This window comes from Homalodisca vitripennis, chromosome 3 (genome assembly GCF_021130785.1).
Source record: "Homalodisca vitripennis isolate AUS2020 chromosome 3, UT_GWSS_2.1, whole genome shotgun sequence".
NCBI classification, from domain to species: Eukaryota; Metazoa; Arthropoda; class Insecta; order Hemiptera; family Cicadellidae; genus Homalodisca; species Homalodisca vitripennis.
This window is the reverse complement of record NC_060209.1, coordinates 20,092,172-20,236,350: the sequence shown is the minus strand read 5'-3', so window position 1 is coordinate 20,236,350 and position 144,179 is coordinate 20,092,172. Positions and strand designations below refer to the sequence as shown.

General features: G+C 36.0%; 1 protein-coding gene across 3 annotated transcripts; it reads right to left on the bottom strand.

The window, feature by feature from the left end:
- Positions 1–47,960: 47,960 nt before the first annotated feature.
- On the bottom strand, positions 47,961–111,830 carry LOC124356660 (protein decapentaplegic). 3 transcript variants are annotated; one of them, XM_046807791.1, is made up of 3 exons: positions 111,324–111,830; positions 52,832–53,122; positions 47,961–50,853 (listed from the first exon to the last, which is right to left on the bottom strand). In XM_046807791.1, exons 2-3 carry the CDS (start codon positions 53,106–53,108, stop codon positions 49,988–49,990), a joined length of 1,143 nt encoding a protein of 380 aa, XP_046663747.1. In that variant the 5' UTR covers positions 53,109–53,122; positions 111,324–111,830; the 3' UTR covers positions 47,961–49,987. The 3 variants fall into 3 exon arrangements, with proteins under 3 accessions (XP_046663747.1, XP_046663745.1, XP_046663748.1); XM_046807789.1 differs by lacking the exon at positions 111,324–111,830 and adding an exon at positions 68,077–68,285; XM_046807792.1 differs by lacking the exon at positions 111,324–111,830 and adding an exon at positions 58,862–58,943.
- Positions 111,831–144,179: the final 32,349 nt, after the last annotated feature.

Here is a 144,179-nt window from a genome sequence, read left to right as displayed (position 1 = left end):
AACACCGGCGTGACGCAAACTTAGGGACCGACTGTTGCTTAGTCGTTGTAGAATACAAGAGGATGCTTCGGCTTAGGGTGAAAACAGACAGGAACCTGTGAACTCGTAAATACCAGTGGTTTCCAAAAACATCGGCGTGACGCAAACTGAGGGACCGACTGTTGCTTAGTTGTTGTAGACTACAAGAGGATGCTTCGGCAAGGGTGAAAACAGACAGGAACCTGTGAACTCGTAAATACCAGTGGTTTCCAAAAACATCGGCGTGACGCAAACTGAGGGACCGACTGTTGCTTAGTCATTGTAGACCAAGGAAATAAGGAAGTGTGTAGTACAATCCTTTTTATATTTAATAAGTAAAGTCGGAATTTTCTATCAATACTACTATTAATGGTTAGAAGACACTTTGCTGCAAGAGGAAAAATACTCCTATATTAAGCATTAAGGAAATATATATATTTTAGCCGATTATATTTAAGGCCGATTAAGTTTTCTTTCTATATTTCTCAGACGTGTCTTGCTTTATTTCCTGGGGTTTTCTGTTATGTAAATATAATATTCCAAATTTTAAAAACATTTAAAATTATGTTCGTTACTTGTAAAATATTTATTGATTTTACTAATTTTACATTAATATTATATATTAATGTATAATGATAAAATATTTTTAGAATTTAAATGTAAGATTCTTAGCTCTGGGTTTGTATATTTAAATAATATTTGTAGTACGTGTTTATATATTTTTTCTTAGATTTACTCTAAAATAACTTCGGTTAAAGAGGATAAAACAAAAAGTGCATTGTAAAGAAATGGTTATTCATGAATGAAAAAGTTGGTAAAAATTTATAACCATAACCATATTAAATTTAACCCGAAGCATCCTAGTGTAGCAAAGACAATTGTGCTTCATGTATTCAATGCTCAAGCCATGCATACATTCATAAAAGACATAATTTAATATTTGATAAAGTTGTGAATAATGAAGGTTTCTGTACATAAACTTACTGTCCCGAAAGATATGAAAATAGAGGAATCGGAAAATTTATGTAAGATAATAAATAATTTGAAAAGCATGAATGACGATTTAGCGTTTTGAGGACAGTGTTAGAAGGAATCTGCCGCTAAGAAGGAGGATATAAGGATAAATTAGAATAATGGCAGTCTCTTAAAATGGTATTGTGCTGAAGACGAAGCCGACACGGCAGAAGCACGTGGATAGACCATTGAGTGAGGAGCATGAATGAATGAGCGAATGAGTGAATGAGCAGCTCGACTCAAGCCATGCTGTCTGTCAATGGGTTGCGTGATCCTCATACAGAGACACAAGTGCGCAACTTCAATTAATAATTCATTGTTTATCTTTGTCTGAATGATTGCCGAGGACCGGAAATCTGACTTGTCAGGTGACTGTTTTTCTAGTTCCTATATGGGCAGGACATGTGCTTGTCGGAGACGATCCTTCGGGCGGGTTTCGCAATAACCGATAGTTCCTCTCCTTATTCGGTTGATAAGATGCGGTCTGAAGTTCAAACCACTGGACCGGGGAGAACGATTTTCCTTTCCGCAGAATCGTGCGGTTCTAGAAAAACGTTTTACTTGTTTTTACCAATCGCCTCGTTAGACGAAGGCTCGGCCGGATATTTTTTTCCGAATGCCGGTTTTTACTCGATATTGGAGCGTGCCGTCTCGCTTGAGTGGCTGCAGAATCTGTCGATCGCCGTAATTAGGGAGGGTAAGAAGCCGATGTGAAACAGAGGTAAGCGGTTTATTGTCTTGTTTTATGTATGTGTATTTAATAAACCCCAGTCAAATTACGCAAGGAATCTTTAACAGAGTGTTATCACAGATGAAAAATATATTCTTCAACCTCGTGCTCCTAACTAAAGGTCTCTACGAGGGTCTTCAAACTAAGTAAAGATAGCGCAGGACTCTACTGACTGACACTTGGTAATTTAGTTTGGTTCTTATACTAATCAAGGAGATATAATTTTTTTTTTTAAGGAGAGGCCGATCCCCTTTTAAGCCTTATACTGTTCGTCCTCATGGGCCACTGGCCTGTGCGAGGATCTGACCAAACAGAATAAAGGGGAGTGTCGATACAGTACAAGGTCGATGGTACTACTAAAAAGTACTTCGGGAACAGACAAGATTTGAACACGCAATATCTGTAACTCAGACCCAAAGTCCAACGTGTTAGACCGCTCGGCCATCGCCACTCCCAAATAAATGAATACTTAATTCGGTTGCCGTGTTTAAACAATTAAAGACAACCATTTTGTGTCAATATGAGTGGTATCTCTAAACACAATAAAGAGTATTTCATGGATTTGAAGCTTTTTACTAATGCTTTGCTTTTGGCTAGTTCAACTTTCGTTGATTTCCATTAATGTGATCCACAGAAACACCTGTGTGGCTGAGGCGGATCAGCTGCTATTCGGAGGGGGAATATCAAAGTTTTTGCCAATGACGGCGAGTTGTTCCTTGAAGGGCTCCAGGGTGGTACCTGCCCACGCCCTGCCCCCGCTCCGTGTGCTGCCCGGCCTTCAATTAAGCGCCGGTGGTCCTCAGAGGCCTCCTGATTACACCCTCCTTGCCGATAGCCATCTCGCCAACAATTAATACATCCTGCCCGGCCCTTGCAGGGTCCGAGGTCCGAGCCACTGATCAACACGCCGCCAATATTGGTTTTGGACCTCCGTGAAGACACTGACGGGACTTCCGCCTCGACGCCTAATTGAGTGCTAAATTCCACAAAACGCTCCCGCGGCGTTTCCGCTCACTTTGATGGTCGGAGGCCGAAAACAACGCGAATTAATGGCCTCCAAAAGCCTAACAAGGCTTGGGGATATGGTGAATGTTTCAGATTGAAAAGAGAAGAGATTTCGGACATTTGCCATCGTTATAGGTTATAAAAGGTATAACACGACGTTTCGAGGATTGGAATCTATCCTCTTCGTCAGGTGGGGTACAACCGAATCCTCGACACATTGTGGTATACCTTGTGTAACAATAACGACGGCAAATGTCCAAAATCCTTTTTAATGTTGTAGTTACAGCCAACTAAATATTACATCCGACCTATATATTGAACCCAGTAGTGTACGAAATACATACCCTCTAGGATAAGAAACTGTTCCAAATCTGACTCAAATGTTTGTAAGTTGAACGGATGAGGATCTGGTGAATGTTATAGATTGAAAGGATAACAGGATTTCGGACATTTACTATCGTTATAGTTATAAAAGATAAAACAACGTTTCGAGGATTGGAAGCTATCCTCTTCATCAGGTTAGGGAGGTATTCCTACATACAAAAATAACGAACAGAAAGAAGGGAAAAAAGGGTTCAAACATACCCAAAAGCTGCTTCGAGTCCAGTGCCGGCGTTGTCACTGCACAGGATGCAAGTCCCGAGCACAAAACACAAGTACGAAGATCACAATCACACATCACACTAGCACAGGCTACGGTGGGATACTGGATTAATACCTTTCCCACCTGACGAAGAGGATAGATTCCAATCCTCGAAACGTTGTGTTATGCCTTGTATAACCTATAACGATGGCAAATGTCCGAATTCCTATTATCCTTTCAAACCTTCCATCGTCAACAACAAACTTTAAACAAAGAATTGTTATATATTGCTGTATCAATGCTTCAATGCTTATATGTGCCGCCTCCCCACATCAAAAGCCACGATAATTTGTTTTTTCAACAAAATAGACTTAAAGGGGTATGAAATAAAATTGTTACTTTTTGTATATCGTGGATATAATAGTCCAATGCCTCGTAGCTCTAAATCTGCAACAGGATTGTTTACATATTCGTGCTTTGATATTCTCGATTTCGTCAATTGTATTATAGGCATACAATCCTTACTATATGGCGTGGTACTTTAAGGATGCAGTTTTCAGCTACATCCTTCTAGTATCGTCCTGCTCCGGGCCGTGTTTTGGTGTTTGTTTTATCTTATCTTGAAAGGTGTGTGTTCAGGTGAAGGTGTTTGTGGTTTTGACGCACAAATTGTGGCTTCAGACTCCAGTTTGTTTACAAATCTGTGTTTCAAATTCAGTACAGTGTTCTTACACATAGGAAGAGATATCAGACGATAAATAAAAAGTCGAGCTTCGTAATGGCAAATCCACGATTTTTCTAGAATATATCAATTATATTTCAAGAAACAATCCAGAAAAGCAATTACGTACCTGATAACATCATCGCTCTGTAATAGATTTCTACATTATTGTCCCTTTTAATGAGGTTTTAAGATATATCATAAATTTGTATAATAAATTATGTAGTCTGTGAGAATATGTAACAGTCATAATTATATAAAAAAAACTTGCATTATAATAACTTCTGGCGTACCTTAGAGGTTTATACTTAGTTATTTTTTATTCTTTTTTCGTTGAAATGAACGACTAGCTCGTTGCAAAACTGCTCTTAGCTCAAGTGATAATTCTAGGACGAACTCGAATAAAAGACGCAAATCTTGAAATCGAACTGTTGGATTAGACAGTTCAACGACACGAATACAAAATTACAAAACTCATTTTTATTATCTTTATGCGTTCACGTAACGTTGAGTAAACCTTCATCAACAGTTGGATAATTCCAATGCTAGAGGAATTACAATGAAAAACAGCGTCTAAGGTATACACTACGGTTGTTGATTAACATGGAACAGTCCCATTTTGCTACCAAGTTTGTATTAGTAAGTTCAAGTAAGTAACCATCCAAGTACTGTCCCCACTAAGATGTTCATGATGCCGCTTATTATGGACTCATCTCACCTGCTCTACTTTGGGTGGCTTGCAAGACTCCAAAAAACCAGTCAGACAATATCAAAATGTAACAACGAATGAGTCGTTCAAGTCTTAAATGATTAGAATAGTTTATCTGAACTGTCTTTATATATTGAAGACATCTGTATATACAAATGTATTACCGCACATGGCCGAAACTTAGGCATTAGAGCTAGCGATAACGCGGTAGTAGTAACGTTATAAAACAGTACTTGGTCACACAGGCGAGTATTTATCCATTAAAATGTGAACCAATGTCTCAGTCCTTCAAGGCTTCTCAGAAAGTGTTTCTAATGTATCAGGCGTTTTACAATGTACATGCTTTCTGGGCAATGCAAATTGGTGAAATTTCTGCCTGACAAACGGGATTATGAGTGACGTGTTTTGGATATATTGGTGAATGGCAATGCCGTGTAGATATGAATGGCTCGGAATTGCACCACATTACAACTAAAATACCATTAAGTATTACGCAATGAACTGAACCCTGGAAGACGGGGTGGTTCCCCTCAGAGCAGCTTCTGCAATAGATCTTCTAATGTCTGCTGGAAAGCAAAGAATCAGTATATCCGCATACACCTTCGTGCTGGGGGAGTATGGTACGTTTGTTAATGGACTCAAGTCGAAAACAAGTAGGTGACCAATGAAGACCTACGTGGTCGGCGGAGTTTGAGGATGGATGACAAGTCTAGATGAGTGAAGCGCCTAGGGAGGGTCGTCCAACAATGCCCTAGGGCAAATCAGGAGCAGGGCCCTAGGTGAAGACCAGGCCCTGATTTGGTCCCACTCAATTACGTAATGTTTTAGCATAGTATTAAAATTTACCGCATTTAATAAACAAAACATTATTAATTACTGCATTAAAACATTATATAAATAATTAAAACATTATTATTACTGGCTTTCAGTGTTTGCATGACGCAATTGATTCTGGAATCCAAGATATTCAATTTACTCGATAAAGTTCGTTCATAATATTTGTTTATTTCATTATTTATACCTTCCACATAATTCCAATTTTATAACTTAATTTCCAATTAATTAGTAGGGTTGTTTTGATAACAATTATGCATCCTGAGGCTTCAATATCTAGTATCTGAAAAGTACATAATGTACGATTTGGGTTGACCAGCTCCGATTATTCTGACAGTAACTTTTGCATACTTTTTCGTAGTTTTGGATTAATTCTCTTTTTAATTTTAAATTATTACTATAATATGGTAGAATACTGCAAAAGTTCGTTTAAATGTTTTACACACACACACACACATTTGATGTATGCAATTTTTAGTTTATATTTATATCACACTAAGCAGTTCATTTATTTATTGTAGATGTATGCTAACAATGTTCAAAGAATTAAGTTTATTAGTGCTGCCGGACTGACGAGAACTAATCTTGCACACAGACGTGGAGTCTCTGCAGGAATCATTCCAATTTTCTTTTTACAATTTTTGTGAGTCAAATGCATTTATGTTTCGTTTGGAAATAAATAAATGAAATGAAGAGGCATGGAGCAGCCGCCGCTCCGTGGAGGAAGCGGATACAATTAAAGAACGGTTTTGACCGATAAATTCGTGTTACGTTATTTTCTCCCAATAAACAGTACCAAGTGGATATCCAGTGGATATTAACATTCCTACTCCCGTGCTGGAGATGATTGGTAGACCATTGCCGGGGTGAGCGGCGCAGCGCGGCGTGGCGGCAAACCTCTGTTGTGATTTATCATAATTAATTGTATCGTATAATTAGCCAGCGGATATATACGAGCAGGGCTGGGGTCTACATTCTTCCACGCAAACTGAATGGTCCAGAACGGCTCTTCCATGACACGAACGAACAGGTGCGCACAGTGCCACCGCCTTTGTCTCAATTATAAAAAGGGCAAAACAAATGAATTGTGGAATTTCTTTTGTGTCCCAGTCATGGTTATTTAGATGCGTCCGAGCATTCAGATCGTCTGGGAACGTCGGGAGTGGCCTCTGCGTCCTCGCGCACGCCATTGATTAAATCGACCTGGTTCATTAGCTAAGTAAAAGTATATTCAGGCGATACTGGAAGGTCTCTACATAACATGAAGTGCCCTTATGAAGGGTGGCACAGGAATATTGGTATGTGGATTGAACAATATGAGGTGAAGTATCTCATTGGGTGGATTTAAACACAGTAGCTACCAAAGGGCAATGTAGTGGTGTGAGAGTAGGGCATAATCAATAACCAACAATAATATAATCATTACTCTAGCCAAGGCGTTTTAAAACTGGAAAAAAAACTTCTCAATCCTAGAATAGACGGACTCGAGAAGTTCATGTGGGGGGGGGGGGGGGTGGGGGGGGGGGGGGGTGGGGGGGGGGGGGGGTGGGGGGGGGGGGGGGTGGGGGGGGGGGGGGGTGGGGGGGGGGGGGGGTGAGAATACTCAGCAATCTTATGCAGAGCAAACTGGCAAGAAGTTTTTGTAGCTATTAACTTTTTGATATGGTAAACCTTCGTTGAAGATGCAATCTTTACTGGATACAAAAGGCTATAATAAAACTCTTTTTCAGTTAACCCGTCAAATATAAAACATTTTAAACCAGACCAATTAAAATGATAATTTTGATAGGAATTATCTTTATTGCTATTAAGGAAAGAGGAATAAAAACTCGTACAACTTTTAGAATACTCAGCAATCTTACGCCAGAGCAAAACTGGCAAGAAATCCTTGTAGCTATTAATTTTTCCGTATGGTAGAACTTAATTAAAATCAAGATTCTGTCCAATCTTTATGAGGTAGAAAACCGGCTAAAACTCAACCTCTTTTCGATTTACCCCCCGCCTAATATAAAAACAAACTCTTAACATAACAGCCCAAAAAGATTCATTATGATAGGATGATCTTTATTACTATTAAGGCAAGAACCTATAGGAAATACAACAATAGTACAACTAATTTCAAATTACTCAGTAATTTGTAAACGCCAGAGCAAACAAGCAAGAAGTCCTTTTAGCTATTGACTTTCCGCTGTGGGTAAACTTCCATGAAGAACAAGATTCAGTTCAATCTTTGTTAGATGGAACTGGCCATAATAAAACTCTTTTTTCGAGTTATAAAAATATATTAAAAATCTGGTCCATCAAATATAATAAAAATTCTCGAAACAGTACCAACCAAAACAGTTTTATTTTATGATAGGATTAATCTTTATTGTGCTAGATTAAGGCAAGATCTACAGTAATAACAATAGTCACAAATTTTAGAAAATCTTTATTGGATAGAGCAGGCTGTAATAAAACTCCTTTCGAGTTAACCACGTCCAAATAGGCCTATATACAAATCGTCGAAACACACGCAATTAAAAAGTTTATTTTTATAGGATGAAACTATTATTGCCTATTAAGGCAAGAGGAACAACAATAATACCAATTTTAGAATACTCAGCAATCTTAGAGCAGAGGCAAACAGGGCAAGAAAGATATTGTAACTCATTAACTTCCCGGTATGGTTTAAAACTTTACCTGAAGATCAAGGTTCAGTATATTTACTAGGTTAGAACAGGCTATAATAAAATCATTTTTCCCGAGTTAACTTAACTCTAACCCGCCAAATAGTGATAACAAATCTCGAAATACAGGACCACCCACAATAGTTTATTTTGATAGGATATCTTATATTTTTCTTCCGGAAATTTGGCCATCGTTTTCAGTAGAAACAAAACTACCGGTAACACTATACGCGTCCAGTGAGGTGGTTGTAGATTTCTGACTTATGTCCCTTGTCACAACCGCTTTGGTATGGTTTGTTTTATTTTAACCTAGTTTGTAATTATGTATTAGGTTTCGTTATTTACCTGAAGAAGGAGATCCAGATTGGGCAGATGCTCGCGAAACTCCCACGTAGTGTTTACTGAGTTTTTTGTTTCACTGAAGGATGGCAAAGCTCGTCGCCGGCAAAATCCCTGTTTTCCTATCACAATCATTACAATCAGTCAAAAGATAAACTTCCTAACAAAGAAGATATATTTCTCACTATTAAGGTGCAAGAAGTACATAGGAATACAACAATAGTAGCAATTTATAACTTTCTCACTGTGAGTGAAATAACCTTCACACTTGTGAGTGACCCCCGGAGGTTCAAATGTTGCCGACTCGAAAGTTCAAGGCCACTCGCAGCAGTCCGCATGAATAACCAACATACAGGTACGGCGTACATGGGACTGGGTAAACAATTGTGGTTAGAACAGTGCACAACCAGGTTCTAATGAGCAATTCCTAGGCAGAGCGTGCCTGAGTGCGGTCACTGAGCGTAGTTTACCACCTCTACAAGAATGGGCTTCGTTTGTCAGCATAAAGCCGAAGGGAACCGAGCCCTTTGAGCCCTTCCCTGCTAAAATATCCAAACAACGAATCTGTTCTACAGTAGTTACTCGGTTTTCATTTGCGTTCTTTATCAAATATCACGTTTCGCTTTCTATAAATAATAATCTATTGTAATAATTTATCCTGCCACATCTATCAATGAACACTAAAACATTTAATAAATAATGGGGTAGGGTACGATAAGCGTAACCGGTTTTTTATATCGAAGAATGTAATCATCGATACCTAATATTCGCATCTCAAAGCCTAGACTATCAATCGATATAAAAGTATCTATAGTCCTCAATAACAATCACATGTTTTTAAATTAAAATATGAATTTAATATTTACAGTGATCAAACAAATTATTATAACCAAAATTAGAAAAACTGAAGACGAACATATTACTGCCTCTCACAGTTACAGTTGTTTCTTTCCCACAAATTTCACGTTACGTTTTTCAGTACGATTATGTGTATTATCTGAAAGTGTTCACAGCTGTTAATATAGATTAAGTTAATTGTTCAAATTAATTAATCAGTAACGATTGGTTATATCGATGGTTATGATTCAGTAATATCGTTTGCCAATTTCGATATAAAAACCAACCAGGTGCGCTTATCGTGCTCTACCCAAATAATGTACTCTTTGAATATTTCAATCCGAAAATAGTACTTTAGGTGTAAGGATTTTATTTTATCACAGAATAGCAGTTACCTGCGGCTTCGCACGTAATTTCCTGCCAGAAAAAAGGAATGCCATGGGTATCTTCATTTTAAATTGCATTATAAACACTACTGAGATAAGTAGCAGTCACTGGAAGATATTCCAATCTAATGATACATTTTATATAATATACTCTTTTAGAGAAGTGTTTCTGAGCCGTGAGAGTGGAACAGTTTTTTATATGAAGCTGTAAATTAACTAGAATTTTCCTCCGATACTCCATGGTATTTTAATAGCTCCAAGGATTTCAGTAATAATTGAACAATTTTAGGGCACTGAGAGAGAATGCTAATGTCGAAACACTTCGTTTTTTCAGTTAAACAAATTTATGATGTAATACATGAATTTGGAACGAAATTTGGCATATTTTAGATAAGTATTATTTCAGTGTTCATGGTTAACAGCGTGGGATTTTTTTGAAAATTGTGAATAGATTTATTCGAGAATTTGAGAGTATATAAGATTAAATCTGGAAGCCAATGGGTGAGTTTGCGTTGTTACCCGATTAGAGAAATATATAAATACATAGGTCTTAGAAACCCTACGTCTGTTAAAAGGCGGGTTTTATATAGGTCTGTAAATTTTGTCTTTGATCCCGCATTACATTACTGATTAATATTTGCTCAGATGCACAGAGTTAAAATTATTACAACCTCACGTTGTGCTCAAAACAGATTAAATAAAAAAGTTTAAGTTAAGACATATTGTTACTTTTAAACTTACTCTATTCTTTCAAGACTAAATTTAAAATGGTACTCTAAAATAATTGAACCATTATATTACTATATTATAATGTTTACATAGAACAGTTGATTAATTGTTGAGAGATGTTTTCTGCAACGCATTTCTTATGGGGATTTTCACAAATTTATAGGTCAATGGGGCGAAGCCCTGAGGTTGGGGGCGAAAGTCCTCCCCAAAGCGGTAATAGGGCACAAGATAAACTTGTTTGTAAAATTTCAAGTATCTAACTTTTCTGGTTTTTGCTGGGAAAATGCATGAGTAAATCCAGTCAAGGACATTTCGTTTTAATATACAGACAACAATCAATGTATCTGTAAACACTAAAAGACATCGCAAGATACACTGTAACTGGTTCTTACATAACTTAATTCACGAAAAGAAGAATATTGTAGTATCTGTCTTGATATATAAGCCACAATACTCAAAGGGTAACTCGAATCATAATTGGCTGAGCGTTAGCGAAGCGTTCATTCTAGAGGTTTGAAACATTTTCATTTCTGTCTGTCTATCTATCTATTTATCTGGCCGCACAATATCTAGAAAACAATCTAACCTATAGAGTAACTACGGTGGGAAGGGTTAATTCAATGTAAGCGTTGAATTGAGCTCCAGTTCACATTCCTCTTAGTGTAGCGTCTGGGATCGACGCTGTTGCAGACTTCATTCCTGAAATCTGATGATACAATTAAAATACTATTCATCTAGACAACACTATATATTTGTGGTATAAGTGTCCCTGAGGTCGAAACAATGTAACACGTTCATTTTGAGCTTCTTCGTCGGCGACTTTCTTTTGGACGAACATGACTCCAGATTTCAGGAGTCAAGTCTGCAACAGCGTCAGATCTCAGACGCTATACTAAGAGGAAGATGGACTGGAGCTTAACTCAACCTTCAGATTTAACTTATAGCACTGAAACTTTGTATGAACGCTAACGATCTTTTTTGGTGACAAACTGCTACATTGTTACTTATCACTTCAACATTAAAGCTAATAGATACATCATGTAAGCCAAGAAAGAGTACAAAATAAAAATTTAAGAAGGCTGTACGAAGTTTTTGAGAGGAGCATTATAGATAGAAACACAGCAGGGGATGTTTTGGTCGAATTTAGGAATTTAAAAAGATGCGAAAAGGTAGTTTAAAAACTAGGTGATTCGAATAAACTACTAATTTTTACTGATGTAGTGAACAATTTAAAGTAGAGAAAGGGTTGAAATATGACCAATTTTGACAAAAAACTTGAAATTATCGGTTATATTTTTTTATTTCTATGGCTTATAATAAACCATCAAACATAACATTAACTATTAATATAACTTTTCATCAATGTGAAAAAAATATTTGAAGAGGAGCATACACACCTGATGTTACAACCTATACATTACTATACATTTGCTTTTATTGATAATATAGTCAGAATATAGGCCTTTTCCTCTCTTTCCTGTTAGTGGTTTATTAGGCCGGATACATATGTCTGTAATATATAGAGGGAATATACCATTCACTACGACTACGAGCACCAGTCTGGTAAGTTACTGTTTTTTTCAATCTATAGGGGCTACTATTTAGCTTGTGTAAAACTTTTAAAACGACGATTCCCGCAGATTTTAAATTTTTATATTTTCTTACACTTTAAAGTTCTATATAACTTTTTAAACATATTAAAGCTTAAAAAGGCATGTTGAAACCCTTTTACTACATAATAGGCTATTATTTATAATATCGTTTTGTAAATACTATTTGTGGCATGGATCTATTATATGTTAAACAGAACTAGTTTTTATAAAAAAAAAATACTATTTATAAAAATATTTTTTAAATGTTTTTGTAAAGCCATAACTTTAAAACTATTTGAGAAATAAACTTAAGCATGCACAAAAACTTAGTACTTGTCATGGCCTTCAAAGCTAGATAATAAACAATAATATTGGTTCCTTAGTTACTATGTTATAAGACATTCAAAATCCAAAAAAAAAAAAATTCCAAAAAGGAGGTGAATATATATATATATATATTTTATTGAAATTTATAACAGTTGTCAAAAAATTTATTCTTAGGACCAAAGGAAAACCCAAATAGTATTATATATATATATATATATAAATAATATATCTAACTGATATATTTATATAATATTATAATCATTAAACAGATTTTAAAGAAAATCACTAGTTTCAGTAGGGAATCCCCTTTAAGAAAAAATGAATATGTTTGTTCGCTCGACACGATAATCACCAGGCGGAAGGGGGACCAAAAAGATATGTAATGTGTCCGGAGAACGGACATGAGTAAGAGAGATCCCGAATGACGCGGTTTGGGGCGAAGAATGGAGGAAAAGCTTTACTTACCCACTCAACTGAGCCAATTAACTCACCGCTAAAAATGAAACCTGTTGTTGTAAGACTGGGATGCAAATTTAGTATGCCACAGTGTAAAAATACAAATACGATTATCGAAAGCGAGGTGGTTTACATTAACCGATGATATGTGGAAAGCAGCAGCAAGGCCGTGGGCGGGGGGCCGGGGGGGGGGGGGGGGGACAGTGGAAGTTTTCTCCGTGTAGACTTGCTGAGCCGTAGGCGTTCACGTCAACGGTCTGAGTTCTCGTTTGCAAGGGATCACTGGAATAGATATATAAAGTAGCGACAAGAGCCTGACAGTTACTTAGTTGAGCATTCCATAATGGGTGTAAATTGGTTTCAGTAGACTTGTTCAAAACACGCTGTAAAAACCATCTATACTATATTCTTTGTTCGAAGGTTCTTTGTACCTTGTAGTCATGTACCTGGAAGAAGAGAATCAGATTGCAGATCTCCGAAACGATTAGTGTTTGCTGATTTTATCTTTGCAATCATCTGCAGCAATGGTAAAATAGTCCGGGACAAAAATCCTGTTTCCTTTCATCTATTACAATCCTTGAACAATGAAGCACATGCTCCTGATATACACAGAGTGTAATGAAAGATCCCGCCACGGGCTTGATAATTTCTCAATACCGATTCTACAGTTAAAGCAATAAAACCTTGGTACAATGATTCGTTTACTGCAGTTATAAATCTACTTTTTGAAATAAACTACCATTTTTTTTCATCTCAAGGGGATTTGGCCCGCAGGGGTGTAAGATGGAAATCTTAACATTAGAGCATTACGTTCGAGTAGTATCATCAAATTAAAGGTCTATTGTTAGTAGAGTACACTACCGCAAATCCGACCTAAAAAGGTTCACTCTTTATTTTCATAAATTACGCTGTTTTAAAAGTTTTGAAACATTTACAATGTAGGTCCCTGCTCTAGATGGTTTAATATTTTCGTCTTAGCTCAATTTGTGAAAGTTAAACTTAGCCAAATGAATACTACAGAGCGGCGGGGGATAAAGGGTCCCTGAAAATTGTTTTAAGAAAGTAAATGCACACAGCAGTTAAATCGGCGTTACTGAATTAGCCTTTTGACCCAAAAATCAGGTCTTCCTTGAACCAAATGGAAGGAAGCTTTTCATTAAGTTTTTCAAATGTGTGCGATATTTCTGTAAACGCGTTTTTCACTCAACATCAGCGAAACAACTACACGAATTTCGGCTGGGTCTATTGGACATATTTGCATACCTAATCGTATTGTATAATCGCTAGAAAGGAAAAACCAATAAAGGTGAACAGGTGGCGTTTACTGAATGATGCTGGGAAAATATGAACACATATGGAAATTTTACAGTTCTAATATTTCTATAAGCTTTTATATCTATGGGTAAATTGAATGGAATAATCATTTTGCAGTTTGGCGTTAGTGGTATAGTATATTCGGTCACAGATAATACACCAAAGTCTGCAAAAATATATGAAACTAGCTTTTTAACAGTTTTTAAATAGGTGGAATGAAACAAAGAGTTTCAAACAAGTTTTGTACTGCCATCTAAATTTCTTAGCGTGTTGCTCTGATCATTCCTCAATAAATTACGATTTTAAATTATACGTATGTCACCGTAAAAATACAACAATTTTACAGTAGCATAGAATAATCATACAGTATGATTTATGGTTATGTATATGATATTCTGAGTATAATTATCGCCTAAATGTTTGTAGGATTTAAGGTGAAATTAGAATTACGTTTGGAATTTAATTTCAACATCGGTCTCCTACAAACCAGATTATTTCTATTTTGATTTCAATTGATTATAAAAAATTATATAATATGCTATGTAAACACCATCTTTGAGGGTTAGAGCTATTACTATTTTTTATTTACATTCAAAATGTGGTGCAAACTTTTATTTACTTACCTAAATACATTCTCAGAGTTGAAAATTCCAGTCATCAACAGCCTAAATTAATCTAAATCACTTATTTACCATGGTAAGTACATTCCTGTTACTCAGTTCTCCAATAAATTACTCGTGCTTTGTTTCTCAATACTTTGTTTAATAAAATCTTTGTATATCTTATACCATGTAAAATGCCCAATAAAAATTTGAGTGTTAGTTTTAAGTTAATTTTGGCAGCTGTTCATATTTTTGAATTGTGATGATTTTTCGTAAGTTATAACGCATCGTAGAGCCAAAAACTGTGTTTGATTACTGTTCAGGCCATTGAACAATAATGGAGTGTGCATACATATTTTTTAATATCTCGTTAGATTTCCAGATAGCTCGTTAAAGTTTAGGGGACAATGAGGAAGTTCTGTGAACATGATAACTGCCATAATGTTTAATAGATTCAGGCTATACTGGGTAGGCTACAGAGACAATACTTAAATATAGCTCTAGTAAGTTGTTAACTAATCTTAGCCAATTAGAGCTCTGAAGATAACGTCCTTTCGTATCTGTGCAACACTTTTAACTCGACTATTTCTCCAGAAGTTACCTACGTAATTTTAAATGCTTTTTATTCTTGCACTTTTGTTATTTCTTAAGGATTCGATTTTGGAAAAGTTTGTCGTATCTCGTTTACTATCCATCGTGAAGCAAAAGAAGAAAGTGCTTTTAATTCTCATGTCATTTAGAATAATGTTAGCTCTTGATATCCTCAAGTTCTTCAGATAGTGTCCCGTTCAATTTTCTTGCGTAGTGTACAGTAACAATGGGGAAATAATGGTGAACACTTAAATGCTGTAATTTCTAGCGCAATCAAACTAAACGTTAATACTACTAAGTTCTAAAGTAATACTTTTTGAATAATTTTGTCAGCCATTCTAAAACGATAATAGGTTTACGATTAGAGCATTCCCATATTTGCGAATTTGTTTCTCGGATATTGTAAAACATAAATAAAAGTTTACACGTTTTATGAACTTCTTAAGCAACATTTGCTCATACTAATGTTTTGACAATCTGAAGGTTTCAAGACGATGGCTGCTCAAAAGTTTTAGAAGTGCACAATTGTTATAAGTGAATATTTTACAAAATGCAATTTCGGGTCGATAATAACTAAAACAACTCCGCGTGTTTACAACGAATGTATATGCGTACAAAGTAGCAATAAATCACGTATGGGTGGGGGGGGGGGGGGGTGGGGGGGGGGGGGGGTGGGGGGGGGGGGGGGTGGGGGGGGGGGGGGGTGGGGGGGGGGGGGGGTGGGGGGGGGGGGGGGACTTTATTAGGATGTATCCAGTTTTATCTGAAAGTACGCGTAGTACTTTAATAAATGACTATAAATGTTTCATGAATATCACACAAGTTTGTCCTTAACTTTGACAATGTACCCTAGTACTTCATTGATGAATACACATAAGAATAAAAGAATATGTCCAGGTGTACTGTTTTATTTATTAGAATATTTTAAAATCATGTAATATTTAAAACGAATATCACAAATATGTACTACCATTTAGTAGTACATACAATCTTAGAGTTTTGTTTTAAATTGTGAAAGAATTAATTTTTATTAGTATCGCTTTGTGAATAAAGCACTAAGCAAATACTAAAAAGCTAATTTTACTTTGTAAGTTTTTATGAATGTTGACAATTGTTCACCAAATAAATAGCTTATGGTTGGTTGTTAACAAATAAACAAAAATACATTTATATTTATGAGTAAAGGGATCGAAAAAAGTGCAACTTTATAAACCCTTTTCTTAAAAGTCCATACATTAAAAATATAAATTTGAACCGAGGTTCACAGACACAAATATGAACAACTAGCAGTTATCCCCGGCTCGCAAACAATTTGTTTGATGAAAAACAGGGACTCCATTGACATATTGTTTTTAAATGACATTCTACACAATTCTGAGATAAGTGTTAGTCACCGAAAGGTAATGCAATCTTATGATCTATTTTAGACCTAAATTTATCAATTTTAATATTATTTAAAAGTTAGTTGTAATAACCATTTATTATACAACAGAATTATTTTTATAGATCAAGATGTACAGTTTTTAGTAAATATTTTGAGTGAAACATGACAGTATGAAATTTGAGTGAAAAGTTTAAACAGTAGTGTTTTGGGACCATAACTTAGGAGCGAAACAGTTTTTATAAGTTCTCATGAAATAATTTCTTTCCAAAATTTTATGATATTTGATCGAATAAACTTCAACGATTTCAGTAACAGTTGACCTATTGTAGGGCAATCTGGAGGAATTATAAAGTCGCTGTCCTTTACTTTTTAGTTAAGTACTTACGATTTTATAAATAATGGGACTCTTTATAGTTTTGAAAAGGCAGTAGGCATATTTTAGGTAGATATTTTTTAGTGTTTATGGTTAAAAGCTTTAGATATTAAGTGAAATTGCTAATTGCTATTATATTAGGATGTGTATGAACACTTCTGGTCCGAATTGATTACATTTTCGACGCCTTCTGTGAGCGTGCTTTTTTATCAGATCAAGAAAATATACACATACGTAGGTCAGAGAACCCTACATCTGTAAAAAACAACAAAGATGGGTTTTATGATAGTCTTTAGCAACAATTATATTACACTAGTGATAAAGAATTGCATACTTATTTGCTATAATATACAGTTAATATAAAAGTACGTTTTTTTACCGAAACTTCCAATTTTGTTAACTGAATTACCTGTGTTCAGAAGTAATTGCTCAGAAGTTAGGAATAAGAAGTTTTGTTACTACCAAGCTTACTTTTTTCCTATAAGGCAATAAATGTAAACAAATTTGAAATAACAATTAACATATATTAAAAGCATTGTTGTGTTGTAATAAAACGATGTTTACACAGAACATTTGAGTACATTTAACAGGCTCTTTCAATTAATGAAATGTATTTGCTGTAATGCATTTCTTTTGGGATTTTTCGCAAATTTGTTGTAATCCCAGTGGGGTATATTCCGGAGGGATTTTCGAAGTATGAAAAGGCCTATATTTTAACCAGGGACCCTAAGAATGCCTATATCACATTTCAGTACAATCGGTCTGGTAGTGTGTACGTGAATGAATAATATACACACTCATTAGATTTTTAGGGCTTGTTCTAAAATAACTTTGAAAACAGGAGAAAACAAATTATAAGTTTGTTGGACCTGTACTGCAACTTAGTCATTTTTAGTATGCAACAAGAAAATTTCCATGAAAGTCCGCATGGCAGACAGGATGTCTCAGTCGATAATAGGAACGGTAATCATCATTGCATTGTTTATGACGATAAAGACAGATGGACTTTCAAACAATCCAGGATATCCATGGCACATTACTCATACATGACGTGATTGGCGATGACGTCATATTGACACCAAGTCCTTCATCTGTCCCGATGTTTATACAGGAGATCAGATCATAAACATCAAGGGTAAGTGTGAAATACTTTGCGACTAAACAAGTCTAGTTGAATGTGTCATCTCGCTGAAAGGTTATTTCTTATTGAGGGTTAATACTTACACATTGTAAAGTAAAGTTATTTGCCGACACGGGGGAATTATTATTTTGTCGTCAGTTTTTTAGCAGTTTTTCGTCACTTATGGATTGGAACTGAGATGGCTTTTTAAATAACACTCTTACACAAATTCTCTGTTAACAGTTACCCAGCTGGGGTAGGGTACGATAAGCGGACCCGGTTTTTTTATATCGAAGAATGTAATCATCGATACCTAATATTCGCATCTCAAATCCTAGACTATCAATCGATATAAAGTATCAATAGTTCTCAATAACAATCATATGTTTTAAATTAAAATATGAATGTAATATTTACAATGATCAAACAAATTATTACAACCGACATTAGGAAAACTGAAGACGGCCATATTTGCTGATATCACAGTTACAGTTGTTTCTTTCCCACAAATTTCACATAATGGGTTTATCCGCAGGAGTCCAACATGTTGAAGTCATGAAAAACATGTCTTATCATCTTTTAAAAGCAATGCCGTGTAGTTTTCTAAAATTGACTGTCATTTTTAATAATCAAATATTACTTATATAAAAATTGAAATATTACATTAAGCGTATTATTTGAGAGTGTTTACAGCTATTGATATAGATTATTTAATTAATCGTTAAAATAATTAATCAGTATCGATTGATTATATCGATGGTTATGATTAAGTAATATCGTTTGCCAATTTCGATATAAAAAACCGGGTCCGCTTATCGTACCCTACCCATCAGCTGTATTAATAATACACTTTCTTTCAATTTAAAAAGTTTTCGTTCAATGTGTGTTTCTCTACTTATTATAAGAGTTAAAGATATTTATGTATAAAGAAAATGTATAAATTACACGATTTGCTTGTACTTCAGTGAAACTAAATTCGATTATTAGCAGTTATTCAACACTATTAACCGGATGACACTGGATTTTGTTTCTCTAAACAAGATAAATGTGAGTGGACCATATTCTGAGCACGGTTAACTAATAGTCGTTATAAATTAAGTGTTCAGCCTCTAATTTCTAGTTCGGGAATTTATAGTTCACCACCCGATTCCCCGAGTTTCTACCATCAATTTCTTTCCTCAGTGATTATTCCCGGCCACATGGAACTGGTTTTGATTTGGTTCAACACCGGGGACCAGGCCACATTTATATCACCGAGGCAGCCTCCGGACCCTCGGCCTCCGGCCACCGCTGCCGGCTCGAGTTACCGGTCAACTCCAGTCGCGTCCTCATTAACATAAATAATTAATTAACGTTTTTTCCGCCGTGTACTGCGGGTAATGAGCTATACAACAATTGTACCGGCCGGTGTCCCCTTACATTGTGAGGCCCGATAATAACTCTTTACATAAAATAAATAAAAAGCTGAGGCCGAGTAGAAATGTCGGGTATGCAGATGGAAGCTGGTTGGCTGCGATGCCTACCAAACTGGTTTGCTCAAGGCTCCAAGCAGTCTGTGAGCGGCCTTCTGAACGCACAAAAAGTGAACTATGCCGCGGTCTGCTCACAACTCACGGCCCTACGGAGAAAACTTGGCAGGCGTTGGGAGAGCAGGAAACCCGGTAAACGAACCAAGGAGGTCGGTAACTTGGATGTACGGTGGTACGGGCTCATCAGATCTCCGATCGAGTCCGTATTGAGACTGAGGACTTAGAAATTACACTTCGCCATTTCGGAAGGTTTTTATGCAACCGACTCATCAATTTCCTAGTGAATATACCTTTTTCCGACTAAATTTTGAGGACATTCTGGAGCGGCGAACACACCGACTACGTATTGCTAGCGAAAGGCTCCAAGATAAGCGGCCAGTCCTTGAAATTTCATAATCATTGACGACATCTAATTACACTTTTTGTAGAATAACACTAAACAACCGTAGGACTACTTTCGTGCTACAGAGCGACTATGTAACATCATACTTGCATCAGGGAGCTGGATCGTTGTACTCGATATCTACTGAGAAAACGAGAGATGAAGGGTGGTGGGGGATTGGGGAGATTCAAGTAGTAATTCAGACGGGTAAGATCGGGGAGGAAATTGATATTGGCAAGGACGTCACCATCTGGGGGAGGTCTTACAAGTTCCCGCAAGATGGCTTCCTCTTCACTTCCGGGCACAGCACCCCGCTAACGAGGATATCGTTTTTTGGATGGGAAATCCGCTACTTATTTGTTCAAGAGAATCTGAACGAGGCAGCGACTTCAGATGTCTTAGATTTAAAATTTTCATGCCATTCTGAAAGGGAGTCATTCATAATCTTCGGGTGTTATCAAGGGAAATATGTCACAGACCAATTCCTCTATTTTGGTACTTCAATTTTGTTCCTTGAAATCACAAACGATTTTAAAATACACCTCATATAGGCCTACTTATTGCACAGATCGATGTAATATTTTACTCTCGCAAGGTTTAATAATATATATATTTGTACTGATACTGTTACAGGATTACAGCATCTCGGTCTTAGATAGAAGTCTCTTGCATGATAAAACTATAAAAATGACCCTAACATTCGTATTTTAAAAGACGGCTTGGAACATATCAGTCCAGCTTTTGAGATTGCGACACTGGAAATGTTAAATATATATAAAATATCTATACGATTTAGCAAGTAATAATGACATAGAAATAACAGTACAATTTCTATTTGGAAAAGAAACTTATTGAATCTTACTTCAAAGTGTACTGAAAAGTAAAAAGGGAAATATTTCAACACAGTTTGGGATGATCGTACAGTTTCAACCAAATTGAATGTGTTTATTTGCTAAATATTAAGAATCCCTAAACACAAGGAGCCACAGACATTGACTTAAAACATATACCTTCCCAATTTTTCAACTTTTTATGAAGACGTTTTAGTTTTTAAAATAATTTATTCGCTGATTGATCGTTACTATCAGTTAGCTGCATTTACCGTTTCCTCCTTAAGGAGAGGTAAATGTTCTATTATACGTTAAATGTTTCTTAAAGGTGGTTTAACGTAGAGATTTGAAACGTTCACCTTACATTCCTAAATGACAAATGCACATAAAAAGTTATAAAAAAAATAAAAGTAAAACTGTTAGAAGCTTTTAATACTAGAAACTTATATTATTATTATTTATATTAGAAACTTATTTGATAAATTTTATTTCAATGTTTAGAGACCAAACTCACAAAACTCTTAAGGCATAAATACTCTAATCTAAGACCTTATTATATTAGTTCTCTGTAAGTAACTGACAAAAAGATGAAGGATGAGAAATACCTGGAAAATATAAATTTGATGCTAGCTAAACACATTAGTGGCCCTTAATCTGTTAGAGTGTACTTTCAAGGGACTAGCCAATTTTGTGATAGCACAAAAATGTGACTTCTTTTTCCGCAAAGGAAATTCATAAAAATAGTTAACGTAGAGAGACGTTAAGATTAAAAAATAACAAAGATAATTAGAAAATGCCAATAATGAAGAAGTGAAAGTCATTACATTTTCCCTCGGTTCGTGGATAACTTACTATAAATTTTGTATACCTCAAACAAAATATCTTCAATTTACAGCAACCGAGTAGGCCATTCACAGCGCCCATTATTGCCATTATTGCTTGTATAATTTCTAACGGTTCAAGAACTACTTTTAAACGAGCATGTATCCTGCTGGAACTGGTTCAGAACAAATTAAAAATATCGTTTTTATTGCTGTGGCTTACATTTTTGAATGATCACAAATTGAAATTCTGATTCTTTGTTTGAAGGTTATTTTTGACGATGGAAGGATTGTGAAGGAAACAGGATTTTTTCCGGACATTTGCCATCGTTCAGTGAAACAAGAAATCAGTAACACCTGATTACCTGGTACCTGGTGTTACTGATTTCTTGTTTCACTGAACGATGGCAAATGTCCGGAAAAATTCTGTTTCCTTTTTGAAATTCTGGTTAGAACAAATCATCAAGCTGTACAGGATTTTCGTCCTCAAACGAAGGTGTAGCCATTTGGCGCACCATGTCCAGATAAAAGATTATCAAAACATCAGATCGATTACATTGTTTCATTATTTCTCATCAAATTTGAATGAGGAAGTATATGAAAAAATTCTACAACATAATAAGAACTGCACAGAATCTTAATAAAATAATGTGATGAAATTCTTAATCAGATTGTGCAGAAAAGTAAATCTATGTCTGCAGCAAAAAATGATGAACTTTGACAACTTTCTCTAAAACCTTTTCTCTATTTAAAGAATAATTAGTCTACAATTATAGTTATTTTTATTCCAAATAATAGGTGCGATATTACGATTGCAGTCCTGTAGAATTTTCGATAACCCAGTATTTTGTTAAAGGAGACATATTTTTATTCAGCTGCATATATGTTTATTTTGTGAATAGACTTAAACCAGTTTATTTTAAACATGTATGATATGGAAAAGTTGTTTATAATTATGTGTCGCAAGAGTTTCACTTAAGTGTAAGTTCGAGTGTACTGTATCATCAGCGTGAAATATAAACACGATCTCCAAAATCAGCTCTGGATCGTAAATGTTTCTGATGTAGTCGTTGTTTATGAGTTGGATTAATAACCTGCTTTCATAAGATTTGTACGTCATAAGATTTGAAAATTTTCCAAATCGTTACTTAGGTAAACCAAAGGAAAACACTTTAGGACTTTATCCTAAAACATCGGAAAACGGGTTCAGGGTCTGTTTAGACTTCAGTGTTTTCTTAGGATTTAAACAGTCATAGTACTCGTGTTGCTCTAGTTCCCCGTTGAGTGACTACGATGAACGAGAGCAGAGCCGCTGGAGATCTGACCGCTGGCCGCTGATCCGTCAACAGGGCTGGGGCCACAAAGAGCTCTCAGGGGACTCTAGAGTGAATACACACTACACAGCTCTTGACAGTGAGCGAGGAGAAAAACAAACACACTGTGTCGATGATTGACAGAGATTGACTCCAAACTGTACCAATTAGGATGGGTCCCACGGTCTACCGCCGTAACTTGTAGAACTCTGGCCCAACTTTGTGTTTAATTCCGATTTAAATTTACCCATACTCTTAATCGGTAACGTACATTGACAGAAAACTATTTAATTCCTGTAATTTCTCCCCTAAACTGGTCCTTACTTTGATTTTAGAGGGTAACCTTTAATAAATTAAAGGACTTCAGCATAAACCACTTCCCTTTCGGAAAAAACCATTTGCTATAAATGTTTTCGCTATGATCTTCGTTTATAATTATGTGTCGCAAGAGTTTCACTTAAGTGTAAGTGCAAGTATAATGTATCGTCAGCATGAAATATAAACAGGTTCTCCAAAATCGGCTCTGGATCGTTGTAAACGTTTCTGATATCATCGTTGTTTATTATTATGGGTCGCACGATTATCATTTAAGTGTAAGAAGTACGATATTGTATGGTTACAAACGGTAAACTGAAGTATTGATTCACCATCGTCATTGTATAAAATGTATGATTTACTCCAAAGAATTCAAAGGTCTTATAGAGTATTAAAAATAGATCAGTTTTGAGTATAGGTCTTGCGAATGAAAGCCCTCACAAAGCAGGCTTTATTTATTCGAACAGTAAATAATATGGTAGGTCTTTGATAACTCAGATTGTTCACGTTTCTGTTCCAAGAAGACTTTTGCAAGATATGGAAACTCCTCTTCCTCAAATTGTATCTCTATAGGACATAACTGAATAATGATGTCTGTATTGGAATTTCTTCTATAGAAATTGTACTAGACATTTTCATCACCATTAAAAAAATATTATTATTCAACAGCCAAATTTGGAATGCTACGAGTAATGAATTCTGGAAATTCTCGGCTGCTTTCAAAACCTTCAATTTGAAGTGTGGTTAAATGGATTAGCTATTGCTTAATTTATCAGTTCATTTATTTAAATCGTTTAGATCTATTGATGTCATAACTTATCAAAGATTCTTCAGGATCTCTCCTTAACAATCATTGATTAATTTGAGTTTTTACTGCACTCTTTAACATTATTAAGTGCAGATGTGTTTATAGACGAAGCGCTGCTGTTATTACTTACACTTTTTTTATCACGCAGAAATACAGTTGTGAAAAACTTCGGCCAATCGGAGGAGTTAGAAATTTGAGTTGACAGCAAACCCAAGCGCTCTTAAGATCTTGATGCCTTTTGAATTCAGTATTTGCCAATTAAGAAGGATCAGTTAACTAAATTGGTTAACACACGTCTTTTTTAATCATGGTTAATGTTTCACTTACAATTATATCCAATATTGACTTAATGTAAGAGTAAAGATGTATTATTTTACCAGGCGAAGTTAGGGCAAAGAAGCCCTCTCTAACACTTAACCTGGGGACCAACGCCAGGTAACTTCCGAACCACCACCAATGGCCGGGCAGGCGGGATGCTTGCAAGGACAGGATCGCTCCGCGGTCACCCATCCAAGCAGCAGCCACGCTCGACGTTCCTTATTTCGGTTATCTTGCGATAACAGCCGTACCCGCTACACTGTGCCATTGGCCAGACAATTAGTGCGTGTAAGACAAAAACAAATGTAATTGCTTCAAATATTTAATTTTTATCATCATGTTACGCAAGCAATAGTTATTAAGTGGTATAATAAATCATCATTGGTGAGGCAATTAAGTTGCCAAACAAATCCGTACGATTCGACCTAACGGGGCTTGGGTTGAATCGTTGCGATATTTGTAGGCTGACAGGTTGACACTTTGCGGTACGGTGCGGTACAGTGCGGTACAGTGCGGTGCGGTGACTGCGGTCGACACGACACCACCTCACAGGCGAGTGCTGATAATTGAGCAGTCCCCTGTCATTTGGGCGGTCTCCATATTCACAACCACCACCAGAAAACACGAAAATGCGATTCATCTTCACATAAAAGCACACCGACGACTCCTCTTTTTGCCCTTATCCCATTCCCAGAACACTCTGCTCGAAATTACCCCGCCTCGGACTATCAATAAGTCATCCTTCCGCTATTACCAGCTTTTATTTGGTTCGATGCCATTTGCCGGGGATTTCAAGACGTTGAATAACGAGTGATTCACAATGTGTGGTCAATGCTTGTCCCCGCATTCCTTTACAAGGCTTTTCAGCTCAAATATAAAATATACTCATCTAAATTAGAGCTATGCATGATCGCATGAATACGTTTGATGGTTGTTGCAAATTTCTTTAATCATTTTGTAATGACTTCGTAAATTGCAATAAAAATCTACTTGAATAAAACTCAAAGGTCTTACACATAAAATGTAGACAGAATTTTGCAGTGACCATTTTAGTACACTTCTGTTTAAAAGCGTATCAAGGATAACTTGTGAAGAAAACAGTATTTTCCGGGCTTTTGCCATCGTTCAGTGATACAAAAAATCAGTAACACTACGTTTCGAGATCTGCAATCTGATCTCTTATTCAGGTGAATAACTAACCTAACGCATAATTAAAATCTAGGTTAAAATAAACAAACCATACCATAGCGTTGTGACAAGCATAAGTGAGGAATCAGAACCACCATGTTGTGTGTCGCCTTAACTAACTCTAAAACGTGCACTTAATAAAAAACTAAACACAAAACTAATAATTAAAACTGAACTACAGAATACAGATCACAATACGTCTGCATTCGTCGACCAACCACCTACGACCCCGGAAAAATCCTGTTTCCTTCACAATCCTTCCATCGTCAAAACTAAACTTCAAACAAGGAAGGGTAACTTATTTGAACGTAAGTATTAATTATCGATCAGCACGGGAAACTGATTGGAATAAATCCTTTTCTACATCGAACCTATCCGACATTTTTCTACTGACATAAAATTGATTTTGTCGAATTTGACAGTTTACAAGATTTAGTAATGGGTCATTTAATGTAACAGCAGTTTATTTGTAGACTTAATATGCAATTTGATGCCTACTTTATTAATATTATGAACCCAATTTTGATTTCTTAAAGTTTTTTTCAAAATTTCAAGTCTGTAGCTCATTTCAATCTAGAGATTTCCTGCGGTAGACAGACATCCATGTGATATATGGATCATATGGATCGCAGGGAAAATACATCTTTACACCACATGAGCATAGACATACAAATTGTGCCAGCCTGTTGAGTGCTAGGCTTTAATGACGCTAAGCCAAATTCCAAGGATGTACATGCAATATCACAGAACTCATTCTTGTCTAGGTTTTAGTTTCATCCGAAAATTTCAAGTCCACATGACATCTTTCTGTTGCAAGTTTACAGATTTATTATTGTGAGACGCTCAGCCAAATTCCGTGGATGGACATGCAATATCACAGAACTCATTCTTGTCTAGGTAAAAATTTAGTTTCATCCGAAATTTCAAGTCCACATGACATCTTTCTGTTGCAAGTTTACAGATTTATTATTGTGAGACGCTCAGCCAAATTCCAAGGATGTACATGCAATATCACAGAACTCATTCTTGTCTAGGTAAAAAATTTAGTTTCATCCGAAATTTCAAGTCCACATGACATCTTTCTGTTGCAAGTTTACAGATTTATTATTGTGAGACGCTCAGCCAAATTCCGTGGATGGACATGCGATATCACAGAACTCATTCTTGTCTAGGTAGAAATTTAGTTTCATCCGAAATTTAAAGTCCACATGAAATCTTTCTTTTGCAAGTAACTCATGTTAAAGTGTCATATAGTTGCAAGTTTGTTTACAGATTTATTATTGTGAGACCCTCAGCCAAATTCCGTGGATGGACATGCAATATCACAGAACTCATTCTTGTCTAGGTAGAAATTTAGTTCATCCGAAATTTCAAAGTCCACATGAAATCTTTCTTTTGCAAGTAACTCATGTTAAAGTGTCATATAGTTTTATTCAGTTTGTTTACAGATTTATTATTGTGAGACGCTCAGCCAAATTCCGTGGATGGGACATGCAATATCACAGAACTCATTCTTGTCTAGGTAGAAATTTAGTTCATCCGAAATTTCAAGTCCACATGACATCTTTCTTTTGCAAGTTAACTCATGTTAAAGTGTCATATAGTTTTATTCAGTTTGTTTACAGATTTATTATTGTGAGACGCTCAGCCAAATTCCGTGGATGGACATGCAATATCACAGAACTCATTCTTGTCTAGGTAGAAATTTAGTTTCATCCGAAATTTCAAGTCCACATGACATCTTTCTGTTGCAAGTTACTCATGGTAAAGTGTCATATAGTTTTATTCAGTTTGTTTACAGATTTATTATTCTGAGATCTTCTTGTTACATCGTGGGTACGCAAAAGACCAATGTAGAACTATTTGCTACCGCTCAGCCGACTACCATACAGTGACATGCATCATTGAACTCGATGTTGGCTGTATAGAAATCCAATAGAAATTTTATCTTCATGCAAAAAGTGTTGTACTAATTAAATATCTAAACTAATAATGCGTCTTCAGGTTGACATTTAGAGATAACGGCCACATGTAAAATCTAAACCTCTTCCAACTGAGGGAGAAGGGGCATTTTATATTTACGAACATTTGGTATTTATTCAAAATGTTTGAAGCAAATTTTAAATTACCATTACACGACCGGCCATAACTATGTATTTTAATCTCTATGTATATTTACACCTGAAATTTGTAGTTGAATGCGTTTCATTAGTTTAACTTGGGGTTTCCTTAATAATAGAATTTCAAAATGCACAAACAAAACGTTTGGTACTAAAACGTAAACCCGCCGGACTTGAGAAGCGGCTGACCAGACTCAGAATTCCCAGTCCCAGAACCTGGCAGAAATAAATGGTAGTCCCAGGTCCACGTGGGAAGACGGTCGATCCAGACACAAGAGTACCGGATCAAAGGAGAATAAGTCGTTTAAAAAATCCATGATTTATTGGATTGGACTCGAGTTAAAATAGTAACATGTCGACTTCCTTTACAAGGACTAAAAGTATAGCAAAGGTCACTACGAGATTCTATATAGTTTTGTGAATCAGACAACTACTAATATAACGTCTTAACATTGGTAACAATACAACGTTTTAGCCTTGGCAACAATATAACGCATTAAACTTGACAACAATATAACGCATTAACCTTTGACAACAATATAACGTCTTAACCTTGGCAACAATATAACGTCTTAACTTTGGCAACAATATAACGACTTAACCTTGGCAACAATATAACGTTTTAACCTTGTCTGTGGTGCAATCAATCTCTAGTTATATTAATGTTTTTTATGCAAAGTAACATCCCCTTAAAATATTTGTCCTAAAAGTTAATGTTAAAAAATTAAAAATTATACGCATTCATAGTAGTAATTTTGGGCTATTCTGTAACCAGATTATAGACAAATTTTGTGGTAATGTACACTATGCCATATTATAAATGAAATATGGCTTGAAAAAATTATTTTTTTATATAAAACACAATTCATTCACTTCAGTATTCTTACTTATACATTGTATGAAAAATCCTAATCATATCTACAGCCATTTTAAGTAGTTTTTATTTCAGTGTGCCCTTAATAAACTCACCCCATCACCACAATTTTCATGGAATGACCAAAACCTTTTCTTTATTTTTCCCTTCTTCAGAGCAGGTATCTTGAATAACTGTCATTAAAATGGTTTTTTTTATTCACCACCTTAAGCATGATCTCACGGGTCAGTGTTTCTGCAGGAAATAATCAGTCTGGACAGAGTCACTAAATAGAAGATAGAAAATATTATATTATATATTAACTGTTATATTATAACAGTTTAAAACAACAGATTATTACTCCATGAAAATCTGTTCATAATAATTAGAATAAGCATTCTCGATCCTCATTGTTCACTAAATAAAAACAGATACGTTTAGAAATAAGAGAAGAATAGATTAGTATTTGAACGCTATGTAAATGATTTCATAGATCACCCCAATTAAGGGAAAATAAGAGCTAAGAAGTTAAACTAATCACAGTATGTTTCATAGGTGCTAGTTTAGATGAGGAGGCCCTTAATTGGATGGAACTAAACTAATTGGGTATACAAGCTCGTTAAAATTGTCAAGGTCTTTACAAAGTGCTAAGGTATTTATAAACCTTCCTGGAACCTAACGGTTTACTCAGTTAAAAGTTCAAGAATTTATATGGTCCGTTACCCTTAAAACCAGGTAAAGATTAACTCGCCAAACATTGCTACCTGACTCGGTCGGTCTACGATCAACTTCTCTAATCTAATATTCTCAGTTAAGCGTTGCGCCACAATTATGTTACATCCACCTAATTATTAAAAACATTAATAGTTTACGTATAATACCGTCGGTAATCATTTTGGTTATAGTTCATAGCCAAAGTCAATTACAAAATATTTTAATGGATCCAAAGCATCATATGAAATATTAATTGGAGTCTCCGGATGTTTTTAAAAGAAGGAAGATGGTATATGACATAACCTGACAGCGGTGAGTTTTAACTAAATAATGTCTTCAAACCGGGTGTGATGGTTTAGTTCTCAGGTGTTGATGCGTTTGTCACCTGGGAATTCCGCATTATGTTCCCGCAGCCCTCGTGGGTTTTCCCTTGGTGAACAAATTTCGGATGTACACTCTATCTGTCAAATAGGGCTTTATATTTTAATCTTTAGTCCCGTAAGTAGATAGATCACTACGATGAAGAAATGAAATGAATTAGTCATGGAATTGATGTATTTACAAATAAAAATAACGGTACTAACAATGAAAATGTATTAGTATGTAGGAGGCATAAATTTTGGATGAATAGATTGTAAAATACTTCAGTGATACACTGAGGGTTACAATATTTATAGATACACCTGTGGCCAATTGTGCATTTTTCTTATGAAAACGGAGATGGTAGACGAATGCAGGCGTATTGTGACCTGTACTCTGTAGTTAAGTTTTAATGATTAGTGCTGTGTATAGTTTTTTATTAAGTGCATGTTTTAGAGTTAGTGAAGTTGACAAACAACATGGTGGTTGTGATTCCTGACTAGGCGTGCCATAACGCTTTGGTATGATTTGTTTATATTTGTTAACCTAGTTTGTAATCATGTATTAGGTTAGTTATTACCTGAAGAAGAGATCAGATTATAGATCTCGGAACGTAGTGTTACTGATTTCTTGTTTCACTGAACGGTGGCAAATGTCCGGGAAAAATCCTGTTTCCTTCACAATCCTTCCATCGTCAAAAATAACCTTCAAACAAAGAAAACGGAGATTTTGTGAAAATTTCCTAATTTGAGACTGACTTTAGTGAGTGAAAGTAACAGAGGAAATATCATCCAAATATTTCCTCCCAATTTTTAGTCGTTTTTCTGAGAATAAATGAAACATATGTTAGTTTTGTGACTCTAAAAGCGTTGGGATATTTTCAAAATTTCTAGGTGTCAAATACTAGCTGGCATAATTCGCTAATAGGCATGAAGTTAGTGTTATCACTATCAGTAGTTGTCAAATATACTTACTATTAATTCTAAACATTATTGGCTCTTACAAATGTACATACCTGAAAGCGACGATTATGTTTCAAAAACATGAAAAGGGTTAACCGCATTTTACTGCACATCACAAACTGTTAGCGTGGATAACATCTATACATCATCATGTGGATAATAAACCGAGAGCTGTGTAGCTTTTTATAGATCGAAAAATCTGTAAGAGAGCCGTTATTAGAGCATTGGAAAAGGATATTACACAGCACATGGAGAGAGTAGATAATAAATTAAATTCTTTTTTATATAAATAGTTCTTTGCTCAATTCAACTAATGACTAATCAAAAATTGAATATTTGTTCAATCTCACGCTTAAGAAAATTTTAAACGATATGACGTTACTAAGTAATAAAAAATGTGTCGTCAAGGACAAAATCCCAATTAAAGTTTTTAAAACTCATATATATATATATATATATATATATATATATATATATATATATATATATATATATATGTATTTACATATATTTATTTATATATAAGCAAAATACTATTCTCATTCATTATATAAAGGAAACCTCTTTACAAACCAAGAGTTTCAAAATAAACTAAAGTAAGCTATAATTAATTCTTTTTTTAATACAATATCGATTCCCTTGCTGGCAATAATTTCTCCAATGTGGTTTGTATACGATTAGTACATTTTTCTGCATATGAGATACGTCATGGTTTTAGGGCACCTCTCCCAACGCTTGAAAGTAAAACAAACCTGCACCAAAACAATGTGGAAATTAACATTTACAGTTTTCAAAAAAGTTTCTAAAACTAAAATTGTTACCTCTGCCTTGTATTTAAATTTTCGAAACTTTATTGTTATGCAGAATCAACTAAAGTGGTTCAAATAGACTGGTGTATATATAACAAATATCTTAGTGAGTAAAATACATAATATTCTGGCTTAACTGAAAAGTAATCAATTCATCGAAGTTTCAAATCAAATATGAAAGTTTCAGAAGATGCTGCAAATTGTACTTTTAACGAATTTGAAAAGAAAACTCATTTCAATTCCTGACTCTATTGGATCTATAAGATAAAGGCTTTTAAGAAGCCTGTGATCAAAGCCTTCAAGGAACTCAAGTGTGTGGTATTAAAGGCCATAGCTTCTCGAAGTTAGGTTGCTCCAAAGGTAGTGGATGCTCAGGGATTAGGGATGGTCGAGAGTCCGGAAGTGTCATAAACTAGGATCTAAATCTACTCTAGTAGCCAGTCAGTCAATAAGTCTTTTTTATAGATTTCGTATTGTATAGCAGGTATTTTTAATAGGTTTGGTAAAACAGACTTATTAAATAATCTTATGAATTTCTTTTAAACGTCAGATTCATCCTAATAGTGTCAAGATTGGTTCTGTGTTTAGGCTTTGGTTCTTTTCACAGTTATTTTTACATCGTTTCTAAATAAAAAGATTGATCCATTGAAGGAAACTTGTAGCTTTAACTGGTTAGATGGTTAAACACAACACTCAGCTGTGATGTGTGTGAACCACATCTATGCGTTGTCTGCACGACTTTACCCGTAACTGTAAACGTATAGAGAACTACAGAACTACACGATACTACACACCTTCGATCGCTTAGTTTATTTCAAAATTAATGTTAACAATGGCACTTCATCTAAAACATCAAAATTGTAATACTTTAATTTATTTAGTGCTAGAAGAGTTGGTAAACCTGTGAGTGCGCCATCATTTTCTTAGGTTCAAAAGACGCGACGTGATGCATAATAATTGTCACTGTGAAACAGTCTGGGTTGTTTTATTAATATATTTATAATTGATCACCTAACCGATTCTCGTTTTGTGTTGCGGTACCGGTTTCTTTTTAAATTAAATTATCTTTAGTCACGGAAGGCATATAAGAATACATATAAGAAAGGCACACATAAAACATATAATTTCTTGACAATACATGTAAATAGAATAGGTTAGGTGGTTCAATCCCATAAAAAAGAACATAGACTTTATTTTATTTAAATTTTAATACATAATCTCCCAATCAGTATACAACAGTAACTGCATTCCTACATGATAAGGTCGACTTACTAGAGGAGTAATATTGACAAATTAATGTCTATATTAAAATATTTCACTCATTCACGAAAATACATGATCTCCCAATCAGTATACACCAGTAACTGCATTCCTACATGATAAGGTCGACTTACTAGAGGAGTAATATTGACAAATTAATGTCTATATTAAAATATTTCACTCATTCACGAAAATACATGATCTCCCAATCAGTACACACCAGTAACTGCATTCCTACATGATAAGGTCGACTTACTAGAGGAGTAATATTGACAAATTAATGTCTATATTAAAATATTTTACTCATTCACGAAAATACATGATCTCCCAATCAGTACACACCAGTAACTGTATTCCTACATGATAAGGTCGACTTGCTAGAGGAGTAATATTGACAAATGAATATCCATATTAAAATATTTCACTCATTCACGAAAATAAATAATCTCCCAATACATGATCTCCCAATCAGTACACACCAGTAACTGCATTCCTACATGATAAGGTCGACTTACTAGAGGAGTACACACCATCAGCTACATTTTTACATGATGATTCTTTCCTAGGTTAATATTGACAAATTAATATCTATGTTAAAATATTGCACTCATTCACGAAAATACATAATCTCCCAATACAGTACACACCATCAACTACATTTTTACATGATGATTCTTTCCTAGGTTAATATTGACAAATTAATATCTATGTTAAAATATTTCACTCATTCACAAAAATACATAATCTCCCAATACAGCACACACCATCAACTACATTTCTTACATGATAATTGTTTTCTCTCGACATGTAATATTTCCTCTCGCTGGAGGAGAATATTGACACACTAATATCCATATTATAAAATACTGCCCTTATTCACAAAAATAAATAATCTCACCAATACAATACACACCAGTACTATAATGTTTCAAAATATACAGCAGTGAGACTGCTTAATAAAATAGATAATTCTTTGATTTTTGTATAATTATACGTTTATTTGTTTTCAAACCTGTTTTGCTATAGTTGTACAAATAATATTATCACACATCTTGTTTGGCTGTTGTGTTCTTATTGTAGTGTAAACCCGTTGAAAACATACATTCTGTGTTAGTTCATATAATTTTATGGGCAGTTATTTTTTTACTTGGTGTACGTCTTTCATTTCTGCTTAATCGTTTCAGTTATTTATTAATACTGAAAGTATTGAAAGTTTTCTTGTTTTATTACATTATTAATAATGTTTATATATTTAAAATTTTACTTCTGTATTAAATTTATGCTAAACACTTTTTAATCAAGACACACATTTAATCAATAAAACTCAGCTCCTTAGCTCCAATAGATCATTAATGATAAACCTTGTTGTTATTATTTTTATTTTAAGGATTTGTGCTAATAATAGATGAATGAATGAACAACAATGATAAGAACGCTAAATTGACTATTCTTCAATTACAAAAAGCATTATAGTCACGTTTTTCAATAACACTTACTTCATGGCACATTATTAGATTACTAATTCCATATATTGTTCTCTGACGATTTTACTAGATATTTAAGATTTTTTTGAAAGATACATAATATTGTAATATTGTATATACAATACCACGAATAAATTGTAAGCTCTAGAGTGTAGTGCAAAGTAAAAAGGAGACGTGATGTACCAAGGATATTAGAACCATCACAATGCAACAATTCTACAGCTTTGAATTAGAGTTAAGACTCAATGAGTATTACCTTAGGTAAATACTATTTAGCTTATGAGCAACAGAGACAATTGCAAAGGTTATTCAAATACAACATAGCAGTAGTAGTGGTTTCCATAGCAACCGAAACGTGTGTCGGTGTCGAGTGTGGACAGGAAACTGACCATGGGAACGGTGGGGCGACGTCGGGCAGTTCGGGGTAATGAGACCATGGAGTCGTGAGGGGGAGGTCCTAACTGGGGGAGGGGCCAGCGGGGTGATTAAGCAGACGCAATTTGGAGGGCTTTGTTCAAATTGCGAAAGAAGGTGAGATAACAACTGTAGTGCGGCCGGCACTTAGGTCGCTCTTCTTATCAAGGACCACCCAGCGTCAAAAAAACAAACACCGCCGGGCGCCCCCCACCGCGAGTAGCGAGCGGAGCGAGCGAGCAGCGGCGGGCACCGGCCACCTCACAGCCACACACAGCTCCAAGCCCCGCCTCGTTAAAACAATAAAATATTCATTTTTTTATTAGCTAAAGAATGCAACCTTTCTTAACGTCCGATAAATCACGGCCTGTTGAATGGCGTGTGAGCGTGCGCCCGCGTGTGGGAATGCGGCGGTCCCGTTGTGTGTTTAAGCTCCCTATTAAATATTCAATTACTATTGTCTTACATGTCAGCCTTTCAAGCAGATGTCATCCGTTTTAATCGGTTCTTAAAGGATCACGCCTCACGGATCACGGATGTGTCGGGATAAAGAAGGCTCGGAGATCGATTCTGAGTTTCATTGTTTGCTCTTGTTAAGTAAACATCACCTGTCGAAGTCAAGCAGGAGGTGAATGCTGTTACTTGTGTTTATAATTTTACTTTCCCTAAAATGCTCAGAGTCATGTATTTGCTAGCGGTCGATAAGAGTATTAAATGAAGGTGGTTTTACATTGATTTGAGCGCCAAGGTATGCTTTGCATTTCATAAGAAGAGAAATCTACTAAAAGTGATGTACAGAAGCTAAATGAAGTAGTTCATGTATCGCTACAGGTTTAAAGTTTCATAATTTTTACGGTTGATACCTAAATATAATGTCAAAATCTCCCTTTCACGGATTAATAATGACTGTACAGTGTTTTGTGACGTGAAAATACGTATCGTAAAAGACGTAAAGGAACGTTTTATATTTGTATTTTATATATTTAAACTTTAATCGAGGAAAGTTACATCGTTTCGACATATTCCAGTAATCACGCTTACATACATAATTAACTAGAGTGTGGAAGAAAATACATACAGATAGGAATGGAAATAAATAATAAAAGCTTTTGGCTCACCAGCCAGAAGAATTATGTAAATTACCGTTGCAAGTTCATAAGACTGGTACATTGAAACTTGCATCACTGAACCACCTGGTCCCTGACAGCCCCCCTCCACCTCTGGCAGTTCCTTGTCGTTGGGAGCTCTCGGTTTCTGTTACTTCTCGGCCTCTGGTACCTCCGGGTCTCTGAGAACTCTCAGTCTCTAGAACTTCTCAGCCCCTGGCAAGTTCTGGTCTTCGACAACCCTAGGACTTTAACAGGTTGCTGCCTCTGGTAGCAATGTATCTTTATCAGTTCCCGGTCTTTAAGAGCTCTCAGCCTTTAAGCATTCCCAGCGTCTGGCATGATCCAGTTTCTAGCTCTTCACAACCTCAAGAACCTCTCTCTACGTGATAATTTCCGGCCTCCGGAAACCTCTGGCATCTCGCAGCTCTGTCTCTAGAACCTCCCGGCCTTTGGAAAACCACGGCCTTTCAAGGCTTCTGGTAACCCCTCCCTACATTTGCCAGTTTCTGTCCTTTGGGAGTGAGCTCTCAGCTTTCAGAACTGCCGGGCTTTTGGCATGTTCCAGCCTCTGAACATTATTCACCTCTGCCAGTCCTGACTTTTGTGAGCCCCCAGTCCCTTGGACTCCCGGTCTTTGGAAGGTCCTGGCCTTTTACAGATCTCAGCCTCTGGTATTTATCAGCTTTTGAGAGCTCACTACTTATAGAAAATCCCAGTCTCTGTCTGGACCTATCATTCGGCAGCCCCAGTATTTTGGCAGGTATTGGCATCTGATAAATCCGCCTCTGGCAGTTCTCGGCCTCCAGCAGTTCCCGAACTCTGGGACCTCCTGCTCCTCCCACTAGCGTTTGGGAGCTCGTAGCTTCTATTACCTCCCCCCTATGGCAGACCCCAGCTGGGACTAGGCGAGATAGTGCACTTGAAAATGATTTTACTATAGCTTAGCACTTATGAGTCATGAAGACCTCATGATTGTGTTGAATTTGCATTCATGTGGAACACAAGCACTCCACTTATCGTTCATAGAGTTCCTTCCCATAACTTATAGAGCATCTTAATTAAAAAAAAACTCACTATATTCACGGCTACTATGTTCAAGGAAGAACAATTGCTCCTTTGCAAAGTGCAACCATCATGTATCACAATCACTTGGTCGCCTACAGCATCATGGGTTCTGATGGGACTACCAAGAATTCCGTAAAAACTTTGAAGGACGTGATCAACAGCAGATGATTCATGGTAGTCGGCTCGGCATATAAATTACACCTTCCTTGGGGTCCTTTTGTAAGGCGATTGTTCATAAAATAGAGCATATAAATCTCTATCTGGAATTCCAAGTCCAGAGTTCCCCACATAGCTAAGGCAGTAATATTTGGAATTTCCTATTATAAAAATCTGTCAAGTTCCTGAGAGGCCTATCATTACTTCCTATCATATTCGGCCAAGTGAAACAACATTGACGGTGTTGGATCCTGTGTTATGCCCGTCTGAACACTACAAATCTGCGAATTCTGTGTGGCATTTGAGAAAGATCAGCAATGCAATGCTACTATAGTGATACAACACCAGAGAACGATTTAGCAAGCTACCTACTCTGCTACATTTTCTGTTTCCCCTATGTTGACATTACCAATTAAGAGGTCTGTTAAGGCGAATCTGGGCCTCATCCACAATAGCAACCGCCTCCTGCTCAGTCTTAAAAAAAATTTGAAGCTCAGAAAATACGTTTACTTCTTCTCACCTACATACTCTTGGAAAAGCTTCATTTTTAAAGATAGGGTAATTTTATAGCTCAGCTTAGTTCGTTTGTATCAAATGTTTCTAAAACCAAATGTAGTAGTAGGCAATCAAGCTGCAGCTATTTAATTTATCGTACTGCACACGAAAATTGTGATCCTCGATAGTACGTCGTCCACCACCACTATTCTGCATAACGTGATGTCACGTTTAAAAACCATTGTGAGAAATGACCCCCTCACATCACATCCTGTATCATCACATCAGGGCTGGAAATTCGGTGCTTTTTACAGATTTCACCAGGGAAAGAACCTCGCACCTTCCGAAAGGTACGTCGTACAGCATCCTCATTTTGATAGTAAATATTATAAAATTATATCTGATTTACGAACAGTCGTTAAGAGAAACGTCTGCGCCCCTGACCGCCTGTAACCAGACTCTTTGACTCCTTCATGGGTGTCAGGAACTATTATTAGTTGGGAAGTTAATATTATTGGGTGAGGATGGTTTGTGAACACTTACTCTCACAAGCGGGTGTCCACTTCATCAACAGATGTCCAGTCTCAGTCGAGAATACTCCGTCGCTCCAGGCGATAAGAACTTGTTTAAAACGTTGTTTAGCGTTACATGTGTTTTATAATATCGGTGAGTTTTTGACATTTGACAGGGAGACCACCCATTTGGCTGACTGCCATCAAAGCTGGGTCTGGGAGTAAATAAACCAATAAATAACTATTGGCGAATGAATTTACTTACATTTTTGTATTTTTTTTAATGAAGAAAACTGTGGAGAGCATGTCAAAATTACTTGTATCTCTGACTGTGCAATGAAATACATGTTCTGGCCTACTGCGATATTTCAATTTCAATTATATTATTTCTGTAAATATATTGATCGAAATCTTTTTATGGACACCACAAACATAATGTGTTATTGAGAAAGATCACCAGAAGTAATGGAAAAGTCGGATTTGTTCTTGGGGCCAATCGGTTCTAAGGAGCACAGACTTAGTGTCAATATGTTTTCTACACAACTATTATATACGCCATGCGGTTGGATTTATTTTGGCAAAGGGTTTACACGAATGTATTATAAGATAAATATGAACCAAGAATGGATATCGACGTCCTTTGGGACAAGGGGACGGAGGCCTTGTATCATTGTAACCACAATTAGCTGACAGAGGCTGGAGGTTGCTGAAATTCGGGGACTGCCAAAGTGGGAGCTTTTAGAGCTTGGAAGCTAGAGAGTTCAAGCGTTTCCTTAGGGCGGGACTGCCAGAGTCCAGAACCTGCCAGAGGTTGGGGGCTATAGAAATTTGGGATCTGCCAGAGACCGAATGGTCCGAAAAGCTGAGAGCTCCCAGAGGCTGGGAGCTTCTAGAGACCGGGAGGTCTGGAATCTGAGATCTCCCTGAGGCCGAGAGCTATCGGACACCAATACCTACCAGAAGTTTGAACCTGCCAAATGCCAGGATCTGCTAAAGGCTGAGAGCTGCTAGAGGTCGGGTGCAGCCGAAGGCCGTAATCTCCAGAAGACCGACATCTACCGATGTCCAGGAAACGCGAAATACCGGGACTTAGCAAAGGTGGGGATGTATTTGAGCCTCCTAGAGGCCAGGAACTGCCAGAAAGCGGATATTGTCAGAAGCTAATAACAGCCAAATGACGAGAACACTCTAGTCCAGTATCTGCCAGAAGATTAGAGCCGCCTAAAGCAGGAAGCTGCACAAAACCGGAGTGGTCGAGAGCCTTTCGGGGCTGGAACTCGTAGAGACAGGAAAATACCACAGGGCGCGAGTTGTTACAGGCTAGGAACTCACAGTGGTTGAGACCTATATGGAAAACTAGCGCTTCCAAATGCCAGGAGCTGTTAGAGGATTTGATTTCTGCTAGAGGATGGATGGTGACAATGGCCGAAAACCCTTATTGGCTTAGATCTCTCAGGACCTCGAGCTCTTAAAGACACAAAGTTGCAATAAGCCAGAAACTCTCAGGTTTCGGGAGTTCCCAAGGACTGAGGGCTCTTAGGGGCTGAGAAATCTGAGCTGTTGGGGATTCCCATATTTCGAATTCTCCCAGGTGCTCGTAGCTACTAGACATCAGGAGCTCTTAGATGCTGAGAGCTCTCGTATTCTGGGAATTCCCAAAGACACGGAGCTGACTGTGGTTTGAGCTCTCGGTTCTTAGCACTCTAACTGTTAAGAATAAGAATAACAAGAATAAGTTTATTGTAAATTTTTGTGGATTTAAAGGACTTGAGTTTCGATGTTATAAGTACCAATCTTATGTACTGCAATAGAGATCTATGTGAACCTTGTATCTGGTGAGACAAAAGGTATTTTTATGATACAAAAGCAGGGTACATGTATTAATCACATCCATTTAAGATGGCCCTTCCATTATGCGATTCCTGTTCTTCATGTTGTTTGGTCTACGTCACAACATATGAATTCATTTCCTTTCAGTAAAGAAAGTCCCCTTAAGTTCTACATGTGGCTTGGCCTACGTCACGACATATGAATTCATTTCCTACAGTAAAGAAAGTCCCCTTAAATTCTACATATTGCTTGGCCTACGTCACAACATATGAATTCATTTCCTTTCAGTAAAGAAAGTCCCCTTAAGTTCTACATGTGGCTTGGCCTACGTCACAACATATGAATTCATTTCCTACAGAAAAGAAAGTCCCCTTAAATTCTACATATTGCTTGGCCTACGTCACAACATATGAATTCATTTCCTTTTAGTAAAGAAAGTCTCCTTAGGTTCCTACATGTTGCTTGGCCTACGTCACAACATATGCATTTATTAAAATTATGCATTTATTAAAAGTCCTTTTTAAAATCCTGCAAATATAAAATGCACTGATTATCTATGTAATTTCATTATGCTTTTAGTTCTCAATGTTAGAGAACTTAATTGTGAATTTTGTTTGTCTATGATGAAATGCAAGAAATGGACTTTAATTTTATTTGAAGATCTAGTTCCATTTTTGTTTACAACATGTTATTGCATTGCCTTAGACATATAAAATAAGAAATTAATTTTTAATTACTGAAAAACATACAAATAACGTATTTTTAACGTGTAATACTACTTTACATGCCTCTGAATAGCTAGGTCGAAGCAATCCGACCTAAAACTTCGCTTGCCAGCGAAAAACAAATAAAAATTTCAAACAATAAAAAACAATATAAACCTATAAATATGCACACCATTATGTCAGCAATCGTCTAAATCCTATTTTGTTTGAACAGTGTACAATCTTGTTGTGCTACAGTAAACACATTAATTATTCATTAATTGTCAATTGCTGTTGCTATAGTTATACTATCGACAGAAAACTAGATAAAGAGACAAAGTTCTCACTTGAAAGGTCTGCATAACAGGTAGATTCTGATTAACATTTAATTTCATGTCTGACATGGATGAATGTTTACTTTTTTTAAATGTCTGATGAAAAGAGCTTAGTTGTTGAAAGGCCTCAAGTAATAAAAAGTACAATTATTGGTTTGTTTGTGATTCATAATTAAGTGGTATTTACAATGTTTTCATAATCTCAATTTGTCTAAAAAAATAAAGCATACTAACTATATTTCGTAGCCAAATATGAAAAATGTTGATATGTTGATATACATTATTTTACATTGTTTCAATATCTCAAAAGCAAACTATTTAAATAGCTCTAACTAAACTCTTGATATTCTTTATAATTTTACCTCTCATTTAGTACATGGCTGACAAATATTGAAAATGCTTGCGTTCCGCCAAAAGTTTTCTTGCTAGCCTAGACTTACAGTAAGAAAACGTACAGTGTTTTGCAGTTATCAGCTGCAATATAAACATCGGGCCATTACTCAAAATAAAAAGAATTTTATTTAACGGATATTAAAGTTTCACATGGCTTGTTATACATTAAACATATTTTAGTAACGACAGGTTTTTATTAAGATTTAATACATATAGATAACCATTACTTTTATATTAAATTAAAATCACTTAATCCCCTTGTACAGAATATTTTTCTGCCTGTACCGCTTGTACATTTATGGAAAAAATTAAATGGCAACTCGCATCCCGGTTGTATATTGCGAACCATTATCATAACTAGCCAAAAACCTAAAGAAAGACTCAGAAACGCTAAACTCTTAACTGCAAAAACAACAAGAGAGTCAAAGCAGCCGAAATTTTAATCAAGAACGAAATGAAAAAAGACACGACGTAAAACCAGCGCAGCAAAAAGAGGATTCTCTGTAAGCCAAACCAGCAGATACAAGGAGATAAAGGAGTTAAAAGAGACAAGAACACGGGGTAACAGATCGAGTCAAAGGGTCAGAGATAAAGGTTAATAAAATAAATCGAGTGTGTGGGGAGAGGCCAGGTGTGCACTGTGTCCATAAATTGGCCCCCTCCCACTCCACGGGCCTCTGATTTATTTATTTATTCCATTATTTATTCGAGTGATGTGTTTATTTGTGTTGGTGCGGGTGCGGACCGTATCATCGCCCACATTTACATCAGACACCGCATTCCAGATCCCCCCCCCGACCTGTGCCAGGTGGACCCCTCTACATCTACATCTATCTGCGTACCTCGCTGATCTTGGGCTGATGACTACTAGAGTCCGTGGGTGAAGGTGATAATGGGTACAAGCGCAAGAGCCTAGAGTCACATACGTGTGATCTATGCACGCACGTTAATATAACTTAAACCCGTGTCGGCCACCCCCTAAAGATCTACTATTTAGCTAAAAAGGGTGCCTTTCACATTTTTTTATCTCGTTATCTGCCACTGATATGACTATTGTCTTGTTATCTGGCTCTGAGATTACTGTTATCTCGTTATCTGACGATGATATGACTATTGTCTTGTTATCTGGCTCTGAGATTACTGTTATTTCGTTATCTGCCACTGATATAAATATTATCTCGTTATCTGACGATTAAATGACTATTGTCTTGTTATCTGGCTCTGAGATTACTGTTATCTCGTTATCTGCCACTGATATAAATATTATCTCGTTATCTGACGATGATATGACTATTGTCTTGTTATCTGGCTCTGAGATTACTGTTATTCGTTATCTGCCACTGATATAAATATTATCTCGTTATCTGACGATGATATGACTATTGTCTTGTTATCTGGCTCTTAGATTACTGTTATCTCGTTATCTGCCACTGATATTACTATTGTCTTGTTATCTGGCTCTAAGATTACTGTTATCTCGTTATCTTACGCTGGTAATATCTCGTCATTTGACGCTGGTGTAACTATTATCTCGTTATCTGACGATGATATGACTATTACCTCACTATCTGACACTGATACGTCGTCATCTGACACTGATACGACTATTATCTTGTTGTCTGACGATGATATGACTATTACCTAACTATCTGACACTGATATGTCGTCATCTGACACTGATACGACTATTATCTTGTTGTCTGACGCTGATATGACTATTACCTAACTATCTGACACTGATACGTCGTCATCTGACACTGATACGACTATTATCTTGTTGTCTGACGATGATATGACTATTACCTAACTATCTGACACTGATATGTCGTCATCTGACACTGATACGACTGTTATCTTGTTGTCTGACGCTGATATGACTATTACCTAACTATCTGACACTGATATGTCGTCATCTGACACTGATACGACTATTATCTTGTTGTCTGACGCTGATATGACTATTACCTAACTATCTGACACTTATACGTCGTCATCTGCCACTGATATGACTATTGTCTTGTTATCTGGCTCTGAGATTACTGTTATCTCGTTATCTGACGATGATATGACTATTGTCTTGTTATCTGGCTCTGAGATTACTGTTATCTCGTTAAATGACGATGATATGACTATTATCTCGTCATCTGGCTCTGAGATTACTGTTATCCCGTTATCTGACGCTGGTAATATCTCGTCATCTGACACTGATACGACTATTATCTTGTTGTCTGACGATGATATGACTATTACCTAACTATCTGACACTGATACAGGATGTCGTCATCTGACACTGATACGACTATTATCTTGTTGTCTGACGCTGATATGACTATTACCTCACTATCTGACACTGATACGTCGTCATCTGACACTGATACGACTATTATCTTGTTGTCTGACGATGATATGACTTTTACCTAACTATCTGACACTGATATGTCGTCATCTGACACTGATACGACTATTATCTTGTTGTCTGACGCTGATATGACTATTACCTAACTATCTGACACTGATATGTCGTCATCTGACACTGATACGACTATTATCTTGTTGTCTGACGCTGATATGACTATTACTTCGTTCTTTGACTCTAATAAGACTATTATCTGACGTTGATATTACTATTATTTGGGCGTTTGAAGACTAGTTAGTTTGTAATTGCCTGTCGAAAATGTTATTATTTTGTAATTTTATCCGTTCAATTTACTAGACCCCACCATAACTAGTCCAGCTGAATATCGATCGACTTCTTTTTTGTGTACATTTTACTTATTGGGCTAAATTCATATTTTTATACCAAAAAGCTATGAAAATATAAATGTTTGTTACATTGGGGCCGTAACATATAAATTAATCTTTTTGTTCTTTTTGATTGCATACTAAAACTTTAGATCCCCAAAACAAAGTGGCGATTTAACTTAAATTCTGGTAGTTAATTACAAGTTTTTTAGTTTTCAAATTTAGCTGCATATAAATGAGAGTTAGACTATTATGAAATGAAACTGTAATGTAGTGATCAAAGACTTTTTTATAGTTTTCTGTCTTCAAAAAAGGCATTCAACTGTAGTAGGGATCAAACAGTACACAAAATTACAAGACGTAAAGAAAAAAGAGGTCCCTTTGTTTATCTTGGAATTAATCTCTGGTTTGTCGTTAGCATTTTAAACACTGTATATCTCTAAAATGTGGTAGTCATCCAGGTAGGAGATGTTATTTTAAGAGGTAAGCTAAGTGGGAATCGATGTTGAAGAAATTAATATTGTAAACTAATACCACACGAAAATTAATGTGAACGTAAAATCATAAAAATAATACATTATTTTTAATAATGTTCTTTAAGGAGAAGCATTATTTAGTTTAAATTTAAAATCATATTTATTCTACTGTAATTGTTGTAAAATTTATTAAAAACCAAGAACGTAGCTAAGAAAAATTTGGGGGTTCATGACTGATATTTTCCCATAGCGAACAGAACGTAAGGCAAGTGCAGTCATTCCCTATTTTGTTCCTAAGTTTATGACCCGTTTCAATGTTCAAAATCTGTCAACTGTAATATTACTGAATTATTTAAATAATAACAATCATTTGCTAATGCGGGTTATTGAAAATTTTGGGGGTTCAGACCCCTTGAACGTTTAACTCGTTAATTTTGAAATCCAGGTAATTATTATTAGTTTGGATTGAAAAATGTACAAAGGCGATTTTTTTAAATTTGGTCATGTAAATGTGAAAGGATTCAGCTCAAGCTATATAGTAAATCACAGATTAACAAACAAGTACACGTTGTGCCACAGTTCATTGGAGATGAACATGCTTCTCAGTTCCATCCCGCTGTGCCGTTGCAAGGATCAGTCCATTTAAATGTAGACATAAACAATTATTGTAAAATGTTTTGCCTCCAAATGAAGTAGACTACAAACAAAGCTAAAATACCTGTTTTCCGTCACACTTCTTTTCGTGTAATACTAGATAGATTGTTCAACTTTCAGGGTTCGGTACCCCGTCTTCAGATCATTCAATGTCACGTTGAATACATAAAAACCTCTCTGTTCAAGCATCCGCCAAACGTTAAAATTTAAAATGTTTAACATTGAAACATGAAATTAGCAATACAAACATTTAAATGATGAAATACTGATCACTTTTCTTCACATGTTCGTGTGTGTTTAATTTATTATCCTGCTAGAGACCTTTCTTCAGGATCCACCATATGGATGAATTGACTTCTTAAAAAAAATTCCACTTCACCATACATTTTTTCGTATTGAACCTATTTAAAACATTTGTATTGCCTCTAGTTCCATGTAAAATGTATACATTCAAAATTATTTTAAAAACGGGAAACTGTTAATAGATAACTATTCAAACTGTTTTCCTAAAAAAACTCGATTTAAAAAAAAGAATAAAATGTCTATTAATAAAAAAAATTGTTGCGTTGAGGATAATTATACTTTTTTGTTACTTATAGTTGCTAGTTTCATTAAAAAAATATTTTTAACACTAACTCATGTTCACTATGTATAGTTTTAAGCAGCATTTAAAGTAGGTAGAACAAAAGACGCATTGGATTACTTGACTACATTAATATCATCTTAAGCCAATGTATCAGACTGGTATTGTGGAGATGTCAATAATATGAAGTCTAATGCGTGAAATGGACTAACGTGTTTTATCAGTGATCTAATTATCCAATATCAAAGTTGAGTAAGTATGAAAGTGGTTTATTCTTGGTTAGTATGCCAATAATGACATTTTTAACAGTTTCACTATTCATATTCATCATTCATCATGGTTAGCATACAATTCTCTGATTCAAAATTGTGTTCTTGAAACGCAAATCAGATCCGCCAAATTATATATATATATATATATATATATATATATATATATATATATATATATATATATAATTATATATAGCATTGGACTATCGCTTGAACACCACTTCCATTATAGGGATTTGCCCCTCTTGTCTTCATACCCTATCAGTATTGACCCTGGCTGTGTAAATAAGTGAAAAATATTGTTACCAAATTAGGGTAGGATTTGCCAAATTATATAGAGCCTTAGCCTATTGCTTGATCACCGCTTCCATCATAGGGCTTTGTCCCTATTGAATACATTTGATCAAAATCTGAACTTGACTTCGGGTTTCTACCCATACATCACTTAAAAATCTGAATAAAAAATTATATGACGTCTTGTTTGTAGATTCTTCACAAGCAGGCTTGCATTAAAGTGTTGTTAATAACACCTGACTCCAAACAGATTTATTGTTGGCTCATTGCATATAATGTCCATGCCAAAGGTTGGGAAGATACACTCAATAATAAGTGACAATAATAATTGCTTAATTAATTGCTTCAATCCCAAAGTTATGGCCTCCTGATCATTTATGTGACTGATATGAAGCCTTAATAGTGTAGAAGCCAAGAGCCAAATTGTGCAATAAAATATAGAATTTAAGTTTCCTAAAAACCCAAGGAATCTTTCCTTAGAAAGAAATGGATTGTTAGCCGCGCTAATTTGGGCGGAGATCAAAATCAGAAGCCATCAAAAGGGTTAAACATGAAACGATATTGTTTCCCTAGATTTTATTTTTTTAATCTTTACAAACTTAAAACCGACCTTCAGAAACATAAATAATAGGTTTGTCACAGTAAAAAAACTAGACATGGAGAATAAACTCTCCCCCTTTCAGAGTCTATATATGGTTAGCAGTCGGCGGTTAAAAATGTACTTCCTTTTTTGTCGGTTGAGTTTGAGTGTATCAAGCTAGGAAATACATCGTCTGGAGATAAAATAATGGTTCGTATTTTTTTATAACTTCCCATTTTTTACCTCCACCAAAACTGATTTTTTTTCTTGTGGCATATTTCTCTTTTGATTTCAAGAAAAACTAGGTTATATTCTTACGCTATGAAAATTGGCGCTCGGCTTTTGGACAAAAATATTGCTGTTCTCACTTCGACATTTTACGCTGGATATTGAGTGTTAGGTTTCACTACGTTGAACCAAATATTGGCAAACACAAATTAAACTGTATAAAATTCTTGTAAATGATTAAGTTTCAACATCTTACATTTGTTATTAATAATTATTTTGTTTGTATTTACTTTATTGATATATTTTAATAAAATTGGAGACAGTGATTTTTTAGCTTATAAGGATAAACCAATGGATATATTAAAGAAGTGAATGATTATTTTTATACTTTGTAAATGAAAATAAAACTATGCAAATCGGCAACAAATATAAACCACAAGTAGGCTATAAGCCTATATTATATTAAAGAAAACAAAAATTCCATATATGACGAGTTATTATTTACAAAAAAATTATTTAGGTCCTACTTCACTGTCTGCGCGTGCAAAATTGACAACTTAACCCATTATTTTTCAAGAATTTTTTGAGCCATGTCCAGAACCTTTGTCACCTCATCATTGTTTCTCCTAGATGTAAGTAAGAACAATGCATTATAATACATCGCTTTTCTTCCACTATGCACTTTTTCTGAAGAAAGGGATGAAAGAAAATAAACCAAATTGCGATAACATCATGTATTTAAAACTTGTACCCCTTCGGGCTCCAAATTTAAGGATCTTTCTGTGCTCTAATACCAAATAAATTTTTCTTGCTGCTTTCATTGATACAAAACTATTCGGATTTATGCTAAGTTATACTGGTATATAAATATAGACTTATGCATTTATGTATAACAAGAACACTGAAAATATACCATACTCTTACAAAAATACACAATTCAGTTTGACTCAGCAGTTTTAACACATTACGTCATTGTAGGCCTTGTAAAATAAAAGCGTTAAGTAAAACTGTTTTTAAAATGAGTGAACATTTCATGTCGAACAGGCAAGTACACTAGTACTTCTAGTGTAAGTGCATGTCACGTTACAAGGTATGTATATATTAAACCTGACTGTTAAATAATTCAAACATGCGATATGCCTGTAATACCTGGAGAGAGAGCATAATTTGTAGGAGCTCAAATAGCGTTTGTTATCTAGAGATATAAATTACGTGAGGGGCAGCTCTCCATTTGACGTGTTAATTGTATCAGCTGTTTATATTGGCTGGGAGTTGTCCTTACATAAGGTAACCAGTTTATGTGTGATAGAGACCGAGCCAGGTGTTGGGCCTGTTGGCTGGAATCTGAGAAACGCTCCTTGCAAATAACCTGTTCAAGGCTAATGGGGGGCAATTTGCAATCTTGGCAATGGGTTGACGGGAAAGTAACACTAACAAGGACAGAGCCGCAGTTGAACATTTCATCCGACACATCAGGTTTCGAGTGAACTCTGACTTTTAGCCAGCTGGCACTCACTCCGAGTTTCGTTTCATCGAATCACCACGTGGCCGAAATTCGGTTTATCGCTTTCTGCGAGTTTCGGTTATGTGGAACCGATCGTATCGAAATGTTGGTAGGATAAGAATGTTGAGGACTTTTTAAAGTACTGGAGCTGAACGGAATCGTGGACGTTTATATTCGTAAAGATTGCTTTTTATACATTCGGGCGATTTTATTACAAATGGATATCCGCTCTTTTTCAAGTTAATATACCGGCACAACAAATAAAGCTTTTTGGTTTGTTTTGTTCCCCAATACAACACATTTTTACTGTGTTTAAAATTCAAAAGTTAATATAGACATTATTTTATTGAAATAAATATTTTTTCAATTAGAACCTGCGAGTAATTACACCAATATTGGGTTTAAAGACAACACTAAAATGTCCACTCATTTCTCGTTTATGGTAATAAAAGGTATTTTAAACTTAAAAATTGATTTAAAAATAAAAGTTTAAACTATGTTTTATATATTATGCATTAAGTGACTTATATATAAGCATACATTCACAGTCAAATACAATTTATTGTTAAATACAAAGTATTCTATAGAAGGTTTTAATAAAAATAATGGAAATATTAAACATGCTATGTTAATGTTTTGAATTACTTTCAATCACAATATAAAATGTTTTCCTTCTGTTTAAAATTGAGTCTCTTTGCTAATTACATCAAAACATTTTAAAATTATAATGGCCCACAGTGACTACTTCCAGTGTTCAGAAATATACGGTGAATATAAGTTAACACAAAACGACTTCAATATTATTTAAAAATATAGACTACTTATAAATATCACGACTTTAAAGGCACATACATTAATATACAATATAAACATATAAGATCTGGATGTTGATAAGCAGAATGTTTGTGATAAAACAGTCATTAGAATGTTATCTTACAATTTGAAAGGCCGCATTAGTACTGAACAGGTAACAACATAAAATCTGCAGATTCGTGAATGCACGTCATCCACTACAACTCCTAAATCTAAAATATATTAAACAACTCTTTTTGTACAAAAACAACACAACGAAGAAGTCAACGGTTACACTGTACACACACTGAATTATTTACAACGGAAATAGATACACAGGGGGGAAGAAATGTACATAGTAATATACAATACGAGATTATAAGAGACGATGATCGGTGGCGTCGACGTCGACTACGCTACGCCAGAGTTCTGGTAACACCGGGTCGGAGGTTAACGACAACCGCAGCCCAGTACGGCCATGTCCTGATAGTTCTTGAGGACCACTTTGTTCTCCTCGTCTAAATAAAGCATGGATATCGAGGATAAAGCTGTGGGAACACAACAAGCTTTGGGTACCGCACTGGGGTTGACCGAGTTGACCAGCGTCTGCACGATGGCGTGGTTGGTGGAGTTCAGGTGGTCGGCCATGGGGAAGGGGCAGTCGCCTTGGCAGTAGTAGGCGTCGTATCCCGGTGGCGCGACTATCCAGTCGTTCCACCCGACGTCCGCGAAGTCCACGTAGAGAGGATGCCTCCTGCAGTTGTCCCTGCCGTCTTTCCTCTTGTGCTTCCTTCCCATCGACATCGAGGAAGCCCTCTTTCTCCTCGTCAGCATCTCCTCCAGGCTGCTCTCCTTCTGCTTACCGTCGTCCGAGTACAGAAACAGGACGGGTTGTCTTTCTAACCAGTCTTTCTCCTCTTCGACGAGCGACCGCCTTAACCTAACGTGACTTCTGTTCCCCGCCGACGTCTGGGAGTCCACGGTCTGCACCACCACCAACAGTCCGTGGTTGTGCTCTGGCTCTTCTCTCCATCTCCGGCTCGCTGGTAGGATGTCTAAGGTTATCGATTCTGTGGAATCCACCACTTTAGAGTCGACTAGCCGTAGAATAGGTTTGCTCTCCCCTTTCACGCCCTGTCGGACGATGTCGTGGACGAGCACTCTCTGCGCATGCGTACTGCTATCTCGTCTTTCCACCGGCAACGCTGATAGCCTTAACTCTGCCGCTGTGAACCTTTCCTCTTCAGGTACACTGGATACGTTGAAATGGAGGCGAAACCTGTCGTTCCGCGGGAATCGCGAGTCTATTGCGCTCTCTGAAACAATACAAACACATTTGTTAGCTATCTGTTGATTGGGTATTTCAACAAAATATAGTCTATAAAATATTTATTTTAAAATATAAATCTTTTATAACATGTAATCTCAACCTCGTATTTCGTCCATATAATCTTTCCCTTAAAACACTATTGTCAATGTTAAGTAATGATTCAACCCGAACAAACAACTGCATCGTCTTTGAAGAAGAAATTACAAATTCTAAAATTAGTGAACGTAACGTCAGATCGTATTGACGAATGGGCGGGCGGTGTTTGCACAACAACGTTATTGTGATACTCGTACACAGTAGTATCTGCCTCTGTAGTCATGTAACTTATGACACTGGATCAGATCATTATTTGAGTCCAGTTAGCACGACTACTCAAGTCAGCCTTGGTGTATCGAGTTTCCTACTTCTGCGATGTCACTTCCCACGTCTTACTGGCGCCCGAGTCTGCTCTCTCCCTCTTTTTGTCTTTCCTTTTGGAATTACTCCAATTCCAGTGCAATCATCGTGTGTGATAAGCCACTCAGTGCAACGAACCCGCTAAAATCCACTGCGTGAATTTCCTAGAAGCCCAAAGAAAAAGATTTTCCCGAAACCTTCACTATCCCCGTTGTTTTCAAGACTATCTGTGTCGATAACGAAGTAATAAAATGTTATCAATCAAGCAACGAATACAACTTGTTTATTCCGCGGCACACAAACAATGATTAATCACTTTCGGTATTCACCAGATGGCAAGTTTCCAACATCATGTTTCACTTTCATTTCTAATCTTTGAGGCTATCATTTGTATTAAATCGTAAATGTGAGGTTCACTTTTTTCTTCTTCCAATCTCCCACGAACTCTTCTAAGAATGCATATTATAATGTTTGTGAACAGAAACTGTTGCATTAAGTTCATTTATTTCAATGGATTAACTTTGACAGTTCAAACAATGCAATTTTAATTACTTGCCTCAAAACGTTTTAGAAGACAACGCTATATATTTATATGGCTATAAATGATTTGGATAACCGAGTGCAAAACAACTCTACTGATCATATTATGTAATCATCTTAACTCAATTACATCTCTTTCTATACGTATTTTATATTTTTATTTAAAACTTTGTCCAGATTGTTTTTAATTAAAAAAAGCAGTCAAAATAATTGCAAAATTGCAATGGAGAGAGTCGTGTAGGCTAGCATTCAAAAATTTACAGCTGCCTCTGTATTTTGGAAGTGTGACTCTTTTGTACAAATGCGAATATTGTAATGTACACTCTAATGAAACCAGAGGCAGGGACAACTACCGCACTGGGACCCACAGTACAGTAGTTCATGAACACTTGCCTTCAGAGCCAGGCCCTCAATTTGTCAACAGATTGCAAATTCCATTAAAAGTGCAAATATGCCTAAGCTCGTCTATTTTAAGATTTTTAAAGCTAATTTAAAGCTCGTCTGAAATCAGCCTTTATTCAAGCAGCATTTTATAATCTAGACGAGTTTTGGCTCTGGATTGGCTGACTGACACTGCGGCTAGAGTGGATAAATTCGAATGAACGAGATTATGAACAGAAAATATTGTATATATGAATAAGTCCAATATTACCAACAGTAAAAACTATAACACCAAAATGGAAGTGACTAGGAAGGATGTGAACTGGGAGTGCCGATGGTCGAGCGGTCTAAGTGGTTGGACTTTGAGTCTGAGTTAGAGATAACGCAGGTTCAAATCTTGTCTCTGACCATTGCACTTTTTATCAGTACCATCGACCTCGCACTGTATGGACTCTCCCCTTTATTCTGTTTGATAAGATCCTGCATAGGCCAGTTGCACATGGGGTCAGACAGAATAAGGCATAAAAGGGGATCTGACTCTCCTTAAAAAAAAAAGATTGTTGCCCACTAACACCCACGGGTGAAGCAGGGACAATCGTGATTCAAAACAATCCCTTCAGCGATTATCGTACAGCAGTTGTACCAACCTGTATGCGTGAAGGCGCGGACGGTGTTGGCTGAGCGGGTGAGACGGCCTGGAAGCGGCAACGTCGTGGTGTCCAGGTCTTGCCCGGTCTGCCTCTTGTAGAGCTCCAGCATAGCTGCAGGGATGTGGGGGCGGCGCGACAGAGGGCGGGGGCGGCGTCCTAGCCCGAGCACGGACAGCAAGCCGGCCTCTATGGCTGACGAGGGGGCGGCGCCCTGGGCGGCGAGCAGACACGGCGGCAAAGAGAGCACCGAGAGGACCATCAACAGCCCACGCATGGTCGGTCACACTCCTGGAACACAAAATATACCACATGGATGAAGACAGAGCTATGGTCGGTCACACTCCTGGAACACAAAATATACCACATGGATGAAGACAGAGCTACGAATGTTAGTACAATGACTGCCTAAGTATTTATTGGATGGGGATATAAAACAAACCTCTTTGGAAGTAGCCACCCACTTTTACCTTTTACTTCATACAGAAACAGCTTCAAAGCAGCATTCAACTATTTTGATGCAGATCTTAACGAAAGTACAGATGGAGCTTCATTTATCTAGATTGACAGCACCACTCTAATGAAGAAGACTAATTTTATAGACAAATCACTTTGTTTTCACTAAAATAAAACTGTGTGCAAAGAAAAAAAATATTTTTAGTAGTATTGTGATAAGTATCCATATTCTAAACTATAACAATGCCTTCTCCAGTCAGTATGACAACGTTGAAAATTCCAAACAGACGATGAAACTTTAACGCTCCCGTGATTGTTTAAACTTTAAGACGAAGAGAAGCATGTGCAAGACGAGAGCCAAAGAGGTCTCCGCTGAATAGCGTGACGACTGGCCAACCTTTGTGCAGCGGCAACACACTTTATGTCGAAGAGAAGCCTGTGCAAGACGAGAGCCGAGGAGGTCTCCGCTGAATAGTGTGACGACTGGCCAACCTTTGTGCAGCGGCAACACACTTTATGTCGAAGAGAAGCCTGTGCAAGACGAGAGCCGAGGAGGTTTCCGCTGAATAGCGTGACGACTGGCCAACCTTTGTGCAGCGGCAACACACTTTATGTCGAAGAGAAGCCTGTGCAAGACGAGAGCCGAGGAGGTCTCCGCTGAATAGCGTGACGACTGGCCAACCTTTGTGCAGCGGCAACACACTTTATGTCGAAGAGAAGCCTGTGCAAGACGAGAGCCGAGGAGGTCTCCGCTGAATAGCGTGACGACTAGCCAACCTTTGTGCAGCGGCAACACACTTTATGTCGAAGAGAAGCCTGTGCAAGACGAGAGCCGAGGAGGTCTCCGCTGAATAGCGTGACGACTGGCCAACCTTTGTGCAGCGGCAACACACTTTATGTCGCACAGAAGAGGCTCCGACATCATCAAGTCGTCAGGAGTCAGGGACGAGCGGCCCAGTCCAATTATGGGCGATTGACAGGGTCCGAGTCCTTCCAGTCATTTCAGATAATTGGCCGCCTGAATACACACGCTCGGCTCTACTCCGATGAATAATGTAAAAACAAAATGCTACTTGAGAGCTGCGTCCACCGTCGCCGCCTTAATGTCGTCATTCAGAGGGATACTTAGCTACTAAGTACTCCTCGGGTTGTCAAGACCGACTATATATACTTCTCAATGGCAGCATCTATCGGCAGTTTCAATTGGTGAAGAGCTATCAATCTCTGTAGCAAAGAATAAAGCAAGCGGGTCCACCTGATGAGGTATTCAACTTTGCAAACCCTTGAGCTTTATTTTGTCAATTTGGAGGTTCCAACTGGATTACATTTACAGAAAGTGTCACAGTCAGCAGTATCTATTTCGAATTCCATCATACTTTTCTTTTACTTTTTTTACTTTATTTACCAGTGCTTTGAGTTAATGAGAAGAGAAAATTGTGCCAGGTGGAAAATTATGGTAAGTACGGATATTATACATCTAAAGGTATGGAATATTGCTCTCCTATTTGATGATAACGATGTATAATCCAGAACCAGTGCACGGGTCCTGGAATAGAGCCAAGCTCGACCAGCCTCTGGCGGTAGCAGGAAGCAAAGGTAGGTGGGTGTTAACGAGTTGACGTCAATCGATCCTACTCGATCGCAAGATAACGACAAAAAAGATTTGGTTGGCGTGGCGATCAGAAAAACAAGCAGTGGTAAAAACCAGTTTTATCCAGAACGATCCAGTATGTTGTAGGAGGCTATGTTAGAGTTACGGTGGACACATCGAGGTTAACATACCAGATGTCATCTCTAGATCGAGCCCGCTTTCACTCGCAGCCTAGTAAATCCTTACCACATACACGGGCTCCTTTAGAAAGTAATCTAGAAGAATATGAAAGACACATAAAGTATGAGCCACCTAACTCTTCATTTACTAAATGAAGGAATTGCTATGATTCTTAAGACGGTTTTTGAAACTGTAGATAATATATTCGTGCTGATCTACATTGGTAGGGAACCTTACGTTGCAGAGCTGTTTAACCTACTTCAACATTTTAATATTCATAGATAGTTTTGTTTCTATTCAGTTCTCTCCATATTGAAATACTTTCCTGCAAATACGAACAAAATAATAATAAGAAGGTTTGAAGAAGAATTGTCTACAAAGACAATTTTCACTTTAGCCTATGCAACCAAGAAACAGTAGTTTTCTAACAGCGAGAAGGGCAGTCAGTAGTTAAATCTGCAGTATTTCAGAAAACGACGCACTATTAGAAACCTATCAGGCAATCTGAGAGCAAAAAGGCAAAGTATCTCAATCAAATTTAATTGAACAACACAGCGAACCATAAATCGCTTTCAATTAGGGTCTGTCTAGTGCGCATCTGGTAAATCCGCCGCTAATAACTACCTATAAATAACGCGATAGGATCAAGGTTCACGGAACGGTCGGTAGACAGCGTGACGCTCGAACTGGTGTTGGTTTACATAACCACCACTAGATGGCAGGCCTGAGCCTGCGCAGCGCGGGGCCGCGCAGCGCGGACACTAAGCCGGCTAGATAATAAACTGGGCTCCTGGAATGTAGACCCTGCACTCACGAATTGAGTACTCAATTGAGCGTTAAACACCGCTCTTTACGAGTCAGACTTAACGGCCATGACGGAAACGCGGATCTGGACTATCAGCAGGATTATACTCGCTCGCATTCGTTGCATTCTAGCAAATGCTAAGGTTTTCAGTGATCTCGTTTTGACATATTCGTACTTCAAAGTAAAGAAAAAACTTTTATTCCGACGGTCAGCTGTTATGTCAGACACCCAAACAGTATCCATTTATATATGTAATGAAAAAACTTATTTATAGCAAATACTTCACTTATTTTGCTGTAGACACCACAAGAGATAAAACCACATGATGATGTTGAAGCCCTTGGTTGAATCTAGATAAAAAAAAGTGCCATGCAATAGATAAGTTAGACTCGAAATAGTAACTTTATGGATCAGAAATAAGTGGGGAGCTATGTTATGACGAAGGAAACAGGGGTTTCCCAGACATTTACCATCGATCAGACATACAAAAAATCAGTAACACTACGTTTTTTGTATTACTGAAAAATCTTATTTCCTTCATACTCCTTCCATCGTCAAAAACAAACTTCATACAAAGTACGTTATGATATTACTTTAGAAGGATAAAGCATATCCTGGAAACGCAGCAATTGAAATACAACAAACAGCCTTGACTGTTGTTCTTTTGATTAAACACCCACCAACTAAATATTTCTCAGAGTGGAAGATACATTCCCCTAAGACAGAAGACTTTGAGGTTATTATCAAGCCGGTACGGACGAGTGATCCTTAAAAAATTGTTACAATCTCTAAAAAAACAAGTGACAAACGAATCCTGTTGCGTTGCGAACACAGAGGCATTGTGCACTTCAGAGAACTGAACGCGAATGGGTGGGAAGGAGAAGAAAAGAAAGATCTGTTTGGAAGCCAAGCCGCCTAGCAGAGTCGAAGAGAACACCTGCGCACCGTTAGGAGCCAGGCTGTCTGCGCGGACCCGTCTAATCTACCGCTGATATTTCCCCGGGCTGATACGGCAAAACTAGTCTCCGACCTTCATCTCTTCGGGTACGTCCTCATTCTCTGTACTCCAACATTGCGCCATCTGATGCAACAAGTGCTTCTCCCGAAGTCATCGGCATCTCTTATGTCTTTGCAGAAAAAAACTTCCTTCTGATTTTAAACATTCTTTATCATTTGTCAAAAATGAAAGCAACCGACGGCATAAGAAAACAGTGTCATTTAAAATCAAAACAGAAATGCATTTGATGAATCTCTCATCTGGTTTCAATCAATATCGATTGATTGCTTCGATTGCACCATGGGTTGCAATAAATTATAACTTATAATACACTACAGCTATTGATGGTCCGACGTGTACCGAAAACATGTTACTCTCTCGCAGGGGTTTTTAACGTGTACAACTAAGACTTCTAAAATAATTGATCGTATTTCTTTATGTTTAGAGAAATCGATACAAAATTGTTTAAGAACGGATTTTCTTAACATTTTATTTTAATAACAGTATTTACTGGTAGGCTTCCCAGGTCAGAAGCTAGCAAGTCAGACAATTTGTATGCTTTTTAACTGTATTAGCAATACATTAACCCTCAGCACGAACACTACAAGCACATGGAAATTAAAATATTAATAAAAAAAAATAAAGTATCTAAACTAAAGACACCTAATCTTATGTCTCTTGTATAACCTATAGACACTGGAATTAAACTTGCTTCGATTTATCTTCTTCTGTCAGATAGGAAGAACTACTTGTTTTAATAGTTTAATCCTTTCTAACTAAATTTTAAAGAGCCGTTCAGGGAACTAAAACTGCTTACTTTACTCTGCCTCTATGTGCTTAAGGGTTCTGTACTGCTGGACCACGTGTACTTTCATACACGGCGCCGAGACATCATCCACCAGTATGGAACTAGAGGCAGGGACAACTTGTGAGTATAACAGCACAGGGCGGCAGCATTTGCCGTCTCAAGTGGGTGTTAGGCTGATTAACTCCCTGAATGCTTCCAACGGAAAATTCAAATCCCATTCGAGCTCAACTGAAGCGCCATCTGGTGGTGAATGCGCTTTACTAGATTGATGTGTTCAAAGAGAGTCACTGAGATAACTAACTGGTATTGGCCTAAAATCAGCCAAATTTCGGATCTGGTGTACCAAATTTAATTTTCGTGCGTGTGTGTGATGCTTGGTATGAATGGGCGTAACTATCAGATTATAATCTTAACTTTTGAAACCTGGCGTTGCAAAACAAATTTGACTTTGGTATCTTTATTTGGTTTGATCTTTTGTTCACATTCTTATGGAAAATCAAGAAAACAACTCGCTGATTAACCAGGGGCTGACGAAGCAAAGAAAGACATCGCCTCAGCAGAAGTCTCCCGTCCCGTTACGCCAGTAATCTTGTCCTGCCTGATAAGGTCTCACTCCTTATAACTCGTTTCCATTGAGTGTTGACAATACATTCCGGTACAGCGTACTCCTTGCATTTCATCAATGAACCTAACAACCCTGTTCCTTCATGTCGGTTCAGTGCGTTCACAATTTTGTAATGACTTAAGCGCTAACTACGTTTACCGAATAATTACATAATGTCATAATTTTTGTAAACCAGTAATTTCTTTTTCCGGCTTAGTTTGTATACGTTGCGCTTTATTGACAACTAGGGTAATTTAGCACAAGAAAGGGATAAATATTATGTATAATTCGTACACGGTTCCGTTGTAGATGATAGCGATTATAAATTATTCAATAATACAGATTACGTCAACACAAATGTACTGAGAATAAGGAGTTTTTATAGTTTGCTTCTCCACCCATTAGTCAAAATTAACAGATAAGCGTATGATAGGCTACATCACTGTTTCCTACAATATTCAAATGAATCTTAACTTAGTCAACACCACAAGTATGTGAAAATCAGTGACTGTGTCTCTTAACAGTGGACAGTACATGCTAAAAACGATAAAGACTAATATTTCTAACCAACTGAAGTTTGTTTACTTACCGACGTGAGATTCGAAGCGCCCATCACGCTTACTGCGCGCTAACTCTAAGATAAGAGAAAGGTTAGCGATAATAGAGCTGCGGTATTATTGCGGTAAAGCTCTTATCAAGGGACGAGTATAATGACGTCATACCGGAGATAAACACTGATATCGTCATGATCCTTTCGCCCTTGAAAAAATGTTTCAATTCGTCGTGCAGTAGGAGGCTAATTCTGGAACGTGTGAAATAAAATGGGGAATCTTTGAAACCAAATTTGGGAAGTTTGTTGGTGTTTACGTATGCTCAGAACGTTGGTTTTGTTCTGTGATCGCAATCTGGCCAAACAATCGCGTATTATTTCGCTGTTTCTGTATAGTTTCATATTTCTTGAAACAGAGAAGTAGCTTTTGGTGTTGCAAATCTTGGAAATATTCGTTGAACTTTAATTTATTTGCCTTTTATAAAGTGTATTATCATCCTCCAGTTTTTACGACCATTTCGATTCAAATGGCGGGAAAACAAATGAGCACCACGAGGCGTGTAGGAGTATCCCCTGGTGTGGTGTAAACAGTCGGAATTTCTATTCTCCCTTCTCCCGTATTACTCTGGAATTCCGAGATTTTGCCTGTATTAACACTAAATTTCATTACCATTGAAGTCAATGATGACCGCAAATTATCATACCGGATTGATAAAAGGAGAATAAAGATGAATAATTTTAACCGTAGATGTGTAGCTAAATTATGTATTACCAAGAATAAAATACGTATGAAACGTTATGATAAAAACATGCTATGATAACGCCGGGTGTTCAAATTCTTAGCCTTATCAAACTCATACAGTTGCGCGTTTGATCGCAGCATTGTCCTCGAATAGTCCAATAGTTCAGTTAAATAGGCGTCGTTAACAAATATTTGAGCCTGGTGACAAATGAAAGAAGTATGTACAAACTTCCAAAAGATCTGATTAAAAAACGCTTTGTGTCTAAAGATAGACAGCTGTTTTAATAATGTTTCTCTTCTAAGTACAATGTTAATATTGCAATATGTAGTAGAAATAGTAATTTGTTTAGTTAATAAAACTTGAATATTCAATAAACTGTGCACTTTCTGGGTTGTCCTTTCGCCGAATACCTCGTGTTTGTGTTTTTTAATGATAATTTGGTACGACTTGGCTTCAAAACCCCCCGAGCATTCGTGTTGTTTAGGGATGGTACTGCAAGAATGCCAATTCCGCATCCCACAGTGTGTGTGCCTCTATACCATAGGTGAAGAATTCGGAAACTCGAAGAGTCCAACATTATCCGATAGCTTAACGGAATTTGTATTGATTGAAATCCCAGTTTCTGCAACCTTCCAATCACATTGCATCACTCCTGGACGCTTAGGACTCCTACAGGAGTGCCCTCTATATTATTGCCTGGATGGTGATATCTTTGGACTGGAATAAAATTGTTGGTAATAATTATCGAAACTCCAACTTTGCAATTCAAATTAAATTAATTCATCCCGTATCTTGGAAGCCTGGGGCTCCAACACAGAAGTCATCGAGAACCCACGGGCAACACTTGCATCATCTGTTAGAAGTCACTTATACTAGAGAAGGTCATTTTCCAAGTTCCATCTTTCAAGCTATAGTGTTACACGTACACCCCGTCACACTGTACAGGTTTGGAAGCCTGGGGCTCCAACACAGAAGTCATCGAGAACCCACGGGCAACATTTGCATCTTCTGTTAGAAGTCACTTATACTCGAGAAGGTCATTTTCCAAGTTCCATCTTTCAAGCTATAGTGTTACACGTACACCCCGTCACACTGTACAGGTTTGGAAGCCTGGGGCTCCAACACAGAAGTCATCGAGAACCCACGGGCAACATTTGCATCTTCTGTTAGAATTCACTTATACTCGAGAAGGTCATTTTCCAAGTTCCATCTTTCAAGCTATAGTGTTACACGTACACCCCGTCACACTGTACAGGTTTGGAAGCCTGGGGCTCCAACACAGAAGTCATCGAGAACCCACGGGCAACATTTGCATCTTCTGTTAGAAGTCACTTATACTCGAGAAGGTCGTTTTCCAAGTTCCATCTTTCAAGCTATAGTGTTACACGTACACCCCGTCACACTGTACAGGTTTGGAAGCCTGGGGCTCCAACACAGAAGTCATCGAGAACCCACGGGCAACATTTGCATCTTCTGTTAGAATTCACTTATACTCGAGAAGGTCATTTTCCAAGTTCCATCTTTCAAGCTATAGTGTTACACGTACACCCCGTCACACTGTACAGGTTTGGAAGCCTGGGGCTCCAACACAGAAGTCATCGAGAACCCACGGGCAACATTTGCATCTTCTGTTAGAAGTCACTTATACTCGAGAAGGTCATTTTCCAAGTTCCATCTTTTAATGTATCGTACTACACGGACACATGTCAGAAGCAATTACATACAAATTTTTGCTCTCCACTTGTTTACCTTGAGTACCACTTTTTGCCCGTTTGCATATCTTTGCGGAGTTTTTGCATCAATATATTGCAACAAGCGCTATTCCTAAATCAGTAAAAGGAATTAGAAGAATTTACACTACCAGAAGGTCTAGTCATACCAATACAGTTGGGCTGCTTCAAACCTATGTTTAAATTTGAATTTCAGACAGGCTTTTAATACTTATGAAAATTCCCAACCTGACATACATGATTGTGTAAATTACTAAATTAATGGTCCTAACTCACTTTTCACTTGTGATTAATTATGTATACTATTAACACAATACCGGCACTAGTTTGTTCTGAAATGTATAAAGAGACTAAAGAGCCTTTATTTGGTTATACTTTTCTTAGTTATCGAATAACTTGGAAACATTAAGAGCAATCTTGGACTATTGGAGAAACACAAGCTGACTTATGTGGCCGAATTCCTGTTTTTTCTCAGGACCCTGAAATATATGTAATTCATTTTCCTAGCTCATCATGTCAGATGTAAATGTGTATATTTCCAAGAAGATGTCAGCTTTATTCACACACTGTTGCACATCCAAAAACCTATTTAGTTAAATCGGTATTCTGACTCATAGCTAATAAAAGTTACGCAACGTTTAAGTATTTCGTAAAACTTGAGGGTGTTGCTTCGTTGCGCTATCAGCAGGATTACTTTCATATCCATCCAATTTTACGTTTTTGTATGCTTCCCAATATTGAAAACATACGAGTGTGCAGCTAAAAATGATCGTGCCAATTAACTCATGTTATAAGATATACTATCCTTACAGATACGATTTTATAAATGCCCTCATAAAAGATTAATTAATTAAGAGAAATGTAATGGCTTTGCACGAGAGAAAAAATATATATATATATATATATATATATATATATATATAAAATATTTAAATTAAATACATCTCATCTCATTCCATAATGTATTACTGTTCCGGTTTGATAAAAACTTTGAAAGCTTTTATGAACCTGTTAAAGTTCATAAACGGGTGAACGAAAGTATGAGATCGAAACACTGGTTCTTTGTTTAAAATTTATTACTGAAGAATACTCCAATCCTCGAAAAGCAATTTTGTTTTTGTAACATCAAAGATGAAAAGTATCCGAAAGGGGTGCTAAATCATCGCAGTAACTGTGTCCAGGCGTGACGTCAGAACCCTGGGGGGTTGCTTATTCCAGTGAGTCCTAAGGCAGCGTCCCTGTTGATTCGGCAGTCTAGCGGTTTTTGTTTTCAAACGAGCAGGTACCGCGTCGGCCGCGGTAAATTAATAAAACAATTAAATCCGAGTTAAAAATTAAACATTTTAAATCGTGGTTAGCAAATGACTTGCCCGAGATGATGCCTTTAAGAACCCCACAACACAATATGAAGGTCTAATTATTCAATCACCATAGTCAGAATAAAGGTTCAAATGGTAACTTAATAAACGAATTTTTCATAAAATTCTTAAATTTCATACTCAAATATTTGATGTTTTGGATCACAAATTCTCGGATAGTGAATTGGTTTAGTTCTTACTGATATAAAAAGTAGAAGTTATTGTTTGTAAACTATAGACTTTATATATCTAACACATAAATAAGCATGCTAAACTTCAACGTATTAGTTTGTGGTTAACGTTCAAACTCGAATATCTACACGCTTTGATGGGAGCGCGTACAGCCTATACGTACTACTCATTAATAATAATACGTGTTGTAAATAATCATGAATGGTGTTCTCCAGACATTTTAAAAATTAATTAATTAAAAGTGCCTTGTCTATAGATCTCCTAGACACCCGTTCCTTTAAAATATGAAATCCGACGGGGGTTATACAATAATAACGGTTTATATAATATTTTTCTTCAAGATGTACTGTTAAATTAACGGCTAAGAGAGTGTCCCGATACGTAATTTTCGAGGACGAAAGGTGGAATAATTATTGGAATCGGAATGCGATAGTAGAGGCCGGACACACTGCTCTCCGGTATTTGTCGCTTCTCCCCAGTATTTGTCCCAGACTGTTTGTTACCGCTCTGCCTCACCTCGCCTCGCCACCGGCAACGAGAATTTAATATTACCTTATTAATACGACACTCTTCACAAAAGAATATATGTCAAGCCTTACTCCCGTTACATTGGTTTTTACTCCACTAAGCTCGACATAAATGATGATCATAAAATATTTTCAATATTCTATCAATTTTTTCCGTCTATTCGTTAATGTAAATCCTTTCTTTAATTTATCGTTTAAAATATTATTTATATAAGTCATTAATATAAGTTGCAAAACTTCTCGAAAATAATTAAAGATGAATTCATCGCGCAAATTATTTGCAACTAAAGTAACAAAAATAATTTGGAAAACATCCAGTTACATTTCCTTATTGGATTTCCTTTAAAAGTCACTAATGCCAATATAATCAGGAAATTTGAAAATTGAAATACTGAAGCCCATGCATTTTTCAATTACATTGAAAGAAATAAGTTTCCCTTTGCAGCTTTTCAAAGAAAATAATTTTTGTTAGAACAATTTTGCGTCGGTTATGATAAAAGTTAGATTAAAAAAGTGAAATGCTATTGAGGCAAACTAACAAACATGTATTGTAATCGATATTCAAACAAATTAAATAAACTCACTTGACAAAATCCCTTCAACTATAAAAATTGTAAAATTTGGCGTAATCAACTTTTAGTACTAATTCAGTTTTTTTAGTCCAGTAATATATTAGTCTCTGTTGAATTTGTCGTTGTTTGCTTACTTTTATTCTAGCATGTGTAGTTTCTTTGCTAAACTTGTACCTTAACGTTAAATAATAAAACCCTTATTTGGTTTATAGAAGTCGCCGATCACGTTAAAAAACTATTGACGAGTTATCCAAAGGCTACAATATCCATTCTAAAAATCAATACCATTGTAAATTAAATTTGTGAATTATTCTTAACAATTAATATGTAAGCTATATTTTTCTAAAAGCAAAACATGATGTTACGAAATTGATTCTACTTCTGTTTGATATTCGTATACCACAAAAAGTTTATTAATGACAATCATGATCAAATGTAATATTCCGATAAAGGGTTTTATTGCATTATTTAGGTTGCGTGTAAATACTAAATATAGTAATATAATTCTTTAACACCTCAAACGAGAATGTTTCATCACAAAGAAATAATTTAATATGACATAATTGTATATATGAACCAAGGACAAACTTTAAAAGTGAGTCGAATTTCGTGAAGGGGTTTGCAATACAGAGTCAACACAGGCAATCTGAAAATGCAGGCCCATATTTCTTTCCTTTCCCTATTATTTCACAAGACTAAGTTTAAAGTTTAAATTAGAATGTTATATTTTAGTTATCATTTTAATTTTATTCCTTTCTTAAGAAGTTGGAAATATTTCTACTGTATATTGTAATTTATACTGAAATGTTTTCTGTGGAAATAGATACGTTTTGGATTTGGATTGACTTCCAAATACTGCATAAACAATTAATTCGAAGACAAAAAGCTGTGGCATTTTATCCGTTAAAATTAAGAGAATATACGGCTTAAAAATGGTTATAAAACACAACTCTAAAATTCATTCAATTACATATTATAGCGTATATCAAAAAGAGTATTAATTAAAATAGGAACTCCTCCTAAGTCACCTTTTCGTTCATATTCGGGCAGAGTGGTCTAGAGATCACGATCGGTGTCCCGTCCTCGTGTAATTGATTGGGGTCGTTTCTCCTTACATTTGAAATCATTAGTCGAAGTCCTTTCCAGCGGACTGGACAGTTCAAGGCCAACGGCTTGCATCGACTACATAAGTTAATCAATTAGGCATTGTAAATCTTTGAGCTTAAGTAATTACCAAGAATCTTGGTACCTTTGAATGAGCCCAAACTAGCTGGAAATTTTCGCTCCGCTTCTCATCTCCTAATTGGCCAACGAAAGAAAACAAATAGTCGACCTTGTCCTAAACCCCGAAATGCAATGACCTCCGCAGAGTGCGGTGGCTCACGGAAGACTGACCATCATCATTAGTGAAGGAAGAAAGTAGAATACGCGGAAATATCCTATACTGGTCTCTATTCAATGTTGAGGCCACCCGTGGACTGCCTGTTACCACCACAGAAATCTCAAGTCTTAAAAAAATTGTCTTTTGTGGTTTTAAAACTAGATATTCGCGTATTTTATGTCGGAAAACTCAGTCCAGAGATACAAAACCAGTTGAATGTTTAACTTCCTGTAATACAACAATAACATAACTTTATAAAAATTATTAACGTGCCATTTTGAAGGTCTATTAAATTTATTGATTCTCCTATCACATACAAATCGTATTTATTTATCTATGAGATATGTAATCTACTTAGATCTGCATTCATTTGTAAATTCGCCACACAGCTTTCACAGACAGGTGTTCAGGAAATGTGTTACTTATCAATACAAATTACCCAACTAATATTGGTCGACTGGCTGTATGGTTAATTTAACAATGCTTTCTTCATATATAAAAATCCTTGTATTGTGTATGAAACAGTACGAGAGCGGCGGGACGTTTCATATTCTACAAATTTAATAAAAGACTTTAACGCGTGGTATTACAGAATGAGCTTGAACAATCAACTTGTGTTCGCTCTTGCTTTGGTTTGGCTATGAAAGTTTTGAATGTGATAGTAATTTTAATAACACCTTGTTTTGGTTAATTTATATGAAATAATAAATTTCACTTTTAAAACATTTTTAAATACCACTGAAGTAAAACATAAATACTTAAGAACCATTTGTAGCTGTATAATATATGAGTTTTTGTTGTCACTATATGAGTGAATACCAACATACAATATATATATATATATACACAACATTGATACTGAAAATAAACCTATTTATCATATTGTCATGTAGGACACTTTTTCGTGTTGATTTACAATGTTGTCAAACTTAGGCCTCGAACTTTACAATAACAATTACTAATTATTCTCTTATACCATTGAATTACTTTCTGTTTTTATTATTAAGAAAACAAGTCAGCAGAAGTAACAGTTTTAGTTACTTATAGAACAAATTGGTATAAGAATTGAATAATATTGATGTTTATTTTTAAAAAGAAGTGCGTCTCTTTCACAAATTCTTTAGAGTCTATGTGTTGATCTTAAACGAGTTTGCAACCATGATTATGATTTTATAATCATAATTCTAAGATAATATTTTAATAGGTATAGAATTACGACTTTATTTTGAGCCCGAGTTAAAACTTACAGTATTCGTTAAATTAGCATAACATAGAGCGCTTAGGCTAAGTTAAAAATATTGTTTTAGGACAAGAAAAAATACAACTGATAAAAATGTAGTTCATTAAGCCGCATCGTAAAAACACATAATTTTAGGTTTAGTCTAAAAGTGAAGTAAATAATAATCATAGTTTTATAGAAGTCAATAATAAAATTGTGGTTTGCAATACTTAAAGAGCCTAAAATAATAAAAACTAGTAATTTCTTGGAATCTTCAACGTCCTGCAAACTTCAATAATTCATTCAGATAAATACTGATCATTTTGCGGATACATGTTAATGAAGCCACCGAAGCCGATATTTTTGACAAAGGCAGTAGGAGAAAAGTGCGCAGAAAGAGTAGTAGTAGCCCAGCAGGATAAACTGTGAAATAGAAGGATACCTGGGCCCAAAATAGCTCTAGGCCCTTAGGCCGGCTTTTGTCTTCCGACAATGGCACCTGTAAAAAATGTCAAGAGCCCTAGAAGTGGCTTCCCAGATATTGTGAAAAGATTTGACACCATTTCCTCGTCAACGGATACGTGGAATGCAGAAAATCAACAACACGCCTCCGAACTCGTACGCTTTGGAAGTGAATACTCAATAAATAAATACATGGTTACTGCAAGTTACGATTTGGAAGTGAATACTCAATAAATAAATACATGGTTACTGCAAATTACGCTTTGGAAGCGAATACTCAATAAATCAATACATGGTTACTGCAAGTTACGCTTTGAAAGTGAATACTCAATAAATAAATACATGGTTACTGCAAGTTAGTTACGCAGCTGACCTAAATACCGCGGGTTGACGGTCGAAAGTGTTGTTTGTGTTTTATTAAAAGAAATTCTTATCGAGCGAAATAAATTGATTTGTGAAAGTACAAATACTCTAAGGAAACGGAACTGGGCAAAAATAATAAACCTCAGAGAGACTTTCCCTTGCGGATTGAACTAGTTTGTCTTCCTGAGAATCGTTCATAGAATCAGAAGAATCTGTGTCGGATTCTGCAGAGAGGGGATAGGCCCCAAGCGCCGGGCAGTCTGTCGGAACTCTAAGGGGGGGGGGGGTAATTTAACCTTGGCAACTCATTTTTGAAAGGAATGCGGTTTTGAAAATCAATTTCTTAGGCACGGCCGCGCGGCATTTGCAGTCAAACGTGATCGCGAGAAGTTCATATGAGAACAGTTAGGTCCGGTGTTGATCGAAACAGAGTTTTAGGCGATTCCTCGTAGATATAGCCAAGTGAAAAAGGGTGTTTTCTTTAGAAAATTGGATTTCGAAACTTTATACTAGTTCAAGAATCTTTATGTTTTGGGTGGTAAGTAAAAAAGACGAATTGTCGCGCTAACGACTGACACCTATCTTTGATGACTTTTTAATAGACAATATTTCCTTCGGATTCGAGTCTAAAATTCTATTTATCGTTTATATACATATGAAATACGGAGAACGCTAAGTGATATGTTACAATGCACAATCCCACTCACCGATTGGTTGAGACCCTCCGATTCGGAAGCAAGTTGAAACAGAATATTCCGAGATATAAGTCGGAACATGGGTGAACACAGCGAAGTCCGTTGCTCCAGAAAACAAGTAAGAACAGGTCGAGACCACGACCGCACTGAACTGGACAGACATAGGTCACTTTGTCACATCCTCACAGCAGCGCGCGAACACTGTCCACTAACACCACAGACTTGTGACTGAGCGGAGAGCGGCAGAGAGAGAACACGTGCGCCCCTCCCCCACCCCTCTCTCCAAGACAGGTAGAGCAGTGTGGTGGGAGCGAGGGAGGGAGGGGGCTTGCCAATAAATTTATCATTAGACAACACTTCCCCGTCAGGTCGGATGGCCGGGCCGATGGTATCTCGGTAACAGAAGAACTCTGGGATGCGGTTAGGCGAAGAGGTTGAGGGAACTTGACAGAATACCGCCAAAGACAACAATAGTTTTAGTTTATGTTTCTGGGATTTATTTAAATAAAACACAGTGTCTACGCACGAAAGCTGGCCATACACACCGGTCTTGTCGGAGTTAAAAGAGAGCCTTAGTGTTCCTGTATGGTTAGCTATTTAAAATTTCTATAAACAAAACAAGTATGTTCGTTCTAGAGGCATTAGAGACTTTAAAAACGAACCCTAAAACATTTAACTCGAGCTTTAAAATATCAACAATTCATCCACCTGTCCTTCTCTAAGCAGACAAACAAACAACTCGAAACTTGTATTTCTTGTGTTGTGTTCAACAATCACTAGCATTAGAATCGTGCAATATCAGTCACAAAATTACTCAGGATTAGTTTACACTTTAATATAAAATGTAGTAACAATGTTCAATAAAAAAAGTTACATTACTGGTATAGTATTGGATTCAAAGTGAACTAATTAACTAACACTGTCAGGGATAGTTTTCTGAATTAACATAACATGTATACCATTTGAAATTATAGTAGTTTTGTAAGTCTGATACTTTTGAATTATGGAATAATCCTCAAAGGCAATGTCTATTTTCGGCACTAAATAAGGGTATGCCACAAAGGATCGTTTGGTTCGCTATATTCACTGATACGTCACACAAAGGCACTGATATATTAAACAATGTTCTGGGTAGCCACCGCTACCACAACTAGGCCTACACTAACGCGACTTTGTCTAGCGCGACCACATACGGTTCTGAACTGGTTGAGTCAATGCACACATAGCTTCTTATCAAAGAATACACAGTGATGTCCATTTGTAAAGGATAGTTTATACTTCTCTAGATCGGAGGCAAAACAAAATTACACAACACTGTGGGCGGAATTTAACCGATAATTACTACTGACGCAGTCGGAGCGAGGAAAATTACGAGAATCCTCCTGAAGTACCTGTTTATCGATGGGTTATAACTTTGCTCCATTAACTTTTATTGGAGCTTTAGAATTCGCATTATGAAATCTCTCGTACAGGCTCAGTTACGCGATAGCTCATTGTTTGTTGACGTGAATTTCACTGTTTTACACGAGGTTCTACTTAGTGCGGAGATTGTAACTGAACCTGGCGGAGCGAGGAATATATACTTATGTAATCGAGTCAGGAATACTTATACTGATACAACGTTCAGTCAAGAATATAAACGGGTAGGGTACGATAAGCGGACCCGGTTTTTTTATATCGAAATTGGCAAACGATATTACTGAATCATAACCATCGACATAACCAATCGTTACTGATTAATTATTTTGAACAATTATTAACTTAATCTATATCAACAGCTGTAAACACTTTCAGATAATACACATAATCGTACCGAAAAACGTATGTAAAATTTGTGGGAAAGAAACAACTGTAACTGTGAGAGGTGCAAATAGGGTCTTTTTCAGTTTTCCTAATTTTGGTTATAATAATTTGTTTGATCACTGTAAATATTAAATTCATATTTTTATTTAAAACATGTGATTGTTATTACATATTGAGGACTTTATAGTCCTAACTTCGCCTCTAATAAAGTCATTTTTCATTTTCATATATACTTTTATATCGATTGATAGTCTAGGATTTGAGATGCGAATATTAGGTATCGATGATTACATTCTTCGATATAAAAAACCGGGTCCGCTTATCGTACCCTACCCATATAAACTGAGAGCCATACAGAACGTAACAAAAGAGTTATTGCTCACAGCAGAAGGACGGATGACTCTTTGAACTTTTCCCAAGTAAATATGGTTCCTTCTTGAATCAAGAGGGTCCTTTTAAGCAGTTTCAAATCTTTAGGACCTTTCAATCAAGAGTTATCGCACAGCCGGAGGGACAACGATACGATTTTCAGAAAACCCTGTTGGATCCTGGAACAATAATAGTGGCGAAAATTGACCCCTTCGCATACCAAACATTGCAGATCCCCCAACGCCAGAGAATTCAAGGAAACCTACATTGACTCAGGATATCGTTTGGACGCCATAGTCTCAGCTGTACCGAAATCTAATAAATCTAATAAAATCTAATGAAAACGTAATAGGGCACTTGGGTTAGGTTGGTTAGTTGAGGCTAAAACATGTTGTATAAATAAGTAGCTCATTCCATTGGATGTTAAAAGACTACTTCTAAGTATGGCACTTGAAATATATTAGATCGGAGGTAGATAACAAGTGATGTTAGTATACGTTTTTGAACTCAAGTACATCTTGAAAGCCGACATATTTTTTGTGGGATGGTAAAAAATTTAAAAAAAGTATGACTTCCGGAACTGACTCTATACTTTTAAGCTGTACATTTTAGCAAATTGAAGGTATGTAGTGATCGGTCAGAACTGTAATGCACATATGAAAGACAAAGTTACTATCTAACCTTTGCTATTAACTTAGTCAGTTATAAAACCCATCTTAGTTGTCTTTTGACATTAGCAGACATCCCTGTCCTGTGCATGTATATATATTTTCTTGATCGGGAAACAACACAATACCAAGTGTGGAACAAAAAATGCAGAGATCAGAGTAAATTACACTGAATATACACTATTTGACAGATTTTCTTGATCGTGGTACGAGGCAAACTCAACATTGGCGTCGGAAATAGAATTCACTGGAACCAGAAGTTCTCCTACACGTAAAAAGCCGACGAAACCGCGGGTAACTGCTAGTAATAAATAAAACTATAAAAAGAAGTATTGCAGGACACGAAAGAGCAAAACAAAGGTCAAAGTGTATGTTGCCCTTAGACCTTTTGTTCCAGAATCAATATAGTTCTTCTTTGGGCCAAGAGCAACCCTTGTTTGGATTTTCAAATCTCTAGAATCTTTTCATCAAGAGTTATCGGGCAGACGGACAGACAGGCAGACAATTATGTCGTTTGGTACAGACAATTATTTTAAGAAGAAAATGTCGGGTTCTTTGTATTTCAAAAGAGTATGTACTTCCACCGACAATACACATTAAACAAACTACATCAGGTTTTGAATAATGTTTTGGTTTCAGGAATTGACAAGATAAATAGTTACAACATGTATTTTGAGTTCTCTGAACCAAGAAAAAATATCTGATTTTTTTCGACGTAGCAGCTATATAAAGCATTTGGGCCTATTTATTAATTTATATTTTGGGCGGGGCGAGAGAATTATGTTACAAACTCATGAATAGTGTCTGTGTAGTTTGAAATTAACATCACATAGTTTTTTTTAATCATAGTTTTTTTAATACAAGTAACAAGTAAAATATAAATATTTGTTGATATAGAACAAAAAATAGATATCAACAGTTTCATTGTTGACAATCTCAAATCTTTAGAAAGGGTTACCATAAAAAAAATATCAATACTGTTTTTCATCCACCGGTCAGTACATACCGAATAGGCCTATTGCTGTTAAAAATTCGACAACAAAATTATATACGTTTACAATTAATAATAAACATTTACAGTAAGTTTTGAATCATCCGTTCAAAAGTACTGTAAATAATGATATTTGGTTGAAATCTGATAATTACTGGTAACTTCAGCTTTGACTCCACCGCATGTTATATTATAAAAGACGCTTATGTGGTATCAAGCCAAATTATATTGAAAAGCCGTTTTTGCCACTTTTTGATGGGATCGAGGTATATATGGATCACGGTATTGGGTTTACGTAAAAAGTTGTAGTGTATCTTTAATCATCAACCTATAACAGTAAAGTAAACAGCGATTTTTATTTTATTTATCTGGAGGGAGTTTGACATTTTCGGATTACATTTTTCTCACCAAGAGCTTGTTAGGGTGCTTGGAGTATTTCGAAAATAAGGATGTTTGAGCTTTAGAGTTTATTGATTGGAAGGTGTCAAAGTTTCTCAGTTTACAGCGCATTTAACATTTCCAACACAAATTAAATCTTAAATATCTACGGCCTCGCCGTGAAGAACTATCTTCAAAGAACCAAAACGGATGCGAAAAATAAGAATCAAGATTGAAAAGGATTTCTTGACATAAGAATAAAACTCTGGATTAGCCAATAGTTATATTGGACTCAAAATTAAACTAGTTACATTAAGTATAAATATTAAACGTAAATACTGTAACAATTAGTGAGAAAACAAATTACAATGTGGAAACAATTTTGAAAAAATTCCTCTTATTTATGACTATGGACTACTAAAGCTATTAGTTAAAATGTTATACTAAGGCGTATAAAAAATCAGTTAGTTTTACAATCAAACTATATAAAAAAATTGTAGTTAAAATGCAATTAAAACTAAACTTATGTTTCCAATAATTAAATTTATGCCTTCTTGGTGAATTTTATAAAAAGACTGATCCTTAATCAGTCAAATAAGTTGTAGTCATATTAGTTGTAAGTTGTATATAATATTATGTTCTAACTTTTCTTAGGACATTTTACGAGCAAAACTATCATAATAATCCTAAATACGTTTTTCTTCAATAGTTTTATCAAATCCGCCACTCGATCGAAAATATATAATGATCGCGATATTTTCTTTTGAAGTTATAAAAAATAAGAAAATCACGCATTAAAAAATATTTCAGTTAATGTTTTAGCGGGAACATAAAAATTAAGCTTAATCATAGTGGCATGCTTACCCTCTTCTAGCACATATCTTCGGAAAACCCTAAATTAATCAGGAATATAATATACTTTTGGTTGTTCTTTCGTACTTTTGGCAAACAATTAACTCTCGTAAAAGAATAAATGTCCTGTTTGCTTCTTTTTAGTGTGGCTGCAAATCCATACCACACTGTAGGAGATCCATGTAACATTTTAAATGTGAAACACGCTCCGTCTGCTAGGCATCTTCCAATTAGTAAAGCTATAAATAAATATCGAATACAATCTGAGCATTCTTGCTCGTGGGAGAAGTGGGGTCTGGACTCCATCAACCTGTACATTCCCACAGTACGGCTATTCTTGACTGTAGAATGGTGTGTATCAAGTGTCTACCATCGGACGTGGGAGATGGTTGTAAACAAGTTGAGCCCGCTGCAACACGTCCTTTTGCAGAAAACCTTATTTTAGCTTTTCTCAGGAAGGAACGTTAATACTATTAGGTGTTCAACCATGGTGTAAGGAGACATGGTGTTAAACAATAAAGAAGGAATTGAAACAATCGTTCCGCGTAACGGCGTGTACTGCATGATGATAACATGGACCTTCTATAAAAAAATCTTTACCTTTCTTGAGATTTTCCAGAACACCTCTAGGCTCAATTATGTACTTTTCAATCCTTCTCTGAGCCAGGAAGTCCACGAACTCCAACATTGCTCTCTTATGCATCCTTATGGTCAAAAACCATAACTGGAAGAAGCATCCTTACTAGGTTCGGAAAGAACGCATATTACACTAGAATGATAATGAACTCAACAGTAAACCGAGATGTTGAGATTATTCCCAAGGTCAGCTATGGAAATTTTCCGGGAATATTCATAACTGGAACCAACCCCGAGACCCAGATGCTCGGGCGGATCATTATGGAAATCCTTGGACAACACTTTAACTTTGGTTTGGATATCGAGGGCCCATCAGAAACTTACTCGGAGTCTATTGTCAAATTGCAGTTCACTGAAAATTACCTTTATTAGGCAGACATGTTAGTTAATACGATAGAACAGACACCTTTAGATAGAGAATAAATATCCCTTTCGGACTATTCGGAATAAAGGTGATTTCACACATGGCTGTCGTCTTGAAATTTAAAAATGAAGATGTATTATAAGTTGAGACACTTAATTTTGCACATCACTAAAGGCATGATGACTCTCAAGGTTGGAAAGGTAATATAGTCGTAACACTCAAATATTTAGAGATTCCATCATCTTGAAACTTTACAAGACAAAACTTGTCGTTTCAAGTTCAAAACATTGTTTGTTTGAAGTTTGTTCTTAACGATGGAAGTAACGTAAAGGAAACAGGATTTTCGGACATTTGCCATCGTTCAGTGATACACATAAATCACTGAACGCCAATAATCATAATCGCTAATATTATTATTTCTTACTGTTGACGTTTTCCATCACTAAACGATTGCAAATGTCCGGAAAATCCAGTTTCCCTTCACACAAACTGATTGTAAATCCGTTAACTTGATTCAGATAACATCAATCCGAAATTATGTTTGTAAACATGTTCACTATCTTGAAGAAACATTAGTAGTTATCGAATAACGAGTAAGAATGATTGTTGCTTGAGATTGCTTGAAAATTTAACAAAAGTTCAATTTTGATTTATGTTGTACATTACCCGAAATAAATTATTTGCACAAATGCGCATGCTCGCCATCTTGAAACGTATTGTTGTTTCAGTTTAGTTTGAATCGGTTAGAAATCACAACAATTGAACCGGTAACTGTTTTACAATATTGTTGTATATTAGTCAAAACATTGTACAGTCGAAATCTGAAAACCTTATGAAAACGTTATTGTAAATGACATGAGGATTCAAAAACATTTAAAGTCATCTTAAAATGTTTAATTGGTTAAGCCTGGCTAACTAAGTCATCCAAGCTATGTGCAAATACTGCCTTTGAACACAGTTTAGTCTGGGTCTTTAAAACATGACAGGAGTTATTGTTCGGCGGTTCACAAGCTCGCATTGTATTGAATAAGCCCATTTTTACATACATATAAAATATATACATTTTCGGGTTGTATTGGTTTCGGATTCTGGGGGTCTTGATCGAACAAGATCCAAAATATTTCATGAGGATGATGCAATAGGCAATTTCAATGCTAATATGTAGTAATGTAGTATGTAGTAAATTCGAGGTAAACTTGATAATGTTTTTTTTACTAAACGAAGTATGCTGGTATTCTTAACTGACGAAGACATGAAGTAGCCTTTGCACTACAATCTGCACAAGTAATAATTACTGTAAATAATAATAATTCTGCAATTATTGCAGAATCTGTTCACTGTGTTCATTGCAGAAACAGCACAATGAAGAATAATGCATAATGAAGTTAAGTTTTCGTTTTGCGTTGTTAACAAAAACTACGTTTTAGAAATGAAACTTTATATTTAAAATGAAATTCCGATAGGAATTTTAAACCTATCACATGAAATATTTGGTTTCTTCTTTCCGCCTTCAGAACTGATTTTTGCATTGACGTGCTACAGCTGTTCATTCCATATTACTTTTAATTTAGTTGTTTATATGTGCAATATTGTTAACAAGTACATTACGCCATCGGTGATTGTACAGAAATCAATTAACGCAATCAGTGTCGTGTTTTATCACCTAATGCGCTGAGAGTTCACTGTAAGCAAAGGATTGTATTGCCGATTAGTTATTACCATAATGTTGAAACCTCATGGCAATTGCATGAAATACGGCTCAAAATTATATTTAAACTTGCATTGAATACTTCGCATGGATTTCACACAAAATCAATAAAACATTAACTCTGACATTGAAATAAATTTTAAAGTAATTAAACTCTCTAAATGAGTTTTTGCCCATTTCCTGTCCTTTATTACATTTCATTAACCCACCAATCCAAACACAATTACTGCAACGTTTGCTAATTTCTAATGGCGAGTAGATTTTAATGAAACTGCTATTTGAAATAAAGGATAAAATGAAGACTATATTTCTGGCATGCCTTATTGATTAGCAAAAAGAAGCCTGCTCTCAAGCTGTTTTCAATACAACTGATTTTTCAAAAGCAAATAAGGGAATCTCTAGACTTGGTGAGCGCAAATCTAAATTGAGAAGCTGTAACTATATTCGAATTTAGGATGATATTTTGGCTGTTAAGACGAAAATACTAAATACCTTTAAATCTAAAAGTTTTGAAGGCGATACGGATTTAGGAATTGCAACTGTTTGTAAGCGACGGGGACAACGTGTCAGCTAATCTAATATAAAAATCCCTCAAAAATTTCAATTAAACACAATTATACTATCAATTAATGATAAAAATCCTTTGTTTTAGGAAATTTGTCGTTTGAAGAAGTTATGTATGATACACGATGAACACTACGTGCTGGTAAAATTGTTGTAGACAATGAGTAAAGTAAAGTAGAGATGTTTTATTTTACCGGGTGAAGTTAGGACTAAGAAGCCCTCTCTAACACTTAACCTGGGGACCAACGGCTTAAAGGTGACTTCCGAACCACCATCAATGGCCGGGCAGGCGGGCTGCTTGCAAGGATAGGATCGCTTAGCAGACACTCATCCAAGCAGCAGCCAAGCTCGATGTTGCTTGATCTGGTTATCTTGAGATAACAGTTGTACCCGCTATACTGCGACATTGGCAAACGCTGACATGACCTTTTATTACGTTTCCGTTATAATGAAAATCGCAATAGGATTCTACTGTTACTGAGTAGTGACTAGAATTATTGTTATGTTGATATCATTCTACATAATTGTGTTTACATATTGCGATCCATTTGCAGGAATAATAACAACCATGAAAATAAAGTACACAAGTACTTATTAGCCGAATAATACAATAGAAGATTTATAATTAATAAGGAAAACCTTTAGAATATATTCGTTAGATGCAATGCTCGTTAGATGCAAACTGAACTTTATGCGAACATGAACTATTAAATTACAGCTACGAATTACTCATTAAAAAAAGTTGTATTTATTTGACTCAATGCTCAGCTTAGAACATACATAACAAGTTAAAAAAGATATGTCTACCTGGTCTACTGCACTGATTGGGAAATATTCGTACACTATTTCCATTCCTATGGACTTTCCTTTGAGTGTAAGAGGTACTTGCCTAATTTTTTTTGGTATGGCAATGAAACAAATTTTAAAACAAAGATTTTTCAACTGAAGTGGTGCGAAGATTTGTCAAACCAGTACGTGATTATTAAGAACCTGAAAACTGGAAATTATGCAAATACATTCTAAAGGGTTTGATATTATTTTGATTTTGATCACACCTTCAACCACAGCCTTCAACTGGAAGTTACATTTAGTGTCGCACAATTACGAAGTTTGATGATAGTAAACAAAATTGAGCGTTAAGTACAACATAAAAAGCGTCGGCATTTCAAACGTCTTCAGGAAAAATTAGTTACAAAGAGCAGAGGGCGATGTTGATCAGAGCCTGTTGGGAGAGCTCTCCAGTTTCTAGCCAGTTTCATCGGAACAAAGCGTGTTCCCCGGCTCCGTAACATCACAATGCGAGCTGAGAGAGATGGAAGGCTATTTTGACGGCTTCTACAGCTACAGAGCTCCATTGAATCTCGGATGAGTTAGCCACCTGCGGTTTTTTCTCTCTACTTGACTTCCAGATGGTCGGCCCAGACTGCCTGGCACCAGGGCTTTTGTTGCCCATCGCCACACGTGCGCCCATCTGGCCTTTATAACACATCGCGTAACCTTTATGTGCCCTTTATGGGTCTTTCATCCTCAATCGGCTCCCTCAGCATCTGCAGCATTGTTGAACATACCCTGCCACGTGATTGGAGGAATCCTCATTCGCCATTGTGTTCTCCAGATATTGCTTCATCAGGAGGAATACAACTGTTTAATGTTGTACCAAAACAAATGAGGTTGGATACCGCTAAAGTCGATGAAATATTAATACTCGATTTTCGAATTTCTTAAGGACTTTCTAAACTCATTTGCAGTAAAAACAATTTAGATTGACCCTTCTTAATATCAGTTCAAACACTAGTTTAGATAAATACTCTAACTAAATGGCAACCATTATGGCTTTTCACTCGGTTTCTCTCAGTTTAAAGGCAGTTAGTCACATTATATATATATACATATATAAAAGCAGAGTTGCGCAATACATTATGAGCACCGCCGAATGGACGAAACACATGGGGTTGGATACCGCTGAGGTTGTAGTAATGAAGATTCGATTTGTAAAGTATACTTATATGTTTAATTGTGGCAAATAAACATAAAAGCACCACTTCTAGATGTTAAAAATATAACGATTTATTGCCACGTTGCTGACAAATAGAGTGATAATGAGCTAAATGATATCATGGGGGTGGGCCTAATGGTTCCAATGTTCTATGGAATTTTCCATACGAACTTAATAATGATTAAAACTTTAAACTTGACTTCCCTTCACGTTGATGTCGACTCACAAGCGCAGCTGTCAGCATCTTGGCTCGACATTGCAGCTGTAGTCGGAAAAATTGAAGGTTAGTAGACAAAAGTTTAAAACATGAATGCTAAAAGCACTCGAAGTTGTACTCATAGTTAAATTCAAACTCAGACGTTAAGTTAAACTCGCCTAAAACAAAATCACGACGGTATTAGCCGTTTATCGAGAAACATTAAGATTCATGACAACGTGGGCTCGCCAGAAGGACGTCACCACACTATTATCCATATTAATCTGTCAAATAAAACATCAATCAAGGTAAGTTACCTTACTGTTTACAACTTTACTTTATATCACATTCTAAATTAGATGTCTCGCATGAAAGGGGTAATTTATAATACGAAAATATCCCCGAAAGTATCTCGTCAGAATGACATCACCACACTATTATCCATATTAATCTGTCAAATAAAACATCAACCAAGGTAAGTTACCTTACTGTTTACAACTTTACTTTATATTACATTCTAAATTAGATGTCTCGCATGAAAGGGGTAATTTATAATACGAAAATATCCCCGTAAAAATATCTCGTCAGAATGACATCACCACACTATTATCCATATTAATCTGTCAAATAAAACATCAACCAAGGTAAGTTACCTTACTGTTTACAACTTTACTTTATATTACATTCAAAATTAGATGTCTCGCATGAAAGGGATAATTTATAATACGAAAATATCCCCGAAAGTATCTCGTCAGAATGACATCACCACACTATTATCCATATTAATCTGTCAAATAAAACATCAACCAAGGTAAGTTACCTTACTGTTTACAACTTTACTTTATATTACATTCTAAAATTAGATGTCTCGCATGAAAGGGGAAATTTATAATACGAAAATATCCCCGAAAATATCTCGTCAGAATGACATCACCACACTATTATCCATATTAATCTGTCAAATAAAACATCAACCAAGGTAAGTTACCTTACTGTTTACAACTTTACTTTATATTACATTCTAAATTAGATGTCTCGCATGAAAGGGGTAATTTATAATACGAAAATATCCCCGAAAAATATCTCGTCAGAATGACATCACCACACTATTATCCATATTAATCTGTCAAATAAAACATCAACCAAGGTAAGTTACCTTACTGTTTACAACTTTACTTTATATTACATTCAAAATTAGACGTCTCTCATGAAAGGGGTAATTTATAATACGAAAATATCCCCGAAAGTATCTCGTCAGAATGACATCACCACACTATTATCCATATTAATCTGTCAAATAAAACATCAACCAAGGTAAGTTACCTTACTATTTACAATTTTACTTTATATTATATTCAAAATTAGATGTCTCGCATGAAAGGGGTAATTTATAATACGAAAATATCCCCGAAAGTATCTCGTCAGAATGACATCACCACACTATTATCCATATTAATCTGTCAAATAAAACATCAACCAAGGTAAGTTACCTTACTGTTTACAACTTTACTTTATATTACATTCTAAATTAGATGTCTCGCATGAAAGCGGTAATTTATAATACGAAAATATTCCCGAAAATATATTTTCAGAATGACATCACCTCACTATTATCCATTTTAATCTGTCAAATAAAACATCAACCAAGGTAAGTTACCTTACTGTTTACAACTTTTACTTTATATTACATTCAAAATTAGATGTCTCTGCATGAAAGGGATAATTTATAATACGAAAATATCCCCGAAAGTATCTCGTCAGAATGACATCACCACACTATTAATCCATATTAATCAGTCAAATAAAAAACATCAACCAAGGTAAGTTACCTTACTATTTACAATTTTACTTTATATTATATTCAAAAATTAGATGTCTCGCATGAAAGGGGTAATTTATAATACGAAAATATTCCCCGAAAGTATCTCGTCAGAATGACATCACCACACTATTATCCATATTAATCTGTCAAATAAAACATCAACCAAGGTAAGTTACCTTACTATTTACAATTTTACTTTATATTATATTCAAAATTAGATGTCTCGCATGAAAGGGGTAATTTATAATACGAAAATATTCCCGAAAGTATCTCGTCAGAATGACATCACCACACTATTATCCATATTAATCTTTCAAATAAAACATCAACCAAGGTAAGTTACCTTACTATTTACAACTTTACTTTATATTACATTCAAATTAGATGTCTCGCATGAAAACGGTAATTTATAATACGAAAATATTCCCGAAAATATATTTTCAGAATGACATCACCTCACTATTATCCATTTTAATCTGTCAAATAAAACATCAACCAAGGTAAGTTACCTTACTATTTACAACTTTACTTTATATTACTTTCTAAATTAGATGTTTCGCATGAAAGGGGTAATTTATAATACGAAAATATTCCCGAAAATATCTCGCCAGAATGACATCACCACACTATTATCCATTTTAATCTGTCAAATAAAACATCAACCAAGTTAAGTTACCTTACTATTTACAACTTTACTTTATATTACTTTCTAAATTAGATGTTTTGCATGAAAGGGGTAATTTATAATACGAAAATATCCCCGAAAGTATCTCGTCAGAATGACATCACCACACTATTATCCATATTAATCTGTCAAATAAAACATCAACCAAGGTAAGTTACCTTACTATTTACAACTTTACTTTATATTACTTTCTAAATTAGATGTTTCGCATGAAAGGGGTAATTTATAATACGAAAATATTCCCGAAAATATCTCGCCAGAATGACATCACCACACTATTATCCATATTAATCTGTCAAATAAAACATCAACCAAGTTAAGTTACCTTACTATTTACAAATTTACTTCATATTACATTCAAAATTAGATGTCTCTCATGCATGAAAGGGGTAATTTATAATACGAAAATATCCCCGAAAATATCTCGTCAGAATGACATCACCTCACTATTATCCATTTTAATCTGTCAAATAAAACATCAACCAAGGTAAGTTACCTTACTGTTTACAACTTTACTTTATATTACTTTCTAAATTAGATGTTTTGCATGAAAGGGGTAATTTATAATACGAAAATATCCCCGAAAGTATCTCGTCAGAATGACATCACCTCACTATTATCCATATTAATCTGTCAAATAAAACATCAACCAAGGTAAGTTACCTTACTATTTACAACTTTACTTTATATTACTTTCTAAATTAGATGTTTCGCATGAAAGGGGTAATTTATAATACGAAAATATTCCCGAAAATATCTCGCCAGAATGACATCACCACACTATTATCCATATTAATCTGTCAAATAAAACATCAACCAAGGTAAGTTACCTTACTATTTACAACTTTACTTTATATTACATTCTAAATTAGATGTCTCGCATGAAAGGGGTAATTTATAATACGAAAATATCCCCGAAAATATCTCGTCAGAATGACATCACCACACTATTATCCATATTTTAATCTGTCAAATAAAACATCAACCAAGGTAAGTTACCTTACTGTTTACAACTTTACTTTATATTACTTTCTATTAGATGTCATGAAAGGGGTAATTTATAATACGAAAATATCCCCGAAAGTATCTCGTCAGAATGACATCACCTCACTATTATCCATATTAATCTGTCAAATAAAACATCAACCAAGGTTAAGTTACCTTACTGTTTACAACTTTACTTTATATTACATTCTAAATTAGATGTCTCGCATGAAAGGGGTAATTTATAATACGAAAATATTCCCCGAAAGTATCTCGTCAGAATGACATCACCTCACTATTATCCATTTTAATCTGTCAAATAAAACATCAACCAAGGTTAAGTTACCTTACTGTTTACAACTTTACTTTATATTACTTTCTAAATTAGATGTCTCGCATGAAAGGGGTAATTTATAATACGAAAATATCCCCGAAAGTATCTCGTCAGAATGACATCACCTCACTATTATCCATATTAATCTGTCAAATAAAACATCAACCAAGGTTAAGTTACCTTACTGTTTACAACTTTACTTTATATTACATTCTAAATTAGATGTCTCGCATGAAAGGGGTAATTTATAATACGAAAATATCCCCGAAAATATCTCGTCAGAATGACATCACCTCACTATTATCCATATTAATCTGTCAAATAAAACATCAACCAAGGTAAGTTACCTTACTGTTTACAACTTTACTTTATATTACATTCTAAATTAGATGTCTCGCATGAAAGGGGTAATTTATAATACGAAAATATCCCCGAAAAATATCTCGTCAGAATGACATCACCACACTATTATCCATATTAATCTGTCAAATAAAACATCAACCAAGGTAAGTTACCTTACTGTTTACAACTTTACTTTATATTACATTCAAAATTAGATGTCTCGCATGAAAGGGGTAATTTATAATACGAAAATATCCCCGAAAGTATCTCGTCAGAATGACATCACCACACTATTATCCATATTAATCTGTCAAATAAAACATCAACCAAGGTAAGTTACCTTACTGTTTACAACTTTACTTTATATTACATTCAAAATTAGATGTCTCGCATGAAAGGGGTAATTTATAATACGAAAATATTCCCGAAAATATCTCGTCAGAATGACATCACCTCACTATTATCCATATTAATCTGTCAAATAAAACATCAACCAAGGTAAGTTACCTTACTGTTTACAACTTTACTTTATATTACATTCAAAATTAGATGTCTCGCATGAAAGGGGTAATTTATAATACGAAAATATAGATTTTACTTACGGACAAGGCACTAGAATGACATCACCACACTATTATCCATATTAATCTGTCAAATAAAACATCAACCAAGGTAAGTTACCTTACTGTTTACAACTTTACTTTATATTACATTCAAAATTAGACGTCTCGCATGAAAGGGGTAATTTATAATACGAAAATATCCCCGAAAGTATCTCGTCAGAATGACATCACCACACTATTATCCATATTAATCTGTCAAATAAAACATCAACCAAGGTAAGTTACCTTACTGTTTACAACTTTACTTTATATTACATTCAAAATTAGATGTCTCGCATGAAAGGGGTAATTTATAATACGAAAATATAGATTTTACTTACGGACAAGGCACTAGAATGACATCACCACACTATTATCCATATTAATCTGTCAAATAAAACATCAACCAAGGTAAGTTACCTTACTGTTTACAACTTTACTTTATATTACATTCAAAATTAGATGTCTCGCATGAAAGGGGTAATTTATAATACGAAAATATCCCCGAAAGTATCTCGTCAGAATGACATCACCACACTATTATCCATATTAATCTGTCAAATAAAACATCAACCAAGGTAAGTTACCTTACTGTTTACAACTTTACTTTATATTACATTCAAAATTAGATGTCTCGCATGAAAGGGGTAATTTTTAATACGAAAATATAGATTTTACTTACGGACAAGGCACTAGAATGACATCACCACACTATTATCCATATTAATCAGTCAAATAAAACATCAACCAAGGTAAGTTACCTTACTATTTACAACTTTACTTTATATTACATTGAAAATTAGATGTCTTTCATGAAAGAGGTAATTTTTAATACGAAAATGTAAATTTTACTTACGGACAAGGCACTAGAGGTGTTGCTCTGCAGCAGGAACGGCAGCTATAAAGTTCACGAGAGAAAAAATTCATACGCGTGCCAATTAGGTTATTAATCCGCCAAGAATTTAGTTCCAAGATCATCGGATGTAACTTATATTAACCAGTAAGGATTAACAGGGTTGCGAAAATATGTATTACATAAAAGACAACTAAATAACGGTACAATCTTATTACAACATTCTTTTATATAGTGGATAAAACTGTTATACTATTATTTTATTATGGAGACGCGGGAGTAAGCGTACAATCCCATGTTCACCGTGCCGGAAGTGAACGTACAATCCAATTTTCATCGTGCTGGATTGAGCGTACAATCCAATGTTCACCGTGTTGGAAGTGTATACATTCAACAATGAAAATATTAAACTCCTACTTAATTAATGAGAAGCTATATAGATAGTAATTTCTAATTTGTCATAGAAGATAAAGGGCTATTCCAAGGATACTGTTATAGGAAACATTATACATTTATTTTAATTGCTACATTATTGTGCAAATTGTGAATGAGTTTGTTCCGAGAGATGGTGTACCTCAAATTAATAATGGAGAACGAAAAATTTTAAGTTTTACTGAAAACAGAATTACTATATAGTCATCTGTTATTATAACTAATCCTTCCTTTCCCTTTGCTAAATATGTACACTGCTAAAACCAATGGACTCGCAAATGTACGCTAGTTGCTACAATATATCTACGTTATTGTTGATGATTTTCTTGGTTTGTATAAGATTTAAGAGTAAACAATAGTAAGGAGGAGAAAATCCTGACAATTGCTGTTGCATTTATTGAGAGTGACAAAATAGATTTGGCAATTATTTATTTTGGATAGTTTATCGCTAATTTACGCGTTAAGGGGTCATAGTATGTACCCAACAGTCCAGACGTTATTTAGACAAGATAGGAACCAAGAGGGTTTACTTGATATCAGGCACGTTTCATGCAATCCTTCGTCAACGCTTCAACAAACCTTGTATCATCGTCGTGAGTTAGATATCTCTGTAAAAATGGAATGTAGAGTCATGATAGGTTTAGGATAAGGTCACGGATATAGTCACCTGAGTAATTAGTCAGAAGCAGAGCTGGTTTATTTAGGTTATTACATCCTGAGGAAAACTATTGTGGCTAAGCTTTGCAAGACTTAAACAAGCTGAATAGTATATAACGAATTTAGGTAAGGAAGACATTAGAAAGGATCTATTCTAATACTATGCAACAATATATTTTACAATCTATGGTGCTAAAACCCATCAAACTGCTTTAGAACCATCGTCCTAACCTTGAGCACCCGCAAGTATTTTTGATATTTCTTCAGACAAGAATGTTTATAATCTTTTACATGCATGTTTCAATGAGAAGAGCACACAATTTTACAGTCTTTTCATTTAGAAAATGATAGCATGAATACCGAATGAGGTCTATTTCGATATCCATCTTACAAAGCATTACAAATCTTTGAAGTATTATAGTTTTGTTGAATTATAGTTTCCAAAACTTTAACAAGACGATGGTCTCCAGGTGACTGTTCAAATCTCCAGAAGTTAAGAGCTCTCAGACACCAAACTGTGGGGTATTATCCGCCAATGTTACTGTTCAATATTTATCTCGATCCGCTGGAATCAATTTATACAGACTAAGAGATGATATTTACCCGAGATCCAAACGATCGGCGATCCTTAGCGGGACAACAGTTATGAATCACAAACGCTCGGAGGACCTCCCGGTTTACTCCAATAAATGTAAATTCGGAGTATTTACGTCTGGGAGCATAAAGAATGCCAGGTGCTCGGGTCGTAAAGCGGCGGGAGGACGATAAATTGCGCGGCCGGGTCGGCGGTCGGCGCTGTTATCAGTGGGCAAGATGGCGGGTGACCTTGAGGCAGGTGGGTGGCCGCTGCCCAGACGGCTTGGCGCTGCCGAGTGGCGAGCCCCACACGACGTGGAAGAGGCCGAGCCCCGGGGGCCCAGATAAACAATACCATTTTATTCCCAGACATCCCACCATAATTGGGCTGGGAACTGTCGAGATCACTCCCCTCTCTGATTTATATTGATGTGGCTTCATTCCAGAGATCTGCCAGCCATCCAGAGCTGGGAAGAGTCTTCCATCGGTAAACTCCCAGGAGAGTCCACTTAGATTACCAGGAAGTGAAACCAGGATAAAGTACTTAAGTTCCAAAATCACAGGAGGGAGCATTCTAACATCTAAACCTCCTACCGCTCTGCACTCCAAATCTGTCTTCATCGGTTGAAAGGAGTCAAGATTGTTAAACATAATGAAATCTTACATTAAGAGAAAGAAATAGAATGCTTTTTATCACTTGAGTTTTCAAAAAACGATGTTTTCTAGTAGCACCCAGAATACCTTAAAACAGAGTTGTGAGCAATCTAACAAAATACCTGCTTGATTGAACCCATCATTCTGTACGATTCACGACATCTTTACGATCTTTTATTATGAGACAGTTCCTTTGCGACGGCTTTCAGGGTCATAAGAGGAAGAGCTCAGTCAAAGCACAATAATCTCACAGCCTAAACAGAGTAGCTGTGTAGAATTGTTGCATAAAATTTGCATAAAAGACTGTTATGCGGAAAAGAAATGTTCACATCTTCAGCCAGACAGATGAGAAAGTATGTAAGCCTACTGACTGACAGGCTTCAAAGACACTGAGCCAAGTTCCACCATTCTTCAGTTTGAGAAATGTTTACATCTTCAGCCAGACAGATGAGAAAGTGTGTAAGCCTACTGACTGACAGGCTTCAAAGACACTGAGCCAAGTTCCACCATTCTTCAGTTTGAGAAATGTTTACATCTTCAGCCAGACAGATGAGAAAGTATGTAAGCCTACTGACCGACAGGCTTCAAAGACACTGAGCCAAATTCCACCACTCTTCAGTTTGAGAAATGTTCACATCTTCAGCCAAAGACAGATGAGAAAGTGTGTAAGCCTACTGACTGACAGGCTTCAAAGACACTGAGCCAAGTTCCACCATTCTTCAGTTTGAGAAATGTTTACATCTTCAGCCAGACAGATGAGAAAGTATGTAAGCCTACTGACTAACAGGCTTCAAAGACACTCAGGCAAGTTCTACCATTCTTCAGTTTGAGAAATGTTTACATTTTCAGCCAAAGAGATGAGAAAGTTTGTAAGCCTACTGACTGACAGGCTTCAAAGACACTGAGCCAAGTTCCACCATTCTTCAGTTTGAGAAATGTTTACATCTTCAGCCAGACAGATGAGAAAGTGTGTCAGCCTACTGACTGACAGGCTTCAAAGACACTCAGCCAAGTTCCACCATTCTCCAGTTTGAGCAATGAAGTGCCATGCAAAAAGTATATGGATCTTTCCCAAGATACCTTGTCATATGATACATTCATTTTTTTGTTAATTGAGTTGGGTTGTATGGTAGGTTTAAAGTCTATACAAAACTCACTAAAATATGATTTTGTATTTGTTAAGGTACCGGTACTCCAAATATTCGCCAAACATACACCATCATCGAACCCACTGTTCCTTATTTAGAAAGGAAGCTTTATGAAAAATTATATTTTTTTGTCAGACTAAAATGAAGTTTTGCCAGTCCCTTAAGTGGAAAGCTTCTCTAACACTCGACCTATAAAATATACAGTACACCATTTTTGATACAATCTAAAGAAGTATATCAGCGTATCAATGCTACTTTTCTGTTTAACTCTTTTAAATCCTTTGGTATAAACGATCAGTTATACTTGAAAGTTTAAATAAAATATTGACAACAATAGTGTCACAGATTGGACATAGCATGTTTCACTAAATTGTTAACTTACTGAATTTAAAAAAGACGATTAACGAAAAAGCGTATTACAAACTAAACAGTTATTAATGAAATTAGTTCACAAATAGTTACAATAAATTTTTTATTAGTTCCGAGTTAGGATGTATATAATTAATAATAACCGAAACGAAAAAAATAAATTTTATCTCATTAATAAATCATTAAAACTAATATAATAGATATTAGACGGAAACATCACTTTTACAACATTGTAAATATGATGAAGGAATATATTTAGCCTTTAAAGTGTTTCCCAGCACTGGATTTTAATAAAAGCCTACACTTAAGTTATTTTTATTGTGTTCCCTCTTAATCAAAGACCAAATCTGTCACTTACTTACATGAATTAACTGAATTAGATGAAACAGGATCTAACAAATTCTAATGACTTTTTCTAATGAACTCGTGTAACTTTCTTCAACATGTCAAATTGTATTGAATAAATTTAAACTCAGTTTTATATGTAGTGTGTTTCCATTGTAGAAATGGACAGAGGTCGAGTATATAAGTTGCCAGCTATAAACTATATTCCTCGAACTGGGCATAATTGCTTAAGTTAGAATTAAAATTGTTCTACGTCAACTGCAGAAGAGAGCGGAAATCGTGCGACAGTGTTAATGGGAAATGGCAGTTAAACGAGCAGATTATGATGTACTATGCCCACAACTGCCGGGAAGAATGCTCGCTCCGGAAGCCTCACTCATTACCACATTGTTCGGTGCCGCAAGTCTCTGAGAAAAAAAGCGGCCGGCCGCGTAGCAGGGGAATATCGGTAACGTTATCTCTGGTCGCGCCGACCGTCATGCAACTGTGGCAACGCGGAACTCGACTATTACAGGAGCAAACACTTTATTTACACGTGCGCGTTATGGGCCGCCTTCCGTAGCAAACAAGGCAGCTCTCGGCAGCAAATCACTTACGATTGCCGACCCACCTATTCCTGTTATTCCAGATTTGCGACTTCTCCTTCGCTTGCCCAAGCAATAATAAACCTTAGTTAAGTTGGATTCCCTCAGCAAACAAGGCAGCTCTGGCAGTAAATCACTTACGATTGCCGACCCACCTATTCCTGTTATTCCAGATTTGCGACTTCTCCTTCGCTTGCCCAAGCAATAATAAACCTTAGTTAAGTTGGATTCCCTCAGCAAACAAGGCAGCTCTGGCAGTAAATCACTTACGATTGCCGACCCACCTATTCCTGTTATTCCAGATTTGCGGTTTGTCCTTCGCTTGCCCAAGCAACAATAAACCTTAGTTATGTTGGATTCCCTCAGCAAACAAGGCAGCTCTCGGCAGCAAATCACTTACGATTGCCGACCCACCTATTCCTGTTATTCCAGATTTCCAACTTGTCCTTCGCTTGCCCAAGCAACAATAAACCTAAGTTATGTTGGATTCCATCAGCAAACAAGGCAGCTCTCGGCAGCAAATCACTTACGATTGCCGACCCACCTCTTCCTGTTATTCCAGATTTGCGACTTGTCCTTCGCTTGCCGAGGAAACAATAAACCTGAGTTATGTTGGAATCTTCAAGCCAGGTGCCAAGAATAAATATCTTTAAGATAGCCATCACATTAGCAAAATTTTAAAATGCAATCGAAGACTTAGGACATTTTGTTTTGATTTCAATAATTCTATTTTTTTCTATAAATAATTTAACTTCCCACAAATTTTAACAACTATGTTTTAGCGTATTAAACATACTTTATTTCATAAGTTTTCTGGCCCAAACTAAGAATAAAGATGGGGACGGATTTATCTTTCTGAACTCAGAAACATGTCAAAATGATTGAGAGGGTAGAGAGATGAAGACCCCAGACAGAACGAACGTTGTAGCAGACAAGAGGAAGAAGACATGGGAAGGTTGGCCAGATTGTTGGCACGGGAGGAATGTTGGAGATCAATTTGTGGCCAGATCAAACAATAGGGATGAAGAGATGCTAGGGTATGATTAATCACCGCCCAGGTGTTCAGGTGGCAGTGGGAGGTAGGCGGTGGGTGTGGGGAGCTACAAGGATCATTGGCTACAGAAGGGTTGCTCCTTTTTAAATCGGTTTTTTAATTTTTTTTATTTCAGTCCATTTTTATATTTTGTAGCTTGGCTGAATCAATCTGCATAACCTCAGACCCACCTCTACTGCCTTACCTAGTTCTTTCTTATAATTTAAGGTGCGTGAAGCTCTGCCAAATTTAATTAAAATTTCGAAAATTTTTTGACTTACAGAAATAAAATAACACGATGTGATACAAGTTATTTGTGTATCAAAGGAGAGATATGTTTCTTTGTTACCTTGAGTAAGATAATTAAATATAAATATATATATATATTATATATATATATATATATATATATATATATACATATATATATTTTACACTTGCGGGTAAATAAGATATCAGTAAGATACTATTTGCTCTAAGAGTGGACAAGAAATCAGATAAATACAATTTGTACGGTTGATGAGAAGTCCCTAAGATATTACCAGTAAAAACGAGTAATCTTTATACGAATAAAAAGACCATGAACATACCATTTGAACTCATAAACAGACAAAATATCACGTAGATACAATTTGATCGGTTGACAAGGTATCGCTAAGATATTATTCGAGTAGGAAGATCATGAACATACCATTTGCACTGATAAGCAGACAAAAGGTCATGGAGATAGAATTTGAACGGTTGACGAGTAATCACTGAGATATTATACGAGTAGGAAGGAGATCGTGAACATACTATTTGCACTGATAAGCAGACAAGAGATCACGTAGATACAATTTGAACGGTTGACGAGTAATCACTGAGATATTATACGAGTAGGAAGGAGATCGTGAACATACTATTTGCACTGATAAGCAGACAAGAGATCAGGAAGATACTATCACACTACACGCGTGAGTGAACACGTGAGTGTGCGCATACCCAGTGTAACTGCCATGTTCTCCGATAACAACCCTGCTGTATGCTTATCAGAGTGATTCCCTACTTCTAACTGCTGGCGTCCACAGCTTGGTTAGTTGTTGATTGTCGCTTTGGTTGGGATTTTCGATCAAAAAAATTATGGTTGCCTGTAAAGTCGGTTTTACGGGCGAAGATTTTACGTGACAACGTCTTTTTCTCGGTAGAATATTTATTGATATGAATATTATTAAATTGCACAATAGGAACAAGGAATTGAATGAAAATAAGAATTGCACAAATTTTAACTATAGAAATATATTTTGTTTACTAAAACATTGTACATAATTTGAAATTAATTAAAATTTGTTATTGTAAATGGTAAAGTTGAATAAAACATTTACTAAAATTGGAATTTGAAATTCTTGCTAAACACAGTTAAATTCTAACTCCGCGCGTGGTGATTGGTCGGTTTAGTTCGTTTGTTTGGTCGCACTGTTATGACAGGTTAGAGGTTATAATTTGTTATTTTAAATGTTTGACTAGCAATACGCGCTGTTTCTTCTCAATCGACTGAATTACGATTGATTGCAGAGTGATTTAAACTAATAATTTACTTAACACTATCAACATTTGTCAATAGTATGACATAACCTATAAACTCAGTTTCTCAACTTTTGTGTCAATCTAACAATTAATCAATCAATCATAGTTTACGATAATGAAATATCAGTGTACAATTATTTACCTTTATTGTTGTAGTTGTTGTAAATGACGAATCTAAGCACTCCACATTTTCACGAATAAACATAGTTATCTGCTTTATCCCGTGCGGCGGACCCACAGTTATCTGCTTTATCCCGTGCGGCGGACCCACTGGACGGGCATCGTAACGTTACCGGGCGTTACACTTTTTCATGAGTGACTCCGAGCCGCAAACTAATTTAAGACGTTGTCACGTCAAAAACCTCTCAGCAGGGATGACATTGAATATTGTGTTTAAACATACTCAATAGCAATAATCCCGGTTTAAAATTTAACATTTATTTTGTTAAATTTAAGTATTACAATTGTGTATTTCACAAAAACATTAACAACAAGATTTAAACTGATTACAGCAGATAAAATTAAAACAGCCAATTGTTTTAATTCCCTATCAGCGCTGTCACCTACAGTAATGGTAGTTAACATTTTGAACAATAAATTAAAACTAATTAATTATCTTCCTTATTCATCAATATTTTCATAAATTTGATGTATTTAGATTTTTAATTACATTTCCTTCATATAACGTACCCACACAACCTTTTTTTTTTATCACATATCCTTTTCACGATTTTGAAAATAAAAGTCGTAATATTATAATTTTTTCTGTAATTAGGCCTTTGGGTCAGTGCAGCCACTTACTAAGACATGTAAAAAACAGTTCTCAAATTAAGTATTTTTAAGTGAAAAAATAGCGGCTGTTTGTGTAGTAATCGCGTTTTTTAAGGATTGAATGCTATATTTGTTTGTTGTTGGTCCAGGAATAATACCTGTATAAATGGGTAGAGTTCGGGAAATTCTGTGTAACACATTGCAGTTTGAATATATAGGCTGCATGGCATGAATTCTGCGCGTGGCGTTGAAACATAATACGAGAGCAAGCAGTTTCGGTTGGAATGGAATCCATACATTGTCTGATACATTAATGACAGTTAGGGGTCCATGATATGATTTTAAATAAATTAAAAAAATCCAAGGTCAATTCTAAGTGACGCGTTTGAAGAATTACAAAGAAAAGATAAGAATAAAATATAAATTTTTTTAACTCTGGCTTAAGACTACTTTCCGACTACAAAAGTACTTTATTGATGCAAAATATTTAATTGGCGAAGTATTGCCCATTGTCTACATAGATAATAACACTAGTTATCGTGATCCTTCTGCCTAAGTGATACACATTCAAGCATGTAACTGCTCACAAGTTAAACAACGTTTTTGCAAGAAATATTATATATATATATATATATTATATATATATATATATATATATATATATATATATAATATATATATATATATGTATAGTTTCAATAAACATTGAATCACAAAAAGTACTTGCTCCGCCAGGAGTCGAACCCGGATCTTTCACTTGCCGGGTGAATGTGCTACCATTACACCACAGAGAGCTTACTTTTTCCGATTCAATTATTTTTTTATTTGGCAGTATCTGTCACATATGCGTTTAAATAAGCAAACTAACATATGATCGGAAGACCAAATACCTGTCAAACGACTTTTATTTACGTTAAATTGTATAAATGGCAATAGCCTTATTTAATTTCAATAAACATTGAATCACAAAAAGTACGTGCTCCGTACAGTATATATATATATATTCTGTGCGAAGAGTCTTGTAGCCTCAGTCGCTACGACAATTATTGTGATTCAGGGAGTCCGTCGTACTCAGGAAGCTGACTCACTTTTGTGCAGTTTATCTATTATACACATGTCCGCCTTGTCTTTAATGAGTCTGACAATGGAGTGTCATTTCTTAACATTTCTTATATGCAGCATTACCGCTTGTAAACATTTTACTTGTACTGTGCAGAACTAATTTGTGACTACGGAGTACTGACGGTCTGCCCGAGGGTATAGTATAATTACAAGGTGGATTTGCCCACGCAGCAATATTATTAACAGTTGGACACAGCTCAAATATCTTCAAACTGCTATTTTCTCCACATTTCGACACAGCCTACATTCACCTGGGAAAACCAATGAGAACATAGAACTGGTACAATGATCACTATAACTTCTTACTAGATGTACGTTGGGAGTAGCGGAAAGTTAAACTCATTTAACATTTCTGCAAGTGTCGAAGTACAAGGTCATTTAAAGTTTGTGTCGTTACGTGCCTACATATTAGTCAAACTATAGTCATCAAACTAAGACGTCAATATTTCCAATTATTTGAGAAAGTTTAAATGTTTCTACAAAACGAAATTCTTCTTATTACCTGTTCATATACTCACCTATATGTTAGCTTTATGTGCTTCATCACTATGTACAAAAGATCCCTTCCGTGGCAAACGGAAGGATGGTTGACTTACTTGGACTATCGAACGAAGAATTCAGTATCAAGAACGGAAGTTAATATATACAACTTTATAATAGCCGGCTATAAATGTGCTTGTAACACTTTCAGAAATGTTAAGCAATAGAACCATCTTGACAGGATGTTATTAGTTACGACCTGCTGACGAACATTAAAATTTTGTGTAGATAGTATCGAGTTTACTCAGAATCCACTAGAAATTACGGAGTTCGTGTTCCCATAACAAGCAACATATATTTCGTATATAGTTCAACCATATGGGAAAATGCAAAACAATTCTCGGAATTCGAATGTTGAGTTTAGCTCCAGTTCACCTTCCCCTAATTGCAGCGCCTGAATTTGACGCTGTCTCAGACTTGACATCGTAGTGCAGTAAATTGTGCACCTGATGAGACAATCAGACCGCCCCTTCGTGTAGATTACACTATAACATTTTGTTTTGTGGTCTATGTGTCTCTGATGTCGAAACTGTATAAAGGTTCGTTTTGTGCTTCTTCGTCACCAACTTCTTTTTGGATCTCTTCAGACGAACGTGACTCAAAGATTCCAAGAATCGAGTCTGAGACAACGTCAGATACCATGTGTTGCAATAAGAGGAAGGTGAGCTGGAGCCAAACTCAATATTTAAAATTTAATCAACCCTTCCTACACTAGCTACGTTATGTGTAGGATTCTCTGAAATTTCGCGAAGAGTGTTGTAAGAGACAGATTTCTGTGCAATCTAGTTAAAACTAAATATAGACGATTGTACAGGGTAGAGCAGATGAACTTGCTTATTTGAGTTGGGCGCAGTGAAGCGATTGCTATTTCGAGAAGGGTGAGGGTCCATTCGAGAAGGAGTCATGCAGTTTTTTATCTACTCAGTTTACCCCTGTAGGAGTGGACGAATTTGGGGAGTACCTTCGCTGTTGAAGCGTACTTTTCAAACGGACTCTCGATCATCGCCAGGCAACGTGAATTGTACCCTGTTGAAAAGTGTTCCTGGCCATCAGTCTATTGCTTCATGTGTAAGCAACTTCAGGGAAACTGGTGGTGTTAAGAAAAGAAGACCTGGACTTCCACGGACAGCAAGATCGACTCAAAACATTGACATAGTAAGGCTGTCTGTTTTACGATTCCCTTAGCGCTCTGCCCGTAAACACACAGCTACTGAAGGATTGTCTACTCGTTCTGTTAAGCGAATTCTTCATGAAGACCTAAAGTTTCATCCTTACAAACTGGCTGTTGTGCAGAAAATTAATCTGATTTTGACGCTAGAGAAAACTCATTTGAGGTGCTTCTTGACATGCCTCAAGGCACATTTATGACATGGTATCGGCAAAGTTGAAGCTCTGATAACTTCACTCTTTTTTATCACAGCGTACGCATTGAAATATGTCGAAATAAAAGAATCTATATGGCATTCATTATGGAAGCTTAGGGAATCAATTAGTTTTAACTAGTAAATTAATGGCATAATTGGTAGTTTTGAGAGAGAAATACGGGACGGTCAATAAAGTAATTCACCCTTTGAAACTTCGTTGACCAACAGGTTTTTAATTACAGGTTTGCAGTTTCATTTTCTGCCTATAAGTTATGACCAACGTTCGGGCAAACGATATGGCATCGATGTCCGCCGCTCAAGAACAGGTTTGTAATTAAACCCTATTAGAAGTCGAAACTTCCGGGTCTGGAGAAGTGAGTCGTGATGGATTGTAATGACAGAGGTTCAAACAATTCAGTTCCGTTGGACTGTCCAAGAAACGATCCTGTTAAAGGCACTGAATATTTGAGGATTGAAAGATTCACTTTGATGAAGAATTTTAATAATGGTGGTCGAGGATGGTTGAGAGCGGATACCTAAAGGGAAGTCACTCCTTAAAATGATAAATGTTACTATTGCCACACTTTGTGACGATAACAAAAAGCTTTTTTCGAGTTTGGTGCAAAAACTAGATTGGATGCAGCCATTTCTTCCAGTAAGTATCACTTGCTATATATTTTCTTAGGAACTGGTGGAAGAGAGATTCTGATGACAACTCAGGTGCTATGCATTAATTTGCAGAGAGAAGATTGTAGATGATTTAATATTCTTCAATTAACTCATGTGGCTTCGAGCTATCGATGATTGGAGGCCGGTTGTAGGTATGATGATTGCTCCTCAAGGCTTCTGACAATATGTCATTAAATAATTTTTAGGTCTTAGAAGCAAAAAATAAAGAAGAAGTTTGAGGAAAGCAAATAAATCTACTGCACCAATGGGAGTATGTCTTAAAATAACCATCACTAAGGAATATCCTAGGACATCTCTAGATACGATTTCTCAGAGATATCCTTTTTGGAAACACTAGTTATAATATATGTGATACATATATTGCGATTGATGCGTAATACAACCGAAATTAGGGTTAATTCAGAGTTGAGGTAGATATCGTACATCTCATCCATGTGATGTTAATGTACTATTGTTACAATCAACATTAAATCTAGTATTTTTTAAATATAAACAATAATGATCCAATAGTGTAGGTTAAGATTATATTTGTAATATGGTAATATATTATTAATCGATTGAACTGTTATATATAAATCTTTAATTAATCCACATTTTAAAATCTACTCATTTTAATGATACATTTCTAGTAATTTTATTACTCACGAATACCATTAGAATTGCCATTAATAAAATGACACCCATTACTATTTGCTCAAAATTAGTAATCGGTGTAGAAGGAGAATTGTTACCAACTGTAGTGGAAGGATTGAAGTAGAGAAGTGTGTCAAAAGTGAAGAGATTCGTTAACCTTGATCTAAATAGTGAGATTAAAACATGCGCGGGGCCAAGCAGGGTCAATGTGGCACTCCGTGTCTGCTACATCTACAACTACATTGTGTTCTGTCACTTATGTGACTACAGGGCCGGCTATGGAATTTTCGGTACCCCTTTGGTGAAGATGTGGTGCGCACCCTCATCCAGACTATACTTTGGTAGTATTTATGAACTAAAACTAAATTTATTTCCGAATAGCTGTCACGAGTATACTCAAATTCACACACGTTTTTATTGCAGCGACAATATGTACATTGTACGGTAAACGTCAATACGCAATTTCTAAAATTCCAGATATTCATACAAACAATACACATTCATACATACATTTTTACAATCACGCCTCTTTCGTTCATCGCCAATGCAACCCACTTAGTACAGCAGAGTCAGTTTTTTAATTGGGCGGTCTCCCAGTTGAATGCCAAAAACTCACCCGCCTTATAGAATGCTTGGTACACGAAGAAGCTTTTGAGCCGAGTCTTTAACGCCTTAGGCGTTGGAGCATCTTTAATTGAATTGGGCAGTCTGTTGAGGAAATGAACACACGTCTGCTAGGGTAGGCGTTCATAAACCACCGTTCTGTGTCTCCCAGTTCGTTAGTTTGCTCTACTACATATACATACATGTGTATGTCTCGGCCTCTGGTTAAGGCACATTTACTCATACGAAACAAAGTGTTTCCAAAATGTAGAGGGGCAGCATAGTCAACAGCTGCAATTTCTTGAACGCTTCCCTGCACGACTCTAAATTTGATTTTGGCGATTACACGAATTGCTTTTTTTAGTCTGAATGATCTTTGAAACTGAGAGTTTGTGCAAGCTCCCCAAAGGACCCAGTCTGTAGGCCAGATGGGGGTAAATCAAACCGTAATACGCCATAATCAGTACCTGGCTATGACAGTATTTGGCTAAAGATCTCAAAACAAAAATGGCTGAGCAGATTTTGGCACAAACATGGTCAATGTGCTCATTCCAAGTCAGCCAATCAAGGTGCATTCCTAGGAATTTTGAAGAGTTGACTTCTTCCAGTGTGGAATCAGCCAACAAGATGGCAGGCCCACACGCGCAAGACAAAATTAAAAACGTTGGTTTTTGAAGAGTTTGTTGTTAGATTGAGGCTGTGGAATTATTGGACTCAGTTGTTAATGTCAACAAAAGCCTATTGTGCCAAAACTTTGCCTTACATTGCGTTTAAAAGAAAGTTGTATCATCGGCAAACTGTACCGATTGTCCATGCAGAAGTAATGATTTTAAATCGTTGACGTAAAGCAGGAAAAGCTCAGAACTGAGGATAGACCCTTGAGGGACGCCATAGCTTAAGTCTATTGATTTGGATAATTTATGTGATATCTGAACAATTGATACTGTAGAGTTACCTGTATTTTCCTGGCAGTTAGAAGACTGCCCCTGGCTATAGTACTAATTACCGAAGAAATAAAAGCACAATTATCAGTCCTAGGCATTAAAAACAAAACTTGGGCAAAATATCGTTTTGGAAGAAGCTGCTCAAGAATTTGAATTTGAATTTGAAGCTGCTTTTGTGGAAAATTAAATGAAACGGTTTGTGTTTGGAACGTACGATGAATCAATTTGATAGTTGATCTGTTTGCATGATCAGTGATTTTGTTTCTCTCGTTTCCAGACAACATTTCATTTATTAATGTGACTTTATGAATGTAGAGATTGTATAGCGGTCCACTTTGTGGTGTATGGAGGACAACTGCACCATAGCCTACCATTCAAACTCGGGGTATATAATTTATACTAAAGTAATGTCACCCACTTCAAAAGTACACTACGACCCATTGTAACAGGTATAGTTCTACTCTCTGATATGCACAGATAATAGGGAGGTAAGATGTTTACACTTTGATAGACATTTGGTAATTTGTGAGGGAGAACTTTGAATTCACTGCACTCATGTTCTAATAAAATCACTTTCTAATAAAATCACCAAGTAGGTGAAACATTGTCTCTCAAACACTATCTTAAGGACTTTCTAAGCTCATTTACAGTAAAAACTTTACTTAGATTGACACTTTTAAATATCAGTTCAAACACTATTTTAGATAAATACTCTAACTTAATGGTAACCATTATGGCTTTTCACTCAGTTTCTCTCACTTTAATGGCAGTTAGTCACATTAAAAGCAGAATTGCGCAATAAATGCGCAGTAATGAAGATTCGATTTGTAAAGTATACTTATATGTTTAATTGTGGCAAATAAATATAAAAGGCCATTTCTAGATGTTAAAATTAAATTATGTATTTCCACGTTGCTTCCAAATAGAGTGATAATGAACTAAATAATATCATACGGGTAGGCCTAATGGTTCAAATGTTCAACGGGAATTTTGCATACGAACTTAATATTAATAAAACTTTAAAACTGACTTCCCTTCACGTTAATGTCGACTCACAAGCGCGGGCGTCAGCATCTTAGCTCGACATTGCAGCTGTAGTTGGAAAAAGTGAATATTAGTAAACGATAAGTCTAAAAGCACTCAAAGTTGTAATAAGAGACTCGGAGTTGAAATCAGGGACTGGGAGTTAAAATAAGAGGCTCGGATAAACTCGCCTAAAACAAAATCAAGACGGTATTAGCCATTTATCGAGACAAGTTAAGATTCATGACAACGTGGTTTCGTCAAAAGGATTATCACCACACTATTATCGCTATTAATCTGCCAAATAAAACATCAATCAAGGTAAGTTACTTTACTATTTACAACTTTACTTTATATTACATTCAAAATTAGGTGTCTCGCATGAAAGGGCTAATTTATAAGACGAAAATATCCCCGAAAATATCTCGTCAGAATGACATCACCACACTATTATCCACATTAATCTGCCAAATAAAACATTAACTAAGGTAAGTTACTTTACTATTTAAAACTTTACTTCATATTACATTCAAAATTAGATGTCTCGCATGAAAGGGCTAATTTATAATACGAAAATTTAAATTTTACTTACGAGATTTTACTTTAAAGGCGCACGAGATGTTGCTGGGCAGCAGGAACGGTAGCTATAAAGTACTCGAGAGAAATAATTCATACGCGTGCCAATTAGGTTGTTAATCCGCCAAGAATTTAGTTCCAAGAACATCGGATGTAACTTATATTAACCAGTAACGAATAACAGGGTTTCCAATATATGTATTATGTGAAATACAACTAAATACCTGCACAGATTTCCCCCATTCTTTGTTTTCGCAAACCCGGTTTCCCTATTTTTACACCTATGTTATTTATTTCCTGTTCAAGAGGCTGTTGTCTCACAATAGGTATTTTCTCATTACAGTTAAATTTAAAATAACAGAAGTGTCCACTAACATCTAAGATTGTTAGTTTCCTAATACAGTGTCTCATTTTTAATGATCTAATACACTAAGTTTTATTTTCCAACAAAATTTGGAAATTTTCATTTTAACATAACAGTAACTAAAACATTTAATTTCACTGTTATTATATAAAATACAAATAAATAACGGTACAAATTTTACTACTAATTCATTCATTCTTCTCAATCAATCTTGATTTTTTTTACCTGCATTACTATATTACGAATGACATACTCGTATGTTTAGTAATAGAAAGAACATTAAGATTAACAGTAAGGAGCATTCTGGAATTGTCTCAAGTAATCTCTAACGTAGATCATCTATGTGATTCACACGAAACTCATTGTGTAATTTTTAAAATTTCAACTACTCAATTTTTATCATATTTTTAACGTGTTTTATGAATTAGCATTAGAATACTACTTTAAAAAACGTGCATAGTGAAGACAAAATTTTAAAGTTGGAAAGTTGAATGGATAAATCTACCACAACATGTCCCTAATGTAGAGACAGCCCAAAAACTTAAATCAAATACAATTTTTAATATTTTTATCTAACATTTATAAACACTGTAATCCAGAGCCGTTTACTATGTAGAAACTACAGCACATATTTGTGCCTTGTAAAAAATCCAACCAATCTCTGTTCTTCCTGACAAACTTCATTTAGTGATAGTTGAATAGACTTAACTAAGTCAGAATCGGTTGAAGATAAACTTGTACACGATTGCCAAACTTCATTTAGTGATAGTTGAATAGACTTAACTAAGTCAGAATCGGTTGAAGATAAACTTGTACACCATTGCCACGTCTGAAGATACAGTACTTCGTAGTGGCGCTTGATGAGGGGGGAAGAGTTCTGCACGAAACGTCGGTGCCTCTGTGAGTCTATTCACGTCAAAATGACACAAGAAATACAATGCCTTATTGATTAGAGTATGCATGGCCGGGAGCGTCACTATTGTGGCATTGTTTTGGTGGGCACATCGCTTCTACGGGAGTGACAAAGAATTGAACCGCGTTCGAGACCGCGGCCGAGACCGCGGGACCGAAACAGCTGATTGTGCCTCTTGTCCTCGACTCCTCGTCTTTGTCACTGGATGATTGCCGGTCACTCGCTACTCGCTACTGTCTTTCTCTCTTATTTAACAGTTTGATTCAACCTCCGAGGTACAATCTACCTGAGAAAGCTGGCCGAGGTGTGGTAACGATGCAGTCTTGCCACTCTCCAGGAAGGTTTCACTGAAGTTACAGAAACAACTCTGATATACATAAATATCTTCTTCAATTCTAATGTACTAATGTAATACAAAAAAATTCTAACATAAACTTAAGGTTCCCACACTAAAAGAAAGGCGGAGGAGGAGAAGAGAATAACGGCTTCTACAGGGCCGTTGATAAATCATCGCCCACCTCTCCCTATGAGCGTTGAGGTCAAAATTTTCCGATCAGTTATAATGTATGCTTCCTCAGCTTGGTGGGCCACATGTAGCCGATCTAATCGTAAGAACTTTGAGACAATCCAGAACAAGGCTCTCCGATCTATCACGAGGCAGCCCTAGTTTGTTCGCAATGAAACTCGCAACTCTTTACAGGCCAAACCCTAGAAGAATTTGCAAGAAGGGCAGCAGGGAAGTTCGAAACCGCAGCAGCTTCGGAACATCCACAGATGTCGGCCATCGCAGCGGCGTACGGAGGCCCGGATGACTACAGGTGACGCCCAACCTCCTTCCTGGACGACCCTCCGTTAAAAACCACCACCATAGTGACCTTACGAGCTCGACCAGGACGTAATTGACTTATCCCCTTAAGTGTGAATCTGTATTAGGTAACTACTTTACCTAAATTGGCTATGTTTTGAGTTTTGTTTCAGAGCTTCCTCTACAGTCAGTGGACCTAGGGTCCAGGTTCTGTACGGCCACGAAAGGACGTGGGAGCAGAGTGGTTTAGTGGGTAAAAATCCCACATAACTGGGACGCCAGTACCTTTTGAAGGTTCCCTCTGCTTTAAAAAACACAAATAAAAAATATTATAGGCCACCTCACACCGCACATCCATCCATCAAATAGACGGATTTTATGCATTGGACGTCCACGGGGTACTACCTCACACCGCAAATATTCTTATTTTAAAGCTTCTTGTCGGATTGTTGATTTTTCTTGGTATATAAATCACACATAGATATTTAACAAAGAATTCTGTTTCTGGGCCTGCAGGCTCCCAGAGTTGTTAAATCGTATAGTTACACAAATAGGCCTACATATTACATTGCAGATTTCTTTCTCAGAGATATTCCGCAACACATAAGGGACCTGCAGGTCCCGCTGTCCGCATACAAAAATCCTCTGTCTGGCTGTTGGAGGTCGGCGCTGAACACGCTGAGTCGCTGCTCTCATCTATATACTAGACTTATATATATATGATCACAGCTATTTACTGGAGTAACTTACATTATTACACGTAACAAACTGTTCTACTGTTTTGATATGGCTGTCTTGCGCCGTTTCGCCTCCCATCTCAGATGGTACTTAACACATCTAAATAACTTTAATTAACGATAGTAATTTTTTTCAATTCAATGATTTATTCCGTAACAATTAATATACCGTTTTTTTTTTTGATATGATATGATGATAAAATAATTAGATTATAAATTATTGTGGCAAAATGTGTGAGGTCTGTGGCCACCAAATTACAGTTTACTAATTTTTATTTTATTTTTTGAGATAGGTTACGTTAACTATTTTTGAAATATACAACATTGTTTGTTATGATTAATAGGTTAATAACTATAATAACGCTGTGCCCATCAGCAAGATATCGCCTCGTCACCACGCACAAGCCTCTAGCCCATGTGGAACTAATTTCGTGTATGTAAAGTCTACTGTGTATGTTTGTAAGTTCTAAAATAAATTTTATTTTATTTTATTTAATATAGTATCCTTTGTATTATTGGTAGCAAACGTTTCGAAACATGTTTTAAATATTTTCGATGTTAAATTTCTTTGTACAAGATGAACAAGATATAAGAAATAAAATACAATAAAATATATAATAATACATTTCTTTTCTTTTCTTATAGAAAGCAAAATATAAGTTTTGAATTTTGAGGAATGTATGAAATTACGTTTTTGCCAATATTAAGTAAAAAAATACCATAGGAATTGGATAGTTCTTAATAGTTAAAACATCCTACCTCAAACATACAGCTAGCCGTTCTCTGCTTGTAATTGATTTCCTATAATTCGTGTCTTCCCTCTTTACATCATTCTCTATAAATGTCAAAACCTCGTCGAATTGTTCTTTACTTAGTCTAAAATTCCGTCTGAATCTCTCTTGGCCCCCTCTAAATCTGCTATCAAATTGTGGAATTCACCAAATACTTTTAATGTTTTTATTAATAGAGTGTACCTAATGTTTTCGTTTACTAACTGAATACAGTACTAACTGTATTTCCGTCATCACTGCTAAAACTGTCAGCACCAATCCACGGTACACTTGTCACAAAATCACCGTTACACCAAAGTACACTAAATATCATTATTTCATCGTTTCCCTGACAGAGGTCGCAGCTCAACTGAAAGATAACATGCAAACAAATTCGTCGAGATATTTGGACGGACGGACGTTTGCGGAGTGAGGTAGTACCCCGGGGACGTCCAATGAGTGAATGCATGGATATTCGGTCTTCAGTCTAACGTAACATTGTACATGAAGTTTAACACTGTTCTTATGAGGAAAACTCAAGATCGTTACACCACAGTTGGTTCTTCACAAAAACGCCTCAACCATAATTCGCTTTGAGATGTTGAGTAGAGTAGGATATAGGGCTCTAACCAATAATATTAAACAAGAAGTTAAACTTAACCCTAATGTATGCATATTCTTAGGGGATGTTGGAATTTTCAATTCAATAATGTTCAACTAAAGTCAACTGCTAACGATCAGCTACATATAGGGCATTTGTGACCAATCTAAAAGACTGCATGGAATTTTGTCTCATAATCAAATGACTAATTCCAAATTATGAGAGGTTTTTTCAATGATAAAAAAGGCTATAATCCATTATGGACTTTTTTATTGGTATTAACCCTTTGGTACCTTCACAATTGTTTCAACGTTATCACGGGTTTCAATTTTAATCAAATATCCATTAATGATGATTATTGTTAGGTTTTAAGGTGATATTGATTAAGATGATAAAAAAATATGAATAGTGTGAAGAGGAGTGGAAAGTCAGTCATCGTTTACACCGACGCCTACAATGAAGGAAGTGTTAGAATGAAACATACAGGGAAATTAGATATATTGCAATGTAACTGAATGTAGATATCTATATATAAACTATATGGGAATCGAATAAAGTTTCCTTGTCGCCAATACAATCATATATACAAATTCTTGCGTATACGACCAATGGCGTAACTTTAAGAGCGAAATTAAACGCAAGAGCTGTGGACAAATCCCATAAGATAGAACATGTATGAGAGTCGATTTACGGTAAAATCCGCCCATAGTGAAAGTTCCCTAAATTTGATTTATTATCAAATAAATTATTACTCTCCTTAACAATCCTAATTGTATTGATATTTTAAAACCAGTTTCGTTTTCAATCAAAATTAATTTTTACATTGAAATAAGTATAAAACAATAAACAAGTATCAGGCCAAAGTCTCCACTTCACGTTTAAACTCCGGTCTGGTTCGTTCGAGGTTAGGATGGTCGGCCGTCATAAAAAACAGCAAAGGAACATTTATTTACTATTTTCCCACAATAAATAAACGTGTTGTGTGTATATCCTTTATGTGTATGACCAGGTTTGTGTATATTTAATCAAATAGCGATCCAAAAACGGACGATAGAAAAGTAACATATTTTTCTACATACCTCTTTGAACGAAGATGATTTAATTTTTATCATTTATCTAAATCCACCCAGTCATTACACTCTATGTTTTTGGCAATTGAAAACCCGGTTAGAGAATTGTTTTGGTGGGGTGGGTTAGCCAATAGCCTTCACCGTTTGTGTACTCCAAGGACTTTAGGTCACTCACTAACGACCTCTGGATATATATCAGCCAGCTGGCGTCCTTGCTTATCTCGAGCACCAAGGAAGCGCTTATCTAATCCGGCAGATACAGCTCTCAGAAGTAGCTCATACATAACCGCAGTTTCACAAATGTTTAAAGTCAGCCACTTTGTGGAAAAATCGAGGAAGCTGTGTAGAAATTTCCCACTGATTTTACAATGAAAGTCTAATTTTAATTGTGTTTTGAATTGCACAAATCACAATTCAGGATATGTACAAGTTCAGCGTATCACTGTAGCATAATTACTTTAATTTGAAATTATTGTTACTTTTGAGAAATTGCGTAAGATGACAAATTGAGAAGATGATATTGTATCGTTTTTCTAGCTAATCAATTGCATTAAAGACGTGGAAATGACTAGAAACTACTATTTCCTATATGAGCAGTACATTTTGTTAAATAAGTCTGTAAATGAAGATCTATAAGTTTTATTTGTGATATAGTCAGTATTAAAACCTTCAACGTTGTTTTGATGTAAAGAAAATTGTCTTTTCTTAACTCAATCAGTATATTGAAAAATCACAAGAAACAATATTAATAACTATTTATTTTGTGAAGCCTTTCAGAAGCAAGTCTATCTCATCAATATCGATTCTTTAGATTTTTCAATGTAGAGATTGAATTAACGAAATTTTGTATTATTAAGTTATATATATTATAATTATAACGTTTTTAAAGTTGCAGAATATCGTATTTTTTTGAAACTGGATAATCTGAGAAAGAATTTGGCATGATAACACAACGATTTGCTTGTAAAATACCTCTGTCCAAATTAATTCAGTTTATTGTCATATATTGTCCAGGTTTGGAGGTTAACTACGTTTAATATCAACTCCAGTCTTTTTACTTGATTTTTAAGTCAAATAAAAACAATTTTATATCCGTTTAACTCTTTTCTTGGCAGTAAATAATGAGGAAGACTTATGAATCAGAGTAGATTCATATAGCATTTAGGATTATGTATCTAAACGGATACATGGTAAGTAAAGGGTTAAAGGTGGTAATGGGGGTTAAGGTCGGATGATAGAAACAAGTTTTACGGGGCATTTTAACTTTTTTATGTGCCAGTTTTTTTATGGGACAGTTTTAACTTATAACTAGCCAATTTTCCCTGTGTTTGGAATAGCCGAAAGTATTTTTCTTCCGTTAGATAAACCGAGAAGGGAAACTCATGTATTTAGTATAATTTACATAATTTAACAACGCATATTCGTAAATATAATTCAGCTAATACGAATTATTTTACTACTTTTATAGTAGTAAAATAACTGAAAAGGTGTAAAATACTGTATAAAGTTTACGCACCTCCAGAATTAAGTTATGAAACATTTCATGAAAAATAGACCAAACCAAAATGGATACAGGTTAAGTCTGCTGGACAGTAAAGAAAATAATCGAGTATTCGCCTATTTTTGCGCAGTATACAATTTAAAGTGTTATAAGCTATGGCTTTTCTTTACGCAGTATAATAAGGCAGAATTTAGAATAAGTAGCAATGAAGTTTATAGCTAAAAAAATAACAGAAATATTAAATGAATTTGTACTATGGTAATTGTATATTACACGAAAAATCTTACCAACACACCGTTTGATGGATTTACATAAAAACTTACATTTATTTCAATCTTATTACTCAGTATAACGCATTTCCTTCCTACTTCCTGTGAGTAAGGCCGAAGCTCCATTTAACATTAGTTACACATGGACCTGTTGTCATTTCCTGGGAAACCTGATGAATAACACTTCCTTAATGTTCCTGTTTCTCACAAATACTTACTGTGAGTCAGACACCGCCTCGGTCGTGAGACGTGAACAGAGTCACTAGCCTGGCTACTCGCACCCCACGCATTCACTTACCCACCACCGAAACTCACTGACAGACTCACTCAATTGCTTACCTAACACCGATACGCTCTGACAGACTCACTCAATCGCTTACCTAACACCGAAACTGACTGACAGACTCACAGAATCACTTACCCCCCACTGAAACTCACTGACAGACTCACGAAATCACTTACCCACCACCAAAACGCACTAACAGACTCACACAATCACTTACCCACCACCGAAACTCACTGACAGACTCACTCAATCACTTACCCACCACCGAAACTCACTGATTTGTGTTTTAAAACTTTTTATTCAATAAATATATAGATATTTTCATTGGGAAATTAGACATTTTATTTGTAATAAAGTATTAAAATACAGTACTAGTTTTTGGTATTATAGCATTAATTTGTATTATTATTTATGTATTATGAAAATAATGAGCCATTTTAATAATTGACATGTTTTAATGTATTCTCCCAAAATGTAGTGCTTAATGAACGGTTGTTTATTATTATTAAATATATATTAAAATTATGCACAAGTGAACATAAATCACAATGCACACATAAGGTGAGTGGGTGTATAAAATTAAGCAAAATACTGTCATCTCCATGTTTGGCATAAACCATATTTTACCCTTGAATATTAAATTAAAATGAGTTCGTATATTTTTATCTTTATTTGCTGATAACAAGTTTTCATTCATTTTGGATGAGAGCATTCTCTGAATTGTTTAGTGACAAACAAAGGACAATAAGCACAATGGGAGTCAGGGTAGTCTTTTCTAAGTGCTCTTGTACTGAAATGAAGTATAAATAAATAAAATGCCTTTATTTAGCCAGCGTATTTCAACTTAAAATTACTTTTTCAAATCAACCTTTGTCCAGTAAGTTACAAATAAGTGACAAAGAAATTGTTGTGGTATTATAAAATGAAAAACCTATTTACAAATTAATTATTTTTACTTAGGGCAAGTAATTTTTGGTGAGTGTTAATCTCTCAACTTACGTTTACAGTTTTCACAAGAAACTACACTTTTGACTTGCAGGGGAGACCATTGAACAATTTTGGGCCGAAGTACGAAAATCTCTTCCTCCCGATCTCAAGCTCACTTGGGGGAAATTGAGATTGCGGTTATGTTGGGTGATGCATTCAGAGACCTCATCTCGGTTTAGAGCCTCTCGCTTAAGTACTGTGGCTCTTTAAGAATAAGAGCTTTTGGGATCATGCAGCATGTCAGCATTCTGCATACCACTTCTATGGACAGCATTTTGGCAGTCTCTCGAAAGTAGGATACATGGTTAAAGCGTTTTAAATTGAAAATGAACCTTATCGCTGAGCTGTCTTTGAAGTCTATTTATATCCTCCTCTGAGATGCTGTAGCAAAGAACTGATACAAATAATGCATGCAAGAGCTGAAGGTCTGCAGTCTCAGGCAGCAGCTTTCTAGATCCATTCAGACCACTCAACCTGCCAAGAGCATTTCGGGAAAGCATTTGAGAAACCATTCACACACTCGTCTTAACAGTTACCTATACCCCCTATAACACCGTTCACACACTCGTCTTAGCGAGATAACAGTTACCTATACCCCCTATAACACCATTCACGCACTCGTCTTAGCGAGATAACAGTTACCTATACCCTCTATAACACCATTCACACACTCGTCTTAGCGAGATAACAGTTACCTATACCCCCTATAACACCATTCACACACTCGTCTTAGCGAGATAACAGTTACCTATACCCCCTATAACACCATTCACACACTCGTCTTAGCGAGATAACAGTTACCTATACCCCCTATAACACCATTCACACACTCGTCTTAGCGAGATAACAGTTACCTATACCCCCTATAACACCATTCACGCACTCGTCTTAGCGAGATATCAGTTACCTATACCCCCTATAACACCATTCACGCACTCGTCTTAGCGAGATATCAGTTACCTATACCCCCTATAACACGTAAACTTAGAATGGCCGGACTGGAATATAGAACCCGACATCGTTGAGGGCCCCGTGATAATTGATACACGATTATTATGATGCTAATAATTGATTATGTTATTCTGACGTCGGTTGGATGTTAATATTAGTAACATCGTTATAGCCTGAAAACCCTTGAATATAAAGTTCAAATTAGTACTTTATTTTACATATATTGCCACAGTCACGTTTTAGTAAAATATGGCTGAAGGTCATTTTAATCACTTCAGTCGTTGGCCTTCATACGCCGGTAAGTGTACTATACTTTTCAGGATCCTATTATATGGACTGTAAGGTAGCAGTACGCTAACCCATGTGTCGCGTAATGTTCTACAATCTACGCTGATGCTGCAAGCCAAATTTCAAGTATATAGATACATTCTTTAGTGTGCTAGAGAAATTAAAATGACATGTTATAGTTCTCCGTTTGTTTACAAGTTTATTTATCTGTGATTTTTCGTTGTCCCAATAAGACCAATGTAAAAATGTTCACCAATGCACAGCCAAATACAAATGCGTCATTATCGAACTCGATGTTGATTATATATAAATGAAGCTTCACGCAAAATCTCGTTTATAGGTCGGTTCGTCCTCGGTTTATCGCGCCGACAGACAAAAATTAATTTTTTCCAGCCTCTCGAGTGATAGATTTGGCAACGCTCAGCCAATTAATTATGAACTTAAAAATACCCATTAATCCATGTTAAGGGGAATTTGAGTGAAGGGGGATTTGGACATAAAGCACCCAAGAAAGTGCAATTTTACTTCAATTTCGAACCATAGGGCGTATTAGTAGAATGCTGCAATCTAGGTCACATACGAATTTCATCCCTATATCACGTAAAGATGAGTTATCAAAGCCGTTATGAAATTGGTTAGTGCAGAAGCCTAGAGTTACTCCGAGACCATTTTTAGCCAATAGAGTAATTCTTGCCTGAATTGCCAAAATTTTAGATTTTGCACTGTACTTTACAGCCAAAATCATAGTACCAGCACGTAAAGTAAATACGTTATATATTTCCAGGCGAAGTTAGGGCTACGTACCAAACCACTTATGGTACGTAAGTGGTTTGGATACCAAATTCTTACGTGCAAGAAGCAACGTAGTAGGAAACAATCGGAGAAAAATATATAAATATGAGAATAAAGGGGTGATGAAATTGCGCCGTTACTTACATTACCAATTCGTGGTAATTCAACAAACTCCTACACAGGATGGACGTTTGCCCGGCCACGCAATGCTTCCGCAGTTCTTGGTCCACACTAGCGATAGGCTACGTAGATGAGATGTGGGACCAAGAATTTTGCGCTCTACTATCATATTACGCCAAATGATCATGCATTACGAACGATAAGTCGATGTTATTACCATCGATATTGCCCTTAAGAGACAGCTCCAGCCTCAAGGACACAACCAGTACTTGCAAGGACTCTACCTTCGCAGAGTGCAATCGACTCAACACAGGCACAAATACTACTCGCGTATGCTCTCCGATAACTTTTGCAGCCCAAATCTGACTTATGGCATCTTATCCCTACTTCTACCCTGTACGTACAATCGCTGTGAACAGATTGTATCGGTCTCATCTCTCTTATGTGTCATACCGCTAGCAAGAATGTAGCCTGGATAAAATTAGGGGGAGAGGGTCAAGAAAACTGATATTTTCCGTAGTGGAGAGAGAGTAAGGCCCCATTTTCTCCCTTAAAAAGTTCTATGTTGAGATTGATCTTTGTGTAGTACATGTCAATAATACTGAATTATTCAAATAATAATAATCGTTGACTAAAAAAATAATTTAAAGAATTAAAAATTGGGGGAGGGGTCCGGACCCCTTGGACTCCCTCGCTGGCTACGTCCTTGACACCCAATTGTTACAGATCTTAAGCATTACCCAGGGTGTGTATCATTTATGTGCCGGTAACAGTTTTAATACTTTTTTTTGTTTTCGCTCATATTACGTTATATTTTTTCCTTCTTATGTCACATTCAAACACCCCATATGCCGAATAAATATATACAATCAATAACGTCTCATGAAAGAAGTGATAATAAAACAAAATAATCAACGCTTAATTTCGACTGTCATCAATGAAGAATTTGTATCGAACTTATTTCCTTCCTCTATGATGTGAAATAGTTAAGGTTCTATTTGTATATGTAAAAGAGAGATCCGGTGGTGTACCTTGTACTCGGGGGTTGTTGTGGGGTTGCCGTGCACCAACATGGAGTCCCGGTGAGGGGTGGGCTCGGGCAGATAGCATTGGCTCGAGGCTGGGGACGACACTCTCCTCGTTCACGTAATTGACGTAATTGTGGTGTGGACGTGCGGGGGCGACTCCTCAATCTTGGCACATTCTGCACCGCGTCTGGGCCTGAAGGTCTGTCTGTTTGTCTTCACTTCATCGCGCACTAACACACCAGACTTGTCACCGTCCGATCAAAGATTGTCACTTGAAAACACTTCCGCCCAAATTAAAAAAGGTCACTTGTTACTATTTTACATAAAACCAAAAACTACGCGATCTTCTTAAATCAAGTCTTGCAAAACAATGAAAAGTCAAGAAAATACAATAAAATTAAGAATGTGTATTCTTACACTAGTAAACACAAGGACTTGTCCTGTCGAGGTTACCGACTGGAACTGAACCACTGGCTACATAGACCTTGCCACACTGGGCGATGTGACTGAAGCGGGCGCCGGCTAACATAGACCGCGGAGACAGACACTAGACTGCCAGACGCTACTTGCCGCCCGTGGAGGGGGCAGACCGGCGCGGGCTGACCTACTCGATTTTGTTTCCCTGTTTATTAAAAACCGACTTTGATGTGTTTTGTCTCTTTTTAGTAACTCTCTTCCTTAAAAGATCTCTTTGTTTATTGAAAGTTCTCATGAAGATTATATTGTTGTTTGTCAAATATGTGGTACACGTTGTTATCACAGATAGATACTACGTTCTTTACCTAATAAATATTTGTTTACTATTGATATAGTTCTTTTTTGTACAGTCTTAGTCGCACTGGGGGCTCGCTTGATTTGATAACATGCACGTTTAGCCAATTTTGAAATTTTTATCGCCTTTGTGTTGTGTATAAACTTTACCATAATTCAGTTTCTACCAGAACAGTTTTGCTGTTTACTTACATTACCAAAAGTTTCTAGTTATTTTTAGTTTACTGACAGTTAATGTTTAAAGAATATTAAGGCGATACGTTCCAGAAATGCACGACGTTTATTTTCTTGTTGAGAAATATCGGATACGTCCAATACAATTTATGCATTACCCCTTTTCTTGTTGCTCTCTGTTACGGCAATATATCGTGATCCTAACTCTAATTGTGGAATAGACAATTTTCTGGTTATTCCTTTCTTTTAGACTAAAGGGGGAAAAGTGTTTGGTAGCAATCGTGCTAAAAAATGTTTATAGTTACAACATTGAATATTGTGTAAAATACTATTTCATTGTTATTTACGCGTTATACATGTTTCTGATACACATTTATTGTTTCCAAACCACATTTACTAAAAGTGGTGGGTTGAAAATAAAATAATCAGGAACTCGCCTGGAAGTTCAGATTTCTAGTTTATCCTTGAAGTCATTGTAGGAAATTCTCGCCACCCCAAAATCTCCTGATTTCCAGCACCAGTCCTTAAACTGACATGATCCATCAGAGTTGTCAGTTCACAGGATCAGCTATCATGTCTGAAATTCATCTTGCTATACCGAACTGGTTTATCCTCCAGGAAACGTTCTGAAAAATCTAATTGGACAATATTTCCATGAGTATACTCAATTGGATTTCCTTGCAGAGCTACTGCAAATAAGAAAGCTCTATCGAACATGTTGCGCTGTCATAAACTTTCCTATGCTTTTCCTTGAATTTCAAGGATTTCAAAAGTCCTGGATGGTTATTAGAAAATACATACTACATTCTATTCCCATATGTGGTATAAGGTAGAAAGCACCAGTACTGAAACCTCACGATCTCTAAAACTAACACAACTGGTATACAATGTTAAAAAAAATTTGTTACTGACTACATCCTTATTAGTTACGCTTAGAAATCCTAATCACTTGTACCAAACGGTATGTCCTCTATCACACACACACACACACACACACACACACACACACACACACACACACACACACACACACACACACACACACACACACACACACACACACACACACACACACACACACACACACACACACACACACACACACACACACACACACACACACACACACACACACACACACACACACACACACACACACACACACACACACACACACACACACACACACACACACACACACACACACACACACACACACACACACACACACACACACACACACACACACACACACACACACACACACACACACACACACACACACACACACACACACACACACACAAAAGAACCTGTTATATAGACTAATGCTTATTCAAAATTCAAATTTCCTTACTACCGTAGACATTACATAATGTATGGTAATCGTCAGAATTATTTATTTTAAAATAAATAAATTTCACAATATTAAAGCACCAGTGAAACATAAAGTATGTGCTCTCTTACCCCACTCATTCCCTGTCAATATTTCTATTTACAGCGCCGATTATTAGTCTACTGATTTTGCTGTTACCAAGTCGTAAGCGATAAACTCATCAGCACTATAAAATTGTGACGCTAAAAAGAGTTTCAAACGAGTTTTAGCGCCTTGGACGATCGGGCACTCTTTATTGAATGTGGCAACTTTTTGATAAAACAAACCCTTGCCTGTGATGATAAGTATTCGTAAACTAACGCTCTGTGTTTCCCAGATGAATAGGTGTATCTGGCTCTTGTCTCATATCAAGTATGTCTCAGCTCCTTTTCAGGACACATTCAGACATACAAAATAAGGTTGTCTCCAAAATTTACAGATTAGGCAGACTAAACAGTTATAACGTTTTGAAGGCTTCCTTGCAAGATTCCCTGTTGTGAAATTATCCCAATCGCTTCCTTTTGCATTTAAAAACCTTTAAGAACTGACCATTAGCGCCCCCCTCGCAACACCAAATTGTAGACGTGTGAGTAAATTTATCTGTAATATGCCGTCATCAGAACCCGAATAGGTCAATATTTGCCCAAGAACCTCAAAACATAAATTCCCGAGGAAAATCTGGAGCAAACATTCAATATGAGCATTCCAAGTCAATCCCCCCCCCTAGGAATATTCCAAGGAATGAGGAACAATAAACTTCACCTATCATATTATCATGCAATCAGACTGGACTTGTCATTGGAATCTCTTGATCCCAATGTTAAAGTCAAAGAAAGTTTATTTTAAAATTTTACTGTGAGATTGAGGTTATTACAATGCTATACCAATCGTTATTTCAACAAAATCTTAATCGAAGATTGTTATTTATTTGTCCTGACACAGTATCGAGTTATCAGTGTAATGTACAAGTCTTCCCTGCTGTAATGATGATCCTTTGGCATTGACCTGCATTAGAAAAAGAATAGGGCTGAGTATTGATGCCTGAGGGACCCCAAATCTAGTATTATTTGAAATTTGGACAATTTGTGTCCTATGGCTTAGGAAAGAGCTGAAGTTTATCAAGCAGTTTGGCTTCGAATATTTTAGATAGATAGAGAAACACACTCAATGATAAATTTCGGCCTTTAAGCCCTCTACAATCATGTCCACTAAACTCACTACTGCGTCTATGGTTGACTTACGGTACCCTTTTTGAAACCGAATTGATTTTCAGAAAGCAGATTGTATTTTTAGAAACTGAAGCATTCTGGTAAAAAGCAGTTTTTCAAATGTTTTGCTACGAACCGGCACAACTGATATAGGCCTTCTAATTATTTGTAGAGAATCGATCGCCTTTCTCATTGAATCCTTTCTTATTAGTATCCACGGAGTTTTGAAGCCGCCAAGCGGGATGCAGCCGAGAAATCTTGGTCCATATGAGATATAAAATTTTATTTATTTAGAGCCACAATCTCCATACCACAAATATCCCTCAGCATCAGTAAGATAAAGTGGTAGTCGTTGTTAAAAGTTCCCATTACCATAAATCTATACCGATGCACCACTACCTGAATCTTGTAGGCAATAAAATACCAAACACTTGGAGACCCAACACGACAATTGGATGGTCCTGATCATCTCCAATGTTGGTGATGGCTGCTTGGGATGGATCCTTTTCTCCACATGTATACCTCGATTACTGCAGAAGACCTGAAATACTAAGCCTCAATAGAAGCATATTCGAGAGTTGTAACTTTATATCATGATTCATTGGACCACGCTCTGAAAATTGAACACTTTGGATTTACTCTTTAATTCCTCTTTAGGATGATTATGATGGTGACTTTATAAATATATATTTTTTATATAGTGGTGTTATTAAAATTTAAATCCTAATACCTTATTCGTAGAATGTTATTAATTTTATTATCTATAATTCGCGTATTTCATGAAAGACAAATAATGTACAAATAAGTATTGTATGCTAACAGTTTATATTATAAATGCATATTTTAAATTTCTCAACTATAACTCAATTATATAAACTTTGTGAAATATGTTTTTATTAATGAAAAATATACTAACTACAATTTAAATACAGGTAGAAGAATTATATCTATTAGTACTACTGTACCATATATAATTGCATAGACCATTGTTACACTGTTAACTTCATGTATTAAGAAATACGCAACTGCTATGTATAAAAATGTGTTGTTTCTTTCTTTCTAGTTTTCTTTAGATAGTCTACAAGTAATCATTGTAAAAAATCAAGATTTTGCCGTTTTCTGGAGTGATAAACAAAGGATCAACAGACGAGCCTGACGAAATTTTAGGTCATTACAAATATAAAATTTTAATAAATAATAGGAAGTAATTTTTACGTTATTAGAATTAGTATTGCATTTTTTCAACTCTTCTAAGCAATATTTTACATGTTAAGATATGAGTACATACAAAGATTCAACGTTGAATAAAAAAAATATTAAAAACGGTAATTAATAAACTTCAATATCAAATTAGGCCTTAGAAGTAAATCAATGTATAGTCACGTGACCCCGCAGTCAGCTGATTATTATCAGTGCATTAGTAATAAATCAAATTCCAACAAGAGCTGTCCAGATCGGCTTCGCTTTAATTCTTCAATTGTGGTTGAAGGTCGATCTTACGTAACGTATCTGGTGTAAGTGACCTTGTGACTCTTTTGATCTAAATTTAAATTATTGCATTTCTGTCTACAGAACGACAGATACAAAGTTTTCTACGTATGCTAACAAAGAACTTGAGATTAGTTCTTGCTCAACATTCGTTCTATTGCCAAAAATATTTACCCTTAAAACAATTGCAATTGGGTAGAACATCCGAATACAGATAACTAAAGTATTGTGTTTTCAGCACCTTGAAGAATTCTTACATGAGCATTTAAGAAAATGGGCGATGATTGTGAGACATTTAATTTTATTCTTAAGTGGAAACTCATACAATATCGTGTTTACTAATATGGCATGACATACAAGATCGTAGAAAACATAAAATTATTTATGAAATCCCTATAAACACTATAACATTGAAAGTGATTTCATCTATGATTTTAAGTGAATTAGAAAATTTTGTGACGCATCCCCATCATAATATTTTCTGATGGTTGACTGATTGGTTGGTCTGCCAATTTAATTTATGAAGCCTCGATCAATTTCTTTTTAAAGAAACCAGGGTCCCGATGTATTATTTTGGTTTCATCACAATCAGAAAATTTTGTGACGCATCCCCATCATAATATTTTCTGATGGTTGACTGATTGGTTGGTCTGCCAATTTAATTTATGAAGCCTCGATCAATTTCTTTTTAAAGAAACCAGGGTCCCGATGTATTATTTTGGCTTCATTACAATCCATATGATGGTCTTTGCACCAACAATGATGTGCAATTTTTTACTATCCTTAAGTTTGATGGTATCTTTGTCTCGTCTATGTATTCCTTATTGCAACTAAACTTTATACTGTAAACACAGTTTTTGAAATCCTGTATGCCATTTTTTTGTTTAGTTTTTTAACCTTTGTCTAAGAGAATTGTGTGTTTTAAACGCGGTTATTGTGTTTCTATCTACTCTTTTATTTTTTCCGATAATCGCGATAATGGATTGAAATAAACGCATATTTATCACTATTCTGTTTTCTCTGACTCAGGAATGATTCTTCTGTTTCGTTTGCACTTATTTATTACTAATTGAGGGTATCCGTTGCGTCTAAGATCGATTCAACTTTCTTAAATCCCTCTTTTAATCCATCTTTATCTGAGAATAAGCTTTTTGCTCAGATTTTTGATGGTTTGATTGATAATTTAAATATTTTCCTGTGTGTATTTTCTTTCAAAAAAATAGCAGTCTTAAGAACAGTCCTATCTCTTAATACACACACATAAAAAAGAACCTTGTTTTGGACTTCCAAGCAGATGGAAGGAGAAATACTACTCGTATTAATGTGATTCAAAAACTTATTCAATTCATTCATTTCATTTCAATTCAGTGTATCTATTAGGAAAAACAACAAAGTTATTATATACATACCTCCACTAAATCTTCGGTTTGAAGTGAGCTAAAGCCAATTCTTTTTGCTCAAATTCCTCCATAATCATATTGGCAAAAATAAGAGACAGTGGGGAACCCATATCCATCTCCTCAACTTAACGGTAAATTTGACCCTCTAACTTAAAATAATTGCATTGAGAGCATAGTTATAACAGTTCAGCAATTACTGGCACAGGAAATTTAGTTCTTTCCTTGAATGTTTGGTCTTCTTTGAGACGTGATTCAGTGATTTCGATAGTTTCTGGTACTGGTACATTTGTAAATAGACTTAAAACGTCAAAACTTACTAGTCTCAGTCAACTTCAAGGATTTTGACTTCTCTACAAAATCTCTGGAAGTTTTGATAAAACAGCCAGTTTTTTTCCCACCAACGGTGTTAAAATGTCCAAAAGGACTTCAGATAACTCCCTGCAAGGGGAATCACGAGAACTAATGAAGTCTTAGAGGGATGTTAGGCTTGTGGATTCTGGGAGGGCCATACATATGGAGGATTTTGGAATGGTGAGGAGGATTTTAGATCTAAATTTGTCTGAAAAATATGTTTTGTGTTTCTTAAGGTGCTTCCTGCGTTGAAATTAATCAGTTGGGGCTTTATTTAAAACTGTATACTTGTCGGTATTTAAAGTTTCCGTAATCTATTTTTTATACGCTACTGAGACAAGTACAACAGTAGCGTTGCCTTTATCAGCTGGTAAGATTTTGACCGTGTCGTATTTCCCAAGGATCGACATGGCCTTTTTCCTCCTCTGTTGTCAAATTGTGGTTTGTGGGAGAAATTTTTCTGAGCAAAATACTGGCCTCACAACGAAACCGTTCACCCTGTTCCTTATATAACTGTGTAACAGCCGACTCGATTCCAGTTACGAAATCCAGTGCCTTTACCCTCAGATAAAACTGATATTTCCGCTTCATTGAGGATTTTTGAAGAGGTGTTTGTTTTTTACATTGTGTTTTATCTCCTAAAATAGAACACTGAAATTTTATTTTGAATTAGTTTAGGATATGATATTAGTCATAGGATATGATGCGTCTGTTGTCAATACACTGCGCTAATGGTACTCTGAAGTTTCGTTCACCTTTTTCTAGCATACTGACCGGTATATTGGTGATAGCTTGTAGAATATCGATCTTCAGTTGAGCCAGGCTCCAGGGATGATCATTATTAACCAGTAATTTAAGATAACTTCCATAAACAATAATCTAGCAAAGGGCTAAATCAGGCAGTCGTGATGACAATGCATATAAACTCTTAAGAGGACAAGATGTACAGGGAAGTGTTTCCGATGACTGCCAAAACTGGCATTGACACTTCCACTGCGTGTGCTGTTGGACCGTCCTGCTGGAACAATAGGAGCATCTCCCACATCCATCTCATTGACTGTTGGCCAGGAAACTCTTGAATCATACGGATATACCGGTAAAAGACTGCCTGCCAGAAACACAACCACAGGGCGCGATATTACAAAAGGTACGAAATGCACATTTCATGGCGATGTTTGAGCATCTGTTTAAAAAGTACGCTTTAACAGCAAATGTGTGCTCCACCTATCCACCCCTTAAAGCAAACTAAACCGATTGGATCAACAGCCTTATGATTTGCTCTCTCGATTGTGCCCACCCTCCTTGGAAAAGCAATCTCTACATAGTGCTCAATTGAAATAAGCAAGATCGTCTGCCCCACTCTGTACTTTCGTCTTTTTAAGTTTATGCATTTTTCGAAATATTTATGTTCAACATTTATATACATACCACGATTTCATATACAAAGATTTACGGGTAGGGTACGATAAGCGGACCCGGTTTTTTATATCGAAGAATGTAATCATCGATACCTAATATTCGCATCTCAAATCCTAGACTATCAATCGATATAAAGTATCTATAGTTCTCAATAACAATCATGTGTGTTAAATTAAAATATGGACCTAATATTTACAGTGATAAAACAAATTATTATAACCAAAACTAGGAAAACTGAAGACGGCCATATTTGCTCCTCTCACAGTTACAGTTGTTTCTTTCCCACAAATTTCACATAATGGGGTTTTCCGCACGAGTCCTACATGTTGAAGTCATGAAAAACATGTCTTATCATTTTCCAAAGCAATGTCGTGTAGTTTTCTAAAATTGACTGTCATTTTTAATAATCAAATGTTACTTACATAAAATTGAAATATTACCTTACTTGTATTATTTTATAGTGTTTACAGCTGCTGATTTAGATTATTTAAGTTAATTGATCAAAATAATTAATCAGTATCGATTGATTGTATCGATGGATATGATTAAGTAATATAGTTTGCCAATTTCGATATAAAAAACCGGGTCCGCTTATCGTACCCTACCCAGATTTACTTGATTTGTACGAATGAATACTTAACCTAAGCGTTATTTTTGAAGGCAACCTTTTCCACAGCTGTACATTAACAATGGATTGTTTGCAAACACTGTCGCCATCACTCGACCCGGCTGTGTTTAGTCTAAGGCGCACCTTCCACCTCCGCCTCTCTTGATCTTCTTCCAAATTAATATTCCTTCACTCATCTCGATCATTTTCAAACTAAGAAAACAATAAAGACTCCATACTACTCTTTTACTTTACTATTTTACATATAATGTGGGGATCTATTAGACTATTTTAATGATAGTTAGAAAGTACTTTGAACACTTGATTGATATTTTCAATTCTTAAAAATCCAAATAAGTACAATAGTCTCTCAGTAGGTTTAACCCTACTATTTTTGCTTGCTCATTATGGTTATATTTTTTTTAATCTCTAATTTTGTAAAAATGGTAAAATTCTCGTCCAACTTCAGTTACTATAGCGAAAATATTTTTGTCAAATATTTTCTTTTGCCTAATGATAAAGACGAATTATGCCCTCAGTCCTTATAAATCGTCTGAGTGAGTTGGGGACTTTCGATCGGTTTGTGGTTAACGTACTCCTTATCCGCTTGTACAGGCTGTTATATAGCTTTCGGTGTATCACGGGTATTGTCTAGGATGGTTATGTATTTCTGTACTCTTTTCGCAATGACTGGAAACACTAATCACCATGTTAATATAGGAGAAAGCTCTCTTGGTAAGCTTGAACAATGCACTATTCATGTAATCAATGCAAATCTTGCGATTCTACCTTCGATAATTTGTGTGCAGGGTAGAGAAAGCTTCGTTGTCTAAATAGTTGGCCCTAGGTGCCTTTTTGAACGCGTAAATACTGAAACTTGCAGTTAAACACACGTGCAGTTATAAAACATTTTATTGAAAGTCAAGACACTAACTGGATTGAGTCTCTGTTCACGAAAAGGGTGGTTACCACGTTTCTTTTGGGGGCAACGTGCGATGTATATAACCAGGGTTGTTCCTCCCCCCCTCTTAAGTAGATGAGACCTTGTCGTGGATAATCTGATAAGTTCACTTAACAATAGTGGTATTTTTTCGACAAAACTACGCTGATGATATCATTCTTGTGACTGGTATGCCTCCACGGCAGGGTTGAATTAATCAATGGACTCTTGATCTGGTGGATCTACTGCCAGAGGGAATAGTATTCAGCAAGAAGGACATTGGACGGGTTCTGGATGAAGCAGTCAAAACTATTAAATTGGCATGGCGATTCACGGTAATGAGATCTTGCACTTGGTATCCGACCACATACCCTTAAAATCTTCAATTCGGAATTCTTTCAGTACAGTGATACCTCCCAGGAAATCTGGTCGGGTTCTGGATGAAACAGTCAAAACTATCAATTGGCAAGGCGATTCACGGTAATGAGATCTTGCACTTGGTCTTCGACCATATACTCTTAAAATCTTCAACTCGGAATTCTTTCAGTACAGTGATACCTCCCAGGGAATCTGGTCGGGTTCTGGATGAAGCAGTCAAAACTATCAAATTGGAATGGCGATTCACCGGTAATGAGATCTTGCACTTGGTCTTTGACCATATACCCTTAAAATCTTCAATTCGCAATTCTTTCACTGTAGTGTTACCTCCCAAGGTATCTGGTCAAGACTAAGCAAGCTTCTTTCGTCAGCGGAGCTTGAATGTTAGTTAAAGCTCTAGGACAAGAAGTGGTACATATTATGGAATTCCAGTTCGCCATCCAGGAGTCTAGTGCTTTCTATGTTGGTTTTCTCTAAAATTCTCCAAGCTAAGATCATTGCCACTGTAGTGTGTAGTCACAACGATCTCGCCTATAGTAAATGAGCATGACGATTAATATTGTCACTGGATCCTAAGCAGTTTTAAAGCGTTGGGCTCCTGTGTATTCAGTTATAAACTTAAAATTGGGATTGTTATGAGGTCGTTTTCTCTCTACACAGGAGATAAGAAACGTTATTGTCTCTTAGTTCCCAGGCCATGAGGATATAGTAGCAGATTAGAAGGCTGGTGATGCTTTTGGAAACTCAGGAACAGCATCAACAACACAAGACATCAAAAGTAGTCACAATTACTAGGTGTAATGGTCTTACTAAACACGCTATGGAGAGGGATAACATACTTACTTATAAGCAATCTTTTTTTAAATCATCTTCCAATAGTACGGAATCTTGCTTCTTGACATTTCTGAGCTAAGGGCGTTTTTCCATCTTTGGTACTTTCAAACAAGGAAGGTAGGTTTTCTCAAGAACACTTGATCATTTTGCTTTCAGCGGGTTGATGTATTGTTGAAACTAGAAACTGATAGGTGTTTACTCTTCTGAGATTAGCAGTAGACCCCTGAGTCACAGTAATTAGTAATAGATCGTTCCTTAGAAAAAGAAGAAGAAGAATGCCTACATACAATTCAACATCATCTCACTATATTGCTAATATAATTTTCTCAATTTACCATACTTTATAAAAAGCCCAAGACCTTGCACTATTAGTACGTACAAAAAATTAGTCAATAAATGGTTAGTAGATGCTGGGCGAGATGGATTTCGTCAGTATTTTTCCTCAATCTACACCTAGATATGCTTTTTTTATGTATTAAATTTCTGTTATATTTTTGTATTACAATCAATGTTAGTCTGAGTGTTTGGTGAGTTTGTACAATCGTTTTGACTGCAGGCCAACGAGGACGTGTGGTGCGTGCATGTGTGCGTGTGCGTGATTGGTGTGTGTGTGTGTGTGTGTGTGTGTGTGTGTGTGTGTGTGTGTGTGTGTGTGTGTGTGTGTGTGTGTGTTTAGTGTGTGTGCGTGGGTGTGCAGGTGTGGTCCAAGTCTCTCTCTACTTATATCGGCTAATTTTTAATTAAGGCTTTCTGATTGCTCTTTTTTATGTAAGTTACAAGTTTTTATAAATTACATTTTTAAGTCTTCAAATTGTATTTTCTAAAATAAGTATATTCCTTTCAAATTTTAGATTATTTATTAACTAAATTTACTCATATATTCCATGCTCTGGCCTTGTATGGTTTATTTTAGAGGTTAAATCTTCATTTTTCATTTGTTAATGAAAATGTTTTTATTAATGACAATTCATTTCCTTATTTTAATTTAAGTTTTTTGCGTGTTATTGGTAGTGCAGACTGAGGAACTCGTTTCCCCACACACAGGCTGATGCCCATGTGGGGATAATTTCCTATAAGATATTTGTTATGTATTCTATTTTACTCTGTACATAAATTTTGGAAATAAATAAATAAATCAGTCAATCAATCAATACAAATTGAAGCCAAACATAGGCGTAGTCATGTATTATGTACAAATTCAGTGAATGATAGTATTAAATGTATATTTTCACTAATATCAGTTTGAATATTTAGCTTACAGCTTTTCACAGCATCTTTGTTGCCTGCATCTAATTTATTTAACTTATCGCAATGTAGTGAATAAATTCTTAACATTAGATTTAATTTATTTTTAATTTAAGATCAGGACGTATAATTTTTATGACAACTGCCATCAATTAACATTATAACATTTCTTATTTTTTTATTTACTTTAAATAATATAATACAACGGAATATCGAAGGCCTCGTCATAACATCTAAGTAATCATTCTAACAAAGTATCTTACCACAAGTATTACAAGTCACGTATTAAAATGTCCTAATATTGTACTTATTTTGTTTGAAACTATGTTTGTGCAACTTTCTCGTTACAATCGTTATTAGAGCTTTAATTTTATCTTTCATCGTGACCTTTTAACCCCAAAATTGGTTGTTTTTCGATAGATCAAGACAAATTTATGTACCAAGTAAACGACACCTTCCTAGGGCCACGTCAGGGCCTTAATTATGCATTATTTCATAAGAACATATATATCAAATAAACATCTCATATCATATGAACATGAATAAATGTATCATTTGAACACATTCGATATGATTTAGTGCCGTTATCAATGACTTCTTATCAAGCTGTCTGATACATTGAAATGTCCGGACAGCCTCGACGTCAATCGTCTATTTTTATAAATTTCGAGGAAACTCGTCTATAAATAGTTGAGCTGTCTATCTTTATAAAGTGCTTAAAAAGCAGATATTGGCAACATAAATCGTACTCATGTTGAAATCTCTCTGCACTTTGCACGTCTTAATTTTGCACGTAGGCACGGAAGAATAAGCACGAATTGAAACTTTCGTAAATTTTCCATTGCGCTATTAAGAAATAGATAACAAACTTTACGTAAAGATTCTGGGATTCATTAACAAATTCGCAAGTTCACCACTGAATGTAATGTGTACGAAGATGCAATGTGTTGTACAGTTTGTGGTACAATGCAATTTATTTTCCATTCAATTGCTACTTTCTAAATTTCTTTTCTGTCTGCTTGTCTATCTGACGCAGGAAATTTCGAAAATGAAATGAGCTACACACTTAAAAGTTTACGCGAAACTTTAGTGGAACCCATTATGCAACATGTGGTCTGGCACGTTCCTTGTGATATTAATAATCAACATTTAAATTTTCCTGCTCACGCCGAGTCGAAATCATGCTTACTGAATTACATTCTTGAAAAGTTTCTGAATGCGTTGACTGAAGATGTTTATCTACATACAGCGTCGTCGCCAACATATTACATTCCAAGAATGTAATTGTGTGATTAAGCACTGTCTTTATGAACCTATGTCTCTATGAAGCTAAGTTGAGAACTATGATACTGGCCGCGTAATGCTAAAGGAACTAAGAATAATAGTAATGTGGCAAACTTTTAACCATTACCTTATATAATTATTACAAAAAGTTAAACCGAAATAAACATAATCTCATATAAAACTGTATGGCAAAGCAGACTGCTTCATTCAAAGCAGTAGAAAAATTGACAGAGTGTAAACTATTTGGTATAAAAGTTTAATCACTGGATTTTGTTGTTGAGTTGTTTCCTATTACACCAATAACAAACAGATCGTACATAAATGTTATTCCTACTGCAGCAATACAATCACTACGATAAACAAGCATTTTTTTCAATAAGTTTGTCCATGAACGTAGTAAAATCTTAAACAATATAATGACATTTATATGGAACATGTGAAATGTTAATTCATTTCAGATATTAATCTTTTATGGAAATACTCTTTAAATGTCACAGGAAATGCATGGTGAGATAACTTACCTTCTATCAAACAACACAAGTGTTTTTAATGTTATAAATCGTGTCGTCATAACTAAGGATCGATAAAGATTATTTACTATTTACTAGGATGTAACGTACTGAAGTAAAACAGCCACAAAATGACAAAGACTTACAATCCAAAGTTGCATAGGCTCAACGAATCTTACTATTTGGAACTTTCCGGCTTTCCCGAAGAAAGATTAGATTATTGTTTGACATTTTACTGAGGTATTTCACTCAATACCTTGATCCTAGTTACTGACGCCTGTCAAAATGTTTCCTCATGAACTCTTATTTGATGTCAGGCGTATGAATTAAGTAAACAATTCTGATTCTGCCTCATACAAAATAAAATCTTTCAGTAACAAAAAGCTTTAATTAATAAGTCGCTTTGCAATTAGTTACATAGTATAATATCAGAAATAAAGAAGTTGCAAAGGCTCTTTTCTGCTGTTTATCCACCGAATTCAACAGTAAGATGTTTAAAGTAATTCCATTAAAATGAATAGTAATTGTAGTGTTATGCTATCGTCGTACAAAAAGCACATCCAAATGTGATAGTAAACTTACTTATGTGTGACTAAAGCTTTTTGTCTCAGTAAATGAAGCATTGATTTCACTTTATTTCAAGTATAATACTTACTGTCATATGTATATTTTTATGAGACAAAATCTTTCAAATTCCTATTAAATCACAATTATTTTAAAACTCTCTACCGAATAAAAGTTGTAGCTTAAACAAAATTGCATGCGGATGATAAAACATCAATTACTAACCTCTAAACTTTTTAATCAGTTAAATGAGCGTATCTGAGCAACTAAAAATTATGGCCTCACTTTGTTTGTGAGTACAGTATTCGGTAAGAGTATTTTACTAGTTGAGATATATAAATTAAATTAAGAATTAAACAGTTTATTTAAGAGAGTTTAAAGTGTGAACAGATAAGTAGTCCAAACTGATATTGTCAGCGGAATAGGCGACGATTTAAGTGAGATTCTCATTTATTAAGTTCCAGCTTTAAATGGTTATCATCCTATTTGAATAAACTGTCCTTGCCAAGTTGGAAATACGAGTTCTCTATCTTCATCCATCTAACGGGAAACCTCACTTCTTTACTACTCTTCTTTCTATTTTCAGGGTGTCCTTTCTAACCCAGTGGCTTTATCAGTTAAGTTTCCCGGGAATCGAACCCATGACTTTCAGTTAGAGATCAACATCAGCTTCACCCACTTCACTCCTGGTGTCCTTTGAGGGAAACATTTTAACGCTCTGAAGCTGAGTTTGATGACCACCGATACTACAGGAATTGCGTGAGTTCAAATCAATGCAATTCACTCTACTTGAAGGCATTTGGTGAGTTTCAAAGAGTCACAGTTAATGTTGGCCAATATTTTACCAATTGAAACAGCAGCATTCCACTTCATCTATTCCAATTTCCTCCTCCTCCAATATTTTACCAATTGTTGGCCAATATTTCACTACAGTTGACCAATATTTTACCAAATTCTGGCCAATATTTCACTAATTGAAACAGCAGCGTTCATACTTCATGCTATTCCAATTCCCTCCTCCAATATTTTACTAATTATTGGCCAATATTTGCCTACAGTTGACCAATATTTTACCAAATTCTGGCCAATATTTCACCAATTGAAACAGCAGCGTTTTCACTTCATGCTATTCCAATTCCCTCCTCTAATACTTTACCAATTAATTGTTGGCTAATATTTGCCTACAGTTGACCAATATTTTACCAAATGCTGGCCAATATTTCACCAATTGAAACAGCAGCGATCCCAATTTTTTGCAATTCCAATTCCCTCCTCCAATATTTTACCAATTGTTGGCTAATATTTGCCTACAGTTGACCAATATTTTACCAAATACTGGCCAATATTTCACCAATTGAAACAGCAGCGATCCCAATTTTTGCAATTACAATTCCCTCCTCTAATATTTGACCAAATGTTGGGTAATATTTTATCAATGGGTAATATTTTATCAATGGAAACTTATTGCAATTCCAATGCCCTTCTCCAAAATTTTACCAAATTTTGGGCAATATTTGCCCAAAGTTGGCCAATATTTTATTAATTGAAATAGTAGCGTTCGCACTTTGCAATTCCAACTCTCTCCTCCAACATTTGACCAAATGTTGGCCACTATTATGTAGCAAAAATTGAGGATTATCACTTTTAGAAAGCGTTTTATTCACCATTACTCTATTCAAAATAAAGCTGGTGCAAATCTGGTCGTGGTCATCGACCCTGTTTATCCCAAGGGACGCGAGTGGGGAACCAATCACTTCTCACAGGTGGTACCCCGGGTGAATGACGACTTCCTTGTCGTCAATGGCGAGGACACCGGAGGCCCCCGGGATGACCGCGGGCTCGGGTTCTCATCACCCTAACAAAGGATGTCAATTGTGTCTCGATCATACCATTCATCTCCATTAATTGCTTTTCGGCAGTATTCCCACAGTGTTATTCTGTGGAAGAAGCCCATCAGAAATGACGCATCGTTTGCAGAACTGACGCGTGTGGAGTGGAGGTTTGTTAACTCAATTGAGTGACACTCAGAAATGCCATGTGAAAGACCTTTCATTCAGAGACTAAGACATAGTTCCATAACTAAACGTGAAATCCAGATTTTTTAGATTTACAAAAACACGTGAAATACGAATTGTTTTCTGTGTATAGTATGAACTGATACTCAGTTTAGTAACATTAAGAAAATATCCGGAGGAATGTCAAGTTTACTTTGAATTTATATATTAGTAATTCTTGAATCAATCAAATTCACAACATTGAACACTATGAACATAATTTTACATAAACGAATCAGTTACAGAACTTTTAAATTACTCAATGTGACACCAACTCAGTCTTACTTGGCGGAGGAAACAAAAATAAGTTTTGAAACTTATTTTTTTAGTTTTTAGATTAGTAGTTAGTTGACTGTTGGGCAACAATTATGAAATTTTAAAGTATTCCAAATTCTAATTATTGTCATGAAACCATTCCAAAGTTAGCAAAAATATTTTTTGTTCGCGACCAATGGCTAAAATTCAAGTTACTTTGAATAAGATGTGTTAAAATAATTTATTCAAAAAACTTGACAACTATACTTGAAGGCTCATGCAATTTAGTATTACTTTCATCTACATATGATGCAACGGAACAACATAGGCAGGACAACAACAGCTTGTGTCACATCAACAAGCTCAAAACGGATGAAGGATAGCGTAGATCCATTCAGGTTTTTGGAAAAATTTATCCGTCAACAGTTGTACATGCTATATAAGCAGAATAAACTGATCGTATATGAAGTGGATTAGATCCAACTAAAACCCTCTTCCATATAAGAAAACCGTAATAGATGATGAACCAAACTTTATATATTTCAACTCGAAGTTTACAATGTAAACATATACGCGGAGTTACTATTTTTTCTGATCAAATCTTCTACACACTGAACTAATAATAAATGATTAATCAGGCGTTTTAATTTTACCTTATTAAGTTTTCATAAATCGTCACAGACTATGCAGAAAAGTTGCTGACTCAAATTAGAGTAAGTAACTCGAATTTACTGACACCTTCTCTGTTGGTATGTATACTATGAAAATCGGTATTTTCATAAAACAGCGGGAGAACTAGGTAGTCTGCCGAACTGTGTAATTATAGTACACATTTTGACGTACGGTAATGTCAATTTTACCTTGTGATGACTCCAATAGACAAATTTCTCACCACTATCAATATCTATATCATAGTAAGCAGATTAAAAAAAAAATTATTTGCATTCCTAATTTCACTTTTAATATTTATGAGTTCGTCACAGAACTGATAATAATATTTTTGAGTAACATCAGTACTTTTTAATATTTATTTATCTTGCTTTATCACATTCATTTTTTATTTAAGCATGTAAAACTATATGAGATAACAGAATAACACAATACAGCAGTATTGTGTTCCAATACTGCTGTAACGAATGACGAAAGTACTTACTAATCATGTCTTTCCAAGAACTAAACTTGTGGTGAATGAAAACGAAGAGAGGCTACTAAACCTATGCAAACTGGTCCTAGAATAAATGATCACACTATATCAAATCCCACCTGCATCTGATCTCGCAATAGGTGTAAAGGATTTTGTCATCAGAAATGGCCTCTCCTCTTAAGTATGCTTGTAGGAGTGAACACGAGAATAAAAGTCTACTCAAATGATAACCCCCATTTCCACTCCTCGCTCCAGGCTTCCACTTGATACTTAACGCGAGTGATAGGACATTTAATGATCACTTGATGACCACTCAAGTTGCGCGGCTTAAGTGGCCGTAAATCATCATGATGGCAAAGGCTGAAGTGTTCATTGCCATTGTATTATTCAAAGAAAAGTTGTTGATTACCGATGGAAATCGGCGTCACGCCGTTACGATTGTGAGTACAAAACTTTTGTCTACTTTGTGACAAAAATGCAAAAAAACATATCTTCTATCTGCTTCTTTGTCACGTTGATGATAGATAAAGATGGTACCCAGTAGACTGATAATCTGCCAGGCAACCTTGTGTTTTAGAACCTGGCGAAGTATAACTGAATGAATATTTATTGTTCATGAAATCCTTTGAGTATAAATATATAAACTTAACAGAAATATATCAAAATCCTAATACTGATAATATTATAAATGCGAAAGTGCCTTTGTTTTTTTGTTTTGTTTTAAAGTACTCAATCGATTGAACTGAAATTGTACGTGGACATTCTAACGGTTCCTGGGATGAATGGCCTATTCTTGTTTCGGAAATCCCTCCGGGCTATGCCCCACTGGTCTATCAAGCAGCAAAAAATCCCATCTTGGTCTCTAAAGTTGTGTAGTATTAACTGATTGAGCCTGTCCAATGTAATCAACTGTTCTGTGTAAACACTGTCTATTATTTTCAATTTGTTTACATTAATAGTGTTTAAATTGTCATAAGAGTAGCCATAATTTTTAAGTCAATTTAGATTTTAACGATTAGGTACGTAAAATCTACATTAGAAAATATTTTAAAGAATATTCTTTTCTATTCCATTCTAAGGTCAGAATTTGACTCTGAAGACACCCTTTGAAGCAGCCCACAAGAAATATGCTAGATGAAATGTCGCTGGAATGTTCTTTTGAACTAATGTACCATCTCTAGCTCTGAATGTTCTATAATATTTAAGAATTTTTCCTATAAATTTAAAGACTGATATATATGTTATAAGACCCTATATTACCGTACAGGAGAAATAGGAGGGTTTGATTACAATGGTGAAAACCAGAGATCGCTATCTCTTCCCCGTCCAAAATAATAAGTGATCAATATTTTAATGACATATATGTACACTAACATTTACAAAACACCAATTGAAAACGCTGAAGATTTAGGAATCATATTGTTGAGGCCTGCAACCAAATGCCACTTCAGACTTTTCAAAACGTGGATGACTTCAGTTTTAAACTAGCGAGTTATTAAAATTATTGTTCTGGTAACACTCACTGGCTATTACTTTGGATGGAAAAGAGATAGCTATCTCTGGTTTTCACGATTCTTTAAGTTTATTAGCCCTCTCAAATGACCCCTAATTTTGAAGAGTATAATAAACTTAAAGAATCGTGAAAACCAGAGATCGCTATCTCTTTTCCATCCAAAGTAATAGCCAGTGAGTGTTACCAGAACAATAATTTTAATAACTCGCTAGTTTAAAACTGAAGTCATCCCTAATTACATTTGAAATTTTTGTTTGCTCTCCAAAATCCTGCATTTTTGGGGGACACAAAAAATTTTCAAAATCATCAAACGAAAGTTCCTTTCAATATTGCACTACCCAAAGGATATTTTTATATAAACTTTAGAAAACACTAGTGGGTCTTATATAACCATAATTTTGAGTTCTATAAGAGCTTTCAGATATGTTTTATATTTAGGGAGCATTTATTATTATTAATTACGTGGTAATGCTCATTATAATAAAAAAAAACACCTACACTTGAAACACCAAGTGCCCCTCCAAGTACCTAAATCGTAGAAAGAATTATTTTATACTTCACCCGTTAGTCCTATTTTAGAGAATTGTCGGAAACATTTCAACAAAAGAGGCTTCAAACTCTTCTTAATGAAGTCAATAACTAGTCAACAGATCTCGTTATGGTGATGTTCTATAACTCAGGAGCAGTTAGTCCACTTTCCCTCTTAAAAGGTTTCTGAGTAGCTTAATACAGTTGGGCATTTCTGCAAATGTACGACTTTCCTGTTGCAGTAAAGTGGATAATGGAAATAATGTTTATCAACACTGATAACAGATCCATAGCAAAGAGCGTTGCAGTCAACCGAATCGAGAAATGGCCATGAGATTTCATCCACTTTGTCCAAGTTTTACAATGAAATCTGACAATATATCTAGTCATAGGTTTCGCGAAATCAAAATAGATATGTAGCTTTCAAGGTCTACCCCAGCGTGATAGGAAATCCTGCAATCGAACATTTATTTCGTCAACCCATTTCCTCTATAGCTCAGAAAAATTAATCATTGTACTAGAATGTATTAAATTACTCTGTATTTCAGGGTCGCTCTGACCTTTAGAACATCGCTTAGTTGTTTAGGTAGAAGAGACTACCCTAACTTTCCTCTCAAAAATCAAACGGCTTTTCACTTTTTCATTTCAGTATATCCTCATAATTCAATTTTATTTTTATATTAATACTTCTTTTTTACATATATGTTGCTCATATTCATGAAACACTCTGAGATTATCATCACAATTATTGTTCTGACCTTCTTTAACTTAGTTATTAACCACTTGTTCAATTGTTTACTTTTCACATTAAGTTTGAATTTTTTCATGTAGCCATTTTCAAATCGCTTATTCAAATTTCAAAATATTTAGTTTAAAATACTTTTTATAGCAGCTAAAATAATTTGGGTTCTTGGTTCATTATGGCTTACAAAAAAATATTATACAACTAAAACAATTTGTAAAAAGTAAACATTATGAAAGAACTAACATTCACATTGAGACGTCAAACGGATTCTGGTCTGGACGTCAAGCAGCTTTTCTTTCCCTTCTTTTCTTCTTTCTGTTTGTTATGTTGTATGTATTATACCTCCCCCACCTGACGGGGGAGGTAAAATATAAAATATACCTTTTATATTTTATAACGGTGGCAAATGTCCGAAATAGGACTATTTCGTTATTTGTTACAAAAGGTATAACACAATGTTTCCAGGATTGGAATCTATCCTCTTCGTCAAAAACAAGCACGAAACCCGAGTCCCTATGACGTCAGTAAAGCGTACACTGTCTCACTGTGACGTCAATGGTAGGGGTGTAAGGAGGGGAAGTGGGACCTGGCGGCAGCGACTAAGATCAAAGGAGCGACGCGGCGGAGCCTTTAGTCTAGTGATGGGAGAATCGAAAACACACCCTTTATTCGTATATGTAAACGAATGTTGTATGCACACGAATACTTGCATTCGAATATGTATACGGATACTTGTATTCGAATATGTGTTGGCGGTTATCGTAAGATAACCAGATCAAGCAACGCCGAGCGTGGCTGCTGCTTGGACAGGTGACCGCTGAGCGATCCTGTCCTTGCAAGCGGCCCGCCTGCCCGGCCATTGGTGGTGGTTCGGAAGTCACCTTGCCGTTGGTCCCCAGGTTAAGTGTTAGAGAGGGCTCCTTAGCCCTAACTTCGCCTGGTAAAATAAGACATTCTTTACTTTACTTTTTTTAAACGAATGTTTGAATTCGAATATGCATACGAATACTTGTATTTTCGAATATGTATACGGATACTTGTATTCAAATATGTATACGAATACTTGTATTCGAATATGTATGCGAATGCTTGTATTCAAATATGTATACGAATACTTGTATTCGAATATGTATTAAATACATGTATTCGAATATGTTTACGAATACTTGTATTCGAATAGTTTATCTAACAGACAAGTCTACACTTGTCTTGCTTCCTAACCGCAATCTATTCTAGATTATTTGAAATTGCCCATGCCAAAAAAGTGGGAAAATGCTTTACTGTTTATGACTCCTACAAAATGTCATACCTTAGATTTTATGAACTCCAGAAATTTTTTGTTTGTTTACCAGCTGCTTCAGTACCTTTTCAAAGACTATTTCTACGGCAGGTCTTGTCGCCAATGATCGTAGAAATAGATTGAAACCCAAAATCTCAATCATATTGGTTTTTAAACAACTATAAATCATAAACAATAATTTTGAATAGATTTACAATTACACATTTTACCAAGTTTTAAAATGTTTAATTATTTTTTCTAAACTATAAATCTCCCCTTATTATTCTTTTCGGAGTCCAGATATATATTCATTTAAAACCCTGCAAATAATACTTATTTAAGAATACAAAAACAGCTCTTGAATATTTTATTTGAATAATATTAATCCAAATGTACAAATACTGTAAGTTTAAATTCAATTCAATTCCAGAAAATTGTATTAATGTCAAATGTATTCGAACTCATTTTGAGGTATTCGAATATGTCAGTCAATTCTGTTGATTCACTACATTAGGCCTACTACTTTAAGTCTTATATAGTCCTGCTATTACCTGCCAAAGTTAGTTCCTGCGTTGTCCGTCAGAGTGTGCCTTGAACAGTCTTCAAACGAATCTACATGTGATCTATAGTTTTTAGTGTCAGCGGTATATTTCAAGTTGTGATCTACCAGTGCCAAGCATTTATAACTATTGTGTACCTGCCAGTGCCAGTGATTTTATATTCCTTCTTGCAATGTGTGGGTAAATAATTTGTATCTCTGTTATTCGTTACACAAACTTAATTATTATTTTTACCTAATTATAGATACAAGTTCAATATATTGGAATAAAATACTAAAAGTAACTTAACTAAAATTAAAATATTTCTATACAACACATTTACTTTCAAGAAAAAAGGTTTCGTTTTTTTTTTTATTTAACCTCCTAATGGCGATGATAAAACATAGCTGGGCAGTATTCAATTGTAAAGTCTACTAAACTATAAACACACTGTAATTGGGAATTTTTCAAAATACGTGTCAAGATCTCCCCCAGGACCTCTGGCAGGAGGCCCGGTGTAACATTTGTTAGATCCCCACCTCCTGCGTTTAATATTTATTATATTTAACGCATATAAAAAAGTGCTATTTGACCCAAATTCAGGGGCTGTATTCAGGAGATGCATTTCCGGACTCGTGTTGGAATAAAAAGTCTTCATAACTCCTGAAACATCTCTGGAGTCAGGTAATATTGGAACACCCTGTATACACAACGCTAAATAGCGATGCACCCCAAACTTCCCGTCATACATTAATGCATGGAAAAGCAACAAACATTTTGAAGGCACTACGTCTCTACAGTAGATGGAAGCAACATTTGGGAGTAATACATTGATATTTTATACTGTAGCTTCCATATTAGGCTACACCTGATTATGGAGGAAATCTAAAATTTAATGACCAGGTTGCAGTCTACTAGTATGGGGAATTATTTTGGAGTTCATTAGGTCTATATAAACCATATAATCTTTATATAAATCAAATGGGCATTTGCACGAAGTATTTTAGAAACGGTTTAAAGCTAATTTTTTAGTGTGCATGAACTTACAGTGAATAAGTAGAAGTGTTCTCTAACATAAAATAAAATACATTACTACCCAGATTTAAAAAATAAAATAAGTTTAAACCTGGGGGGACACCCAATGTTTTTATTTCTGCCTTGCTACAACATACAATAATAAAAAATAATTCAAAATATTGATTCATTTCCAAAAGTTGCTTAGAAACTAAAAAGGACATAAAAATTGTTAATTCTGCAACGGAGAAGGTAGCAAGTATTTCCACGAGTTTGGTTTTTATAACGAGTTAATTCCACTAGTTTAACCGCGTTATGAATAATAAAACATTTTTATTTACAAGCATGCATGCTTACGAACCTACGAAGAGTGACTAGTTTAAAATTGCGAATCATGCAATGCTAGAATGTGAGTGAGTAGCACATAATCTAAACACATCAAATGTCTAATGAAAAATACAAAATATGACTTTTAAAGTACAAAAGTAAAGAAAATGGAGTAGCACATTCTGCCACATATTTAAGTTTTATTAGGAATACAAAGAAAAATTAATGGACATTAAAGGTTTAAGGTCCGAATATGTTGTTACACATTTTTATCATTCACCTAACTATAACTGTATAAAATATTTAATCCTTTTAGTGCCCTCGTCCTGTTATCCGGACGTCTCAAACTAAGCATAAATTGTCCCCCCGTCTTGTTATCCGGACGTCTGAGACTATGCATAAAGTGTCCCCCCGTCTTGTTATCCGGACGTCTGAAACTATGCATAAAGTGTCCCCCCGTCTTGTTATCCGGACGTCTGAGACTATGCATAAAGTGTCCCCCCGTCTTGTTATCCGGACGTCTGAAACTATGCATAAAAAAGTATCCCCGTCTTGTTATCCGGACGTCTGAAACTATGCATAAAGTATCCCCGTCTTGTTATCCGGACGTCTGAAACTATGCATAAAGTATCCCCGTCTTGTTATCCGGACGTCTGAGACTATGCATAAAGTGTCCCCCGTCTTCTTATCCGGACGTCTGAGACTATGCATAAAGTGTCCCCCCGTCTTGTTATCCGGACGTCTGAAACTATGCATAAAGTGTCCCCCGTCTTGTTATCCGGACGTCTGAGACTATGCATAAAGTGTCCCCCGTCTTCTTATCCGGACGTCTGAGACTATGCATAAAGTGTCCCCCCGTCTTGTTATCCGGACGTCTGAAACTATGCATAAAGTGTCCCCCCGTCTTGTTATCCGGACGTCTGAAACTATGCATAAAGTGTCCCCCGTCTTGTTATCCGGACGTTCTGAGACTATGCATAAAGTGTCCCCCGTCTTCTTATCCGGACGTCTGAGACTATGCATAAAGTATCCCCGTCTTGTTATCCGGACGTCTGAGACTATGCATAAAGTGTCCCCCGTCTTCTTATCCGGACGTCTGAGACTATGCATAAAGTATCCCCGTCTTGTTATCCGGACGTCTGAGACTATGCATAAAGTGTCCCCCCGTCTTGTTATCCGGACGTCTGAAACTATGCATAAAGTGTCCCCCCGTCTTGTTATCCGGACGTCTGAGACTATGCATAAAGTGTCCCCCGTCTTGTTATCCGGACGTCTGAAACTATGCATAAAGTATCCCCGTCTTGTTATCCGGACGTCTGAAACTATGCATAAAGTATCCCCGTCTTGTTATCCGGACGTCTGAAACTATGCATAAAGTATCCCCGTCTTGTTATCCGGACGTCTGAGACTATGCATAAAGTGTCCCCCGTCTTCTTATCCGGACGTCTGAGACTATGCATAAAGTATCCCCGTCTGTTATCCGGACGTCTGAGACTATGCATAAAGTGTCCCCCGTCTTCTTATCCGGACGTCTGAGACTATGCATAAAGTGTCCCCCGTCTTGTTATCCGGACGTCTGAAACTATGCATAAAGTGTCCCCCGTCTTCTTATCCGGACGTCTGAGACTATGCATAAAGTGTCCCCCGTCTTGTTATCCGGACGTCTGAGACTATGCATAAAGTGTCCCCCGTCTTCTTATCCGGACGTCTGAGACTATGCATAAAGTGTCCCCCCGTCTTGTTATCCGGACGTCTGAAACTATGCATAAAGTGTCCCCCGTCTTCTTATCCGGACGTCTGAGACTATGCATAAAGTGTCCCCCGTCTTCTTATCCGGACGTCTGAGACTATGCATAAAGTGTCCCCCGTCTTCTTATCCGGACGTCTGAGACTATGCATAAAGTGTCCCCCGTCTTCTTATCCGGACGTCTGAGACTATGCATAAAGTGTCCCCCGTCTTCTTATCCGGACGTCTGAGACTATGCATAAAGTGTCCCCCGTCTTGTTATCCGGACGTCTGAAACTATGCATAAAGTGTCCCCCCGTCTTGTTATCCGGACGTCTGAAACTATGCATAAAGTGTCCCCCGTCTTCTTATCCGGACGTCTGAGACTATGCATAAAGTGTCCCCCGTCTTCTTATCCGGACGTCTGAGACTATGCATAAAGTGTCCCCCGTCTTCTTATCCGGACGTCTGAGACTATGCATAAAGTATCCCCGTCTTGTTATCCGGACGTCTGAAACTATGCATAAAGTGTCCCCCGTCTTGTTATCCGGACGTCTGAGACTATGCATAAAGTGTCCCCCCGTCTTGTTATCCGGACGTCTGAAACTATGCATAAAGTGTCCCCCGTCTTCTTATCCGGACGTCTGAGACTATGCATAAAGTGTCCCCCGTCTTCTTATCCGGACGTCTGAGACTATGCATAAAGTGTCCCCCGTCTTCTTATCCGGACGTCTGAGACTATGCATAAAGTGTCCCCCCGTCTTGTTATCCGGACGTCTGAAACTATGCATAAAGTGTCCCCCGTCTTGTTATCCGGACGTCTGAAACTATGCATAAAGTATCCCCGTCTTGTTATCCGGACGTCTGAAACTATGCATAAAGTGCCAACATCCTTTATACCGGACGTTCTAAAAAAAAATACGCTCTAAATTCCAACGTCCAATGATTAACCAGGTGTTACAAGAAATAATCATTAAACATTCAAAAATAAAAATTATAATTATAAACACAGCCAAACCTCTCAGAAGCATAGAATTTCCTACTATTTATTTGTGGATGACGTTTCAAGATAGTGACTGTTAGAACAAGAGTCTAGACCAAATGTTCTAACAAAGTAGTTTAATATTTTCTATTTTTTTTATTAATTATGAATTCGGGTAATTTTATACAAAAAAATATGATTTCAGTAGAAAGAAAACACTCTTAAATCGAGATTGAATGGCATGTAGACTTCAGAGAGGGTACTATGTATTAATTCTAATACGTTAACGTTACATTTTTAATATTTTCCCAAAATTAGACCTAACATTGACTTGGAAATATAATCTTTTCGATCCTCGCATATAAGAGCTGCCGTTTATTCTGGTTTTGTATTTTTGGCTATTCTCTGAGAACCTCAATGTGAGCTATGTCTTGTCACAGTAAATAATACAGATCTAAATCAGTTATTTATTATTCGATTTAAATAATTCTGGTGTCAGTAGATTTGTGATAAAATCCTCTAAAACCTGCTATTTCAGCAATTCTTGAAAAAAAAATCTAGCTTTACAGATATTCAAAGTTTAAAGGTTTTAATGGCCACCATTACGAACATACTAAATTAAATGTCATTGTATTTTTTTCAGTAACTAACGTTGTTATTATAAACGTATGATACAAAAATTGGTATATTTTAATTTATTAGTTATTAAGATATAACTTTTTTATTAAAAAAAACATACAGACAGACAGATGGGAACCTAAGCATCGATGACCCAATGTTCATATGGTGAAATATTTTTGTCTTGACCTGAGCAATAACGTCGTATACCTTTGTCCAGAGAGTTACGGGACACTCTGTATAATTATAGCATTGCCTCCTAATCAAACAATTCTTTGTTCAGACTGAAATTTCCTTGGTCACAGTTTTTGTCTTTAAATTTTGCGGAAGGAAATTGAAAAGAGTGGTGCTGGAGAAAGGTAAAAACTGTTAACTTGAGCTTCCGTTCATACTTTCATATTTAGAGGAAGGTGAATGTTAATAAGTGAAGAATATAACTCACTTTTTGAACTGAAGGACAAAATATTGAAACTGTATTATAAAAATTATATACATCCCCTATTGCCAAGATACAACTGAGACCTTTTATCTTTATTGCTTGATAAAGAAGTAAAAACCAGAGTAAGCTACACCACGTTTCACGTAACATATTTCACTGACTTGCACGCAAAATGCCAAGTATATCATGTCATCAGGTCACATGTCAACAATTGATGTGATTGTACTCAGTTTGGATACTTATTTATTCTTCAATTTTCATTTTGCCCATAATAATTGTTTGCTAACGCCCATCCAGATCCTTTGGAAAAACATGCATCATCATCGATCACAGTATTGCATATATAGAAGTGGAGCACGATGCCTAGTTTCGGGTTTGTAAGTCAGTTCGTTTTCGAGATTTCGTTGGGAACAGACAAACAGAAAGGAAATTGTTTCTACCCTCCGAGTGATAGGCTTTTCTAACGCTCAGCCAACAATCTACATAGAACAGTTGTCTAGATAGAATTCCAAACAATCTCTAAATCAAACGGTCCATGCGTTTATATTAACGTATGCCTCGACACTGAGCCGTCGTGGAAGATTTCTAGTTGGAAGTAAGAGTACCAACCTAACAGAGAGCAAAACAAGGTATGACAACAAAAATATAATGTGAGTTATACAACGCTCGGAGCTTCGTCACACGGCCTTGGCGTAAGCAGCAAAAATGCGGGTAAAAACCTGAAGAGGAGCGGCAGAGAGGAAAACATGGTATTCCGCGAAGACCTTGGCTCGCGCGAGGCGGTGCCACGTCGTCTGCGCTGGCTTATCACTATCTCGCTGACCTTAGACTCGCTGATAACAGTATTTGGGACACCGACTCCCGCTCTTCCTAGTCTGTATCGCGACCGCCCTGAAAGAAGTGACACCTAGATATCGAAGTTCTTAGTGTGGGTGGAAAAAGTGGTCTACTTTAAATCGGTTCAGTGCACTGTACATTTTCTCCGCTCTGATAACGATGCTGCACGTGGTCTTTATTGAAAAACAGTGTTTGTTTTTACTCGCCGCCATTTTTAGTAATTATGTTTTCGTTTTATTCAAGGCCTCCTTGCCAGGATAGTCTATAGGAATTTATAATTAGATAAATCTATGATTAAAATGTCTCAAACCGATCCCGTGCTTCGTAGAGCATACCCGTACTGAACATTTGTGTCGTTTTGAATTAAACTTGTAAAATTTGTAAACAGACCCAGGTCAAATCTTGAAGTGATTGTTCAATTTTAGCTAGAACAGTACGGGTTATTGTAAGTGATCAATTACAAGGTCGTATGCCCGAATAAAATTAGTAGAGTGTATAATTGGAAGGGATTAGATAAAACCTATAACGACTAAAACGTGTTAAAAAACCGGCCCCCTAAAGTGCTTCGTAGTGCATAACCGTACTGTACAATAGTGTCGTTTTGGATTGAACTGGTCAAATTTGTAAAAGGACTCAAGTGAAATCTTAAAGCGATGCTTCAATTTTGGCTATGACAGTACGAGTTATTGTAAGTGATCAATTACAAGGTCGTATGCCCGAATAAAATTAGTAGAGTGTATAATTGGAAAGGGATTAGTCAAAACATATGCTTTGGACATTAGGATCCTAATGAACACTAAACATAGCTTTCTATTTAGGCAAATTTAATATTTTTAACCTTGTCATTAAATGCACAACCTTTCTTAAAACATAAGTACATGGATTTTAACAAAATTTATATAACTAATCTTTCTAATTTATTTTAGGTTCCATTACTGTAACGTCAATAGAGCAAAGATTATTTCAGCTTATTTTATATTTGTGCAATTTGTTTACGCTCTAAATCAATTCAGATCTGACAACTTAGATTCGCTCTCTACACTATGTTCACACTTACAACCAAAGTTCACACGGTCCATCCTCCACAGGACGGTGTACAGATGAGAGCGGACGCCAAGCAGTCTTGTGACGCCTCCACCGCCTCCACACCAACGGGAAATTACCTCCTCCGGCAACAGTGTGACTCTTCCAATTTGAGCGGTTCCCCGAATTTTATTCGTCACTAGTTGGTGACTCACATTTTCTCCATAAATTTCAAAATTCGTTTGCATAATTTCATACTTGCGGCGATTAACTGTTTAGCCCACGTACAGTAACCACGTCACAAGACATGACTGTACGTGCTCTGTACCCAATGGGCAAACGTAATTCACTTAAAAAATCTTAAGTGTTCATAATCGCTGTAGTGTTTAGTGCGTCCACTGTACCAGACAATGGAAACTGCATGGAAAAATCTTCCGTTAAAATGTGCCATATTACATCACAAAATGTTTAAAACTCCAAAAGTCCTTGTTTTCTGGTCAGTGAAACAACACTTGCCAAACTTCGAGACAATAACGTAACCAGAAAATATATGGGGGGTCCAGACAACTGATATCTTCCCGCAGTGAACAAAGTTAGGCCCTATTTTGTTCCCGGTTTATTTTGACCCGGATCCTGTTTAGAGCGGTCTTTCAGCAGCACATGTCAGTAATATGAATTATTCAAATAATAATCGTTTACTAATAAAATCATTGAAAATATTAAAAATTTGGGGGGCCGGACCTCTCGGAACCCCTCTCTGACTACGTCCTTGCTTGAAGTACTGTAATACGTTTCTGTGAAACATAAAGTCTAACGTTACAACTCTGGTGGATGGATCGTTTTAAAAATTGCGTTAAGTTATACATTAAATTGGATATGATGTTTTTGCTCAAATCCTTACTCATATATCAAGCGATTAGAGTAAGATTTGCCAGACTGAGAGTTGTTCACACCTCAGACAATATTATTGCAAATGTACATGTTACCACATGTACATTTATTCTTTCATTAAACATCGAACGCGAGATAATAATATTGAAATAGTGCGGATATAAACGCTAATTGTGACATTTTGAATTGAAACCAAAATTCTCACTTTCTTGTCTACTCTTTAGCTTTAAACGATAAAAAACGAACAAATCACAAAAAATGGCCTTTATTACACAATATTTAATATGGTTTAGTCATTGTAATAGTGTATTGTACAAAGTTAATAGGAAAGATGAAATTTTAGAGTGTCGTTTAGTATCCTAAAACAAGACTATACATTATTTGTGTAAAGTATAAGTTCAAAATATAAGTACAAATGAATATTTGTGTAAAGTTGATACAAGTAATACCTGAATGCGTTGTAAAATTCTATAAGTACTTCAGTAAGTATAATACGAGTAAATTAATTCATTACTAATAGTATGAAAAATAAAGAACAACACAAATTTACGTATTCTTGAAGTTTTATGGCAAATAAATGGAATTACCAGCAAAATTGCCACAATTTATATCAGGTTTCACCTAAAAATTGAATGCAGGAATTAACCACACGAATATTACTGTTTTGAGAAAATGTATTTTGGGAAAATTAATGTAGTTGGCAAATATGGATAAAGTGAATTACTTATCTAACCTAGTGATGGAAGAATCGAATAGTATTTGACTATAGCCCGAGTATGCACGTGTCCGAATACCTCAAAATGAATTGGAAATTTTTTGAAATGAATACACGTCGTCTGCGCTGGCTTATCACTATCTCGCTGACCTTAGACTCGCTGATAACAGTATTTGGGACACCGACTCCCGCTCTTCCTAGTCTGTATCGCGACCGCCCTGAAAGAAGTGACACCTAGATATCGAAGTTCTTAGTGTGGGTGGAAAAAGTGGTCTACTTTAAATCGGTTCAGTGCACTGTACATTTTCTCCGCTCTGATAACGATGCTGCACGTGGTCTTTATTGAAAAACAGTGTTTGTTTTTACTCGCCGCCATTTTTAGTAATTATGTTTTCGTTTTATTCAAGGCCTCCTTGCCAGGATAGTCTATAGGAATTTATAATTAGATAAATCTATGATTAAAATGTCTCAAACCGATCCCGTGCTTCGTAGAGCATACCCGTACTGAACATTTGTGTCGTTTTGAATTAAACTTGTAAAATTTGTAAACAGACCCAGGTCAAATCTTGAAGTGATTGTTCAATTTTAGCTAGAACAGTACGGGTTATTGTAAGTGATCAATTACAAGGTCGTATGCCCGAATAAAATTAGTAGAGTGTATAATTGGAAGGGATTAGATAAAACCTATAACGACTAAAACGTGTTAAACCGGCCCCCTAAAGTGCTTCGTAGTGCATAACCGTACTGTACAATAGTGTCGTTTTGGATTGAACTGGTCAAATTTGTAAAAGGACTCAAGTGAAATCTTAAAGCGATGCTTCAATTTTGGCTATGACAGTACGAGTTATTGTAAGTGATCAATTACAAGGTCGTATGCCCGAATAAAATTAGTAGAGTGTATAATTGGAAAGGGATTAGTCAAAACATATGCTTTGGACATTAGGATCCTAATGAACACTAAACATAGCTTTCTATTTAGGCAAATTTAATATTTTTAACCTTGTCATTAAATGCACAACCTTTCTTAAAACATAAGTACATGGATTTTAACAAAATTTATATAACTAATCTTTCTAATTTATTTTAGGTTCCATTACTGTAACGTCAATAGAGCAAAGATTATTTCAGCTTATTTTATTTGTGCAATTTGTTTACGCTCTAAATCAATTCAGATCTGACAACTTAGATTCGCTCTCTACACTATGTTCACACTTACAACCAAAGTTCACACGGTCCATCCTCCACAGGACGGTGTACAGATGAGAGCGGGACGCCAAGCAGTCTTGTGACGCCTCCACCGCCTCCACACCAACGGGAAATTACCTCCTCCGGCAACAGTGTGACTCTTCCAATTTGAGCGGTTCCCCGAATTTTATTCGTCACTAGTTGGTGACTCACATTTTCTCCATAAATTTCAAAATTCGTTTGCAATAATTTCATACTTGCGGCGATTAACTGTTTAGCCCACGTACAGTAACCACGTCACAAGACATGACTGTACGTGCTCTGTACCCAATGGGCAAACGTAATTCACTTAAAAAATCTTAAGTGTTCATAATCGCTGTAGTGTTTAGTGCGTCCACTGTACCAGACAATGGAAACTGCATGGAAAAATCTTCCGTTAAAATGTGCCATATTACATCACAAAATGTTTAAAACTCCAAAAGTCCTTGTTTTCTGGTC

What these genes read in the sequence shown, in the direction of transcription:
- LOC124356660 (XM_046807791.1), bottom strand. Translation starts at nt 53,108, where the DNA reads ATGCGTGGGCTGTTGATGGTCCTCTCGGTGCTCTCTTTGCCGCCGTGT. An exon ending in CCGCGCCTTCACGCATACAG is followed by an intron (nt 50,854 to 52,831) that starts GTTGGTACAACT and finishes GTATTGTTTCAG; the next exon opens with AGAGCGCAATAGACTCGCGA.